At 36.7% G+C, this 127345-nt stretch overlaps 1 protein-coding gene across 10 annotated transcripts; it reads right to left on the minus strand.

The window, feature by feature from the left end:
• Positions 1-719: 719 nt before the first annotated feature.
• Positions 720-85664, minus strand: LOC131545740 (probable voltage-dependent R-type calcium channel subunit alpha-1E). Of its 10 annotated transcripts, XM_058784830.1 has the most exons (49): positions 85658-85664; positions 84557-84655; positions 84073-84339; positions 75984-76089; positions 75201-75340; positions 51953-52056; positions 51397-51555; positions 49034-49224; positions 46441-46544; positions 44035-44150; positions 43433-43486; positions 40917-41006; positions 40515-40724; positions 40306-40418; positions 39605-39717; positions 39326-39457; positions 38882-38951; positions 38264-38381; positions 37803-37870; positions 37625-37716; positions 31738-32568; positions 30480-30742; positions 29528-29636; positions 29299-29428; positions 28132-28191; positions 27920-28026; positions 27560-27571; positions 27311-27407; positions 25887-26047; positions 25555-25689; positions 24396-24597; positions 22656-22820; positions 17485-17595; positions 16767-16886; positions 16434-16544; positions 14759-14824; positions 14527-14618; positions 14143-14311; positions 13729-13856; positions 13016-13112; positions 10575-10680; positions 10366-10473; positions 10013-10113; positions 9629-9735; positions 7497-7620; positions 5525-5653; positions 4564-4708; positions 4054-4229; positions 720-3370 (listed from the first exon to the last, which is right to left on the minus strand). In XM_058784830.1, exons 3-49 carry the CDS (start codon positions 84336-84338, stop codon positions 2879-2881), a joined length of 6900 nt encoding a protein of 2299 aa, XP_058640813.1. In that variant the 5' UTR covers position 84339; positions 84557-84655; positions 85658-85664; the 3' UTR covers positions 720-2878. The 10 variants fall into 10 exon arrangements, with proteins under 10 accessions (XP_058640813.1, XP_058640822.1, XP_058640820.1 ...); XM_058784839.1 differs by lacking the exons at positions 13016-13112; positions 85658-85664 and adding an exon at positions 11660-11756 and having other exon boundaries at positions 31738-32439; positions 84557-85039; XM_058784837.1 differs by lacking the exon at positions 85658-85664 and having other exon boundaries at positions 31738-32439; positions 84557-85039.
• Between the last annotated feature and the right edge of the window lie 41681 nt (positions 85665-127345).

Consider the following 127345-nt stretch of genomic DNA (forward strand, 5'->3'; position numbering starts at 1 on the left):
CCATCTATCTACCCAATGTCTACCCATATATCTATCTACCCATGTGTCTACCCATACATCTACCCATCTATCTACTCGTATGTATATTCATATATCCATCTACCCACAAGTCAATCAGTCAGTCAGTGAGTCAATCAATCAATCAATCAATCAATCAATCAATCAATCAATCAATCAATCAATCAATCAATCAATCAATCAATCAATCAATCAATATGTCTATCATTCCATCCACTCATCCATCCATCCATCCATCCATTTAACTGCCTACCCACCTCTTGTGGGATCACAAGAGATCTTTTTCCTCAGAACTGCTTCTAAAATGATCCTTACAGTCTAATGCTATATGCTTAGCACATTCGTGGGCATTCTCACTTTTTGTTTTTATAGAAAAACAGATGGTTGGGCTTTCAGGAAAGTGGGACAGGCCAAATATAGACAGCAGCAGTAAATCATCATCAACAACACGCTGCTGAAGCGCTATAGTGAATCTCACAGTTTGAAATAGAGTTTATAAATAACCGCAATACTGCCAATAGAGCCATATAGGAGAGAAGAAATAGTTTTCAACACCCTCAGAGCTGACTGAAAACAGTATGCCAGATCAGAGAATCCACTCTAACCACTCACACATGGCACTGCATCAAGTATAAACTGTAAAACAAATCATACAGAACATCAACCATAAGATTTAGGAAGCAGAGACTGCTGCAATGGGAATCTTTTTTTTTTATTTCATATAATTCACAAGGCAGCGACCCCCAGCAGGCCATGAAGAACAAGTACCAAATACTCTCTATTCACATTCAGGAACATGTCAAGAAAACAAATTACAACACAACACATGATACAGAAATTCTCTTGAGGGGCAACTGATTTTAAAATGCTTATAATAAGATGCTGGAATATACAGAAATTAACCAAAGATCTTTATTAATTCAAAAATGCTATGTAATTATCTTTGTTTTGTTTGTTTCTTTGTATCGTTTATGTGGAATCGAGAGAGGAGACCAGTCTGAGGAGGCATGTTGGGTGACCAATAACACTGGTTCCATACTTCTGCTACAATACTCAAAAGACTTAATATTACACGTTACGCCCATTTCCTACAGCTACTTTTCAGTCCCAGCTCACCATATTCAGGCTAAACATACTTTTTGAATTTTGCAATTGCTTTCACAAGAGCAGCTTTTCTGCTAGGCCTAGCATGTAAGAAGGAGGTGATGCTTCTCATCAATTTAAACTACAGGACTCATTCAGTTTCTATGCCAAACTATAAACGGAAATTCACAATAAACATTACAAATGAACCCAAAGGCAACAAACACTCACTGTAATTGCGTTCCCATTATTTTAATAGAGCTAGAGGGGTGAATCACAGTAAAACATGTACAGGTCATATCTTACCCTTTTTGTTGTTGCTTTGAAATTATAATTTGCATAGGAAGCAAGAATCCCTATTTGTGTACCATTAAGATTATTTGCATTGTGACATTATTTTAATGACATTATTTCCCCCCCAAATTTTCATGATTGCAATGCATCCAAAATTGTTTATTCTCACAAGATTCTCATAAGACTCTACTATATTCATACTTCACAACTACAGTAAATATCCTTATTTTTGCATTTTGACAATGTTCGCAACCCATTTTACTTTTGTATTGTATTTACTGCACAAGTAAAAAATTCTATGTAGCAATGCAAAAATTCATAATGGTTGCTTGCATATTGGATGCTTCATTTTCTTTGCACAAAATATAATAGTTTATTTTTCCTCTTGGTTTGTGGTGAAATAATGACCCTGACAGTCTTTGTGAGATTCACCCCAAGAGAGACTTTAGAAATTTTCTTAAGGGCCAAGAATAATCAGCTAGAAAAGAATGAGATAATATGTCTAATCAAACATAACATGGTGTACGTGAACCATTTCAAATAGATTGCATTACAAATAGAAAGGACAGGGACTGGTCATCGTGTCACAAAAGATAACATCTTTAAGACAATTTAGATTCTTTACAGAAAACATGGCTTGGAAACTTCTCAGTACATATACTGGATTTATAATATTTACATACGATACATGAGTCCTCCATATAGACTCCACTGTTAAAGGCCAGGACGTCACCTGGATCCACTTGCATTAACGTCATGCACTATTTATCTGGCCCTTCACATCCCTGTTACCTTCACGGAATGTCAGTCATTATTACGATATGTAGTTAAAGGGGTATTTACCTCTCGTCATGGACAGACTGAACATTACTGCCTGCATTCTGAGTGTGTGTATTGGAGTGTATGCTTGTGTGTACCTCCTAAATAGACCTCCGACATAGATAGCAGAACAATCAGGATGTCAAAGCCTCCGTCATCTGCCCATCAGCCTCTGAAAATCATAAACAAGCGGCATCCACATGTACACTGCTGTATACCATGCCAGGAAAGGACCATGTAAACGATGTGTCTGAACACACTGTCCTTATTGGCAGTATACAGATTTTCTGCTGATGGGACATCTCAATATGTGGAGGCAGGTTTGGAAAACCTGAGTGCGTTCAGGCAAGACCCTAATGCTGATGATGCCTTTGAATGCATCTGCATTAGCCAGCGCTTCATCTATGGGCAGGTTCAGAGAAAGTGTAAGGGCACAAACCCGATCTTCAACCTCAGTGTGCTCATGCTTTTACTGTTGATCATTTCAACATGTTTGCTGCTGTCCTTTCAGCACAATCAGTTCTTTAGTATGGTTCTTCTGAGATGATTACACATCTCTGATCAGACTCTACATTCACAGACACACAAATAAACACACACACACAGGCATATTTTTTCCTTAGATCCAGGCACAAAGTTCAGAGGCATCCATCTGAACGTCAATCTAACACCGGTCATCCTCATCAGTGTCACTGAGAAGCTCGCAGCCTGACGTCCCCGATGTGGCTTGTGCTAGTCGTTTACGGAAATGTCCGTTAGGCACCTGCCAGGTGTGACGTAGTTGTGGAGCAGAGCTGATGGTGTTGGAGCGGCCCAGGCTGGTTGCCATGGCAGCCTCAAAAGTGAGAGTGTCCTCTATACCACTTGAGTCCGGACTGTTAACGTCCTCCTGCAGTGGCAGGTATGGTTCCGAGATGTAGCGGTGAGGGGTAGAGTGGGCCATGGCGGTGCCTGGTCCTGTCCCGGTTGGTTCCTCCCCTTCCTCTGCAGGCTGGGCCCGTGACCGAACCTCCCCTTGTGTGGGATGAGAGCGGCACACTAACGGAGAGTAGGAGATGTGGGGCCGAGGCCGAGAAGGTGTCTGTGGGAGTTGACGGCGCCCTCGAGGTGTCCCTGAATCAGAAGCGGAGGGAACTGGGCTGCCTGAACTATTTCCCTATAGGGATAAGAAGAGATGGGGTAAATGATTATGGGTAAATAAATAGAGAGTGAGAGAGAGAGAGAGAGAGAGCAATGAGATGATGGAGAGAAGAAATAAAGGCATAATTATGTACATAACTGTTCAAAAGCTTGGTGTCTGTAAGATTTTGGAAAGTTTTGGAAAGAAGTTTCTTATGCTCACCAAAGCTACATTTATTTGATCACAAATACAGTAAAAACAGTAATATTGTGAAATATCATTACAATTTAAAATAACTATTTTCTATTTTAATGTATTTTAAAATGTAATTAATTTATTTAATGGCAAAGTTTAATTTTCAGCAGCCATTTCTCCAGTCTTCAGTGTCACATGATCCATCCAAAATCATTTTAATTTGCTGATGTGGTGCTCAAGGAGCATATCTTATTATAATCAATGTTTAAAAAAGTTTTGCTTCTTAATTTTTTTTTTTTGTGGAAACTGTGATGCATTTCAGGATCCAGCATTCTTTTATAAAATGAAAGTTCAAACGAACTGCATTTATTTGAAATAGATATCTTTTATAACACTGTAACATGTTTTTACTGCCACTTTTGATCAATTTAATTCAAATTACAAACCCTTAGTATTTCCTTTCCATAGTAAACACTAAATATTCTGCCATGTCAGAGGGTGTGCACATGTGTTTGTGTCCTCACCTGTCTGAGGGTCGTGTGCTTCCTGCCCTCACTGGGCGATCGAGAGTGGCGTCTCTCTTGGGACTGACTTCTTTCCTCTGAGTTGCAGCGAGAGACGTCTGGAGACAGCAGGTGTCTTCGCTCTTTAGACCGTCCTCTCTCTTTGTCCACTGGCTCCCGCAAGTTTGACCTGACAGCTGCACATGCACAAGCATAAGCACATGTTAAGACAAGTGCAGACACAAAAATACACACATAAATGCGGCCATAGCCTGGGCATCTTCATAAAGCACTTACATATGTCCAATATCAATACTGGTCCTGGTGACCCAGCATTCTGCACATTTTGTATGTCTCTCTCTTATCTGATACACTCAATTTATGGAGCTCTCAACTGATGAGCTGATGATCTGAATCAGGTGTGTTAAATGGGAGAGACCCCCAAGACTGGGACTGAATTATGTTTTTCAATATTAGTTTTGACTTGGTACCAAAGTACCAGTGCTTTTGACATCCCTATTGCAAACTGACCTCTGAAGCTTCTTTGCCTGGGTCTTTCCAGTCGGTCTGGGCTCACCCTCTCCAGCGAGAACTCTTCCTGCCAGTCACCATTCACACACTGATCACCGATCGTGGAGAACGAGCGCTTCATCAGTTTGCTCTCTGAAGACACCTGCTGTACATGCACAAAATACAAAAACACATAGAGAACAAACAAAACACGCACACAAACCCCAAGAGCACACATGCATCAACAAACAGAACACAAAAATAGAGACAAAAATGAAACAAATTCTTGTTATGCTGTAAGATTTACACATTCTCTCTTTGAAACCATACATAGTGACATTACACTAAACAATGTAAATGAAATGAGTTCCTATATTAAAAAGGTTTCTGAACTGAGCTCTTAAAAAAGGCAACCACCACCTCCTTACATTCCCTGCTGGAAAAAACAGGTTGGTCAAGCTGGGTAAGATGGTTTGTTTCTGGTAGCCGGTTACACCATAGGTCCCTTCTATATTAAACAAGGTGGTCCACCAGTTTTAAACAGGCTTACCTTAGGCACACCAGTTAATCACCATCTTAAACATTTAACCCCAAATAAATCATACATAATATTAATAATTGTTTTATACACTAATAATATATCAATATTTATATTACTTTTATATTTATATAAATTATCAAAACTATTTTTAAATAATCATATATATGTTTATGTAACTAGAATATATTCAGGATTCATATTTTAAACACTATAATTCCATATTAATATGGAGGTTTTGCGACATGAACATCTACAGAAGCTGGTTTTAGTTTGATTTTCCAGCAGGGTTACACATTACATTCCCACCAAATCACAAACTACCCCTTTCTACCCACTGCTTCCGTTCTCTCTTTGGGATCAATGGCAACACTGACGCTAACCACAGAGCAGATTTAGACAGAGCAGCTAGTTATCGCTAGGCTAAGCGAACACAGGTAGTACCTGTGGCTCTATCGCCAGGCGAGGCATGGAAGAGGCTCGGATAGAGACGCCTCTCCCTGGCACTTGCAGAGGATCGGCCTGCATGCTAGTGGGGCACAGCACACTGCTAAATTCTTTGTGCTCTGGCACCTACGCAGTTAGAAAGAGAAAAAACGGGGAGGAAGGAAAGACATTCAGTCCACAACACTTAGCAGCTCTAAAGCCCCATTCACACCAAGAGTGATAAAAATAGCTATAAAGAGAACTATATTTGCATTCACACCAGCATTGTTTTTTTTTTATAAGCTTACACACTCCAGTTTTAAAATTAACGTACAACGATGGAAGTGACCTGCTGTTGCTTTATGTTTCACAAAGACACCAAAGGAGAAACTGATATCCTACGAGATAAAGACGAAAGAGTTTAAGAGAATCTGTCACAATCCTAATAGATTTTCGCGTTTTCTCTAGCTAGTGTAATCTATCTGATTTAACATTGAATTTAGCTAAAGCAGTCAATGTAGCGGAATAAAAACAACACAGTCTTTTTCAGTGCAACTCCAAAGGAGGCAAGAAAGACATTGTCGTCGAAACTAATCCTGTATACCTGAGGTAGATTTATGTTTTCATGTTACTCTGTTTGCTCTGTAGAACTTCTCCACAATGTCTTCTGCTATTTTAATCCGTAAGCCCTATAAATTCCAATGAAGTCTGTCAGTGTTTTATCGTTCATCAGCTGTAAAAAAAACTGTTCTGAAATTGATCCCAACAATTGTTTTGCTATATCATTATAGTTGTGGTGTGAACTTTGCTATTCACCTAAATTTAGAATAATTTTTAGAACTTAGTTATCATTGTCGTTCTTGGTGTGAACAGGCCTCAAATATCATCGCACCAAGTGTGTCATTGTTAGGAGTGGGCATAGAATAGAAATGCAAGGTTATGAACTAAAGTCAAAATAACCTGGCTAATCTTACCCTCATGTTTTAGGAGCAATTATTTATTTAAAGATAAGAAAAGATAAGTTTATATCCAAAAATGTCATAGAGGAAAAGTAAAGTGGCAAGAGGGAAGCACCATAAGCACAACATAGAGCCAATACGTATAAGCAACTCAAAGGGGGTGTAGAAAGTTTCAAAGCAGAAGCCACACATATTGGGCATACACACAAGCGCTCTTGCACAAAAGAGTTCCAAACATAAACCAACTTAAAATCCCATAAGACATCTAGTGTTATATCACAGTTCATGGCAGAGAGGCAAAGAAAAAGCTACCAGGAGGGGTAGAAAATAAGAGTACAGATAAGAGCACAGAAAGACATCTAAGCTTGTGTATAACTGCTCACTGGTTATATAAGTGCTGGAAGTTATCTGGACCTGGCAGTCTAACCTTGAGAAACCACATCAATACGCCCTTCCAAACCTTGAAAAATCAGCTCTCTAAAATCTCTCCCTTTACAAGGCCAGAAGGCAAATAATAAAGGGATGACAATAAAGCTGCAAATGTGAAAAGAAAACGAGTTAGGAAAAGTAGAAGCATCATGCAAGATTGTGAATCAGGGAGGTGATGTCCATGCAGATGACTTTCTGATAGATTAAATATCAATGCAATTACAGTCTGTGCTTTGCAAATCATATCTCAAAATTAAGACCCTGAAAATTTTGTTTCACTTTTCTATTTCCTAAAACTTTTACAAATGGATCAGTGTTTGGCTGTGTGGTATTCAGACCCTGTTACCATTTGTATCAGTTTTCCAAACTGAATTATTCATAATTTGCAAGGGAATTGACTGAGAATGAGCCTGAATTCACATACAGTTTGAGAATTTTAAATAGATTGTGAATGTTGTTTCAGAAACATAAAGTAGCTATCAGGTATTTCATGCACATGTATAAAATAACGAATAAAACACATTATGCAAGACATGTCAAGGCATACTATGTCAGTATGTCTAAGGTGAGATGTATTTCTTTGTGTATTTAGTTTCTCCTACCATACTCTGAGGGTGATACTGGTGTTGGTATTCATCCCTCTCTTCCATGCTGTCTTGGGCCAAGGGCTGCATGAAGAGATCTTGAGGGGAGATGGGACTCAGTGCCACAAACCCACCTCTACTCCTGAGGAAACAACAGAGAAACTTGTCAATTATGCTCAAGTTGGCTTGCACCACAAATGCGCCCACAAACAGGTTGCAAACTGTGGGTACAAACACTGTTTTTGGCGATCAGAAATAAGATTTTTAGCACAGTTCATTTAAAATGTTTGCGACTTTGCGATTGAATATAATCAAAAAGATCAAGACCTCAAGCTGACCCAAGCTGGGCCAGGCCAAAATGATCATTTTAAGAAGGGGGATATAAACATTTGATGCATAAATAATTTTTTTTTTCGTGATATAGCATAACATGTAACCGAGAGGTAAATTGTATGTTATGTAAAAGTATATATAACATTTAAATTTTTATCACAAAAATTGTGTTAAAGAATTGTGTCTCTAATGCTTTAAAATACTGCACCGTATTGTGTATATACAGTGTATATACAGGTGCAGAGCAGGGTTATTATTAACCCTAACCCTATAAGCTAAAACTCAAACCATGACAAAACATCTTCACTAATTAAAATATACATTAACTGAAATAAATTTCATCTAGTTGCCAAAGCAACATTTCTCATTTGAATTTAATTTATGCTGAAGTATTAAAACAAACTAAAACTCAATTATGGCTCGTTTCCACTGAGCGGTATGATTCGGTACAGTACGGTACGGTACGCAATTATTTCCATTTCCACTGTCAGAAGTTGTGAATGGTACCAAAATAGCAAACCGTACTGTACCACTTTTTAGGTACCCTTCCGTTGGGGTACCTATCACAGCAAAGGGTACCAAAAGGGTGGAGCTAAACTCACTGCAGAACGTTGACTGATTGACTAGAATCGTCACTTTTGCGTGATACTAGGGGATAAGCTTCTCCTTCACTCGTTCCGCTCTGCTGTCCGTTAGTGTTGGGAATATTTACATCAGAGTGCGCAAACACAAAAAAAATATAATAGTGTATTTTATAATTTTATATTTTCACACAGACTATAGCCGTTTCTCAATATGGGTTCTTGTGTACTTGTAGAACATCATTGCCCAAAAACCTGCGTAATTTTCTAAATATACTGTTATTGTGTCATGAAATGTAGTTTTAAGAGTTTTTCAGGCGAGAATGTAGTTGTTTAAAACTCAAATCTGCAGTTTATTTATAAAGATAGCGCCTATTTGAAAATTTGCTATGCCGATTTCGGAGCTCCATGCGATCACCGGGCGCTCAGTGCTCATGTATCTGCATAGAGCAGCCTTAGCTCGGCTAGTCCTTCCGACATTTGCCGCTGGCTCTGATGTCTCTGTATTGATTAAACATGAGATACAATTAGTTTTGGGTAGGCTATATTTAACAGGCATTCGTGTTCTCATGAATCTATTATTTGTTCCTGGTCATATCGTTTTGGCTGAGCACAAAGTTATGTTTAACTTTATATATTTATTTTGAACTTTACCATAGAACAGCGCTGACCTGTAGCATACTTTTGAATAAATAGTTGCTTTTGTCTTATTTCCTCTTATATAAGCCTCTTATACTTTGTACTTATACTTTTATAAAGGTTATTATTGTTCATTAAAACTGACATTTAACAAAAAGAGGCAGAGTTGTGCTTATTGTCGCACTTTATCTTTGATCGCTACTTTCCGGCATACACCACGCCTACTAAGTAAGGGTACTATTGGCAGTGGAAACGCAAGCCTGATCAAGGTTACCGTACCGAATCGTACTGTATTTGAACTGAAAAATGAGAAAATCGTACTGAACTGTACCGTACCGCTCAGTGGAAACGAGCCATTATAGAACTATATAGACATATAATTATTATTTTTTTTTTTAAATGACAAAAACACAACAAAAAAATTACTTAACTAAAAATAAAATGAAAACGGAAAATATAAAAATAAAATCGAATTCAAAATCTTAAAAACTATATTGTATATCAACAATACTAAAATAACACTGGTTCAGACAGATACAGGGCGAATGTACTGTAAGTACACACACACACACACACACACACAACATGTACAATTACAGGGCAGATCCTGCACTGTGGGACAGGAATGGCAGAGCTTTGGCACTGCAGAGAATGTCCTGTGGCAGTGAAGATGCATCCATGCGTTGGAACATCGGTGCATGTTTCTGCAAGACAACATTAGATGGTCAGCACAATCTTTCCAGCGACGCAGTGATCCAGTACCCCAAAAAACAGTACATCTTTTTCAAGTTAAGGAAGTTTACACTTCAAATTGAGATACAAAGGTTTTTTTGTTATGTCTTTAGTAAAATGAATAGCATTCTATATAGTTAGATGTATGGCAATGGCAATGTTGCATATACAGTATAAGCTGTTTCAATAGGCATGAAAAGTCTTTAGCTCTGAAGTTCTAGTGCTGTAGAAAGTAAAAGACATCTTTACCTGTTCCTCAAGCTGTTGCCGGAGCTTCTTAGCTTTGTTCTGCTTGTAGTAGTCCATGATCATCATGGCTGCATAAATTTTCCCAATGGTCATGTCACTGGCTGGAAGAAAGATTTATTTGTTGTAGAAGACTAAGATTTCTGAGATGCCGGCTGCAAATTACACTCACTTTCAGGGGAGTCAGTGGGCACCCCTAGTGGGCAATAATGGCACCAACAAGCTAAATTGTCAAATCCAAGGTGAATTATTCTCAAAAAATAAAAATAAAAGATAAAAATAATATAAATAAATACAAATGCTGTTAAATCTTTAAGAAAATATAAAAAATTAATTTTCTCACTCAGATCTCTCACCTTTATGGATGGGTACAAGCAGATCAAGAGATTTCTGGGAGAGGTGTGGCCAGATGACACTGATTTCCTTCTGCAATTCTATGTCCATCTGACCCCTGTCCTCACCCCCTGTTAGACAAAGACCATTTAACTAATATTACTGTGGGGAAAAAAGACAAATCACTGGATATTTGATCTTTATAAAACTGCAAATTAGCAGTAGTGGCAACCTCGAGCAATTTTAATGTCCAGCGCGGTGCGTATCAGTGCCATAAGAGTGGAGGTGAAGTGGACGGACATGTCTTCATCCACTGGCATGTTCATCAGAACCAACCGCTGAGAGAAAGTCCCCATAATGACAGAAGACAATTGAAACACAAGCACTGCAAAGCTTGGGAGTGAGCATGTTTTTAAAATAGTGATCTAATAGTCATCTAGGTTTAGTTGTCTTTTAACTTCTACAGTTAACACTAAGAAGACGTCACAACATCACACATTCATGCACACAGTTGAAACACATATACTGGATAGAGACAGATTAGAGATTTATGCATTGAAATTGGAAAAGGATCACACTTTATGAATATGCCCTTTGCAATATGTTTTTAAAGGGTTACTCCACCCCAGAATGAATTTTTTTTCATTAATCACTTACCCCCATGTTGTTCCAAACCCGTAAAAGCTTTGTTTGTCTTCGGAACACAATTTAAGATATTTAGGATGAAAACTAGGAGGCTTGTGACTGTCCCATTGACTGCCATGTAAATAACACTGTCAAGGCCCAGAAAAGTACGAGTTCGGAACGATATAGGAGTAAGCGATGATTTTGATTAATGACAAAATTTTCATTTTGGGGTGGAGTAACACTTTAACACTGGAATAAATGTCAGGGTTATGACAGTGTTTTGAAGACATTAAGGTGACATATTCAAATAAAGTATCATTGGTGGATGTACAGGGACTTCACGGTAGGATGATAAAAGACAATGACAAAGAGTAACATTACTGATCTGCTACAAATTATAATAGAGCTATATGTATTGCAATTATTTGACATACAGTGGTCCTAAAACACTTAAGCTGTCACTGCATTAGATAGAAAAAATAAAACCAAGTGCAAACTTTTAGCTAACTTGTGTTTCACAAATCATTCTCACTTGGTTCATTAAACTTTTACATAATGCAAAAATACAGAATTCATATTATTTTAGTTTAAATTGTCCAAATACATCTTCAGGACACTGTAACTATGGCCCTGAGCTTGAGCCTCTTGAAACCAAGCAGACTTCATTCAAATTGTAATACTGCAGACTACCTTATACGCCACTTTGGAGGGGCATTTCTTGCCCAGGCCAAGCGGTGGCGACATGCAGGTCAGCATCTCGTACATATCAGTGTAATGAATACGGCCACTAGGAGGGGGCAGTCACCAGGGGCAATGTGATGAAGAAGAGGAGGAGGAAGAAGAATTGGGCATTCCCAAGGAACGAGGGAGGAGAGGAAGATTGGCGTAGAGGAAAAAGGAAACAACAGAAAAGATAGAGGGAGAAGGAAGAGACAGGAAAGGGAAGGTCATTTTAATGTGTTTCATACTTAAGAAAAGAAAAACTGTCAAAAAGGGAAACTGATTAAACACAGAGGTGAGGTCAGGTGGAGGTCTTTCTATGCAATGCCGGCATAGAAGAGGCTAAAGGAGAGAAAATATTAAAACAGCCAAAGATCTGATGAGTCAAGCAGGTGGATCTGAGGATTTGACTGGCTGTATTGAAAAGGAAGCACTGCTATTATAGTTAGTTAATAAACATTAACCCACAAGGGGCATTGTGCTTAGAGTCAGGAATTAACAAGGGCTCTGGTTAAAAATGGCAGCAAAAAAAAATGTATGACTTGCTGAAATTTATTTTTTGTTAATGTATGTAATGTGTGTATAAATAATATTTATTAAATATAATACATGCATATAAAATCATATATGTAAAAAATGTAGTGAAATATACAAATACAAATACTATATATGTATATATATATATATATATATATATATATGTGTGTGTGTGTGTGTGTGTATGTGTGTGTGTGTGTGTGTGATTAAATGTAATATTTTTTTTTTTTATAAAAGTAAAAAATATGCCCTCATAATATAAAAACTGCCAAATAGCAAATATTTCCCCTTTAAAAATATAACGTTAATTTATCAAGTTAATGTAGGTCAGGGGAGAGATGAGCATAAAGTTCTCTTGATTTACAAACAGGTGAGGCAATGGCGAACATGAGGAGTCTGCCCTCCTCTAACCTAAAACCCACATTTATGCAATAATGTTCAATAAAAGCCCCAAATCCAATTCAGACACAGAGAGACTGAATCCCTACTGACATCCACTGGCAGTGTTAGATATTATCTAATGGAGTTCACTGATGGATGGCTCTCAGTGTCATTAACTGCAGCAGTTATTCACACTTCAGGAGCGGGACACAGGCCAAAGGGATGAGCTGTCTCTCTGTGCGCTGAGCTCTTGTCTCTGCCAGTCTTTGACCCGGTGGAAAGTAGCACTGGAGTAGATCACGGAAACGAGAAAGGGGTGCAGGGTGTTATATAGTGAAGGAGTGGGGAATGATAAAAGGAGAGGAGGAGAGTGAGGCAGAGGGGTAGTTTTTTGTGGGTGAGCCAAACCTTGCATGCCACCCTGTAGGGACAATTCTTTCCAAAGCCCAGTGGAGGTGATATTGTGCGTACTACTTTGTACATCTCCTTATAGTGTAGTTTTCCACTGGAGAAGGAAATACTGGCCGTTAACAGTAAATTAGACAACTTCAAGATAAATGTAGTAGGAGTGGTTATTTTTCATGAAATACATTTTAATGGGGTCATACCATACATTAGTGAAGTTTTTTGCACCAAAAACCATCATGATATAGCTATTCCATTTTACATCCTTTCTCTGAGTTTTGTAGAATCAAACTGCCGTAATTTTGCAGTTGTAATTTTCAAAGTAAATGCTCAGACAACCATTTTCTGCAGGTTAGTGTCAGTAAATGAGGTCCAAATTCAGAAATAGTTTGCTTTCTTCAAAATACCAAAGAAAATATGAAAATTACTCATGATATGACCCCTTTAAATAATCCTGCAGGGTTACAAATTAGTGCAAAGAAAGAAACAGAAACATTAATGACGATTACAAAGCAAATTTCCCTGTACATTTTTAAAATGTGACATTCATTTGGCATACGTTTAAAAAAAATTGTAAATAAACAATTGTATGTATTTATAAATACCTTATAATCAATTAAATATTATGTTGCAGAATGAGAAAATAATATATATATTTTTTTGACATCTGTGTTGCATGTGATCAACTGAAAGGAGTGGAAAGCTGTATCTCTCACCATGCTGCACGGTCATACTCTCCCCAGATCCGTACAAACTCATCCAAGTGGTGAGGACCCAGAATGGATGAGTCACGTGTCAGGTACTCAAAATTATCCATAATCACGGCCACAAACAGATTTAGCATCTAAAAGAGAGTTAGAGATGTGAAAATAGAGTCAACGAAATAGACAGAAAAGCAGAAGGGTATTCAGAGTGAGCTTCAGAGTGTTAAGCAGTGGCGGATAGTCATTTTTTCAATGATACTAGTTTCATGTTAATCAAATTTCTTTAAGGTTTTTTTTTTTTTTTTCATTTTAAAATCTCATCATATATATTTTATGTGCCAAAAAAATTGGATTTGGTGTGAATAGGTTTTGAGTGTACATTTGTAATGCTGAGTATTTGTGTCATTAAAATGAATTGTGTCTCACCAGAAAAGAACTGAAGAAGATGAAGGAGACAAAGTAGAAGTATGCAAAGTCGGTACCACAATCTTTTTTCTCATTTGTTGTTGAGTTGCTGAGAGACTCATCTGTTTCACATTCCTTCTCTCCTAAACATGATAACATGATTTCCTGCCATGACTCACCTGTTGCACTCCTAAACACACACACACACACACACACACAGAGAGAGAGAGAGAGAGAGAGACACACACACACACACACATATATACAGTACATATCATAAATTAAGTCACATTTATTAATCCTCAAATGGTGGACTGCTTCATTGTATTAGCTTGCTTGTAAAATAATTAACATACCATAAAATGTAGCACCTATTTTTTACAACAAAAAAGAAGTGAATCTTACCTAAACAACAGCATGAGTGCACCAAAAAATGTCTTAAAGTTATTGTGTTCGTTGATATGGCTTTTTGTATTTAGCTTGATGTTGCCGAATACCTTTAGTGAGATTACAAACACATAAAAGGTGTCTGTCACATTTTCAGGCTTAATGAGGTAAAGTAATAAAAAAGTTGAAAAAAAAACAAAAGAGATAAGAATATAAAGATGGAAAGTCTGGAGACAAAGACAACTTTTACCTGCATGCCAATGATGGCATAGATGAAAAAGAGCATGGCGATTAGCAGACAGACATATGGAAGAGCCTGCAAGACAAATCTCATGTTAAACACTAAACTCAAAAAATTTATATTAAATTATATTTACATTTCCTGATGAAAATACATGTAATAATGTTAAAGTTTTAGGTAAAATGACAGTTTATGAAATATAGATTGAATGGTTCTCTTTCCATTAATAATCTATGTAACCCAGATGCTTGATAATACGGAGCCTTTTACAGGACATTGTGGTGGGAAAAATTCGGGTTGAGTGGAAAAAATTCAGGGTGGGAGGAAAAAATATTTTTCAAATGTTTTGCGTTCTCTCGCAAAACTTTTGCGTTCCCTCGAGAAACTTTGCGTTCTCTCGAGAAACTTTTGTGTTCTCTCGCAAAGATATTTGCGTTCTCTCGCAAAAATATTTGCGTTCCCTCGCAAAACCATTTGAGTTCAGACAAATTCTTCCTGTTTACTTTACAGCTTGCAGTGGTTACAGCTCGTATGTTCACAATGGAGCGTTTCATAGAGTTTTATTTTGAACTTGGACTCAAATAAATTAATAAGTCGGTGCTTAGTTCAAGGCACGGTTTTGGGACATAATAAAACGCTTAATGTGGCTTAATGTTTTAAAACAGTGAGGACCAAATTCTATAATAATAAAAGCTTATAAAATTATTAGGCTAATATTAATAACCTTATTAATAATATTACTATTAAATATATTACTATTTAATATTAATATTAAAGCAGAATAGCCCAGAATATGAACGCAATGCCCTGCATATAGCCTAAGCTTTTTCTCCCCCATAAAACGCTTAAGGTAGGCTATAATGAAAAGGTGATTTAAAAATACCAAATCAGTTGCATTTATATTCTGGGCTATTCTCCTTTATTAATAGTAATATTATTAATAAGGTTATTAATATAAGCCTAACAATTTTATTAGTATTTATTATTTTCGAATTTGGTCCTAATGTCACTGTTTTAATACATTCAGCCACATTAAAGTGTTTTAGAATGTCCCAAAACCGTGCCTTGAACTAACCACTGTCTGACTGTATTTCTTTATACTTGAATCAAAGTTCAAAATAAAAACTTTCTGAACCGCTCCATTGTGAACATACGAGCTGCATGAACCTTTCATTATAGCCTACCTTAAGCGTTTTCTACGGGGAAGAAAAGGCTTAACGTGCAGGGCGTTGCGTTCATATTCTGCTTTATTAACAGTAATATTATTAATAAGGTTATTAATGTTAGCCTAATAATTTTTATCAGGATTTATTATCGAATTTAGTCCTCCAATGTCACTGTTTTAAAACATTATAAGCCACATTAAGTGTTTTAGAATGTCTGACTGTATTTCTTTATACTTGAGTCAAAGTTCAAAATAAAAACTTTATGAACCGCTCCATTGTGAACATATGAGCTGTAACCACTGCAAGCTGTAAAGTAAACAGGAAGAGTTTGTCAGAACTCAAATTGGACAATCGAAAAAATGCGAATTCAGGCGCTTTTCTGCTCAGAGATGCTTTTTTTCAACTTCAGGCGCTTTTTCAATTAAAAAAAGGTGCCTCTCACTGCAAAAGACACATTCTGTCTGATTGGACCTAAGGCATTTCAATGTAGTGCTACTGCAGTAAAAGCCATGTCTGACCTTGAAAGACTGGACAAAAGTCCAAAGCAGAATACGGATGGTGTAGCCCTGACGCAGAAGTTTAATCAGCCGAGCAGCCCGGAATAACTTCAGAAAGCCCATATTAAAACTCTGCAAACCAATCAGAACACAGAGGTTATTGTTTATGCATATAAATACTGGACACAAACCAATCTGAATACAAAGGTCACTGGCACTGCTTGTTGAAATAAATACTGAGCACATAGCAATCACAAAGCAGCTGGCTCGTGCAAATAAATACTGGCTAAAAAGCAGTTAGAACACAGATGTAATTGCTCATGCAAATGACTTCTGCCCACAAAGAACACATACTGTATATGAGGCTGATTGATTTCTCACTTTTGCTGAGTGGACTTTGTCAACCACAATTTCAGTGATGCTTCCTAGAACTGTGATGAAGTCAAATATATTCCATGTGTCTCTGAAATAATTCTGAAAAGATATAAAAGTAATAATGAATGCTAGAAATTCATTTCATTGTATATATACAGTATATATATGTACATTGTATATAAATATAAATAAATATATATATATATATGGTCACACTTTATATTAGGTGGCCTTAACTACTATGTACTTACATCAAAAAATAAGTACAATATACTTATTGTGTTCATATTGTATTGCAAAACACTTTTGCTGCTATTGAGGTGGGATACGGGTAAGGTTAGGGACAGGTTTGGTGGTATGGGTAGGTTTAAGGGTGGGTTAAGGTTTAAGGGTGGGTCAACAGTGTAATTATAAATGTAATTACAGAAATTAATTACAAATGTAATTACATATAGGTATTTTTAAAAATATAAGTACAATGTAAAAACTTGTATGTACACAATAAGTGCATTGTACCAAATGATTAATTTAAATAGAAGTACATATTAGTTAAGGCCACCTAATATAAAGTGGGACCATATATATATATATATATATATATATATATATAGAAAGAGAGAGAGAGAGAGAGAGAGACAGAGAGAGAGAGAGAGAGAGAAGGAACGAGAGAGTTATCATATTCCCAGTGTGTGCTTACCATAATACCAAATGCCAGGATCTTGAGAACACATTCCACAGTGAAAATAACAGTGAACACAGTGTTGAGGTATTTTAATGCATTGTCATAGCCGTCAATAGGGTCATGATGCTGATAGAAAGCAAAAAAGAGAGACAAACATAAAGGTTTTATATTTCATTAGTTTTATATATAACAAATTTTTACAGTTTACATCTATCTATCTATTTATCTATCTATCTACAAACTGAATTCCGGAAATGTTGGGACATTTTTTAGATTTGAATAAAATGAAAACGAAAAGAATTTCAAATCACATGAGCCAATATTTTATTCAAAATAGAACATAGACAACATAAATGTTTAAACAGAAATTTTACAATTTTATGCACAAAATGAGCTCATTTCAAATTTGATGCCTGCTACAGGTCTCAAAATAGCTGGGACGGGGACATGTTTACCATGGTGCAGCATCTCCTCTTCTTTTCAAAACAGTTTGAAGACGTCTGGGCATTGAGGTTATGAGTTTCTGGAGTTTTGATGTTCGAATTTGGAACATTCTTGCTTAATATAGGTTTCCAGCTGCTGAAGAGTTCGTGGTCGTCTTTCACGTATTTTTCGTTTAATGATGTGCCAAATGTTCTCTATAGGTGAAAGATCTGGACTGCAGGCAGGCAAATTCAGCACCCGGACTCTTCCACTACGAAGCCATGCTGTTGTAATAGCTGCAGTATGTGCTTTTGCATTGTCCTGCTGAAATACACAAGGCCTTCCCTGAAATAGACGTCATCTGGAGGGGAGCATATGTTGCTCTAAAACCTTTATATACCTTTCAGCATTCATACTGCCTTCCAAAACATGCAAGCTGCCCATACTGTATGCACTTATGCACCCCATACCATCAGAGATCCTGGCTTTTGAACTGAACGCTGATAACACGCTGGAAGTTCTCCCTCCTCTTTAGCCCGGAGGACATGGCGTCCTCGGTGATTTCTAACAAGAATGTCAAATTTGGACTCGTCTGACCATAGAACACTTTTCCACTTTGAAACAGTCCATTTTAAATGAGCCTTGGCCCACAGGACACGACGGTGCTTCTGGACCATGTTCACATATGGCTTCGTTTTTGCATGATGGAGCTTTAGTTGGCATCTGCAGATGGCACGGTGGATTGTGTTTACCGACAGTGGTTTCTGGAAGTATTCCTGGGCCCATTTAGTAATGTCAATGACAGAATCATGGCGATGAGTGATGGAGTGTCGTCTGAGGGCCTGAAGACCATGGGCATCCAACAAAGGTCTTCGGCCTTGTCCCACAGAGATTTCTCCAGTTTCTCTGAATCTTTTGATGATGTTATGCACTGTAGATGATGAGATTTGCAAAGCCTTTGCAATTTGACGTTGAGGAACATTGTTTTTAAAGTATTCCTTTTTTTAAAGTATATCTTTTCACGGACTCTTTCACAGATTGGAGAGCCTCTGCCCATGTTTACTTCTGAGAGACTCTGCCTCTCTAAGACATCCATTTTATAGCTAATCATGTTACAGACCTGATGTCAATTAACTTAATTAGTTGCTAGATGTTTTTTCAGCCCTTTGTTGCCCCCGTGCCAACTTTTTTGAGACCTTTAGCTGGCATCAAATTTGAAATGAGCTGATTTAGTGGATAAAAGTATAAAATTTCTCAGTTTAAAATAAGAATTATGTTCTCTATGTTCTGTTGTGAATAAAAATATTGGCTTATGTGATTTGAAAGTAGGGCTGCACGATATATCGTTTTAGCATCGATATTGCGATGTGCGCATCCGTGATAGTCACAGGCTTATACTGATCATTATATTTATACTGATCGTTTGCTCATACACAAGCATCGTGTCTACAATGGATGTGACAGCTGTACAGAGATATCCATTTTTAAACTTCTGCGTCGTTGAGGAGAGTGCAGGACAAGGTTACTTAGCAATGGCAGACGCCACGAAAGCGCAAGCTCTTGAGCACTTTGGAAAGAAGGAGAAAGCGGTGCAGCTGGCGTTTTCCACGTGTTTTTAGGTGTGCCATGTGAACAGCCCCAGTCTGTCTACACTGGACGTGACAAAGCAACTGTTGCCAATCATTTGAACTTTGTGTCAGTACATCATAAATAGAACGTGGCATCAGTTTATTGGCGGGAATTTGTCGCGTCCCGCCGCATCCAGTGTAGTCAGTCACACAGCATCACTGATTATAATTGGTTCTATTGTATTTTGTCGCATCGCGTCGTGCTGCTTGCGTCCAGTGTAGACACGGTGAGAGCTATGCAGATGCACGTAAACACTGAATTCCATTCACTTCCACTACTATTTGTGCCTGAAATGACAAATATGTGCAAAACTATGTCAAAATGCATGTCTCTCTGCAAGTATCCTTGTAAAAAACAGTTGCTTATGTTTTAGGTGAAGGTAAACAATTGAGAAAGAAAGGAGATAACAATAACAGCAGTTTAATGTCCCTGTTGCTTTCTGTATCATGTTAATCAAACAACAAAACATAGAGAAAAATCACTTTTGTAGCTTTAACACAGATTTCATACAGTGAAGACTATGCAGTGTTATTTTACATTTGATTATTCAATTTCTGTACCTGAATACTTGTTAGACTTGCCTTAAAAATACAAAGCAGTTTATTTCATTTGTATCTTTGTTCTATTATATTTATCTATGCTTGTAATTTGTTTATTTTCTATGCTGATTTGGTCACCTACAAAATCACCCCAATCATTGATTTTTTTTGTTTCCAAATAGAGCTATTCAAGTCATCGGGTGATTATTTTTTTCATATCGCATGAAAAACAAAATATCGCAATGTGAGTTTTTCCCAATATCGTGCAGCCCTATTTGAAAGTCTTTTCGTTTTCATTTTATTTGAATTTAAAAAACGTCCCAACATTTCCAGAATTCAGGTTGTATCTATCTATCTAATAACCACATCCTAGCAAACACTCAAAACACCTTAGCAATTATTTGTTAATGTCCTAACAACCACCCATAATACCTTAGCAACTGTCTAGCAACATAACATCCAAGCAGCAACAGGCTTGCAACTGCCACCCAAAACAACTTAGCAACCAGAAAAGCACCAAAGCAACAAATGAGCAACACCCAAGCAACCACCTAGAAACCAGGGCCATTGAGAGAGAGAGTTGTGTCATCTCCATTCACTCCAATGGACCATTTTGTTTTTTACGGCAATGGCGGATCATGGAGCCTTTCAGTAGTTCTTGGAACTTATCGCCAAATACCAGTAGCACACTTGCAGCAGAAGAGACTATTGTCTGGCACAGTCTACTGGATTAGTTAGCAATGCATAACAAAACAATAAACAGCCTATTACTGTAATTGTAAAATCAGTTCTCTTAATGCAGTTTCATCTATAGTTGTGTAATTCGAGAAAAGGCTTCTTTTGAACTTCCTATTGGTGTGATCTTTGTGGAAAAGTGCAAACACCCAAGTATGATTACATCACTTTTTTTGCTGTTGTTGTAGTCTTTACAGCCATATTTAACAGCCATATTTAGATTATTACCCCTGTGAGGACATTCAGATGATGCCAACTCTGAATCAACATACAAAAGTGCATTCCTTCGTCACAGTCACAATTGATAACAGATTTGTAATGTAGAAACTTTCATTTACAAGAACAACATCCTATTTGGATTATTAGAAATGTATTAATAATTACACTGCTGTAAATACCAAAGTCAACATGCATAAAATATGATTAAATGTGTAAAACAATGTCTTAAAGTGTTTTAAATTTTTATATGAATATATTTATATATTAATAGTTGAAAGGTGCATAAGAATTGAAAACATTAAAGTTTAACTCTATTTAATTTAATCTTATATTTCACTTATTTGCAACAACGTGCCATTAAGATTAATTAGACCCTCAGTAACCATGACTCACCGCAATGAACATTAAAACTTGATTACACGTGACTTGAAAAACAACAACAACATGATCTTCAACCATAGTAACTTAAAGTGTTTTAAAAACAACACTGATATAATGTGCTATTTAAATGTTATAAATAAATGCATTAATTGGCTACAGGTGACTAAAAATCACAGTTCTGTCTGTCTCACCCTATGTATTCCAATGTTTTGCCATGAACTTTTGATGTCTATATGAATCACATGACGATCATAAATTTCTGCCTAGCAATGTCTTGGCAACCACTGATTATGGCAACAGCTTAGTAATACAAATACACTAAGCACTGAGAGCCAACTTCAACTTTCTTAAAACTGCCCAAGTATTCAAACAACCTAAGACCTAGGCCTAATTACAAAACAGATAATCCTTTTCTACTAATGTCACTTGTGCTGTGTGCAGGCTTACAAATAATGTTAAGCAATAGCCAAAACTATTTACAGTAAGCATCATTTTACACATATTCAGGTCTGGAACCATTCTAATGTGGACACCCACATTTCACGATCCAATTAAAACCTGGATGGATGCTAGTATGCCAATAAAGCACTTTGAAAATTAAAACTGAAAACTAAATGAATAAGACGGACAGAGAGAAAGGAAGCTGTTCAGACTTCAGTACAATAGCTAAAAATATCTGTGCTCTATTACTCTGTCTATGCTTCAGCGTTAGGCAGACCACCACAGACATGATGACTAGTGGAGGCCAACCTCTAACTCCAGGTGAAATTAGTCACGGGAGATGTCAGGCTAAAGCTAATGAAGAGAAGTTAAATAGTAGCTGGTGCTTCAGATCAATATTTAATAAGCTGTGACTCATGACTGTCTGGTTTTCCAGCAGTATCACAGACGAGGGGTCACCAGCAGGGGCTGAAAAACAGCTAAATCAACCCAATTTATTTTGACAAATACACCCACAGAGAAAGAAGTATTGTCCTAGGAATACTCACAGGCTTAAAATAAGTTTACATTTAATTTTCACAACAAAGGCATTTAAAAGAATAATACATCCTTACATTTCTGTCATTATATTTAAGGGATAATGTACAGCTATAGCAAACAAACCCTTTTAGCTTCAGCATAACTCAACGCAAAGTGGTGGGAAGGTATTTTTTTGCATGGCTAAATGAATAAATAAGTGGAGGAAACAGTGATTTGAAATATTTTTTTTATGGTAAAAGAAAGAGATCACAGTGCAGCAACAAAGAAATTCCTCCTTACCTTCATCATGAGAACAATGGTGTTAAGGGCGATCATCGTCAGTATGGTGTATTCAAATACAGGAGACACCACAAAGTGCCACAGCCGGTATTGTAAGGTCTGTCTGTTCTGGGGCATGTAGCGAGTCAAAGGTTTGGCACTGATGGCAAAGTCGATACAAGCCCTCTAAGAGAGAAATATACAGTAAGAATGTTCCTCTAACACATTTGCAATTAACCTTGCAAAAGATTACATAATATCGCTTGCACTTTTGTGCACGATTCAGGTCACAATGTCTGAGAAAAAAGTTTTCAGGTTCAAGTTTCAGGTCCCACTGACTTCCATAGTATGGGCAAAAAATGCAATGAAAATCAATGGGACCCAAACAGGCCCTGCCATTTTTGCCCTTACACTCCAAAGTGCCCTTTTTTGGTGGTGGTGTTTTTTTTCTCTTCAATAAATCAATGCTGTTGGTCACCCTTTATATCTATCGTGTTACGTCTTTTTTTTTTTTTTATAAATATTTAGCCAATGAAAGGTAGAGCTTGTCACTAAATCTTGTTGGATCTGCTCAAACTGTTATTAAAACCTCATAACTCCACCCCCTCTATCTTGACTGAATAAACTTAAGTTCTACAGCAGCTGAACAAAGTCTTGCAAGGGCAAATAAAGATCTTGTTGTTTGAATAAATACAGCGATACCAAATGTATTTTACAACAGGAAAAACTGAGCGCCCATATAGCTACAACAAACCTGTTGATGAAAACGTAATGTGATGCCGCCACTTTAATGATGGACAAAATGCACATTTGCACACATTTGCTGGTCAAAAACCCTGTAACTGATCCTCGTCACCAAGGTAAAATATATTTCTAAGAAATTGCTTCTTTGATTCATTGCTGATACACTTAATTTATTAACATTTAATCATATTATATGGTGGCATGGTTCATTCATATTTACGCTGTTAATATGCACGCATTCACTAGCTCGCTAATTTTTGAATCTAGTATAGATTCCGCCCTTCTTCACATGTATAAATGTAGTAAAACATAGTTTTGTAATGTTGTAGTAACTAAAAAAAAACATTTCAGAATCAGATCACAGTGAAATCTTTATTTCACAGTGGATTAAGACTATTTAATTTGTCATTAAGATGTGACCAATAAAAAAAAAGGGGGGGGGTGCCCTTTTTCAGTTTCAGCACATGCCCCTCAAAAGCTCCGTGCACAGTCCTGGACCCTTCAAAATGTCATCTTTTGTGTTCCACAGAAGAAAGAAATGCATTCAGATATGTAACGACACAAGTTTGAGTAAATGGCAAGTAAATTACTTTTTCTTTTTTTTTTTGGAGTGGACTATCCATTAAAGGGCATGAATACATATATATATTTTGCACCAGTAGATTTATCTCTGAGTTCGTTATGAATGAAGATACACATGCCAATATCAGCGACATTAACTTTGGGTCGATAATGTATACATGCACAAATATTTGGATGTCAGAATAATGTCTTGAATCTGGAGCACTTTTCATTCAAAAGGACCTGTGAGACTGCTGAAGTGAAGAAAATGAATACTTCTATGAAAAGCACTCATGTCATGTGCACAAGAGCCAGCGCTCTGATAAACATTCAACAGCAAATCACATAAGAACATCAAGATGTTGCTTCAAGTATGTGCAATTGCTTCTATGCACATTACTACACACATGCACTCGGCTGGATTTGCAACACAAACATAAAAACGGGAGCAGTAACCTCGTTTTTCTCCAGACTGCACTCCTCCATCATTTTGTCACCCTGCTCTTGGAAGGTGATGATGATGAGGGCCACAAATATGTTGACGAAGAAGAAGGGGAACACCACAAAATAAATGACGTAAAAGATGGACATCTCCATTCTGTTTCCCTGACTGGGACCCCGGTCCTCCTCGGTCACATCCACAGAGTGCTGCAAAACTCTACAATGCCAAAGAGTCAAATTACAGACTAATCTATATACATTTGTCTATGCTATATAATATTTGGACACTTTGTGGCTGCCAAACATTAGTGGGACATGTGAATAGTTAATGTAATGAACCACATCTGTGATTACTCTGCTAAGACACTTGTCCGAACTTGAGGAGAGCTTTAGAGTAGTTGGTTTAATTAAAATCATTACAAAATGATTCAGAAAATTATGTTAGTGCTCTAGCAACATTTATATATGCCAGTTGATTTGCAAGCAATGTTTTTTGCAGTGTAAGTTACCTCTAGAATAGTGGCTCTCAACCGGGAGGCCGCAGCCCACTATGGGGCATCACTGATTCTCCAGAGGGGCCACGAGAATGAAATATATTCATATTATTCATTAATTTTACAATTATTATGTTAAATTAAAGAATTAACAAAACACCATCTCTCTCCTATGTATTCTTTCGATTGTTTTGGAGCAGCCCAAGCCATTTCTTTCCATGCTGTGAAATACAGACTGAACGGTGGCTCAAAACACCTAACCACTGCAGGAGCATATGATACGCAAATTACAGCTCTTGGTTGGATGAAACAAACCAACGTCGTGCTAATAAAGTTTTGATTGATGATGACTGTAACTGAAGTACAGTGGCATACAGGAGTCATACATTAGGCGCATGTGAATCTGTTATTACTGATGCACAAACAAACCAGATTTAGCAGAGTAAGTACTTTTAATTTGTAAAGAATGTCTGCAGTGACATTTTTTCCAAGTAATTTTTTCAAGCCTTGGAGTAAAAAAGGTTGAGAACCACTACTCTAGAAAGTGAAAATGTGAATTTGCAGATATCAGCACACAGCTTCTAGAAAGGTGTTAAGTATAATGCTAATCTTCTTAAGGTATTAATAAGTTTGTCAAAATGATACAGTGTGAAAACATGTATACTAAAGTTGGCTCTTACTGCGGCCACCCTTCCCCAGTGGATACAGTGAAGAGAGTCAACAGAGCCCAGATGATGTTATCATAATGAAAATCACGTCTCTTCCACTCTCGTTTCTCCTTTTTCTTGTCTTTGTCATAGTCAATGTAGTAACCCCTATAAAGCATTAAGAAAAAAACATTTCCCACATCATTTGCAGGTAAGATGTTGTGCTCCTAAAATGTCATTCTTCTATTCATAGCAGCATTGACATTTTCTAAAGTCTTCTGAGCTTTGAATAATGTCTGAGCAGCTTTAAAATCAATTTTAGAATTGTATTTAAAATTTATATTGCAGATGTAATGGGCACCCACTTGCACTCATGTTCTGTGTCCTTGGAACTGTCGGTACAGTAGTAAAATTTCCCTTTGAAAAGCTGCACTGCAATGACTGCAAATATGAACATAAAGAGCTTGTAGACGATGAGGATGTTGAAGACATTTTTTAGCGATGTGACCACACAGTCAAACACTGCCTGCAAATCAAAAAGGGAGAAAGAACAATGAGAGATAATGACAATTGTATTATTTCTATTTAACTTTATTGTTATTTCAGTTTTTATTTTGGAAATTTTAGTACTTAAACTTATATTATTTCAATTAGAATGCCAAGGCAACATTTCTAATTTTCTTTCTTTTTTTTTTGCATTTACATTTTTCTTGTAATATTCATATTTTATTTTATTTCAGCTTTATAACTGAAATTATGCATGCACAAAAATATGGACTGACAAAAATCTGTGCATGTAAAATGGACCTATTTGACCATTCTTTGGTGATATTTGGAAATATTTCAGTTGACTGTTGTGCTAAAGTGTTCTTGTAATGGTCAGTACAAAATGAAAGCAGTTAAAAAAGCAATCTTTTCCCAGCTGAGAAATTTGCAACCCTTAAGTCTCCAATGAAATTTGCTATATTTGAGAAAAGCAGTTGTCCTTCTGTCTCTTAAATCTGTCTCTCACATTTGATCACTTTGCCTCTTTTGTTCCCACAGTTTTTTTCTTTTTTGCTGGCTCTTTTTCCACCTCTTACACCAAGTCTCTCTCGTTCTTACATACACAAACACACACACATACACACTGAGAGCTCTGTCAGACTGGAGAGAGTTCCCATGTGTGAGGACTGGGAACTGAAAATACTTATGCAGTCTTTTCACACATGGCAAGAGAGTTTCATCACTTTCCCTCTTGTTTGATCTTGTTCTGCTGCTTTGCTGACCACATGTCAAATAATTAACCTCAAGTGATTCAAAATGAGCAACACAGATACACACACACACTGTTCAACTAATCAAGTATTCAACTAATTGCCTAATCCAATAATGTCTTGCAATTCAACAAAGATTTGTACCTACACAAACATTTTTTAAAAATATTTATTTTTGAAAGAACCCTTCTTATGCTCACCAAAGCTGAATTTATTTGATCAAAACCACAGTAAAAATACATGATCCTTTAGATCATCTGTTGCTAAAGAAACATCTCTTATTTTTATCAATGTTAAAAACAGTTGTGCTGCTTAATACTTTTGTGGAAATTGTGATCTTTTTTTAAGATCCTTTGATGAATAGAAAATTAAAAAATAGCATTTATTTGAAATAGAAATAGAAATAGCACTGTCACATTTTACCAATTTAATGCATTCATAAAGAATAAAAGTGTTCATTTCTTTTAAAACAAACAAACATACATACCTTTTGACCCCTGACTTGCGAGTGTATTCCTTTCATGTTCACATACCTTGAGTTTGGGAAGTCTTTTAATAGTCTTAAGAGGCCTCAATACTCTGAGAACACGCAGTGATTTGATGGTTTTAATGTCTCTTCCTGTGTTACTCCTGTATAGCATGAAAACATACATAACTAAACAAATCAAAAACTGTCCTAATTCTCATGTACAAATACAAACACACACACACACAAACACACACACACACATACACACACACACACTATTATATGGCACAAATTCACAAGAGAATGTGTTTACCCCATCACATTCCTGCCAGATGCCGTGAGCCACAATCCACAAGAAGACCAACAGAGAGAAAAAATGAGAAACAGACAGGCATTCTGAAACAGAGAGCTTCTCAATGAACAAATAAATGCTTTACACTTACAACACAGAAAAGAGAGCATCAACTAACATCAATACGTGTCAAGAATTTGGAATGTCTGAATGTTTTTCCTCACATAACTCATGTAGTTGTCACACGACATTAATGGAATTTGAAGATGAATAACAAAACATTTGAGCAATGCAGCTAAAAAGCTTCAACATGTTTCAGATTTACCAACAGAATACTAATTTACACTTGTAATATCTCATGTTTGGATTCATTTGACTCACGTGAGGGCAAAGGCCACCAGAGCTCCCACCACAACTATGAAGTCCAGAATGTTCCACAGGTCACGGAAATAGGAGCCATCATGTAAGATCAAACCCTGCTCAATCATCTGAGAAAGATATGATAACAACATGCATAGTATATTTATGTAATACATTGCATACATACTGAGGAACATACAGAACATGAAAACCAGAACAATCCATGAACTTACCTTGATTATCATTTCAAATGTGAAGACACCAGTGAATACATAATCAAAATAGCGCAGCACCTATTACACATAAAGACAGTAATCCAAAAAGGATTACAAAGTCAGCATTAGCAAACACGCAAATACATGAGACTTATGAGCCATTAGCATCGTTTGCCACTGACGGCTAAATTTGAACAAGCCAGAATGTTGCTATTTTCATGATGGATCAACTGGTAATATCACAGCACTGACATTACCCTCACTTTATAGATTTAAATAGAAGTTTGTGCATTTCTGAAAGAGAAAGAGGCGACTTCTTCAGCTTCTCTTTTTCAGCTTTTCAGTTTTCAACATCGAGAACATTATTATGTAATTTATGTACATGCTTATGTAATTCGTTAACATACAAACAAGATCTCACCAACTATTACTGGAAGAGTCTTAGCATGTAATTATCTGTGGTTTTATACAGCTGGTGCGCTGTCACTAGGGAAATTTAAAACCTGCAACAAAAATCTAATTTCTATTACCTTGCAAACAATGCCAAACACTCCATGACCAACAGGAAACAATATCATCAGGACCAAAGAAACTCAAACATCTATCTACTATGTATTTACTGTATTTATATTGTCAAAAATGAAAGATTTTATTTGGAAATAAATTCCCTTTTTTATTTGTTCAAAGTAACAGATGTTGCATTTGTAATGGCACTGGGTAGTTGTAACATTTCTATTTTTAATCAACATTTTTAGATTAAATTTCCTACGCATTCATTAGGTCAGAAAAGTGTTAGGTCAGCATTTTTTTTTTAAGATGACAAAATAATTTTTAAAAGCACAATATTTCATTTAGTATCTCATTTAATATGAGGTCATGGAACTTTCATGCATTGTAAAAGCATAAAAAAATTACAGTTTACAGTAGTTTTAAATATAGCCTGTCATACTGCAGAACATGAAAATTATACAAAAATATTTATGTCATCTAATGATGGGTAATGTGTAAATTAAGTAAGTTAAAGATACTCAGCATTGCTTTTAAGTTTCCTTACAAGCACTTAATAAAATACAAATGCAACTCTAATTTAAACCATCTGAGAACTGCAGCAGAACTATTTACAAATGGTTGTTGTATACAAAAATATTGAAAAATAGAGACATGGCGGTGGAGGGGAATTCTTACTTTGTTCCTGTTCGAATTAGTGTTGACAGGGTCTTCAGCAGCCAAGGCGATACTGCTGGCGGCGATCACAAGAAGGATTGACATCTCGAAATAACGAAGATTGACAATATAGTGGCAGGCCCTGCGGACCCTGTGAAAGAGATGTAAAATAGAAAGAGTAAGAGATTAAATGAGAAAATATTCATAAAACATATAATATAGCTGTGGTTCTATAAACATTCAGCCTTACGGGTTGTTGGGTTTGAAGATGAACATGCTGACAGGAGGAGGGGCTTTTGGTGCGTCTGGGGTTTCCTCTTCTTTCTCTGTCTTTAAGGCCTCCACGTCTTTACTATTACCTGTAAAATCCAGGTATATATTAGAAATTGGGAGCTTTTACATGATGGATTTTTTGGTTATTAGATATTACAGATATATAATATATATATATAAAATAATATTATATAATATAAAATATTAAAGACGTTATAGATCATTTATAATAAAAATATAATAGTTCAAATGTATTGTTATTTTTATTTTTAGTGTTATTTTTATGTTTATTTCAACTCAGTATGACAACTGGGAGCTTGTTGCACAATATTACTAATATAGCTATTGCATATAGGATAAATATTATGTAGATATACTTATATCATATTATTATAACATTGTATTATATTAAGTATTATAGATCTTCTATAGAATATATTGGAATATATAAAAGAAAAATTATTCATTTGCTAAAAATCTTTATGAAAAAATATGAGGCTGTTCTTTCTGAGCATTAGAAATACATTGGAGTCAAAGTCAAATATAAGGATGAACTCATTTATGAAGTTTTATGAAACATTATATAAGACTATGTGTCTAATGTTTTGTGGTGTAGGTGAAGTATTGTACCGATATGAAGAAATCTGAATAAAATAATATATGTTTATATTTGTGTACTTTCCCTGCTGAGAAGACCTGCATTGCTGGTCATGGTGTTACTACTAGGATTTTTTTTAAGTAGCTTAACCACCAAAAATGTATTTTGCTAAACAGCTTCACCAGAAAGAGCATGTTAATGGCCATTGCTAGTGAACAGCTTGGTCCTGCTGTCTTCCTCTAGCTAGACCAGCACCAATCCAGCAAAAACCAACAACAATCAGTCTAGCTGGTCTTATAAGTAGGGTTATCAGGTGCAGGGATGCTCAAACCCGTAATGGAGGTCAGCTCCATGGATGGATGAGTGTCGGTGACCTCTATCACGATGCTGGTGTTGAGGGAGGACTTATCCTGATTCAAGCATCCGTGGTTGTTATTATCGGTCTCACCGGAACTCAAAGTTGCCTGTGGGGACTGCTGGAGTGTGCTGTCAGTGAGCTGCAGAGTTGCAGGTTCTGAGTCCTGAGGTGGGTTTTTGCGGGGGGAATTGGCTGGTTTGGTTTCTGATGATTCAGAGTTGTCTGATTTGTTCTGCCTGTGGAAGAGGAGAAGTTAATAGCTGAATTTCTCTCTCCAGTCTTCCAACAAATAATACTGTGTACTTGGCTATAAAAAATTGATTTTAGAATTAGAAATTATTAATGTAAACTGTCACCATGAAGTAATGTGAATAGAGCTGTCAATTTGTAGATCAACCTGAAAGGCCAATTTGCCAGTTTCCTCACAAAGTTCTAATGGGTTTTTGAAACATCAGCTTTTGATTTATGAGTAAAATATGGTCTGTGGTTAAAGGAATAGTTCACCCAGAAATTAACATTCTGTCATTAATTACTCATCCTGATGTCAATCCAAACCCTTAAGACCTTAATTCATCTTGGGAACACACATTAAGATATTATTGATGAAATCTAAGAGCTTTCTGACCCTGCATAGACAGCAATGCAACTACCACGGTAAAGGCCCAGAAACGTAGTAAGGACATCGATAAAATAAATGCAAGCTCAGAAAGCTCTTGGATTGCATAAAAAATATCTTAATTTGTGTTCCACAGATGAACGAAGATCTTACGGGTTTGGAATGACATGAAGGTGAGTAATGAATGACAGAATTTTCATTTTTTGGGTGAACTATCCCTACGACGCTCACATTTGTTTTACATCGCAAAGTTGAATTTTCAGCAGCCATTACTCCAGTCTTCAGTGTCACATGATCCATCAGAAATTATTCTTATATGCTGATTTGATGCTCAAGAAACATTTCTTATTATTATCGGCTTAATATTTTTGTCGAAACAATGATACACCGTTTTACAGGATTTTTGGATAAATCGAAAGTTCAAAAGAAAATATTTTTTGTAATATCATAAATATCTTTTGATCAATTTAATTTGCCCTTGCTAAATAAAAGTATTACTTTCTTTACAAAAATAAAATACTGTCCCCAAACTTTTGAACAGTTGTGTATATAAAGTATATAAATTGATACAATTATATAAATCAAAAGATCAAAAGAAATAATTAAACAAACTACCTCTGTTCAAACACTCTGCCATCTGGACTGATCTCTCCATCATTCTTTAAATTGTTTTCATCTCCCTCATTCCCTGGCCTTTGTTCTCTACTGTCAACACCACCGTCTCCTAGTTGTGTCTCTTTACCCCTGGCATCTGTGTGAGGTTCGCGGTGGCGTGGGCGTCGGGGCCTGGGCCCAATATCAGGGGTCAGTGTGTCCCCCTGCGCAGGAGGCCTGTACTTACGGACCGCCCGCTGCCGCCTGTTTCCATTCAGTCTGGGGCAATGGTTGTTGATGTCCAGAGTGCCCTCGGGTGAGGTCTTTGATTCAGACGGCTCTGCCAGGGGTAGGTTCAGCGTCACTGGGGGTTCAGGGAGGGATATGTCCACAGGCATTGGTGGCTCCGGTATTGGAATAGCTAAAGGGGGTTCAGGAATAGGAATGGACAGAGCTTGCTCATCCACAGGCATGTCCATAGGCATAGGTGGCTCTAAGGTAGCCTCTGGCATGGTGGTTGTTGTTGTGGTCTCAATGGCTCTGCGCTTGCTGTTAGATGGAGATATTCCAGGCTTCCTGTGGTGATGGCAGTCAGGTGGTCCATCGTGCTCCTCACTCGGGCTGCTGAAAAGGATCTCACGGCTGGACATCTGTCTGTGTCGGCGCAATTGGCTGGTCCTCTGCTCCCAAACTGACATGGTCAATCTCCTCCTTCTCTCTCTCCTGGACATGAAAGAGTTAGAGGCATTGAGTGGACGAGCATCAGCCAGACTCTCTGAATCCTCAAAGGAGTAGGCTGCACGGCTCCGGTGAATTGCACGTTTCCTGTACAGGTAGGGCCTCCTCCTCCTCCTGAGGAAAAAGAGAGAGGACACACAATAAGAATGGATGCCAAACTAAATGTTTCAACAGCCATGCCACAACAACTGTTTACATTAAATTATCACTGAGCAGAACAAAACCCTTTCTACCCTTCTGAAAAGACCAACTTGGTCCAGTGGTTCTCAGTTGGTTTCGCTTCAGGACTCTATATTACAATGGACATCAAGTGAGATAAAAAAAACTGTATAAAAGAAAAAAAATAATCAACAAAATCTATTCATTGATTTATTGTTTGTTTGTTAAATTTTTTGCTTATAAAAATTAATCTGAAGTTTTACAAATCTTAAAAATTAAACATTATTTTGGTCCATCAAAATTAACAATTTACTGTCAGTTTGAAATTACCTTTACAGTTTGAATGTTTGGTTTCTACATGTTATCTAGAATTTCAATGGACTCATGCTCTTAGCAGCCAATAATTCATTGTACAAAATACACCCGTCCACATTGGAATACAGTTGGGCAGCTTCTACCAAGTGACAGATGAATTTGCACCCAAGTAGATTTTGATTGGACAGATGACAAAAACAATTTTTCCTTCCTATTAAATGTCGATGAGACTATTTATATTGCTATTCTAAATATCTAATTGTGGCAAGTGGGGCGGGGCCGAAAGCCGTGGGAACGGAGCGAGGCCGGTGGAGTTAATGATAATGAGCGACACCTGCGCCACTCGCCGGTCTCGAGTCCCACGGAGGAGCTCCGGAAGGATAAAAGGAGGAGTGACGACAGTGGAAGACGAGAGAGGACCAGGCCTGGACTTTTATTTTGTATTTTATATGCGGCAGTCGTCCGTGAGGGGCTGCCACTTTACTTTTATGTTTGTTTATTTTATTAAAACTTTGTTTAAATGTTCGCCGGTTCCCGCCTCCTCCTTCCCGATCTACGAACTGTGTTACATTAATGTATGCTGATATTTTGTGTTTACCCAAGCAAACTTGCGACCCACCAGTCGAGAACCACTGGCTTAGACCATTCAGTTGACAGCTGATTCACCAAGAACATCATACTAGTTAAGAAATATGTAGGGCACCGTCATCAAAAAAACAACATCATGGTGACCAGGTGTACTGGTCAGGTCAGCAGTGCAGCTGAATATGAGAATTGAAGTATCTGTGGGCAAAATATTTAAGAGACTGCTGTTAACAAGTACTCTGCAACATGTGGTAGAAAGGGTCCATTAATTTTGTTTTCATGACTTTGTGTTTTTGTGTGACTGGAATTCATAGTCCAGCTTATAACGACAGCAGATATGGAAAACAACTAGTGTTGCAATATCAAAGTGAAAAACGAAACAGCGAAACTGGAAATAGAGTTGATTCAGAATGGGGAGAGAAAAAAAGAGTGCAGGAAATATCATTGCAGGAAACTGACAACTCAAAATCCAACCAAACAGCAGACTTGAAAATGTGAAATCAGACATTTGATAGAGATGGTGGAACAGAAAGCTTCATCCAGATAGATAAATTAGGCGGTGCTGAATGTTAAAATTGAAATAAACAGACTATTACTTACTGGTACTTGTACTCTTGTGTGGTCCGTGTAATCAATGAGCGATTGGTTGAAAACAAGACATTAGTGCTTTCGAGAACAAGGACAAAACAAGCCAAGCATCACAGCCCAAAAAGGTCACTGACTAAGGTCGAGACATACTGTTTTTTAGTTGTATTTCAAAGCTCTGCTAAAGCCAATTTTATTTTTTTATTTTTTATTTATTTATTTATTTTTACATTTAACATGTTGTATTTATGATATTTCTGATTATAAACTAAAGTTATACTAAGTTTTTTTTAAATTAAAAAGAAAAAAGTTTTGGGCTGCGTAGCAGGGCAGCAAAGCGTCACATGACAACATGATGGTAATTATATTAGATAAGAAGCAACAAATACAGTATTCTGGAACATTTTGAAATGCTGAGACAGTAAGAAACATGGCACAGATATAAGACATATATAAATGGGATCCATATGCATAAGCACACAATATCAGAAAGAGAGAGCACCCTGATTCACTTCTTTAGTATTCAACTGGTCATACATATGCATTTCCCAGGGATGACGTCCATAGTTGTCATGCTAACTGAAGACATGCATTCATTTCCCAGTTCTCGTCAAGCAGTTTCGGACATGCTGCAACAGCCTTTTTTCTTTTTTTTTTTTTTGACTTTGAAGTAAACATGCAAGATCCAAATGCCACAGGCCACAATTTCCAGTCTGAGTTCACTGACAACCAGCTCTCACATTATCTCCCAAAATGCAGTAGAGAAGAGACCCTGTGGTATTCACATCATACCAATTTATTCTGACAAAGGCATGGCCTCCATTGCCTCATACAGAATCTTGTTTGTTTGGTTTTGTTTTCAGTAATTGTCCAGCAAACATGTATTATATTAGTCTCTCATCATTCATTAATGACAGTAAAGCCTCTTTTCTATACACTATGACACTCATCACAAACATTGGTTATTACTCATTTCAAATTGCGAGCATGCCCAAAAAAGTATATAAATATATATATTACAACAAATGTTTTCACAGGGTCCAAATATAACACTTGCCAAGCACCAAATGAGAATAAAAGCTGGATTTGAGGAAATCAAATTTGACAATGTCTAGCAACTATAAGAAATTATGTATTATGTTGCAATTCAACATAAACTGTAAGAATGATGTAAGACATGTAAAAGAATGTCTTCAAATGAGAAAGATATAAACTATCTTGTAAAAATATCTGACAAATCCCCCCTTTAATCACAGTGGGAAACGTAGAAGTTTATCTAGGAGGCTGGGATGATTTCTCCAGAACTGTGGCAACACAATATTTATCTCATTAATCCACCAAATGAATATAATAGTAAGAAAATTACAATGTAGCTTAACATATTCATGACAGGTGCAGATTCACAGTTCACAGATGAACAATAATGCTGTTTGTGCTATTTGCCACTAATAGGCAAGGTAAACAGCAAGATAAATAAATCATCATTAGGGATGTAACAATGCATGTAACAAGCCAGTTGAAAATCTATAAAAATAAGTGACAATTTAAGTTGGTCAAAATGTTAAATGAATTGCGATACATTTGGGGTAGGGGTTTATATGAATGTATCTCTGCTGGGAACTGTCTTCAGAAAAGTTTAAATGGCATTTTCTTTTCATCTTACCTCTGTATAATGCATATTAAGGTAGTGTTTATAAGCGCAGCACTGTTTTGTTTACAGCGGTAACAAAAGAAATGCTATATTGCTGCTGTTCCATAATTGCCACCTGCTGTCAGAAAGTGAATTTGCACTCACATTCAGCCCGTCTGCTGTTTTTGTGTTGTTCAGGTATGTTTTATGTAGTATAGTTTCACAAAGCTAAAGTCAAATTTAAAATTTTGAAATTATACAATCTAATTTAGAAAAAAACTGCTCATGCAGCATGTATGCAGGATCTTTGTTTGGACTGTGATTAAAATGCAGTGGTTGCCTCTAATTTTAAATGAAATGGGCACAAGCAAACCCTTAGTTTGTTTATATGAAGAGATTTCTTTTGTTTGTATGATTTAAATTTCACAAAGAAATGTGCAGCATTTTGTCTGAGAAATAATGAAAGGACATCTTTTCATTTATAATTTGCCTTAAATGACATTTTGTTAAAAAAATATTATGAGAAAATTGTATTGTGAAATCTGTATCGTGAATCATATCGCGAATCATATCGCATTGTACGTTAAGTGAATTGTCACATCCCTAATTGTTATATATATATACACACACACATTCATGTATCGTTTTTCTTATATCACTTGCCATAGGCAAAAAGGTGTAGCAAAAAGTTATTTTGGACCCTGCTTTTACATTTCTTGACTGAAAACTTCAAGCTTGACTTTTTCCCCTTTTAGTCACAGTACGTAATGGGTTCAGGAAGCACCCTATATATCACCTCCAGCATTAAATAGCATGTTAGCAGAGGTGAATCCATGCTTACGGGGACTTTCATGATATATAACTGCTCTCAATTCAGCATCCAAAACTCGCTCAAGTCACTAAATGTACTGTGCTATCAATGAAAAGAAAAAAAGGAAAAATTAGCTTCTAAAGCATCTATGATCAATCAAGAGATGTAAAGGTGATTGGATTGTAACGTTGAGGACACACTATGACTGGTCATCCCAACTTGCACATGCTCAACTCCAGGAGTCTGACATCACACATCCATGCAGTGTTAAATTCCCAAAATCACAGAAAGATGCAACTCCGGTTATAGAAACTTTTATCTGTGGGTTAACCTCCCTTTTTAGCCACCAGATTCTCTTTATGTTTTGATATTTAGGCTAGCTGGATGCCTCTTCTGTTCTTGCAAATGATATAACATATGACTACATATCCAGGCTGACCAGTGTAAAGGCATTCAAAACTCTGTAATTCTCTTTTTGATGGGAACAAAGTCGTCTCTATGACAACATAATAGACTCATCCCTGCAAAGACTGGGAAGCTTGCCGGTTGCTATGACAACTTGCTGTTGATTTTGAAGCAAATTATTGTGCTTCGAGAATAAAGAGCCCCAAAAATCCCTACGCAATCAACCGAAAGAACATTGTGTACAACCTTCAACAACGGTAAATAATTTTGTTGGTCTCAAGTAACTGCCTCTCGCAAACTAGCTGGGAAAGCAAAACACTCAAAGTTGTAATACTTTTTCGTTACTGTTTCTGTAACAGTGTAGCATTTGATTTAAACGGTACAGAGTGAAAGACATATCTGTAAAAGCAAAGACTTCAACTGTTTACATACTCTGGTAACCATACAGCAATTTCCCTGTAGACTCAAACTAGCTTGTGCATCTAGGTAAATTTGGCCAGGTACTGAAGCTGCAAAGTCCTACAAGTATACTTGGCAGACATGCCAGTTTAGATGTCTCTAAAACCAGACTAAAATATCTCAGACATAAGACTGGTGTTAGTAGTGTTAGTTGGTATGTTAGCATCTCTTGTGAGAGGGCGAACGAGCAGGCAAGGGTGTACAGTACTTGGTTCACTTACTCTGAGGACATGAAAGAGGACATGGGCCCAACCTCCTTGGCTTTCTGCAGGGCATGTTTCTGATTAAACGCCTCTTCCTCCTCCTCTTCATCCTTTGGAACAGCAAGGCGTTTTTCGTTATACAATTGCCTTACAAATCCTTCAGCATATAAAGCTAAAAGAGCCTTGCTGGATATACCTTTGTGAGCTCCTGGGCATTGGCCAAATTGTCAACAGCGATAGCCAAGAAGACGTTGAGCAGTGTATCTGACAATTTTGTCAAGGATTTTGGCTCAAAACAATGAGCTATACAGCAATAACCACCAAAACTGAGAAGGACAGATTTAACCCAACATACAGTATTATGCAATCAGCATAGAGTTTCAAGTAAACGTGCACTAATCTTATAAGCTTAGCAATGTCAGGCAAATAAAAAAAAGCAAGTTACATTTTGTTGAAAGACAACAGAGAAAACTGTAGTGAAGAATCATGCACAGAAAGAAAGGGAACGTGTATTAAGAAGTAAATAAGGTCAATTTTGATTTCATGTTGACTTAAAAATGAATGAAGACCATTAGTGAAAACCTGAAGAATATATCACACACACACACACACTAGGTATTGCTGGTCATAGATAGAGAAAGAATCAACGTAGGATACAATTTCCAAACAGAGTTAGAACAATGAAGTAGACAGATGACCACATCCCTGACTTCACGCCACCTTGAGACCGGATGCCATTGTACATGACTTCATTCCAGTCCTCGCCAGTGAGAATCTAGAAACACAGTGAACACACTTATTTCAGGCCCACATGGAATCTAACTTCACAGAGAGCTTCCCATATTTCAGCAGAATAATTTGACAGATGCTTCCCTTTGCATGTCTGTCTATTAAATATTTCAGCTAATCTGATAATGCTTTCTGCTACCAATAAAAGGGATAGCAATAACATATTTTACAAGATTCCATTCCCCAGAATTTTAATGATTTTTCCCACAAATTTGCCATAGAATCAAAATCTACAAATTTAGTTTGGGCCTAAAAGTATTTTTTTCTGTGCTGGACCTTTTTTTTTCATTTTCATCATTATAAAGGGAAGACAGATTATGTTTTGTGACTAAGTATGTTTTTGTTCTGCGCTCTGATCCTAATTTCCTCTCTATCTGTGCAATTAAATCTTGGTCTAATTAATTAGCCTTCCTTCTAAGCCATTTTTCACTAAGAAACATCCGGACTCTTGCATTATACTCAGATTACAACTGGGTGAAATCTTACTTGAAACACTGTCATGATGGCTGCTGGAAAAGTATCAAAATTAGTGGGTGTGTAGTCTTCGAAGATGAACCTGTAAAGGAAAAAAAACCACCTCTTTTCAAGCCATTTTATTCAAAATGTGTCTGACCAGGTTACTGAATAATAGATTATTTGCTTTTGTCCAATCAGTTGAACCTGATCTATTTTCTATTGTCTTGCTACACCTGTCACATAGAGTTATAGTTCCACTTTAAGCATAATTTTTTTGCATGAAATTTGATGCCATGTTTGATATGGGCATAGTTGAGTGAGGATTAAAGCAAGTTGAAGATTTAACATTGTTATTGCAAATCAAATAAAGAACAGCTCATAACTACAGGTGTAGCATTCTGAAATTTTCAGTCATAAATCCAAATTTAAATCTGTCTAAGGGCGCTGTCTGCGCTTACACTGATAAGATATTACCTTCCACCAAAGAGCTGCATGCCCAGAAGTGCAAAGACCACAATGAAGAGGAAAAGCAGAAAGAGCAAACTGATAATAGACTTCATGGAGTTCATCAGAGACACAACCAGGTTCCTCAGGGACGCCCAGTACCTTAACAACATAAATACAGCATCTCTGAGTTCAAAATAAGGACATCCAGAACTGAGCAAAGACATCACAAGTCAATAAATAGATTATTGTCTCTGCAAGAAGCAAACAAACCCAAGAGGCTGTTATTCTAGGCAAGTTTGCACTTACTTTGTGATCTTGAAAATTCTCAACAATCGCAAGGCACGCAGAACGCTGATCCCAAAGGATGTGCCAGGTCTGAAGAATCCCCAGAGCACCTCAAAAATGCTGCCCACTATCACCTGGAAGCAATTCAGGAATTTTACCTTTTTAAATATGCCACTGCTGTCAAAGGTACATCAGTAGCTTTAGAAAGTAAAATTCTGTCTAAAGGTACGGTCACATTAGCAAAATTTCTTCAAAATTTCACAGGTCCATTGTCTGTTGTCTGTTGATCTCAAACAGAAAACAAGAGATTTATTCATTTTTAAAAATCTGTATTCATGGAAAGGGCCAACTACAAACATTTTGATTAAATTAAAGATTAGCCAATAGATAATCATTATATATTGGCATAATCCAGAACTAAAACTGAATTTTAATTAAATAAAGCTACATATTGATATTCAGTGCTGGGTCCTAAAATTTACATAGAAATTAGAGACATGTTCATGTGCTCAGAGTGGAGAAGCGTAACTTCAAAAAAGATCAAATTAGATTTACGGTTTCATCCGCTCTTATTTCTTTGCACTGCTTTTATCTTTCTTGATAAAAAAATGTCATGAACACTCATACTTGGAGTCACCACCTTGATCCTCTTTGACACTTGCACTGTTGTGCTATCTTCATTTCAAAGAAGATTATGGGTAGGATGACAGAAATACACTTACCCCAAAATCAAAGCAGTTGAAGGAGGAGTGGAAATAGAGTCTGGGTCCGAGTCCGTACATCTTGAGAAACATCTCTGTAAGAAACAGGCCCAGAAACAGGAACTCTGCATAGTCTGCAATAGAAAGGAATCACTTTAAAGTTAAGACTATTGATCATGTATGACAGCATATCCATAGAGAGAAAAGTTTCATTTTGCTTGTGGTCTTACAAAGGAGACTAGACAACCACTGAGGCTGCTTGTGGTGTACGATGGCAACACAGAGAGTGTTGAGGGCCACCAGACCCAGAACGGTCCAGTAAAAGGTGTGAGTCTTCACCATACGGCGAACGGAGATCCGTAGCATGCGCTCTTTCCGACGGAAATAGGACGTTGGTCCTCTTTTAGCACTGCGTATGCTGGCTCGGTTCAATGGCATCCCTTATGGACAAAAATATTTATGAACAAGCAAAACAACTTGATCCACTTTTGTATACTTCTTGTTTGGATAAGGAGATTATTTCAGCTGTATGTGAATGATATTCAGAAAATGTGCATATAATGACATGTGGGTAAATATTTTGCATCATCTAGACAGGATAGGAAGGAGACTTGGGGGAGGAAACCACTCACCTACAGACGATATGTCAGCATACTGTTCCTCTGGAGCTCTCCGAACATCATCCACCCCTCTTCTCTTTATTGTGGTGGCTCTTTTTAGCACTGAGAACACATACCAAATAATTTATCTCATTATGTTATCTTATTATATTTATTTTATTTCAGACTAAACAAATAACAGATTAATAAACCAAAACTGTAAGAAATAAAAATATATACGGGTTATAAAACATTGACAGACTCTTAATTTGCATTTTGGTCATGTCACGCTGGATAGCCCTGCCCATGTTGTGTCAGAAATTATTGTATTACATGTTCCCAATTATAAATAAATAAATAAAAATCATTCACATTTATTGTAACCCCAAATATGCTTATCACCTTCCAAAAATCTATGTATACATTTTTTTTATTTATTTGTTTATTTAATCATTATTTAATCAGGGACAATGCACTTAAATAATGCATAAAATGTAATGTAAATTGTGTCAGGGTGGCTAATTTCCATCTGTAACCCCAGGGTAGGTAGAAAAACTGAACCTAAAGCAAATTATTAAAATATTATCTGGAATTTTTTATTTATTTATTTTTTTTAAATTGATCAATGATGGTAACTTTTCATAAACATCAAATATGTTTTGGTTGGCTTTGATTTTGTTGAGTCCTGCAGAATTTATGCTTTAAATGCCTACAGAGAAACTAGGCTATGTATCACTGAAAACTGCAGCCAGCTTAGGACATGATATGACAAATGTACAGCCATCACCCCATTGTAATAATTTACTTCAAGCATTTATAGAATATAATAGGCTAGACAGCAGCAACTGAAAGTTCCCCAATTTAATCAAAGCATCTAGCCTAATAGCTTGCACTAAGGCAGTGTTTCCCAACCTTTTTTCTGCCACGGCACAGTTTTGATGTAAAAAATCCCACGGCACACCACTAAGCATTAAAAAAAAAAAAGATAGAAAGGGGATTTTTTTTTTTTTCAATAATTAAACATTGCGTCATCAGAGTTGGTATTTTGACTTTATATATGATCAGACACCTGCACTTAATATATGTGCACTTGCACTTTATATATGCTCAGACACTTGCACTTAATTTCTGAAAATCATACTCAAATGGAGTTAACAAGGTTTTTGACAACCGAATGACGGAGATCTGTGTTTTGCTCATCATTAGAACGGCTGCATCTAAGGCAGTTAATTAATCGCATAACGTTTTTATCAGTTTGCAGGTTATAAAGTTTATTGTAGCTATATGGGCGCTCAGTTTCTCTTGTTGTTTAATACATTTGGGCAAAATCTCACGATATAAAAGATGAACCCAAAAAACGTTATGCACAGGATATTTAAAATGTACAAAAGTGTATTGGCTGTAACTAGACAGCAAATGTTAAGACTCTTCTCTGCTCTTTAAACACACAAAAAACATTAGCCTTTATAGACAGTGTTTCTTGAGTAAAGAAAACACTGTACTTATTCAAACATTAGTTCTTTATTTACCCTTACATTGAGAAAAAGTAGACATCCGTCTACAAACTGTGCGTCGCGGCGCTTCATTCTGAATGGAGGCGGGTGGAGTTATACGGTTTGACTGACAATTTGAGGATCCAATGGCGTTATGAGGTTTAGTCACAAGCTCTTTTGAATGCTTTTCATTGGTTAAATATTTGTAAAACCCACAAACAGACATAACGATGACCAATAGCGCTGATTTAAAATAATAATAACTAAATATAATAGAGATAATTTTCCACAGCACACCGACAACCGTGGCACAGTGGTTGGGAAACACTGCACTAAGTGATGCATTCAATTGCAAATAAATCCGCTTGTTAGATTTCGCTGTTGTCATGGCAACAATGAAGTAAATAGGAATGCCTGCAATTACATTTTATGTTTTAATCTCTCTTCAGAGTGCAACCTGGATACCTACTGCTGTCAAGCCTCATATACAAGGGCTAAAACAGGTCTCAGTCTCTCCTGACCCCCTAAAAATTGTTGTCCGTATAGGGCTTAGTTTTTTAAGACAATCATCTTAAATGGGATGATGGGACATTTACAGCAGAACAGCAGGGGCATCAAAATAACAGTTCACCATGGTAACTGCCTGTTTTTCATTCACACAGCCTCTGGGAAGCTGTCAATCAACATTTAATAAAAAAAAAAAAACCCTTGTTTGATTCTGGGGAAAACCTGTCGCCTTGCATAGGGTTCGGATGTCATGTGGAGGGTCTTCGCTTCACAGATGTGCGCCATGAGCAGGATCATGGCGTTTTGTTTATTGTGACATCAGTCTATTGAATATACAATCCCTGTGCTGTTTTATGGGACCAGAACAGGCTTTATACGCCAGAACAGGCTATTGAATAAATGATGAAATCTGGGACACAGAGAGAATGTGTATTTACTAGTGTGTTTAAAATAATCACATGACCCTAACCCTGACACATAATTAAAAAACTGCATCCCACAATCTACGTGGGAAAATAAGAGAAAAACAGCAGAGGTCAAACATCTCACCATCCAAAGCAGAAGGTCCTGAATTCTTGTTCTCCTCTGCAAGCATCACCTCCTCTGCAAAATAAAAACATTTGAATTTTATCAAGTTGTGCACATACAATTAACTGAAAAACTGGCATGTAAAAATCAAATTTATTCATATAGGATTGTGGAAAATTAACACAAAGAAACCAATGAACAAGAAATATTTAAGATTCGCACTTTTTCTAGATCACTAAACAAGCAAGCAAATTTGTGATATCGATCATACTCACCACTTTTTATTTTCAGATTTTCCTGCTTCTAGCACAAAGTGCATTCTGGATCATTTTTAAATCATGCTGATGAACATGATCATTAGGTTCTGCTGTCATTTAAAGCATTCTGAAATGTATTTCTATTTTATGTTTCACTTGAATTGTTACACTGATATATAGCAAATAAAATTTGCTATGAAAAAATGGCAAAATAGAAGCATTTTCTTTCACAAGTGTGTCTCTTTTTAATGGTACTGAGCATCTGCTCTAGAATGGGGCGATGCTGTGGCACAGTGTGTTTTGACAGATTTGATTTACTTTATTTGTTTTGCTTGGCGCATTTGCCAGCTCAGTATGTAAGAGTACCTGCACGGTCGATCCATGCCCGATATCCGTTCAACTCCCTCTCGATCTGTTGCTGTCTCCTGAGCTTCATGAAGGCTCTTCGGTTCTCTACCCGCTCTCGCTCTTTAGCAAACTCCCTACATGAGCCAACAGCATACAATTACCCACACAGAGAAGAACCACAGGGATGACACACTTAATTTATCAAAGTGTTTCACCTGCAGAGTGAAGGAATGAAAGGCAGAAAGAGAGGCTGCATCCCAATTTGCATCATTTTTTTAAGTTGAAATCACACCAACTTGTGGCATCTACATATTACATCATCACTGCTAAAAGGGGTCATATGATGCATTTTTATGTATTCTATGTATTTTTCTTTAGTGTGTTATGTAGCTGTTTGTTGGCAGAGTCACGCTCCACTCTGATACATTCTGCTCAAGTCGCGCTTGCAAAGTTTTCGATCAATCGGCTTGGTCCTCTGCATTTTTAGAATCTGATTAGGGCTCAAACTGATATGGTAAAACTCACAACATTATTAACTGTCTTTACAATTGCTTTGGAAGCTGAAGCTTGCGATTATGGTTACATTTCTGACACACTTCTGATGTTCAGTCAATCACAATGCACTGGGTCAGCTGGCCAATCAGAGCACACTGAGCTTTTTGAAAGGAAGGGCTTTGTAGAAATCAATGCGCTTTAGAAAGACTGGGCATACAGGAGCTAAAATACTGTAGAGTATATGAAAAATAATGTTTTTTTTGTTTTGTTTTTTAACATTAAAAGCATGCTAATATATTCTATTACACCCAATACACAAAATAAAGATCTTTGAAAATAGCATCACATGACCCCTTAAACATATTATTTTTTTTCATGGAGAAAATTGGCAACAAATTGATAAGTATTTGGACATAAAATATATTAAAGGGGTCATATAACTATAACATACTTTGTTTAAAATTTCTCAATGGTAGTGTAAAATACCCTTTTACCTTGTCAAAATCAGCTCTGTTTTCAGCAAGCCATTTAGTGCATGTTCCTTTAAATGCTAATGCTCTCTGCTCACCCTGCCCCTCTCTTCCATGGGGTGACGAGCCGTTCTCATGAGACTGTTTACTTTAGTCGCGGAACTTGCAGAATAGAACGTTATTAGGAAAGGCGATTTGCAAAGATTCATAAAAGAACCTTATACTTACTTCTTCTGTAGGTGAGGCTGGATCACGAATGATTCGCGTGAACACAAACGCATTTAGGTAGATCGGGAGCGCATTCCCTTCAAAAACAAACGTCTTCAGCGGCTCACATGTCGGGAGTAAATGACAACTGCTATGTTCATTATTATATCCAACAACAAAACACCTCAATCACTTAGGAGCTTGAAACAATGGCGAACTGATGACAGCTCACTCAGGGCGGGTCTAAGGTAAAACGCTAGTGTCAATCAACAATCATGGGAGGGGCCTGGGTCTGTGTGACATCACACAGACAGGCATCTGAGAATGGCTTGATATGAAGAAAGGGGAAATGATTTAACGAGATTTAAAAAAAACACTGGGTGGATTTTTATCATTATAAGATGGTTGTGTACACACACTGCCAACACACATTTCAGTTCAAACAACTTAATAGTGCATGTCACATCCGATGACCCCTTTAATGAATTTTAAGGTAATGAATTTAACCTACAATTACTTACAGTATAGTACACAACAAAAAGGTATGTGTCATCAATTTGATAAAATTTCAGGTTTCTTTACAAAGGTAAATTAAAGAATTATATTTACTTAATTATTCAATAAATCGACGTTATTGCGAATATTATTGTTACTTGTTCATCATTGTGACAGTGTTTTATTTGCAAGAACAACACAGTGATGAAATGCGCTCTGTTTGTCCTTTAAGGACTACTGTACAAACATGGTGGTGACTTCCATGTAAGGGGACCTGCGGTGTATGTAGATACAAATTGCTCATTCTAAGTTAATAAAAACATAACGGTTCATTATGTAAGGTCTTTATACACCTCTGAAAACATAGTTATGTATATTATATTGCATTTCTGTCAACAGATCCTCCTAAATATTACACAATGCACCTTTAAAATATATTAAAATAGAAAGCAGTTTTTTAAATTGCAATATTTTACAATATTATGGTTTTAACTGTATTTTTCATCAAATAAATGCATCCTTGATGAGCACAAAACAACTTAGTGTTTGTGAATACAGAACAATGAGAGATGTGTAGAAAGAGAAACCAAGACCACTGTATGTGTAGTAACTTAATCTTACCTCTTGTCTCTAGAGATGAAGTTAATACATTTCACATTAACCTCTGATAAAACTCATTACTCCTGTGTCAGCTCACACATCAGGTTAGATGTAGTGTCAGTTTGTCTAAGAGTCCATTGAGGAAAACAATACTTACCCTGACAGGACTCCTAATACCAGATTCAACACAAAGAAGGAGCCAATTATTATTAGAGGAATGAAGTAGAGCCAATTCCAAGTAGAGCCTAAGGCATCGTTGGTCTGTGCAAACACAAAACAGGAAGTGATCAAAACAATGAAAATAATTCATTATGGTTTCAATTTGCAATAGATACTAAATCTACTAAATGCCTGGCTTTAAATGGTCAGAAAACCATAAACCCTGCCCTTGTAATAGTGACGATTCAGTGGGGCTCTACTCGGCGGTGCAAAGGGTGTGATCAATGCGTGGGCAGGCGGCACTGTTGCCCAGCTGAGCTGAGAGGGTGTTCCCCGCATCCTGACGCAGCTGCATCAGCTCAGTTATGAGTGTGAAAAACACCTCTAACTGTGGCAGCATGACTCACGTCAATGCATGACACCATGTGACTGATTAAAAACACTGTGGACTCTTTCAGACATTCAAAATTATGAGATCAAGTAATTATTTTAATCAAGTAATCAAACCCACAAAGGATAATTTTCATCAGATGAAATATTTTAAAGGTGAGCATAACTAGAAAAATAATTAACTCTAGAAATGTCCATGGCTTTTTAAGATTTTCCATGAAGTACCAGAAATCAAACTTTTAAAGTCACCTTAAAAAAATCAAAAATTACAATTTGGTCACACTTTATATTAGGTGGCCTTAACTACTATGTACTTACATCAAAAAATATGTACAATGTACTTATTGTATTGCAAAACACTTTTACTGCTATTGAGGTGGTATATGGGTAAGGTTAGGGACAGGTTTGGTGGTATGGGTAGGTTTACGGGTGGGTTAAGGTGTAAGGGATAGGTCAACAGAGTAATTATAAATGTGATTACAGAAATTAATTACAGATGTAACTACATACAGGTATTTTTTAAAATATAAGTACAATGTAAAAACATGTATGTACACAATAAGTGCACTGTACCAAATGATTAATTTAAATGTAAGTACATTGTAGTTAAGGCCACCTAATATAAAGTAGGACCTACAATTCTTATGTTTTAATGGAATGTTGCAGTGTTACAACCCAGAAGTGGACTGACAGATCTTTTCAGTGCAAACTCATTTGGCACTTGGTAAACGCAGTCGATGTAGTCATCGACTCATCCTCAAAAGTCATGAATAAACAACAGAGGTGCAAACAGTAACACCTGAATTCTTTCAAACAAGGTCTCCAAGCATTCTTTTTGTTGTATAAAGATTTTATCTCAAACTAAATGCATAAAAGTCTGAGTAAGTCCACAAAAAATCCATAAAAAATCCATAAAAATTACAGGTCCCACTTTATATTAGGTGGCCTTAACTACTATGTACTTACATTTAAATTAATAATTTGATTCAATGCACTTACTGTGTACATACAGTACATGTTTTTACATTGTACTTATATTTTTAAAAATACCTATAGGTACTTACATCTGTAATTAATTTCTGTAATTACATTTATAATTACACTGTTGACCCATCCCTTACACCTTAACCCACCCTTAAACCTACCAATTACTACCAAACCTGTCCCTAACCTTACCCATATCCCACCTCAATAGCAGCAAAAGTGTTTTGCAATACAGTACATTGAACACAATAAGTACATTGTACTTATTTTTTTTTATGTAAGTACATATTAGTTAAGACCACCTAATATAAAGTGTAACCAAATTACATATTAAAACTAAGAAAATGAAATTCCATCCTCAGATACCAGTACTACTGGATGACAGTGAAGAACAGCGCCAATTCAGCATATACATGGGACTAGTATGATAGCAGTCAACCACCCAAGCTAATTCCACCAAAAACTCCAATAATCTAATGCAGAATAAAGATTGTATCTAACACCTCTCATTTTCCAGTACTTGGAGCTGTTTGGAGATAAAACCAATCTGACAAACCCTTCCAAATGTGACTTGTTATGAAAAGGGAGTTGTTATGTGCTTGAATCAGCTTGAAAGAAGATCAGAAGTCAGGGGAAAGTTACACAGTGTTGCATGCTGTACAGTATGTACAATCAGTGAACGAATACGATCACAGCTGGCTAGAATACGGAAAGAGGAAGTTCTTCAAACATAAATTGCAACTATTTCAGCTAAAATGGACCAACCATAAGTGCAATTGTATCATTCAAAACTTGAATGATTTATGTTCTTATTTTGGGGAGAACAGAAGGAACAGGATTAGGGAACAATGTAAATGTAAGCTACCTGCATGAACACAACAGATCAACATCTCCCAAAGCCACGGTATCAACAAAAAGCAAAGACAAGCTCATCCAACCAACAACTCAACCAGTGTACTTTACAACCAGTCATTAAAATGCATATAATGTGAAATACTACAAAGAATCTAATGACCCCGTTTCATCTAACAACAATATGTGGTAGATTAATGATCAAGTGTCATCTCCTGAGGAAGACTTTAACATGAAGTAACAATTCAACACTGAACTACAATAAGATTATAATTTTATGTATTAGGATTATAATACAGAAGCATCATCATTTCAAGCACAGGAGCAAAACTGCTACATAACGTTCAGCTGAGAGAGTAACTCACATTATAGAGTACAGCTGTCCAGCCTTCCATGGTGATGCACTGGAAGACAGTGAGTATGGAAAATAAGATGTTATCAAACTGAGTGATGCCATCATTGGGTCCTTGCCAGGGGCCAGTGCAGTTATAATTTCCAGGACAAGTCTTGGCCCCACACGGGAAGTCAAGTTCAGATGAGTCTGCTCTCTCAGAGTCTGCATGAGATGAGAAAGACATTTTTTTTTCATGAATTGCATACTGACTGTATAAGTGTTCAACTTTTGATTTTTTAATAATGTATCTGTGTTATTTGTTTGCTTTTTTTGCTATTTGTTATCATGCAGATAATAGAGTGGGGGAACTATGATGTCACTTTGTAGGCGAAAACCCGGAAGCGAGTTAGCATTTTAGCACTTCCGGTTCCAACGTCCCAGAGTCAATGGGTTTTTTGAATGGGATTTTGGTTAAATCCCTAAAATAAGGTCCGTGGTTCACACAGGCTCAAGATACTTTCACGTTTTATTCTACGACATAAAACACACCAGTTACACCCCACTCGTGATTTTTTTAAGCTGTTATGTTTCTTAAAAAAGACGGTTGCTAACAAGTTGCTAAATGGGACTACAGGCGCTGTCGGAGACATTAAACATCCTCACGCCGAACAGTTTATCAATATACAGTATTTTCCAGTTGTAGTATAATTTGTAATTCAATTAATTTTAGGATAACCAATGAATAGTTTACAGCATTTTATATTGTTGTTCGATGTTGTTGTTTTTTTTGCTTTGCCCCGAAATGCGACACGTTTTCAGAGGGAAGATGCTTGTTTTATCGTGACACGGAGACTCTCTGTACCATAAGGTAAACGCATATTACAATTATTACATATAAACACCACATTTGCCGGCTTAACGTGGTGAAATTTAAACTTTAATGATGCATATTGCTTAAAGGCATGTAAAAATTAAATGTTTGCGGCCACATGAAGCGGTTAGAAAACATAGATTGAGGATTTCCTTGAAGCACGGATAAAATAACATTTTGTGCACCAATCCTAACAAAATGAGAGCTGAAATGTGGTACTTTGTTCACTAAATAAGTTTAAACTTACCATATCCAAAAACTCGCTCACTCTGCTGTTATTTAAATATGCGGGGATACGTTTTTAATTAAAATATTCATATTAATCAAGGATTTATTGACTTTTAATGCACCTTATTTCGAAATGTACAGAAATACGTGCTTTAAATGTCCTTTAGTTATGATTATTTCATTTATTCACTATACTATTTATTACTAATGTCTCATTTCAGTTTTAGTTTGTCTCTAGTTTTGTATTTATTCATGAAACGGTTCCTGTAGCGTGGATTAAAATTCATATACAGAGTAAATCCTTCACTGAACATGTTAAAAATAAGTTTGAAACAGTTCTCGGGAGCGCTGTGGTGATGACGCTGAAGGCGAGCGACCGTGGTGGTGTAGTTCGTTTATAGCCTAAGTTTAGCTTTTCAGTTCTGGCGCTTTTATTTCGGCTTCAAAATTCGTCAAAGATATATTATCTTGTCAAGATATCTTGATGGACAAAACGTGTAAGTTTCATGAACTATGGTTGAACACAGAGCTTATTTTTTGCGATAATCCAAAAGCCTATGGGAAAATCCTATTGGCTTTTTGTCGAAGGAACCAGTTTCATGCTAACCGCCGATCCGCCTACAAAGTGACGTCATAGTTCCCCCGCTCTATAGAAGAGGCCAACAGAATGATGAAGTGTTTACTTCCTGTATGGGAGGAGCCGAGCCCCTGACTGGCAGGTGTGTATGGACCCGTAACAAATTTTATTTTCTGCTCTTGCAAATGTCAATGATGGTATTCTTGTCAATAGAAATCTTAAATTTAATATTTAATAACGTGCAAGTGCATATAAAATTAAATTACTTCCCCTCATGTTGTTCCAAACCTTTATAACTTTTCTATATAAATTCCTCAGAAGAAAACATTACAGGTGTGCATCTTGACACAGAACAATGACACTGACATATTTTAAGATATGTCAGAGCAAGATATTTTCAGCTGAGACAGCTCAAACATGCATTTTAGTCTGAGACTAGCTTAAGCCTTGTCTGTGAAACCGGGGGTAAAGATGTTAAATGGTTGCCAAGTTTAACAGAAACAATTTTTTTTTTTTCAACTGAAAATTTTCTGAAATACTGTTTACATTTTTATTTATTTTTTGCCATTTTTGAGTATTCTAAAGATTTAAATATTTGGTTTAGATCCCAGCAGCTGAAAAGCATAAATGTAATAAATATATTGATGTACTCTATGTCTGTATATATGTGGATGTGTGGGTTTTGTTCTTGTGTCTGTCAGAGTGTGATCCTCCTTACCTGTAATGTTTGAAAAAGCTACACATCTTTTGTGGAGTTTTCCACTGTAGAACTCTAATCCAATAATAGCAAACATGAGAATGGCAAAAAACAGCAGCAGACCAATCTGTAGCAGTGGCACCATCGCCTTCATTATGGATTTAAGAACTATTTGCAGACCTTTAAAAAAACATGAATATAAAGATATCAATAAACCTTACTACACATAAATAATCAAAACAAAATATCAAACTGTAGTATTCATTCCTTCACATGTGGAAAAACTTTAACACTACAGCATCCACGTGTAAAAGAACAACTATAACACTGTGTCCTAATCAAGTGTGATGTGACAAATTACAGATACATGGAGTGGGTTTTTGGACCAGTGAGATTTCTTTGTACAGCTACCAAAATAATTGGACAAAATGCCTTGCATGTCGCTTGTTGCAGTTGTTGCAATTTATGTCTTGTTTTTATCACATTGTACCTGATTAGGAGGCAGTGAAATACTCCTCATTTCAAATGAAACATTACAATGTTTGATTAAGAACTTCATATAGAACCGTAAACATACTAGGAATGCCAGAAACCAGTTTAAGGGGCCGTAATACCCTCACAGCCCTGAGCGTGCGCAGGTCTAATGAAATATTCATGTGGGCTCCTGCTGTGGCCAGAATCCTGTTAAAAAAAATAAAAACAAACATAGGTTAGGCAAAGAAACTATCAACATAAATTATGCAGGATATATGGATATTTCACAAATACTGTATGTTAATTATGATATTTTGTAAACTACGCAATCTCCATCATTAGTGACATGGTAATCAGCGCGATAGTGAGGACTCATAGTGATACTGTAGGTAAAGGGGAGTAATTAGAGCAGTGGTGCTAAATGTGTGTGGTCCTTAATGAGGTAATCCCTTTCAGTGAATGACAGCCAGCACACTTCTGATTCACAGCTTCCTTCTAAGCACAGGTGATATTCATCAGGCATGACCAATGAGTCATCTCTGTCTTTCAATCCACATGGTTGTTCATGTATAGCCACAATCAGACAGGAGCACACAACTTTAATACAGTATATGAGAAAACTGATTTTTCATATTTGTGTGACAATAATAAGATGCCAGTAGGAAACAGATGTGACACTCAAGATGAATTTAAAGGGACAGTTCACCCAAAAATGAAAATTCTGTCATCCTTTATTCACCCTCATCTTATTTCCAACTCATATTACTCTCTTTCTATTGATTCTAAATGTGTCTTTACATATCTGTACCTTGTATATGTGGATGTGCCTATACTTATTTATCCACACAATTAGCCAACTATGAAAAAGAACAAAGGAAACAAAAAAACACAAACATTTCTTGAGGAACATGTGCGACGTCTGTACTTAGTTTTTTTCTATCCAAACTATACTAAGAATAACTTTTGCATATACTGTGTAGTATATATTTTCTTTTAGTGGTATGGTTTGGATGAGTCTGTAGTCGTTATAATTAGTTTTATATAAAAACAGTAAAGTACTATGATATGTCCTCATTTACATAGCTATGAAAATGTGTATGAGAAAAATTTAAAAAGCTAAAGGGGGGTTACCTTAAAAAGTCACTGTTCTGAGGAAAAAAGGAGTGTAAATGTGTATACAAACACACAGTATTCGAACACAATAAATGCATTTTCCTGAGTGATCATTGCTGTTGAAGAACTTATGTAATCACACCCATCCCTACTAGCACCCTCCCAAGAAGCCGGCCAGTAGGACCCTGCAATAATATGATATGATTATTGTTGTTCTGATTAGAATGAACAGAATCCCTCATCTCTCAAAGGGAACCCATCAAGGGCATGGCTCATTATAAAATGCAAATGTTGTCCCTTATTTGCTGTGCCACCTAACAGGAAACAGCAACTCGTTTGTGATGCTGCATGCAACACTCAGAGGGAAATGAGAGGAGCATTATTGTGTGAGAGAGAAGCTTTTGTTGGCAGCATTCGGTTCCTGACAGCTACCCACTGGATGCCATGTGTGTAACCTGGGACGATGAGTCCTTCCCAACATCTCAACCAAAGCTGAAATTCTGGATTCTCTCATATCCCAGTTCACCTGGCACTCCTGTTGTTGGCTAATTAAACTTCATCCCCTTCCACCCCAATGAGATGAAAAAGACTGCCAAAGAAAGGTGTATGAACAACACAAAAAAAAAAAAGAAAAAAAGAAAAAAAAAAAAAAAAGAGGAGGAAGATACATAGAGAGTGACAGAATCAGATGAGCGATTTTATACACAGAATATGGCTTTAGCCAAAGCAACTGAGAATTTATCTCCACTGGTTTCCAAAATTTTGAATTGAACAGATGTTTAAAGACACATCCAGTGTGTAAGAGGTCAAAAATAAATTATGTAAAATATTGATTTAAACATACAGAAAACAGATCAAACAGAATGTGCCAATTTATACAGTTCTCTTGTGCAGAATCTTATTTGACAAATATAAAAATACAATGTTTTGTTAAGTTAAAGTTTTATTAATTCATTTTAATGAAATTCATGAAAATAATTATGAAAATGTTCTTATCTACTATATGGGAAATGTACAAATCAGCTTTTAACATTGTTAAACTATTTACTTTAGTGATACACTTATTTTACATGGTTTAATTAGTACACTGGCAGCACATAAAATGAGTCTCTAATATTATATATATATATATTCAGAAGTACCTACAAATACAAAACTGTCATTTTAATTTGATGCACAAATAAAAGTGATCCATTTGCATTTGTTCATCACAAGTTCAAAACAGCACATTTGACAAAAATGCAGTCTTTATCTGCTGTAAGTGCAGACAAGGCTACGGTATTTCTGCCAACTTCCAATAACCATGCTCATGAGCGTTAATGAAGACCTGCATTAAACTATGCATCAGAGATAAAATAAGACTTCAATACAGCCTTAAACAGCTCCTGTAGCCCACCCATAGTGAAATTAATAAGTGCATAGCACAAACCACAGAATATTTCCCACTCAATATTTTCACTTTATTTTCAGCAGGGCTTTAAAAGAGTGGAATATTAATCCCAGGTTGTCCTGCATATTAGTCACATCTGGGGTGTCAAGGTAGCAGGATGTCAGCGATTCTAATTAGGACCTGAGAAAGAATTAAAATAGCAGCACAGGAGTGAGATGAAAGACTTCACTAAAAGACTGCTAAAGAAAGAAATAGAGAAAATTGCTCCTACAGCTTTTAGGAGTCTTTAAATGGCAAGGCCACAAATGGTACAATCAGAAAAGGATCTTACAAAAACTTAAAATAGATAATAAATTCAATGGAAAATGTTATTGTCAGGGAACACAGACTCAGACAGAAGGTAAGCGACAATGACCCTCAACGGGTGTCTTTATTGGCAATAAAGTTCAGATGATATGGACATTAGGAGACAGACGAGACTCTGGATGGAATGCTAACGGGATTACCAGACTTGAAGAGCACACACAGCACAGAGAGGTGAGAGTTGGGATCCAGGAGCTGGGGAACAGTTGAGTAATGGAGAATGTTCTAGAAGATCATTGGAGACAAGGGATAATCCTTGGAAGGCGCAAGTCACACTTGGAGAGCAGAATAGCGTTAGCATCTGTGATCCACGAGGGAGACTAGACAATGAGTGAGTGCTGGGTGTGTGCTTAAGTGTGTGCTGATAATTACGTGACAGGTGTGGCTGATTAGTAATCAGGTGAGGGTGCTCTGTGATGACGTAGTGAGGAATGACAGACAGATCCGTGACAGTTATGATGACCGTGATACTCTGAGACATCCGACAATATTATGTTTATAAAAAAGTTGATAAAACTATCACTATCAAGTATTGAGATGGATCCATCAGTACAAATTGTGTAACATTAGCACATGTTCAATTATGCTTACATAATTCATAACAGCTTGTGTTTATAACGTTAGCGTTTACAAACCATCACTGCCTAGAGACAAACGCTCTCTAAGTCCAATGCCAAGATGCATTCATATGTATATAAACAGAAAAAACACTAATTTCATGCGAGGAAAGCTTCATTCCTCACTTTGAGAGGAGGTTGAGAGGAAGGAGAGAGATCTTGACTGTTTTCACTGAAAACAATATTGTGTGTAGGCGGATCAGGAACACAAAGCTGGTGTGAAGACAATTCCCTGGCACTGAATGAACAGCATGACATGTTACCACCAACAAAAGACCAAAAGATCATAAATATAGCACAGAACGGGCTTCCTGTGATTCATGTAAGCCCGCTGCATAGCCAAAGTTCATACTAATGATTAACACGAAAGATTAAGTTCTGCAGATATATAGAAATGACACTGTAGTATTTTTGACAAATAAAGAAATTGTTAAAAAATGTGAATAAATGAAAGTAAGCCCTGTAACCAGCAGTGCAGTAAGGGATCAGGTAATTCATGTGCACTGGGAATCTTTTTTTTCCTAAGAAACACAAGGTAGCTCTAATTTCATATACAGCACACAGCGAATATGACATGAATATGACATAGTGGCCAACTTGATATTGCGCTCTATGGTTTAAAATCAAGGATTCAAAATTTGTTGACCATGCATATGCAGTGACAGCTTAACTCTCCTGTCCGCATTCAATTTGCATGGACAGATGGACCATCACGCAGACAACAAATGCACACTTCAAAAGATTTCACAGCAGGATTCGACAAAGTTTGCAAGGTTTGTGAAATGAAATGTTTATTAGATAACCAAAGACTAGCTTAAATTATATAAATGTGTATTCGCTGAATGCTGACAGTAGATGAAAAAGTATTATAGCATTTGCCTTTCTATGATAAAAATAAATGCAATAATACTATTTCCTATATCGTTAACTTTGTTGTTTAACAGTTCTGCCTAACAATTTGTTAAACTTATTAAAAACAGCAGAAACTGAGAATGGGAACTCTGCTCAGGTCTGTCCTGCATCAGCCACAACATCGGCCAAACAGAAAAACGTATCCAAAAAATGCCAAATACTTTGTAGGTACATCGGTCGACCACTAATCTTGACTTAAGATAAAGATAAAAATGAAGATAAAAAGTTTCTATAATGCAGCCCCTCCTTCAGAGTAAGTCCGGATTGTTTTGCAGGTTTCAACATCTGCCAGGTGATGTTTGATCACTTAAGGCTCAAGTGATCAAACGTGTAGTAATAGGACAACTCTCCTCAACATATGCTTGCAACATTTGCTTTAAATCATTTAATGTCCATAGCAAATACTGTGTATTTGTTCAAATCCCTTAGTAAGCGCAACAGAAATAATTATGCTTGCCTTAGAAAAGACTGGCCATTCTATATAAAAAATGGCATACAACACATGTGGGTGGGTGTTAGCCAACATAATCTTTTATAGATCCCAACCTAAATTTAACATGTAAGAGCTCTGTGCCATTTAAAATAACACCTAATTCGATTTGCAAACCAAATGTCAAATGTGTAAATCCTCTGAAGATTTCTCAGATGATATCATATGCATTTTAGCAGTTTGCATCCCTCACTATGTAGATATTGTGGTATTTCCTGTCTTCTGTCACTTAGCCAGACACTGCCGTTAATTATCCCTCTCTGCCCGCTGCAGAAACATGGCTCTTTGATGGGCCCCTGACTCACACATGCAACCGTTACATTGTGACAGATGGCATATGAATCATTAAGACACCAGTAGATCAATTATTCATCATGGGTAAAGAGCAAACACTTAACTAATTGTCAAACACGCAGGGAGAAACAGACAAAGAGAGAGAGTGACAGAGAAAGCAAAAGACAGAAAGAGGCAGAGCAGACATCTGAAACCGTAATAAATTACAAACGAGTGCTAATGACGCACGGTCAGAGTGTGTTTTAACTCTTGACCTGAAATGCTTGATTTATTTTGCCAGCAGAATAATACTATTGTGAGTCCTTTTTAGAGTGCATTGAAAATAAAGATGCACCTGATATCATAATTTTGAGTTTATTTGTTTTTGTTACAGCAGAAGTACTAGACATACATATTAGATTAGAAAGAATCACCTTCAAATATTGTCTTGGACGAAGGGAACCCCTGAGCTAACCGATAATTAAATCTGTTGTTGTTCATTCATTCATTCATGTATACATTTAATTATATAGTATTTATATGTTGCAGTCCTAGATTTCAGTTGCTAATAAGCAGGGTCTGAAGATGTACTTCCTGTTTGATCATTACAACAGTAAATGATCTGATCCACCATCACACTAGTGTTGGTAAAGGGTGTGAAAAATCCCTGCTTTTGAAATTAAGTGTAAGGACACAATGCTAAAAAATACTTACTGTATAGTGTTACAAAAGCTGTTATATCTGCACATTGTTGGATGTATCCTAGACTTTGTTGCTTTGCACCTTTATATCAAACTATTTTTGTAATGAATAAATATTTGCTTCTGAATGGTAAACTGTTCCATCTGACCATGTTACTGTGCCAAACAGTACTTAACCTGGGCATCACAAACTATCTCACGGTGTAATATAAATCTGTTTATAAAATGTATTTATAAAAATTATGCAATTTTTGTTTTAATTAAATTATGTATACATTTTTTATTTATTTTTATTGATTGTATAGTTATGTAATAAATTTAAATATTTAATTTCATTTAAATGTTTTAAATAACTGTAAGATTTTTGAGGGGCTTCCCTGGCCCCAGCCACTGACTTAGTGAGATATGTGCTAAATGGCACAGAGAGCCTGCATCAGTGATGTGACTTTCCATAGTAAATAGCACATCCATTGAAAACAAATGAGGCCACTGATCAAGCTAAAGTGGGAAAAGTGCAGGACTTAAATTGCCAAAAAGGGAAAACACACTATATTAACAATAAAACACTTCATAAACATATGGTTTCATGCACCCAGGTTATCATGTATTTTGTCTTTGCCTGGGCAGTTCAGAGCAGCTACATTACATTTTAATGACATATTTTTATCTATAAATGTCATATATATAGTATTTTGTAAAATAGTTTGTCATAACAACAAAGCGTATCACTGTTAACTGCAAATATCTCATAGATTTCAAAGACCTCCCTCTGAGAGGAACCAAAAATAATTTAGATTTTTATTTCTTTCAGATTAATTATAAATTAATGTGTGCTTTACCCCAGATATTGATATTTACAGTGATGCCCACCCATCCTTCGTTTGGATTATGATGCCATTCCCCCCCACTGGAAAATGTGAATCAGTTTTCTCATCATTTGAGGTTCAAACGTTTCCTTCACCGTCACTGGAGCTTCACACAGCAGCAGAGGAAATTCAACCTCCATCTGGTTATAAGACACACCCCCTGCTTTCACCATAGCAACCCCAAGACCAATCAGCACTGCCCCTGATGGTCTTTACTGTTGATTACAGTGAATATCATTTAAAACGTTGGTGTGATCATATAATTGTTACTATAATTAGAATCTAGCTGTATTATGAATGGTTTCATAAATGCATTTTTACTACAGAAATTCTAGATTCCTGATTGGTTGGCATGTTCCAAGGGTGTTAATTACATTTTTATATTTGCACAGCTATGCAGTAGTAGTTCCAGGTTTGTTGACCGCATTACTGTTCCACAGGAGCTCACTTTACCAAACAGAGAGAGAAAATGATTAGACAGACACAGAGTGTCCCAGCCAGTTATTACCCATCCTGTCAGTGTGCCAAGCCAGTGAAGGAGAAATTACAGGCCCCAGAACAGGTCTTCGTCCTGAAGGAACTTGTTTACCCGAATGACTTAAAATAGAGTAGAGATTAGCTTGAAGAAAAGAAAGTTCTTCTTCCATTTTATCTGCTAATTCCTTCATTTAGTTCTCTATTTGTAACATCTCTGTTTTTCAATATCATTTAGAATCAATTTCCAGAGCTCATTAGTTTTACAAAAAAAATAATACAATACGTGGTTTAATGAAAAACATAGTAGCATTATTTAAAATATAAACATGCATTTCCTACAATGAAATAGTGCTACCTATCACACATGGACTTTAGGGACTTTTTTTTACTGATTCATTGACAGGTACAGTAACTGTCCAAATGAACTGATACACTAAAATGAATCAGACTTCCCAATGGTGTGCTGCAACACAATGATCTCAGTCTGCTTTTTAAAAGGCCTCAACAGACTATCAGTTCAGCTTGTGGCCATAGACGAACAAGTCCCTGGCTGAGCAGATCATGTTATCTTTTTGACTGTCTGTGGTGAACAGATGGGAGTCTTTGCAGCAAGAATATACCAGGAGGTTGTGGTCAAGTCAGAAGAGACCACCCACTGGTCTCAACAAACACTTATATTACTGGAAACAGCACTTTCAATACTCCCAAAGGGCATATTCACACAATGCTGTGTTTCGTAGCTCTTGGAGACTTACTGTTATTACCTGCTCTTTATCATTTTACTGCTAAGGTGTAGGACAGTGAGCAAAAGAGAAAGGAGAAAGAAAAAGAAAGGGTGGAATTGACAGTTCAATAAACTATAGTGTATAATGTTCTACTGTGTCATTAAAGTTATTTCTTCACTTAATATCACACGATCACTGTCACTGTCGTACTGTATGCTGTCTGCCCCATCAAGACGACTTGGCCACATATATTGCCTTTTTTATGTAATGCCATCTATAAGCAAAATGGTATGAAAGCAATCAAGTCAAATTTGCATATGTGAACCACTACTGATGATACAAAATTTGCTGCATATTTATAATAAATCTTAAAAAAAAAAAAAAAGGGGTCAATATATAGTGTATATACACTAGCAAAAGTTTTTTTACGTTTTTGAAAAAAGTATCTTATGTTCACCAAGGCTGCATTTATTTGATCAAAATACAATAAAAACAATAATATTGTGAAAAAATATTATTACAGTTTAAAAGAACCTTTCCATTTTAATATTTTTTAAAATGTAATTTCAGTGTTTCCCAAAGGATTTTGTGAGACTCGTGGCAGCAGGTGGCAGCACATATAAATTACCATATTTATGACATCATTGCGTCGGGTTTGCATTCAGACAAGTTTTGGCACTTCAGGTCTTTTCTACTGTCTAAACTGTTACATACTTTAAACTGAATGCCCAATAAAGCTGTTCTAATTTACATATTTTCTGTTGTCATACATAAAACAAGTATACATAGTGACTAAACATGACCCATTAATACTACTTGTTAAGTAGTAAGGAGTAGTAAGGAGTTACTCTCACTATACTCCTTAAATCCTGATTTATAATCGTGATATCGTCTGATAAAATCAACATACCTCTACACTAAAGAGCAGCTGTATGCGGTGGTTTTGGCTATATTACTTTTTTGTCTCATGCAATGCACTGCCTGTGTCTGAATAACAAACTATGAACATATTAACACACAAACTATATTCATATTTATAAGCCCAAACAGTTAGTAAGCGACAGGTGCTTTGAAATGCTGTTTTGTACTCATTTATTGATGAGTCTGCTGCAGTACGGCCAACTGAATACACTGCTTCTCTGCCGCTCACTGCACAGAAAAGACGCAGAGAGAGGGGATACTGCGCCAGGAAAGTCAGACCTCGTGCTTGCAGGGCAGTACTGGCGAAATCTTCCAACTAAAGGATAGCTAAGGTTTATCCAAATAATATCTAAATATAGTGCTGAAGCCGTGCTCTTGTGTGTGTGTGAGACGTAGGAGCTGATGTCAGGGGGTGGTGGATATTTGTGGCGGTCAATGTGAATACTGTAGCGGGCCATGATACCATGAAACCATGATACATTTGTTCAGGGTTCTTTGATTAAGTAAAAAGACTCATTTATGTGAAATATAAATCTTTTGTAATACAATAAATGCCTTTATTGTCATTTTTTATCTATTAAATGTCTACGATTTTTTTTTTTTTTTACAAAATATTACTAATATTAAATCAATATTACTGAAAATTCGTTATAGGAACATTTTATACACAAACGTAACAGTACTAGCCTACGTGCTTTTTCAGACAACAGTGCTGACACAAGCCTATTAAAATATCACTGACCAACTTCAACTACATCTCTCCAAAGCACACATTACACCAACACACTCTCCAAACACTTGACCATGTGATCATCATCCAGCAAATTGATCATGAAGAGATGTCAAACTGTCAAGTTTGCTTTGCTTTGAAAAGACAGTGAGCTTGTGAAATCAATTCAAAAACATTCATTCTTTTTTAGGAAATAAAAAGGTGTCCAACATCTTAATTTTCCCATAGACTCACAGTGTGGATTTGTAAAGGTTTTGCAAGTGATTTGCTTTTCTTACATTTCTTCAATAAAAGAGGTGCAGTACTAATTTTGCAAGTACATTTTTGTCAAAAAGCAAATCTGGATCCATTTCCCTAAAGTGACATCTTACTACACAAGCTAACCAACCCAATTAAGCTCATTTAATAAACCCTCTATTTGGAGGTTTCTAACAACAAATTTCCAACCTTAACCCTGTTCAGGTCATTGCTGTCTAAAAGCTATTTACTGTATATTGATGGCACCGATACCCACATGGGCAGCGCGCCAACATGTAGCATTGTTGCGCTCCGGCGTCTTGAGTTAAGTCGTGGACCCTTCCCGAACCCCGCCCCCTCACACTCCCACTTCACTTCCTGTCAACTTACTATCCTATCCAAAATAAAGGCATAAAAACGCCAAAAATAAATCTTACATTATATAGGGGTAAACGTACCTATTAAGCTCACCAAAATCTACAATGAGACATTTGCACAAGATATTGGTTTCAGTGCAAGAAGTTATGTTAAAATAAAATGTTAATCTCTCACACAAAAATATTTAATTTTACTTTAAATGACAAAAGCATTTCAATTAAGATGTACATCATTAAATGCAAAAAGTCTGGCTGTGCTTAATGGGTAAATTTTTGTACCCTTTAAGCACACCCCTGTTCCCATTAAGCTCACATCATGTTTTATTAAAAATTCTTGTTTATTTTAAACAACCTTTTTAAAGAATAATTGAAAAATGCTTTATTTGAAGGTACAAAGTCAATCCCAAAAAAACAGAACACTAAAATCAAGCAACAAGGCATTCAGTTTGATCAGTTATATAGAGAAGTGCCATTTAAGCACACTGCAACATCTAGACTAGTCCATGTTCAGGTAAATAACACAAATTCAAAAATCTAATAACAAAACAAACCAATAAAACATTTAATTCATGGGGATGAACACACACACTAGCATCATTATGAAGCCTCTTATTAAATGGATGTCAACTTGTCTCTTAAGGCTGGAATACACTACATGATTTTTGGCCCGATTTTCCAGCAATTTACGGTCGGGAGAAGTTGACACTAGTTGCCAAAGGTCAGAGCCAGTCTGCAGATTTGAGTGGAATGATTCCATAGAAAACCACGTAGTGTATGATGATCACAGACTCAGATTTTTTTAGCTTCAGACTTTGACAGATTAATCAGGTTTCTGTTGGCTCCTTCTTTGAATGGACGACAAGCCTCTTTCATCTTTGGGCATAAACTATAGTTATGTCTAGATTTTGTCATCTTAAAGATGTGAAAATAAGTTATTAACCATTTTATAAAGATTAACTTAAGTGACAACCATCAGTTAATATTTAAAATGTGTTTATGAAGTATTTTTAGACGTTCAATGTGGAAGAGATTAAAGGGAGCACACTGAGCTTAATTGGAGCAGCGAAAATATTTTAATAAATTTCATGTAATATTTATTAAAATAACAAGATTTTGCTAAATAAATAATCAAGGTCATGGATTAACAACTATTATTAACAATATCTATGAAATTGTACTTTTTTTTATTGATGAAAGTCTGAACATTAATCTCTTATAAAAAAAATAATACATAAGACTATGTACTAAAACATGTACATTTAAAGGGCTCCTCTTATGGTGAAAGTTTTCAGACAGCTTTCAAAATGGCCACCAGACAGTGTGAACATATTACATTACGTATATTACATTTTGATAATGGTGGCTTGATTTGCCCAAATTTTTCTGAAAAAGAAAACATTTCGGAGTAGGGCTGAATGATTATTCGGCTATTATTCGATGCCACCTTATTGGGACAATATTGGGATTATTTGGATTATTCGATGCCACCTTATTGGGACAATAAAGCCCTCCCTACACCTAGCCGATACTTTATTTTCAACTTTTTTATTATTTCCTTAATTTTTATTGAAAATAAACGCCTTTCCGATGCAATATGAGATTTGAAAAGGGAGAAAAAAAAGTTCGGCAAAAGGCGGGTTCAAACTCGGGTCGATTGCGTCAAAAAGCACATGCCTTACCATCTACCATTTTGTAGTGTTGACTATCCCGGTCACACGTTGGTGGGCGGAGTTAGTGTAAATAGCCTTTGCCAACAAGGCAGGCTATTTGTACTTAGTGTAAATAGACACTCTGAAAAAAAACCGTGTGCAATGACCTACACTTCAGAGATTGAACATTGTGTTTTTGTATATTTATGTTTACAAGGTGAAACAGCTACTGTTGTTTCAACAATGATTTCATTCATTTAAACGCTGGTTAAATTTATAATTAATTCAACAATACATTCATTCCTATAGCAACTATAATGCTAGTAAACAGCAGAGAATCGGCAGTCTGCAGCTGACACACCCACCTTAACAATTTCCATATATTGCTTATCCTGCCTGAAAAGACCCTGATCTTTACAGATAACTTCCGAAGTAACAATTAATTTACATACTTTTATCCTAAAAAATAATTCTGTGCCACCGATATGCTGAAAATTGGGTGATATCATGTCAGGTCATTGATGAGGCTGTCAGTCATTGATGCCCTCTGTCGGTAGTAGTAGTAGTAGTACATTCTGCTGAACAATATTAATGTATTTCTGCTGCAATGTCTTCAAGTTAAACCGACTTTTATTTTGACGGGTTGCCGTGAATACCTTTATATTTCTGTGTGAATATGATATGACGCTAGTTTTACTCAAATGAAACGGTAAAACGCTCATGAAGTGACTCTCAGAGCAGTTCTGGAGATGTTGTTTGTGTGTTTATGTCGTCATTGAGATGGCAGATGCTGAAATCACAGCGAGCGTCAGTGTGTGTGTGGTAAAGGAAAACGTGCGTCTCTGCCATTCATTCATACAGAGATATGATCGCGTAATATAAGTTAATGCTCATCAAATGGCGTAAATCAGTGAAAATGAATAGAAATGATGATTCTGTGTAAAGAAACATCAAGTAAACATGTATAAAAACCCTGGCAAAGCTATTATTATCAGCGCATGTGAGCAGAGCATAGCGGGGAGCAGATCATTGAACGAGTTTTACTAGCGTTGCCCAGTACAGCTGTACTTCAGCATGTCACAGCACAGTAACACTACTGCAAACAGGAACAAGTATGCTACATAGAAATTTCCTGTCGGTGCGTTATTTGAGCGGTAACAGCAGAATGCACATTGATACAGCGGAATATTGAATGGAGCGTTACGCGGTGCAGTGATGAGAGTGAAACCTGAACACTGCTGGGCTGAAAATGGACTAAACGATTCTTCGAGGCACATAATTTGCCTCAATGATTTTTTTGTATGTAAGTTACTCGAGGAATCATTCCAGCCCTAGATCAGTGTCTATAATATATAATGGAATTTGGAATTGGAATGGAATTTGGGGGGAAAAATTTCAAGCAAAGCCAAAGAAGAAGCGTTGCACGTCTCCGAGCAAAACATAGCAGTGTTTTGTGAATGAATGAATCTTCCTTTTTGTGACCCCTTTAATTCTGATCAGATCATGCAGTAGAGTACAGTATATCAACATACTATAGGATCCTGGAGCACCATATGGAACCAATACATCAAAAGAAAGCTGCAGGGTGTGAGGTCTTTTGCTCAGACCCCCCACCTTGTCCATATACGTCAATCAAGCTGACAGCTGATTGGTCCAGAGCATTTGAATGACAACTGGATGCCTGCAGTCTTTAAAGATCAACCATCTATACACCAGTTGTGGCAAAATTATTGAGACAAGACATGCAGTAGAGAGGATTTTTAGAGTAATGCATATATCAGGCAAAGAGCTTGCTTAGAAAAAGCAGCTGTATAATAGAAGTTAGACTGGTCACTCTCTGATTGCAATTGCAAAACTGTTTCAAAACATACAACTGCAATATATTTCCACATATTTTAATTTCATGGCAAATGTGATGCACTAAGCAGACAATCTAATGGTCACAACTCAACACTCCCAAGTCCATCCAGAGCATTTATGGGAAGTAAATGCAACAAATGGGTCATAAATTGTCAAATTTGTAGAACCATAGGAATGTTAACATATGACCAAATTTTCCACATTTTCTGAAAATTAACCCGCCCAATTGAAGACAATGCAAAATATGCCGATATAATGTGGTTAGGTAATCATACTGGTGGTCATTTACATCTAGAAGTGCTAAAGGTACAAAAACAGGCTGTCAGGGTGTTTTTAAGGTTCAGAAATGTAATGAAATATTGTTATTAAACATACTTTTTTTAAATTATAAGTGTAAAACATAAAATTGTCAAAAGTGTATGATAACATGGAAAATAAAAATTCTTTTTATAGTAACAACAGTTCAGGGTTCAGGGTGACATGGAGTTTCACACTGTTCCTGTTCACTGGAGCATCTGCGTCTCATAGTCAAGACTCAAGCCTGCTGTTCTTACATCAGCAGCTGAGGTAATGATAGAGTGTGTGAACGCATTATCCAGAAGAAGCTGTATTGTGCTAGTCACGTGGCTCAGTAAAGGAACTGCTAGCAGACAGGCACTATAATTAACACACAAAACGTGTGCACATGAAACACACACGCTTAGCTTACATGCATGTTCTCATAGGTGGTCACATAAATGCAAGAATTGGATTAATGCATCCTAAATCCTAATGCATTAAAAATAGCATGCTATAGGTCCCCGGATTGCAAAGCAAACATATCAATAACTGATAAGCTTGCTTAATTTAACATGCCTTAAATATTACCATTTTAATAATCATGGTAACAACACTGCCATGCTGTCTCACTACATATTCAAAAGTATGTACCTTCCCATCACCAGTTAAGTACATACTTTTAGTGTGTCGCAGAAATATGGGAAAAAGCATGCAACCCATATTTCTCTCCAAGTGCAAACTAGTGTTGTCTACTAGTCCAGTAGATGTTGTCTTCTATATGCTCCTCATTATGAATATATCAGCTGGGTTTCTTCCAGCAAGCCTGTGACAGGTGAGCTGTGGTAAAACTAAGGCAAGCTCTTTTTCCCTGCTCTCGCGTCACCCAGCTCCCTCTATTACAGCATTGTCCCTGCGAGCCTAAAGCTTCTTAAAAATAGCATGGGCGTAAAGCCCTGCTAGAACAATGGGGGCCGTGCATGGATGACAGCTGTCTGTCCTGTCAGAGCGTGGACACCTTCCGTGGTGCGACAGGCTCCCGGCAGACGAGTTCATAACTCCTGTCAGGAGGGAGAGCTCCTATATGATTCTGCCTGTTCACCAAAAGTAGAAATTATTGCAGGCCCACGCCACAGTTTCTTTATAGCAAACAACCGCGGGGAGATGGGGAGCGCAGATTTAAACTGATCAATCAATTAATCAACAGCTGTTTATGATAATTAGGCTACCGCTGGGCTTATGTGAAGCAGGCCAGGCACACAATCTCATTAGGATGTGTGTTTACATTTGTTACCTGTCACCAAGCATGATAACCTAGCATTAATTGGAGCTTAGTGTGTTTTTCCGACACTGTGATTCTGCTTTTCTAATCTAATTATAACAGGTGGATATGAATGTTGAACATAGGGTAAACAGTACAATGACGTTGGGAACGTTGATGAAATACAGAAAAGCATGCTGATGCTAGTCAATAGTCAAAATATCAGTTAAAAAAACAAGAGGGTTTTATTTAGTACTGGCCTGAATGTTTACAGTTCGTAACAATTTGCAGATTCTGCAATTCAAAATACAAAGCGAATTTTAAATTGCAGTCAATAGTGAACCAGATGGTGTACTTACAATGTCTAGCCAGCAGGGCCATGCTAACCAGCCAAGTTTTGACCATTTGAGTTAAAATGGCATATAACAGCACCTAGCAGCAAGTATGTGTCAGACCTATGTCCCTATGTCTTGTGGTTCCCTCCCTCTTGTGCCCATATTTGGTTAGTTCCTGTTCCTGTCCCCGTTTAGGTTATGAGTTTATTAGTCCCCAGCCATGTGGTTTTAATTATCTAGTTTAGTCCATTTAGTCCCCTTTCTTAAGCCCTGTGTTGCCCTGTCTTTGGCGTCCGGTCTTGATTGTCATTCCGTGTTTCCTACGTGTTCAGTGTTTGGATCAATAAAGATTGTGTGTTTGAAGAATTCCTTGTCTTCTCGCTTCCCTGGCTCCAACGTATCGTGACAGTATGGCGAGAAATTATTTACAATTTGAATCTTCCAGCAAGTCAAATTCACACAACATGGTCTCTGCCTACTACTGTCTAAGTGTTATATTTTTTTTACAAGCTTAGTCCAAATACATTTAATTTTTCTGAATGATGTCTTGGTCAGTGGTTCTAGATGAACAACATTTTTTAATGTTATTCACATAAAAGAGCTCATTCAGCAAGTCACTGTAGATAAACTACTTCAAAATAACTGTTATGAATACATTTACCATTGATCAGTGAATCTTCACAGGCAAAATCCAATCTAGCTTACTGGCAAGACTTTTATAGAGGTTAATTCAAAATGAATGATCTAAATATGCATTTTTTGCCTCTTTAAAAGCTCAGAGTTACAATTTTGCAACACTTGAAAATAGGCCTACAAATTCCACCTCTTAAAATTAATGGCTCCCTAAAAACATGTTTAATAGGGAAAAACAATACAACCAATATCAACACTTGAACATGTGAGAGTTAAATATGTTTTAAAGTAAAAATGACTGTTTTTAGTACTGCTGTTTGCTTTTGCACTAGAGGAATTCATAATTTTCATCATCCAAAGAAATCATGTTTACTGTCACACACGCACGTTTTCATAAAATTGGCAGCACAGACCGATGTTGGTGGATCTGAAGGATGCTTATCAGGTTCTCTGAGAGAGCTCTATGTGTTTGGCAGAGCCGGAGAGACACAGATAGAGCGTGTGAGGGGAGTACACCATGCCACATGCCCACAGCTTAAAGAGGGGGCGGGTGACTAGTAGACACCAGTGCTTATTAAAGCCATTAGGGATGAGGTCCTCTCATTCCCCAAGATTCTGGGTGCTGGATGTTGACTTGCAACCAGACCCAAAATTGCAAAGACACCATTTGCATTTAAATGACTGGAGTACTGAGCCAGCCGATAATAGGCTTTAAGGAAGGACTGGCAACCCATTTATCCACCTACTCACAGCGACTATACAATCAGACTTCTGCACCATGCCACCATACTGCGCTAATCTGTACTTCCTGTACACAACGCTGCTAAGACACAGTCAAGAGCAGAGGAATGATAACTAGCACAAAAACACGCCCGCATACACTGATAACTGTGAATGAAGCGACACTGGAAAGAACACAAGAACACATGAATTTAGTGTCAACAAATGCTTCAACACAATGCTGAGTGCTTGGACGAACCAGGCAATATGTGCTTAAGAAAAAACTAAAAACTGAACCTATTTACTTTAAGACACATTCCAGTTCTTATGGTAGATGATTCATCAGTCCATGTTATTTCAAATAAAAATAAAGTTTGCCTTCATAAACTGAAATGCTTTTGTTTTTGCTTTATGTTTTCACAAATCAATCAGTTCTCAATTAATAAATATAATGTCCTGAAACAGTAGGACAAAAGGCATTGTGCATTTGTAGTCAATTATTTGGCATGCCATTGTTGAAAGCTTTTACAACAGTAAATTGTTTATTTAATAATGACTTAAAATTAGTAAATTGAAAATAATAACTGCAATTACCTTCCATTTTGAATGCAGTTTTTATGTAGTAACAATGATGGCATATATTTGGTGAGCTTTCCACCCTCTTCCTCTCTCTCTCTCTCTCTCTCTCTCTATCATTCATTTTCTGTTCTTTCTCCTTGTTCTCTGTGCACATGACTTCATTAAAATCTAATGAGTGACTATGACTCATCTGATACCACCAGATCTTATAATCTTCACTCAACTCCTAATGAGGGTGCAAGGCTTTGATGAAATACTGCCTCACCATTTCATCTAGACAGAGGAACATAGTGCAAGTAAAAGGAACAGAGAAAACTTGTGCAGATCTGACTGCCTACATTTCATCTAAACATCTGCAAAATACTACTGAATTCACACTAGGGCTGGGACGAAACGCTAATCTGCCGATTCAATACTATCCTGATACTTGTGTGCCGATTCAATATATATTGCGATAATTGAGTTTTGGCAATTATATAACTATTGCGATTCGATATTACAATTTATTGTGATTTTTGTTTGCTTATTAAAGACTATACAATGGAAAATACTTGATCATGTGGTGGTTTCTGCCTTTTCTATGAAGAATCACTCTTGAAGTCTTGGGGTTTTGATGCCAGAAGAGAGACTTCATTATCATCAGAGACAATAAGGCCGAGAAGACACTGCAGTGAATTTCTATCGAATCTGTGTCCCTACAGCCTATTTATACAGTTTTTCTCTAGGCGTGTTCAATACATTTCATACATTGCCATGTTACCTTTTTCTGTGTCTCCAGCCTGCTTTTAGAAAGTAGACTGGGGGCCTCAACTTATGTTAAGGGAGATGAGGAGGCCTGATCATATATTTTGTTTAATGTCTAGATAGAGTGTGCAGCTTCACCATATACTGTAGTTTTGAAATGTCTGCACATTCCATTCTCATACAGGCCTCTACACACAGGCAGAGACATGAGAATAACTTGATACATAAATGGCTTATATTTACATTGATTATACTTGATTATTTCATATTTTGATTAATAAAACTCTTCGTCAATCATACCCTTAAAGAGACTGTATATGATGAGTCATATAAACAAAAACAATGCATCACATCTTTCTGAACTTTTATTTCAGGAGCATACACATACACAGTGTATATTTAAAGTACCTTGAACCATGAAACTTTCAAGTACCAAAACCCTGAACTTGCACATGAATATACAGTAATAGTCAAATGTTCAACAAAATGAAAAAATACTTTCTGAAATAAAATAAAGTGCTATGTTACTTTGCATTCCGTTTTAGTCATGTTTAGTCATGTTTTCACAGCAGTGTGTAAAATCCAAAGTGTTTTCACACTTGTGATTCAAAACGTGACAGTGCAGAAAGAATTTTTAAAAAGAATTCTCCCACCCCTACTTCACACCTTTGTTCCATCAGAAAAATTATGTACTATAGGAATAATCCAGCTACAGCGAGCAACACCTTGCACACAGGTCAAGTGTAGTAACATGATACTCAAAGTTCAATCAAATTGAACTCTGACCTCATCAACCAAAGATTACCAGATAATCAGGAAGATCATTATGTGGGTACTGCCAGCACACAAATCTAACCAGGATGCCAGAGACTGACCCTGTGCACATACAGAAACATCAGTTTGTACAACACAACGACCAAAACATTAAGAAATGAATCATTATCATATACACATTACACAACAGATATCCTACAGAAATTAATAAATAGTACAATCTCTTTTTACATGTTGTACCACTATTTAGCAATACTGCTATTGAATCTCATTTTAGCTTGTTGTCTGAATGTGATGAGAAAAAAAACCCAAAGACAGTAACTAGGCAAAATGTCTTTCTATTGCATTGTCTGCACTAGCTGCTAACAAAACATGCTGTATGACCATATAACCCAGTTAATGAACAAATGACTTTTATTTCGTGAACGAATCCAAAAAACTCACCATCTCAGAGTTTATCGGTCTGAATCAGTCTAATGAATGAATGAAAAAAGTATAATTTGTTTAGCATATACACTAATAAAGTTTTTAGACAGATTTTTTTTTTAATGTAATACTTTTATTCAGTTAAATTGGTGAAGAGATAGTAAAATCTTTGGCATTTAAAAAAAAAAAAATTATATTCTTTAAATAGAAAGAATCCTGAAAAATATATACTACATTTTCCACAAAAATATTAAGCAGCAAAAAAGGTTTATCAACACTGATAACAGCAAGAAAATCTTTTTCTTGTATAAAGCAACAAATCAGATATCATATTAGAATGATTTCAGAAAGATCATGTGACACTGAAGACTGGAGTAATGGCTGCTTTACCATTACAGGAATAAATCCACTTTAAAACATATATAACATTTTTATATTCAAAACTTTTAAATAGTATAGACCAATTTCCTGTTAGTAAACATTGTGACGTTTTTCTGTAGGCGGAGCTTCGGTGGTGGCAGAAGGATCCCCCTGACCGCTTCACTAACGCTAGCTATGAAGTCTGTTAGCTTGTTTTTTTTAACAATAACTGAAGAAATTCCGATTTTACCTGCATATGTAAGGTCACTCACTGTACGGAACCACGTTATTTGAAAAAGTTAACTTAAACGGACGAAACCGGATTGGCCGACCTGTACTCACTCAAAGGATGGACGATTTGACAGGATTACCTCCGGTTGAGTGACTCACATCTAATGTGTATAGTAAAGACAAACTCACCGTGTCTATCTAGTCATGAAGATGTAAGATATATATTTCAATTTCAGCAGGCAACTATTTTTACAGCTACATTATTATTCCAGCCACAATTACTCATAACAATGTATATAACTTACAATTACACATGATTAAGCATTAGAGGTCGACCGATTCATCGGTTTTGGCGATTAATCGGCACCGATAGTTGATTGCCACAGTTGATTGCTGTTGATTGCTGACAGTACGTGTTGTTTATTTTGACACGTGACACTGCACACGGGAAACTCCAGACTCGCATTTAAATACAGCCGACAGAAAAGCCTGCCGCGGAACAGAGCGCCATTCACATAGTTTTCTATTAAATTACATTATATTTGTCCCAAATCGTTGTGAATGTGCATAATGACTTCACCCTAGGCTATAAATTATGTATTGTGCATTTTTCAGCAAAACGTTTGTCTTTCTTTGGCTCTAATAAAGTCTGTATGCTTCATGTAGGGAGCTGTAATAGATCGCGCGTTCTCTTTCCGCTTGCTCTGTTTGTTTGTTTTTAAACACCGAACTTCAAACTCATTTATGCCACATTGTTCATTCTTGAAGCAAACTTATGTCCGTTTGGTTATTAAATAAATTGTTTTAGACCACCACTTGATTTGAACGCAAAGCGTCTGGTGTGTGTGTGTGTGTGTGTGTGTGTGTGATACCTCTGAGTTCTCCTAGACGCAGCGCTGCGATTTTACCCGGTGTGTGACAAACTTCTTTTTTTTTTTGATTAGATAATTATCAAGTGTTAAAAATAGAAGCAAATAAAGTGTGTGAGTACACATACAATATCCATATGTATGTAATTTTAATGTTACGGCCTTGTGTAGATATTTAAAGATGGCCATCTTTAAGCATGATTGTTGAAATTAAATGGTAACACTTAACAATAAGAGTCCATTCGTAGCATTAATGAAAACTGTAGAAGTATTGTTCCTTGTTAGAGTGTTTTCATTTCAACATTCACTATTAGCTACTAATAATTTTTTAAATTTTAAAGTTTCTTCTTTTAACATTAGCAAACTATGAAATAACTTTAATGATCAATATAGTAAATAATATTAATATTTTTATTCATTTACAAAGTATGGTTCAGTACTGTTGCTGATTTTTTTTTTTAAATAGTAACAACAAAAGACAATACTTTATAGAACCTTTTCTGATAAGAAGTGTGCGCTGCAAATGCGAGTATTTTTGATGATCGTTTCTGTCCAGTCTGCTCGTTTTATTGCGTTTAACCAGCAGCAGGTATGCGTTAAAATTTCATTTTCAATATTTAAAAATTCTGACTTTATTCTCGCAATTCCGAGATTATATCTCACAATTCTGATAAGAAAAATCAACTGGTCATTCTCTCTTTTGAGTTTATCCCACACTTCTGCCCCCCCCCTCAGAATGGACAAACTTGCTATTGTTGAGTTAAATCGTGTTATAAAGTCCGAAATACAAAATATAAAGTTGCATGAGAAAAAGTCTCAAAAAAGAATTGCGAGACAAAATAGGTAACGTTAAATGTAAAATGTTATAGATTTAAATAGTATTTCATGCTGTAACTGCAGGCCAAATATAATATATTCCCTATGAAGTGCATATGTGAATATTATGTAGGCCAACTGTTTAAATCAAATTAATGCTTTAAAAGTAGAGTAATCATAGCAGGTTTCATTCATTAGTCTGTCCCTTTAAACGTCTGCATTTAGCTTCAAATGGCATTTTTGACGACAGTATTCTATAAAAATGATTTGCATTCCGATTCTGACATCCAAAGGCACAACAGTACATTTTATCTCTTATTCTGTGGATTTTTCCCGTTTCACTCTGCTTGTTACCGTGTGTTTCTGCCACCACAATGCGCGCGTAGCTGCGAGTGACGTAACTGTGACGTCTACACGAAATTGGTCTATATTACTCCACAATATTACCACTATTTTCGCTTAAATAAATGGAGCCTTGATGACCATAAAAGATACTGATCCCAAACTTTTGTACAGTAGTGTAGGTACAGAATGACCAATTCGGAGCTGGGGGCAAAACCAGAATTGTGGAAACATGCTGAGGAAATTTAAGGGTTTTTAGACTCTCAGTCATCAAATTAATTATACTTCAACCAGTCTGAACCTTATGATTACAAGACCTCAGTGCTGTTGTGATGTCTCTAAAATGATTCTATCATGCTGCTGATGATTACTTCCCTTTATGATGTGTATAGCCAACTTTGTCCTGACTTACAGGCACAGAGGTGTATATACAAGGGTGTCTGTGTGTGTTGTTATTGCTGTGTGTGCATGTCAGGTGTCAGTATACATCCTACTGGCCCATGAGAAATTGGGGTTGAGAGGTTAAAGTCTTTCTCACATTTTCTTTCTCTCTTAATCCAGACAAAGATCCAGGGCTCATCAATAATGAAAGCGAGCTGGAATCATGTAAAATTCTCTAAGAAGCCCATCTCCCTTTGTACTTTAACACTATGACAGCGATTAATATTTCATATGTATCGTTACGTTGCACTGTGTATGTGTGTATCTGCTTTTTTCTTTCGTTCTCTTCTTTCTTTCTCTTTTAGATAGCTGGCCTCTCAGAAAAACATTACGGAACTGAGCAAAATGGCCACTGCCCTTCACCCAGGCTTCTAAATTGTGGTTTACTCTGCAAATGAAAGCTGCAGCAGCCTTTCCCTTGAGGAGAGCACTTCTTGACACTTTTGTTTTGACAGCGCTAAAGCAATATCTGTTCTTGGCAATAGAGTGTTTTCAAGGTGCTGTTCATTTTTCCACTCAGTCTGGTCTGAAAGTTAACACTCTCCCCAGATGATTCAATCAAGCAGAGTTTAATGAGGTAAAATGAGGCAAAAGTCCAGCAAATTTCAGCAAATTTCCTTTTGTTGTGCAACATCTTGCCAATGCAGAATGTTGCCCACAAGGAAACATTCTCCTTTTCAACAGTGCAAAATACAAGTAAACTATCAAAAGCTAACTCAAGCTAAAGACTAATTCTGATCTGCAAGCAAAGGTGGAATAAAACCATGCACAGAAATTCATAACCAGTGGTTTAAAATCAGCAAACCCAGTGTCATTCAGAAGATAGTAGCACTTGTCACTCACCCACTTAGGACAACAATGAAGTCCATGACGTTCCAGCCGTTCCTCAGGTACGAGCCCTTGTGGAATACAAATCCCAAAGCGATGATTTTTATTCCAGCTTCAAAGCAAAACATTCCTATAAAGTAGGGCTCCGTTTTTTCCTGAAAAAAAGAGAATGGATTGGGTGTAAGACAACTGAAGCCACCTATATAAAAGGGGGAAAAAAATAGAATTCAAACTTGCCCTAAAAAATGCCATCTAGGTAGGGTGCTCATCAGATTTTGAATGTTCTATTCAACAAATTAATTATTAAGATTTGATCATTATTAAGTTTTAATTGAGGTTTTACTTACTGAGGTAAGAGTGCCACTACCTGCCTCTGTTTAAACAAGCACTCCTTAGAAATATGTAACAGAAGTAAAACAGTAACGAAACACTCTTTGAATGGGAATAATTAGCTTGTTTTGAGTGATTCAATGGGGGAAACTAGTCTGAATAAAGTTGTCAAGAACAAAGAATATAAGGAAGAAAAGAATATAAGCGCACAAGAGAGAAGGGCCGTGCTACATTTAAAGAATAACTGTGGTGTCTAGATCGTGATCCAGAATAGGTTTTCTCATTACACAAATTGCTAGAAATGCATCTATAAGTAGATAACTAGGCCAAATTGATTCATTTATAATAAATGATTTGGATAAACAATGTTTCTTTCAAATGAAAAATCAGTTGAAAGAGGAGGTAAGGATAACAATGCGTCATGTGTAGTTTATATATGTATATTTAAGAGTGTAGCCATGTTCTCACAAGTCTCTTTGACATGGGTGTCTTATCCTCTCCAGGCAGGTGCTGCTCCAAGGCCAGGACAATGCAGTTGGCGATAATGGTGGCCAGGATCATATATTCAAACGGAGTTGAGGAGGAATGTTAAGGAAGAGTACATACTTAAGACTGATGTTTGGTCATTGAAATGCATATTAACTCAAGATCACACTCTGTTACTGTGCTCACTATGAAAAGTTAAACATCACATACTTGTGTATATAAAAACTTTTCACTTGTCATTACTTAAGGTCTTTGCACACTGAGTCCGAAATTCTCATTCGAAATTTTCGCACATTAAAAAATAAACACGACAACAATTTAATTGTTAAAATCCTAGTTCCTTGCTCAAGTCCTAATACTGTAGTACATTAATAAAACTGCCTATTTGATTTGTGAATTTGTTTAACTTACTCATTCAAAAAGAAACGACTTGAAAGAATGATTCACTCACAAATCTGACAAACTGAACCACTATGGATTGTCTGTTTTTATTTTTTTTTTAATCTACTTTATACTCACTATAGAAATTTCCAAACTATTAAAATAACTAATATTTCCAGGTTTTTCATGGTGGTGAGACCCCTAGAGCATGTTTCAGTGTGCATGTGTAAAAGATGTGTTTCTCCCACACAAACACACACAGCCAACAAGTGAATGAAGACCATTGCCTTGTCCTGTAAAATGAAAGAGAGCAGCAGTTCACAAGATGTTTTCAGGACCCCTGGTGGTTGTGAGTTCACAGTCAGCCACTGATTTGCATGTGTACAGAAAAATGTTGGATTTTGCTATGTAGGCACCTGCCAATTTCTGCCAGTGTGTGTGGGGACGAAAAACAGTAAATAAAAGAGCCCAAATCTGCTTAAGACAGAGAAGATAGAGGGAGTTCAGTACAAATAGAACAGGCAGCTAGAGGACAAACCTCTGGGGAAGTCTCTCTCTCTTCTGTGCCTTTCTTTCCTTCAGTTTGTGTTAATTAAATTAAGCCCAGACTTTGCTTAGTCCTTGTTCTAGTATCATAATAGCAATTTGTTGGCATTGGCATAAACAGTAAAATCAACATATGTTTTGGTAAATTAGACAGTATATGTTTAAGATATTTAAATAAAAGAATGTGATAAATACAAAGAGGAACATTTCAAAAGTAATAGTGTTCTAAAAAGGCTGTATAACCTCAAAATGAAAGTTGTGCACATGCTCTGCACGGGTTTAATACATTTAATACATTTTTTTTAATGCAAAAAGTGACTTTATTCCCTACAGTACGGCTCTTTAATCTAAAATAAATCTGACATCTCTATGCTAAAATTTGCTATGTTTTGGGATATAATTTTGCCATTTCTCACAGTATTTCTTTCAAAAACTTGTTGCTGGTAACTTAATACATGGATACATTATTTTAGCTTTTATAATAAGCAAAAGAGTGTGAGAGGAACATAGAGAGAAAGAGAGACTACAGCCATTGCAATCTGAGAAAGAGCAATAGAGAGACAGAGAGAGAGAGAGAGAGAGAGAGAGAACGGTATCCGTGGCAACAGGCTCTCTCCTGTCTGCCATAAGTCAGTACTCAGAGTTAATATGGTCTCTGAGCCATCAGTGTTCTCTACATGCTGCTGAATGCATTCGTACAATCAATACTGACTACACAAACATCCTTTCAATGTACCCAGCTCGACACATGATACTCAATATTTCTTCAAATCAGCTCTAAATAAGTTCAGGAAATTTGGCAATACTAAATAGTCCAACCACAGGATCACAGGTATCGCCATTACCTTCAGCGACTTTATCAGCAAATTCTCTCTTTTCCAAGCTCTCTCAGTCTATTTCTACATTTAGCTGCAATATATTTCAAATTAGCAGTGCAAGTAGTGGCAGTGGAATGTGATACAGTTCGAAGTGCTTTTCAATGAGCAAAAGAATGAATAGCATTTCAATCCAATGAAAGCTTGGAGTACGAGAGAGAGAGAAAGTGATTAGGAGATATATAGAGAATAAATGTGTGGAAAAATAGAGTTTCTATTTCTGCGTCATCATTCTGAGAAGCCCACAGTGAACTCTCACTGGCACTCTGACCATCAGTGTCACATGATCCTTCAGAAATCATTCTAATACGCTGATTTGGTGCTCAAGAAACATTTCACAAACTTTCTTTCTTTAAAATAATAAGCAAAATGCTAACTTTCTTTAGAATAATAAGACCAGAAAAGCAAACAGGATTCATTTGATTTGACTTTAAAACTCTCATTCATCAGGTGGTTTTCTGAACCTGATTAAGGCAAATGAAGAGATCCTTAACACCTCCCACCACATCCTCTGTTTCTCCCTCTCCTGTTCACTGGAGGGAGGCCTAGGGCCGATTGACAGGATCAATTATTGAGTAAGCATGGGCACGGTGGGGTACTTCCTCCCTCAGCCACACAGTGGGGATCAGAGGGGCGAACAGCTGCGGCTTCCCCACTGGCCGAGCAGCAAAGCACCCCACTCGCTTCATTAAGCCCCTGTCCTTCCCGCAGATGCCATCGACCCACCACAACTGACCTGTCCACCTGACCTCGTGGCCCAACCGGCCCACTTCAGGAATCGAGATGCCAAATAATGACATCACCTGTGGATGATCTCCTTCCCATGTGCGTCACTAACAGAGGCAACAACATGTGCTTCCACCCCTCCGCGACATTCACTGCCTACACACCCACACCCTAACAAACATGTTCTTCCCTAATGACTCCATCTGTAAGTTTTCCAATTTACCAAATGACTGCATTTCTCTCCAGACACATCTCTGTCCCTTCTTCCAGCACTCCATCAGCTTGAGCTCAAATCACACGTCGAGCAGCACTTCAAACAAAGCCTTCCTAAATTACTGCTCTCACACACAGGTTGTCGATGCTGCACCACACAGGGCTCGTGAACATGCTGTTTTGCAAACCGGTGTGACCTTTGGTTATGCCACAGGCTATGTGTGTGCATGTTCATGTGTACACATGAGGAGATGTGTGTCTTTTTCCACAAATTTTGCTATCTACAAATACAATTAAAAATTTAATTTTAAAAATTACATTTAATTTATTAAATGTAAAAATTCAGATTAAAAATAATTTTTCCTAATTATAGTCCATATAGCAAAAGAACATTTTGTTATTCGTTTTTATTCCTGCATGTGCAACACCGCTCAATTTTATCTCATTGGTCCAAAATCTCCTCATAACTGTACATAAAACATTAAATATCTTCTGACTGGTTATTAACGTCACCTTCTGCAGTATCTTTGCTTTCGGTGTGAACAGACAAATCACTTGTTGATGGAAACTTGCTGTGTCGCACCAGGTTAAGACACACTGGTTGCTAAATAAATAAATTAATTAATTAAAAATCTATTATAAATTCACTAATGATATAACACAAATCCATGTTGACAAGCTTAAGCTTCAATAATCCTTTTGAAAAGCCAATGATTTCAGATATATTTCAAGAGTCTACAATTAAAACTTACTGCTCTGATAAAATCCCATGATGTATCACATTAGTAAATCTAAAAAAGGAAAGTTCATTAATAGAAAGAAACAAGATTAGCAAAATTGGGCAGCGTCTTATACTATCACATGCAAATGCTGACTGTTCCTCCAATACAAATGAACACTGTGTGGGTGACATGCATGCATCTAAATTGGAGCAAGATGGGCTTTTTTATAGTGTGTTTGACTCATGGAGATTCAACTTTATTTTTGTCAAAAATAATGTTTTTTTGTTTTTTTCTCTCTCAGAGAAACAAACACCAAGTAATAGCTTCAATGTAACCTTGTGGAAACGATAACAACATAAACACTAGCATCCTGATGACATCTTGACTGATGCAATCAGCATCTAGAAAAACACTCAAAAAGAACTTGACAGACTAGCATGGGAGCTAGTTTGCCCTTGGGAAGGTCACAATATATTTGTTTGACAGCGAAATGCACCTAGAAAAGTCTTATTCAACAGCTGTTCCCTACATTGTTCGGCTGCATTATAATTATGAGACATGGCAGGAGGTATTACTTTTCCTGGTCTGCCACAGCTGTCATACAGTGCAATATGATGCAACAAGAACCATCCATTTAGGATGCTTGCAACAGAAATGCATATAGTATGTGGGTTAGACATATTCACGCATTCCTGTTCATTACATTGTATTTCAAAATACATGTTGCATTACATGTATTTGAAAAAAAATTAATGCACAGTGCTCAGTCACACATTCAGAACAGAAGAAAAAATTAAAGCTTACACATATGCCAGAAGAGATTTTCCAAAACCTAGTGAGCTTCTAAGGCAGCATTCTAAACATCATGAAACTTCTTAAGTGAGTGATTTGGAACACCTACTGTATATACAGTAGGCAACATCTCTTCATGCCACACAAACAAACACTTGACTTACAATTGATCTCAATAGAGTTGGGCAATAACAATATTTCTAATCTTTCTAATCAACATTTCTCTCACCCTTGAATTTCACTAAATTTCTTACAATGCATTATGGGATTGCCTTGTATGTGAAGGATATATGCGATGGTAACCTTAGAAACCTTGATCAAAACGAGGTACCTTAAGAGGTAGCATAATTAAGACGCCTACCTTTTAGAACACTCTTTGTCTCAGTGTTGCGCTTACTATGCTTTAAAGTGTTCCCTCCGTAGGCAGTTTGCTGGGTTTTGGAACAAAACTCTTATGAATTCCTCACACAGGTGTGAACAGCTCTAAAGTCATAAAAAACTGCCAACATGTTACCATTGGCTATTAATGACTCCAAATCCAAAACATAATGAGTCTACAACATATATTTAATTACGCTCTTGATATTTTCTTGTAATACACTTGAGAATCACTCCCATAGGGATGTAGTTTGCTCCTTTCTCTGAGGAACAGACTCTTGCATTTATTTTGGGGCAATGCCAAGTCATTACAGCACCATTAGCAGAGCCTCCGTCTCTTCAGTCCCCTGAAGCTCTCTGTCTAAGAGCGAGAGATGTGTGACCATATGCTTAAAATCTGCCTAAAGTGATCGCCAACACTGACACTTGCATTATGTCGCAAGTGGGCCATTAGGAACACGAGAGAGACGAGACCAGCTAGATGCTATAATTTAATTTACCATGCAGGCACACACATTCTGAGTCACGTTGTCGCAAATGAAAGAGGGAACGCACAAAGACGTTTCAATCAGCGCAGACAAGCACATTTCCATGATATCACCAGCCTCAATCGCTCTCCTTCTTTCCTCATTAGATTGCTGAACAGCTTTTAACATTAAGCATGTTACTGTCTTACAACAGGCTTCAACAAACAACCAAACCTTTTGTCACATGATCGCAGCATGTGCCCGCTCTAATTTCATCCCTCCTTCATGGCATTCAAACAACAGGAATGACATTCAACACAAGGCAAGGATTGGAGTCAGCTGAAAGCAAGGGAACACATACACTGGCACATTATTGAAAGTCTCTCTTCTTTGGATAAGACACTTCTGTGTAAGGCTCAGATTGGTTCACACTTTACAGCCTTCGCCTGCACAGTGAGAAGTTTCTCTTTTTAGCATGTATACGCATTTGGCATTTATATGTTTGTTTTTAGACATGTGAGCAAATAGCTGCTTTTCTCATTTCAAATTTGACATCAAATGTCACTGAAAGAGAACTTTTTAAAACATAAATAAACAAATAACCATACAGCTATATTTTTGGATGTTAAAAGAGTAGGTCCACCATTTTTCAACCAGCTTTATATTGTAACTAAGTCCATAGTATATGTAAATGAACAATCTGTTCTCTTTCTCTACGTTACATGCATTCAGATTTCCCCATTTATTTGTCACCAAATGTCTCCCTGATGATGCAAAACACGTCAACCAGAGAACTTTTGACAGCTCCAGAGCTCTTTTTAAAACTAGAGATCAAACTTCCACATTTTTGTATTCCCACCCACAGGCAATTGGATCAACAGATGGGTGGCACCAAAAAGTACAAAGGTGTATTATGGGTATTTAAGGTTTTGGCATAAGGGAATGAATGCTACAGCCCCTTTTCTTCACTACAATATGGGAATAACTTTTACTGTACCTACTGATCACAATGCAAAAAGTGATACACGTCTTTAGTATTTTTTCTTGTTTTCCAGTGTAAATGCTTGAATATTCTTAAATTTTCAAATGCAAATTTTTTTAAATCCTTAAAATTAAAAAGATACATTTACTTAATCAAATTACATGATATAACGAGTCTTGTTTTCTGTGAAATTAATCAAAATGAAGTTATGATTAAACCAAGAAAAATTCCATACCCATTGACAGATATTTGCTCATGTTTTAAGCATAATTTTGATACATTTCTCATTTGCTTATTATCCTAATTTTTTCATCTACATACTGTGTTCCACCTGACAACGACTTTCAAACAACACTTAATTTTCCCTAAAATGACTTTAAAGCTCAAACACTATTGCTTTAAACCAGCAAACTCTGTAATAACTGGATTACAGCAAGGCTTTTACTGATCCTTTACAGTTAGTCACTGAGCTTTGCCTAATTTAAGTAAATGCTAAGCCACATGGTCATGTCTGGACAGTCTGCCGTGACATTAAAAAAGGGCAAATAAAAACCCAACAATTGTTCCAGTAGTGCGCACCTGTGACAACTATGGGCGACGGGCTTATCATCTCCTGTCACTGACTCATCTCATTTGCATCATAGAGAAGGCTTTTTTTAATCACACCGTGGCACTTTGAAGTCTGTAATCAATGACATGCGTCCAAACACCTCCTGTGGGGATTATGTTGTAGATCTCGCCTCCCTCTTCTGACAAAATCATCAACGATTGTTTATATGTCTCTTCATCATCAGAAACCATCTTGACAGACCATTAATTACAAAGAGAGCTTATAACAAAACATAAACCTCATCATCAATAGAGACGCTTACTCACAGATTGTAATTTGGAATGCTAAAACACACTATTCTTAACCCTGAATAACCCTGCTCCTGATGTATTGCTTTTTCTCTGAGTTTGAAACATAGTGGAATGCTCATGGCTATGGTCTCTGTCCATGGTGCTGAAAGCAAGTCAGTTCAATGAATTATGTAGTGTAAAACACCAAGAAGTATAGTTTGAAAATTTCAATGCATTTACATACAGAATACATACATTTTTACTTTTGTGTCATTACCAGGTCAATGAGTACAATCTCACAAACGACCTCTCAGCAGATCTTGCACATGCAAATCACTATATTAGTGGGTCACTGAGAAAGAGAATATTAAAAAATAAATCATTGGAAACATTAATTTAAAACATGCTTCAAATTCTTAGAAATGTAATATTTATATTGAAAGAAAAAACATTTATATAATTGCCTACAAAAAAAATCTATTTAAGGACTAAAAGTATAGTGGTGTTGAAGGCATGTGAGTATACAAATTTTTAATGACTGGCAGACAATGTATCGTTGAATTATTAACAATATTTTAAAACAAAAACAAATGCTTCATTTGTTTTTCTTTTTAGCATATTGTTATGCAATATTCATATATATATATATATATATATATATATATATTTAGAGTTTTTTATTTCATTTTTAACTTTAAGCCCCAAAACTTTAAATTGTATATAACATACATTGTTTGAATGAATTCCATTTTGAATATGCATTTCTTACTAACTTATACATGTAATTTTTTATAAATACAAAATATTAAAAAAGACGTGGTGTAGGCCTATGATTTTTTTTTTAACTAATAGTAATTTTTTAATTACAGGTTTGTTTGTCTTTTTTAAGTTTTAAAGTACTATGACCCTGAAACAAAAAGTTTCTTTACATGAACCATATAGGCAAGTGAACTCAAATTAACGTCGAGATTTTGAGGAGACTGTAACAAATTTAACCAATAAGTTTGATTATGATTAAACAATTTTGAGTTTCAGACCAGCAAAAATGAACACAGGAGCAGCATGTGCTTTTGAAAATACGTGTTGACAGCACATCTAGCGTGTGTTTTAGGGGGCAGGGCGTGTTTTACCGTTTAGACAAAAGGATATGGCCATTCTATGATCTTCTTAGCATACTTCCTAACGATGTTGTCCTCTCCAAAGATGAAGAGCGATCTGTTGACGGTGAAGCAGTTCTGTCGGACCGGGATGGGGTTGTACAGGGCCATGGTTCGGGCTCGTTGCGCTTTGGTCTGTTTGAAGGCTGGTGAAACTCCACCTGTGGATACCGCCGGTGCATCCCGGTTCCGACTGCGCTCCGAACCCCCATCCCCGGCTCCCAGCACACCGGGAACATCGTCTCCGAAGCGAGCCATTCTGTGTGGAGCAAAAACAGAGAAATCTAAGCCAGGTGCAAAAAAGTACGTTTACTTCCACACAGTGAACTGCAAATAAGCATCCAAACTGAAAGAGTTTCCCTGCTATGACAAACGACGAGTTATTAAACGACCGTTAAATCCTCCAAGCACGCGCAACACGTAGCTTACTCCAACAGTCATCCCTACAAACGCCAAAACACCAAGAGTAACATTACCTGAAAGCAAAATGGGGAATAAAACCGTTTATAATCCGAATATCCAGTCGTGCATCCCATGAAGATGTTCTTTTTAACAGGAGGAGAGCAAACTCTTTTCTGAAGAACAGTAGAAATCAGCTCCCATTTTCAGTACACCGTGGTAAAACTAAAAAGCCATCGTTTTTAAATCTCTCCGGGTCTGTTTTGACCTCCCTCGTCACTCTTCCATCTCACTTACTTAATTTAAACGTTTTTTGTATCTTTTTTAATATTTCCACGCGTCAACGACAGTGTTCAACAAGCTCCATCTGCACTGTGTGAGCTGTGAGGCGCGGATGCGGTTTGTTTAAGGTTGGCTCTCGCGCCTGGCCACCCCTCACCATGCACAGCGCGAATGTGTCTGAGCGCGTGCTGCCTCTCCAAATGACACTCAGTGCGCAAATTCATCTGAAAGCGAGACAAATAACCTCTATAGACATGCAAACACGATTCGATTAGGTTACTTTCTTATTCTTAAACAATAGGTTTCGATATAGCGTCAATATTAAAGTTCTGTCAATCAACGAGCGATTACAAAAGGGAGTGAAAACATTTAACAAAGTTTGAACTGTTCACTACATAAACCAGCTGCAGGAGTAAAATATCTTAAAAACGTCTTCTCGTTTAAGACTTTATTTCACGTGGTTCCTTCTCAGGAAGTAGATAAAAAGAAAGTTAGCTTGAAATCAAAATGAAATAAAAAATGTCTTAATAAAGGCCTATACGTGAACGATTCTTCGGTTTGAGCTATTGCAAAATATAAAGAAAGAAATAAAAACATCATTAAAAAAAAGCAATAACGCGTTTGTTTCCCGCTGACGTCACTACGCCCTTTTATTTTTCTAACGCTATCTCTTAATAAAATATGCATAAAAGTCCCGTCCTCAAATGTTTCAGTGTGAAGTTTATTGACACGTCAAATAAAGAAAAACTCAGAATGTTTGAGGATTATCGATTTCAAGCACTGTAACATCTTTTTCGCTTATAACAGACACCTGTACCAAGTGTAAGCGTCTCTATTCTAGGAGCAGCTTGTTCAGTTGACTTTGAGCTCAGAGATAATTGGTGTTTAAAACTTACTCTTCCGGCGCGTGTGCAAGCTCTACTGACAGGCTTGTGAGAGAGAATGTACTTGTTGGCCTGGTAACGACACAAATTGTCACAAAGAAACAAGACAAGACGTCAGGATCAGTGGAACAAAGCTGTCAGAGTTCAAAGATGTTTGTGCAGGTGTAATGCAGGGTGCATTTGTCTTTAAATCACCCTGAACTAAACCTTGTACTCTCCTGAAACATGGCATATCATTAGTTGAAAACAATATATATTACAAATTTCTGTCTTTTTTGTCATACTAGATTAGAAAATTAGCCTAGTGATTTTAACCTTTTTTTTTTTTTTTCACATATTGGGACAGTAAAATAATACCATGCAACAGATAAAACTGAATTTTACATTCGATGAAGAGGCAATAAAACAGCAATAAAAGGTTATTACCACTTCCTTTTCCAATTGGGCCATTAAAAAAGAAGATAAAGAAGAAGAACTAATTCTAATTTTAAGAACAGCACCTCTACCTAAATACAGAAAAAAAAAGAAAAAATACAGAGAACTGCACAGAGAATTAAAGAAACCAAATAATAAACTGTCCATAGCGAATAACCACACCTAACAAAATGTGAGGAGATACAGTGAGGCATTCCATGATGTCACTTAATCTGCTTAAAATTAATGAGCAGAACAGTGTAAGGGCCCGAAAGGACCTGCTAATAATAGTCGGCTGCAAAGTGAGAGATCTCACGCAGAGGAAAGGCGGGAAAAATGGATGCGGCTAATAAAAATGATGATGGAAACTGCAATAGTCCATTGACCCAGTAGATCATTCCAGACTGAGGTTATTATTGCAAAACAGCACAGAAGGATGAATGAAAAAGTCTCACTCAAAAGTGAATAGAACCAAATGATTTAGGAAGCACAGATGATGAAAATGTAAAATACAATAGACTATATTTGATGACTTTAATGATCTTCAATAGCCTTCAGGGTGTGCTTGTGTGGAGCATGGTGATTTTTGCCCCAATTACAGATACATCTGGGTAGTGTATACTTATATCAGCTGAGATGAGTAAGTGAAGTAGTACACTTAAACAGGTGCCCTACATTGAGGTCTACTATAAATATAACAGCAACACACACACACACACACTGAGCTGCCAGTGTCCATCCTCAATGGCCAATTACTCACAGAATGTGAAAGTACAGTTGTGCTCCATGGAGGCAATGGAAAAAAAGAGCATATGTGTGTGTGTTCAAGCCAAGGGTGACAGAATGAGAGAAAGTGTGTCAGAGAGAGAGAGAGAGAAAAAGACAATGGTAGAATGAAAGAAGCAGGGAGGAAGTACTGTAGCATATGCATTCATCAGATGTCAACACGTTTTCATTATATTCTGTTGAATAAGGCTTATGGAAAGCATGGGAGTGGTCAGAGCAGCAGTCAGCCTGACTGTGCTGACAGAGGAACTGTTGCTCTGTTCCAAAACCTAGTCAGTCATCAAGGTAGGCTACTTAATTACATTGCCTCTTAAGATACCTTATTTTGTCAGAATTCGGCAGAATCAAATGTATTGTTCACAGAGAGTGCAGTCCCAGAATACATCGCACAGAGCTCAGTAAAAAATAAATAAATAAATAAAAATCCTAGGCAGACATTATAAACATTTCATTTTATATTGAAAAAATAAATTTAAAAGGTTTAATATGATGCAATATTTCTTTGTGCTATGTGTTTTATGCTTACTAGAGAATCACGCCATTACAGCAACATGTTGAAGTCAAACTTTACTGAAATCGTTTCACATTTTCATTTAGTTTAACCTGATTTTTACTAAAATAAATAAAACTAAAACTGAAATAAAAATGAATAAAAACTATATAATACTTAAAAACAAAAAATAATAATAAAAATGACAATGAAAATGAAAGCTGAAAATATAAAATTCAAAATATTAATAAAAACTAGAATCTCAATGTTACTAAAATAATACTTATATAAACAAAATAACACACATACTATATAGCTCCATTTATTTTTATTGTTTTATTTATTGTATTAATTTTAACGATTTTATATCATTTTTGTAGTAAGCTCTGTAAGAGGAAAGCAAAGAAAATTGGAATTTTGCCCCTCCTTGTGTCTTTCAAAATCAGAGGATATTTTCATCATACTGTGTTTGAAACCGCTTGTTTGTTTACCTACCTGGTCTCATGGCATAAACGTACCTGGGTGCACTTGGTTGCTCATTCAGTATTCACTACATAGGGAAGCCTTATATATGAGTAAAATTAGTTTAGACGTAGCTGTAGACATTATAAACAAATAAACAGATATGAGTCAAATATGCCAAAAAAAAAAAAATGCTGGCTGTTTGTTGCTGTTTTCCAATGACAGGGTGATACAAGAAAAACAACCAATTCCCACTGCCTTTCGTAAGCCATTTCATAAACTGGATCATAAAAGAAATCATTTAAAATACGTAATGTCTAGACTGGTAATTGTCTCTCTGTGTTTGTCTTTCTCTCTCCCTCCTCCTACTTCTGTCCAACGGGTCTGTGTTTGATTACAGAAAACACAATTAATTTGACAGTTCTAGTAGTACCTCAATCCAAGGTAAATCAGCAGACCCTGACCTCTCTGTTTAAGTTGTGTATTTTATTCCCAACTAATTAAAAGCTAACCAAGAGGCATGAACCTGCGAGACATCTCCGCTCCCACATAATGTAGTGTCCTTGTCATCCTAATAGTGGTCTCCATGGTGACTGTACACCGTTGAATTTCTAATTTGTCCCTCCTGTTGTTGGATGCACAAGGTTCGCTCAACAAAAAGACATCTTTCACAGCCATGATCTTAGAAGTACGTTCCACTGTCACACTCAGAGACATGCTGTATGTGCTATATACAATCCAAATGTCCAACCTGCAGGATTTGCACGCTTTCAACTGAAATCTACCTACGCTGACAATATACCAAGATTGTGAATCATTTTTCCAGAGCAAACACAAGTTCTTACAGAGATAGTTTACTAGTTACTATCCCACAAGTAATCAACACAACTCCAGTCTGCATGCTTGTAATTATTATGTCAAAAAGTCCATGATTGAGCTGCCTCCAGTGAAAATGTCCATTCACTGTTGTCCTCTCACATCAAAATCCACTGACATAATTGTTTAGAACAGTTCTGGACTGTTTGTTTCCACTTGTAAACAGTGCTTGATCTGTGCATATTTATTTCCTGATTCAGACAAGATGACTTTTTTCACTGGAGAAAGCAATATTATGGATAGAGGAACTTAAGGAATGGTTTGAAGTTAAAAAACATCATAAAAACATTTTACTGATTAATTTGTTTCTTACAAACACACAGATTTTCACTCTACGAGATGTTAACTGATGGTCTGGAGTCGTGTGGATTACTTGTGTATTATTATGATGTTTTTATCAGCTGTTTGGACTCTCATTCTGACGGCACCCATGCATTCACTGCAGAAGATCTATAAGTGAAGTAACACTAAATTTCTCCAAATCTGTTCCAGTGAAGAAACAAAGTCATCTGTATTTTCTGTTTTTGGGGTAAACTATTCCTTTAAAGGATTAGTTCACTTCCAGAATAAATATTTCCTGAGAATTTATCCTCTAGAAGTCGAGCTAGTGCAAGATGAGCATTTGTGTTTTAAAGTATATCATTTTTTTTTTTTTTTTGAAAATGACAGATCGTTTCGCAAGAGAAGACCCTTATTCCTCAGCTGGGATCGTGTAGAGTCCTTTAAAGCTGCACTGAAACTGCAATGAATGAATGAATGAATTCCTCAAAAACCTTAATTTCTTTTTGACTGAAGAGAGAAAGACATTTTGGATGACACGGGGGTTGAGAAAATTATAAGGAAATTTTTATTCTGGAAGTGAAATAATCCTTTAAAAAGGGCAGAGTTGTTGGCAGCGATAGCCTTTTGGGCAGCAAACCGAAATACAGCACCTTTGCGCTACGGGCGTCCCGAGTTTGAATCCCGACTCGAGAACCTTTCCCAATCCCAGCCCCCATCTCTCTCCCACTTCGCTTCCTGTCAGGAACAAACAAAGCTGAAAATGCCAATAAATAGAGCAGAGTTTTCATTTCTTTTATGGTACAAACGAACCATAAACAAACGGATAGTTAATCCATTATATTTGTCGTCAAGGACAAATTGTGTCCTGTTTTTAATTGTTCAGCTCAAATGGGATTTGAAATGAGAGGCTGCAAAATATGAAACACACCTCAAGTGCCACTAAACCAGAAGCTTTCTTATAATTTTATTGCCACACTGCATGTGTTTTAATGACTTAATTATCTTTCGTCTTTTTTTATCAACAGTAATGTCACAAATTAGCTCTTTAAAGCCCCCTTGTTTCATTCGCATGTCATAAACTAAAATTTATATGGTATCTGTAACATTAAACATATTCCAAAATGTCATTTAAATTGGATAAATACAGTTTCAACAGGAAAAAACACACCCTGTCCTGGCCAATCTAGTGACGGTGATACACATTCTCACATCCCGTTTCTTGCACAATGAGCCTGGGCAGCGTTTGAAATAATCACCTTAGAAATGTCACCACAAAAGCACCGGCAACACAAAGCCCAGACGAGAGCACTTGATCACAACTCACATAGACTAAATAAAGCCCATCTATGGGATCAGTGCAGTATCTCAACCGAGCCCTAATTCAAGCGATTTGGCTTGTGTTTTCTGTGCTCTGTTACCTAGCAACAGCCTCGTCTTCTCCTCATCTCAACCGACTGGGCTGAAACCATAACTCAAGCTTATATAAATCACATATTCAGAAAATAATCTCAGTTTTATTTTAGTGTACGACAACTGATCGTCAGTTGGAGGACAGCAGAAAAATCTGCGAAAATATATAAATGCGTGTTTGTTTTTGTGGGATACCTGAGGTTGATGCCACACAATCTTGTTTTCACCTTCCTATGCAGTGATTCAGAAATTCATAATTACACAGGGCAACAGGAAGACTACGAACAACAACATGAAACAGGATATTAATTATTGTACGTGATCACTCTACATCATTCTTAAACATATAATTATTTGAAAGGCTGATTGCACTGTGAATTTACAAATATATCAGGTATATGATAAGAATGGCAAATCCAAGCAAATGTAAATGTATACTTAGCATGACCAGGATATCACATCACACTAAGTTTGTAGAATTATTTAAGAGAAAAATATGAATGCTTAATATCATTCCTTTTTCATGTGACATAGTACAAGCTCACTCTAACTAGCATCCCTGATTATTTTACAACAATCTATACACTCTCAGAAATAAAGGTACAATAGCTGTCACTGGGGTGGAACCTTTTCAAAACGTACATGTCTGTACCTAAAGAGTCCATTTTGGTACCTTAAAGGTACATATTAGTACTTAAAGTGTACATATTAGAACCTAATAGGTACAAAAGTGTACCTTTTGAAAAGGTACCGCTTTTGTACCTTTATTTCTGAAAGTGTAGATAATTTCCTTTTCAACTGGTCACAAAAATATCAGAGAGCTAAAATGCATTTTATCTGTTGTGGAGGTGAAAGCATATTTGGTTATGGCTCAAAAAACTGTGAGACACCTGTTACTCTTTGTAGTGCGTGTGAAGTGTTGATGTCCTTTAGTGTTTTAGTATACAGACACCTGGCTCCATCTAGTGGTAGCAGCTTTAAGCAACAGCGTAAAAGGAAATCTGAGTGACCATAGAAGCGAGAATAACAGTGTTATTTTAGTATTATTGTTTAGATAATATTATAGTATTTATTAATATCAATACATTAGCTTTTTTATTTGAATTTTAGGTCATTTTTTAGTGAATGTGTTTTTTGCTTTTGTCTTTATATATATATATATATATATATATATATATATATATTTTTTTTTTTTTTTTTAAATTAGCATTACTTTATTTCAGTTTTAGTTTTAGTAATTGTAGTACTTTAACATAAACTTTATTTCAGTTATTTGTTTTCAACATTTATAATTTTTGTTTGCATGTTTAAGTGTAAGTTTTCCATCTAATATTTATATTTCATGTTATTTCATCTTCATTTTCAAATTTTTAAATAATTTTTGTTAGTTAACAATAACAACATGGGAGGACAGTTGTTTAGAGCAATAGTCCACCAAAAATGGAAATTCTGTCATCATTTACCCATATGGCTCATTTGGGATATTTCTGTGATTTTGTTTATTTATTTATTGGTGCTTTTACATTTTTGACAGCATCCATTGTAATTGACTGTATTGAGAAAAAGAGCAATTTGAAAATTCAACAAAACATTTTATTCCATGAAAAATAAATAAATAATAATAATCAAAATGACTGAATATTGAAGAGTCATGTACCGTAAATATCAAAAATGAAAAATTATCGTTCAGTACCATAGTATATATCAAAGTATCATTCTATTACCATCTGGCATCCTCACTGTACCATGGTATATCCACAGTCCACAGAATGTTTTTGTAAGAATAATGTTTCTAAGATTTAAAATAATGTCTTATTTCCAAAACAGAGCCTCCTGAATCCTGGATTCCAGTCTAAAACCAGTAGCATCTTCCTCTAGCCTGTCTAAAAAGTAGACTTAGTAAACTAAGTAGATAAATATTTGGATGACGCAATATTAGTAAATTTGAAAGAAACTTAGCCTGAGAGAGGCGTGAATGAATGAGGATTATTTCAAACAACTGCCGGCTGCATACAAACATCACTATTATGAAACCTTATGGTAAAAAATTAAACAGCTAGTAAAAATCTGCAATTCTAACAAGCTCTAACAAGTGCGCCAGACCTCCTAATCAAAGCCATTGCACAGTTCTCCTATTTCCGAGATTAAATAATCCATCTCTGTAAAATACATTTTGCTGCTCTGAATATTAAAATGAAGTAAAATGAATGTTATTATTCATTCTGGCATTTGGAGAGGAGATCAGAGCAGCACTGTAAATTACACTTCCTGTACAGTGGCCATTCAAAAGCTTCCCTCAGGAGACGGTCCTGGCAGCATTTGCCGGAGGTTTATAACCCACATGGCAGGGAGGATGGATGGCATGCCTGGCTCTCACCCCGCTGGCACAAACAAGGGTGTCAGGGGCACAGATTCAGGGTAGGGACAGATGGGGCTGAGGATGAGGAGGAGGAAGATAGTGCTGTGTATGTGAGATGTTAGGATTCATCTGAGTGATGTGTTGGTTTGAGCAAAGTTCACAAGGTAAGTGAAGCATCAAAGAGAGATTTTTGATTATGACAATGTAATACATTGCATGCAAAAAGTGCATGCAAAGCAATCAAGGATAAAGGTCACAAATGTCCAAGCACTGATACAGTTTCAGGCAATTTTTTGTCTAAAGGAGAATTAGCTAAGTCCCAAAAATAAAAATTCTGTCATTTACTCAACTTCAAGTTGTTCCAAACCTGTAAGAGTTTCTTTCTTCTGCTGAGCATAAAAGAACACATTTTAAAGAATGAAGGTAACCAAACAGCTGAGAGTAGACATTGATTGCCATTGTACGGAAATACTGTACACCTTTTGGGTGAACTATCCCTTTAGCCAAGGAATTTATTCACTCTAGAGACCCTAGTTAGGTTTAAGACCATATTGAATATAACAGATGAAAATAAGGCTGTGAGAAACATATAGTCTTTACACAAGGGCACAAACTGTACAGATCGGTATAGTGTTTAACAACAGTGCAATCCATTAAACGCACTGCACTTCTGTCCCTCACAGCCTCGCTTTCATTCCCGTCAAAAATTAAATATGGTGCTACCCTGACTAAGGTATATTGATAATAGAGCACAGCAGTGCCACCTAATTTTTCAGAGGCCTTGGTTGTTTTTTTTCCCATTCATTTTCTTCAAAGTGATTTCAAAAAATTATTCAATAAAGAGTTATAAGCTGTGAACCAAACCAACCATGCAGCTCCGAGATGAATCACACTCACACACACACACACACACACACACGCGCGCGCGTTATGTGATTCATCTCGGAGCCGCATGGTTGCTCTATTCTATTTCAAATCTAACTACTTGTTTTCTTTCTTTCTTTTAAAAAACACAAAAAAACCTACCTCTAACACTAGTGTTCTCTATTCTTTTTCTATTCTGTTTTCTTTTTATTTATTGTAAAAAAAGTAGTCCTATGCCAAAAAATCTGCTGCCTTTGAGATGAATGATGGATAGTTATCTCCCAATATTATAGATTTCCTTCTCTACAACTGAAAAACTGAGCATTTCAAAAAATGTAATTGTTAATGCAGTATCATGATGCACCACAAGGTGGAGATGATGAGATTGTATAATGCTGGAAGCAGGTGTGAGGCGCTTCCATGAAATGCACCTATTAGCTGTCTCCATCTATCAGCACGCTCTCCAAACAAACATTACTCATCACACATGAGCTATGACTGTGGCCTCCCAATAGAGGTATGGAGAGGCAAGATGATGGAGCATCTAAAGAGAACAAGCAACCACACACACATACAATCTTTCACCGGCCAAACACAATTCTCAGGCTATCCCAGGTGCACAACAGGTAGGTCAGACACATTAATTAAGACCTATTTTGTAATAATGACTATAAGGAACAGCACTGCAGCTGTTTGTCATAATCACATATGAGACCAAAATGGGGTTAATGCCATTCTTTTGTCAGATCTCTCCTAAAACATACTGTTTCACAGGTATTCCGAGGGTTTCCGAACATGTTGCCACCTTTGATATTTAAATGCGGTGTGAACGTGTATGTGAGTGATTCCACAGCAAAGGAAAGATCTGACATTCATCTGGCCTGCTGTATTCTCATCACTTTTATGTTTTGAGCATGGAGCGATGCTCCTAATAGCTCCCACCCCCAATATACTCACCTCCCTCTACAATTGCTTCACGCTTGTCTTTGTACTGCGTCACAAGCTGCAAAGCACCAAAGGGCCCTTGAAGACCAGATTCTCAACAGATTTGTCTTCAGAATGCAGACTTTACATTAGATATCATGTGCCAAAATATTTAAAGGGGCCATATGACGTTGTTTAAAAAGAACATTATTTGGTGTATTTGGTGTAATGCAATGTGTTTATGCGGTTTTAGGTTCAAAAAACATTATTTTCCACATACTGTACATTATTGTTGCTCCTCTATGCCCCGCCTTTCTGAAACGCGCCGATTTTTACAAAGCTCATCGTTCTGAGAAGCGAGGCGTGCTCTGATTGGCCAACTATCCAGTGCATTGTGATTGGCCGAATACCTCAAGCGTGAGATGGAAATGTTACGCCCCTTACCATATTGTGATGCTGTGTCCCGGCGTGACGACACAAAAATAATAAAACCCATTACAAAAGAGGAATTTGTTGCATACAGTGGGGACATAATTACTGATTATAATGACTTATACTGTCTTTTTAAGCATCGCGTTGCATCGCGCCGCGTAAACATTGCCATGTCTGCATTTGGGATCGCAGAAACGACAAACAACAAGCAGTCGAGCACTACTCTACGCTGCTCAAAACTCGCGTTTGAATAGTTAGTGGCAAATGTTTTAAATATGAAAACATATTTACAGGCTGTGAGTTAGAAGCGCCAGACTGTCCTTGCAAAGTTGGAATTGCCCCACTTTATAGAAACAGCCTTTGAGCATAGCTGGCAGGCTACTCCCAGGTTTAGGAAATAGTCCTCTGTAAAATGTGCTGCACACACTCGAATATTTGGGTTGAACTGTTCTGGAACAGTGTTGTAAATACAACTTAACCATTGATTTCTAGTTGTGCCCTTTTGGAATCGCAAACAAAGTAGTTTCGCAACAATACTACAGCGAGAATAAAAGTCCGCCCTCTTTCATTGCATATACATTTGGGCGGTGTTTTGCAAATCTCCCCACACCGTGAGGTAGACATGTGGAGGCGTGTTTGAATGAGCCGTTTTAGGGGGGCGTGGTCGAGTCTTAACTTTTATAAACAATATCTCTTTGGTTTTGAGACTTTAGTCTTTGCAACTTCAGGGATCGTATCTATGCACAAACAGCTTGTAACACTCCAAAGAGAAAGGACAACTTGAAATCGCATCATATGACCCCTTTAATGTACAATAGTAAACAAGTATTACTTAGTAGACAAAAACGAAAATTTGCTAAAAATGTACAAACCCTCAGACCTTCCAAGATGTAGCTGAATTTGTTTCTTCATCTGAAAATGTTATTTAGCATTACAAGACCTGAACACCAATGGATCCTCTAGTGCAGTGGTTTTTAAACTTATTCCTGGGGACCCACAACTCTGCACATTTTGCATGTCTCCCTAATTTACACACCTGATTCAGATCATCAGCTCATTAGGAAAGAGCTCCATGAACTCAAATGAGTGTGTCAGATAAGGGAGACATGCAAAATGTGCAGAGCAGTGGGTCCCGAGGAATAGGATTGAAAATCACTGCCTAGTGAATGGGTGCTGTCCAGAATGAGAGCTGATAAAAACATCACAATAATCAACCCAATCTCATGAAAGTGCTTATAAATAGTACGCCAAATAAAAACGAAAACCCGTGGTATTGATATGCAAAAATGGACTTTGGCATGTCTATGCTACGCGATGGGTAGGATTAGGGTTGTGGTGTAGATGCGTATCATATGTATGCGAAAACTGTGTATCATATGCACGCCAACAAATTTCATATCATATGCACACGAAAACTGCGTATTATAAACGCCAAAGTCCATTTTTGCACATCAATGCCACGGGTTTTCGGGGTTTTTTTGGCGTAATCTTTATATGTATTTTCATGCTGATTTTTTCAACTTCAAACCATTGCTTCAGGCTAAAATAGAAAAAAGTCCTCTATCCATAATATTGTATTCTCAACTGAAAAGGCCGATTCAGGAGAGAAATATGCACAGATCAAGCACCGTTTACAACTGAAAATAGCTCTAAACAAAGTTGATGGATTTGTTTCTTAAAAATGAAAGAAGTACTTTTCACTTCACAAAATTTTTTCAGACTGGAGTCATGTAGATTACTTGTGGATTATTATGACATTTTTATAAGCTGTTTGGACTCTCATTCTGACGGCATCCATTCACTACACTGGATACATTGGTGAGCAGATGTAATGCTAAATTTCTCCAAATCTGTTCTGATCAAGAAACAAACTCATCTATATCTCAGATGGCCTAAGGGTGAGTACATTTTCTTATTTTGGGTGAACTGTTTCATTAAATGTTACTGTGAACTAAACAGGTACAATAACACGCAAAATTATACAATAGTTGAGTCCTGCCATCTATTTTACTATTCAGACTACATGCACAATTATATGATTAGTATGTTGCATGTTATTATTTGCATTTAGCATTGTTTTATCAACCCGCCAATTGAGAACCACTGTTCTAGACCAATAACACATTGCTTATTAGGGGGATATACAGTCTACAAGACTCTAGTTAACCACCCAGTTCAGTCACGAACATGATGTAATTTTTTTAGCAGCAATCTTTTTGTACAGACCACTGTAATAACTCCTTTTGAATTCATTTGTGGGCTACATCAATGGAGAAAATGGGAAAATAGGAGTGAGTGGAACTTTTAATCTCGTTTATGAAATTCGCTAATGGGGAAAGTAAATTAAGTAAACAACCTAACAGACTACAGGAAGTATGTGGGAGTCTCCTTTTTGGATTCTGCTTTTGTTAATGCAAATTATGTCCTAATGGGTGAAGAAGCATATAATATAATGAATTCATAAGCTGTTTCATGTAGTCTGATATGAATGATTCAGCCTCAGACAATGACCTCCCTTTATTATGAGGATCCTTTGATTCATATCAAATATCTTTAGATTCTAGATCTAATTAATCAAGAGAATGAGAACGCTGAATAATTAGCACCCACTGATGGAAAATGACAGTCAAATCAACATCTGTGACAATAACATTTTATAATTTTTATAATTATTTTCTGTAATTATTTTCAAAGAAAAAAAATCAGCTCATCTTTTTTTTTCTTAGCAAACTGACTAATTTGCAAATTTACAATGAAGCGCTTCCATCAACCAAAAAGGCTGACATGTAATTTCATGACTTTGCCAGCAGCAGCTTCCATAAAATCAATAAATCTGGGGCATAAATAATTAAAAACACACAAGACTGTGTGTTGGTGTATAACAGAGTAAGACTGGAGTGTGAGAGCACATATTTCATGTTCTGTTTCTCGGAGACTGGGTCTATTAAAGCTACAACAACATTACTACAGAAACTGATAGAGGCAATGATCTCAAAGAAACAGAAGGGGAGAGAGATTGAAATTAAACACAAAATGATTTGTGAAGTCTATTCTTAACACAAAAGCCATTCCACACGCTGCTACACCATAACCTAGAATGTGGCTGAAACAAATGGGTTGATCTCATTCGCTGTACTTAAATCAGCAGAAATGTAATGTTAAATATGTTAAAAATGGAACGGTATGGATGGATTGTTTATCACCCCATGTGTAGTAAAATAATATTTCTGGGTGTTTAACATTTAGTAACATGGATGAAATGGGCAATATAACACGCCTCATGCTTTTTGTGTTTTTTTTAAAAAGCTGATTATTATTATTGTATTATTATTATTTTTTACAGGTGATAAACAATCTCTAAAGCTACATTATTTAATGAGTTCCTCATTCTTGGTTTTGAAATGACTCATCAAATCACAGCTGGTGAGATTATGTTACATATCATTATATATTAGAAGCAAAACAACTATTAGAGAAAAACATGCAATCTGCAATTAACAGACTTTGGTTTATCAGCAAAAATGTAGTTAGTTCCTGAACAAATTTATTTATTTATTTATTAATTAAACAGGAATCATTTCAGGAAAGAATCTAGCATACTACAATCCTAGGCTTATATACAGTAACTATTGTAAAAATACATCATCAGTCTGCTCCAGGTACAACTAGTACTTATTTTCCACCTAAAAGCAAATAGGAAAAAAATTGAGACCTTAAAAAGACCTCAAAATGCTCTCGCTACAAAGACTGAATGCAGACTATCATCAACAACAAAAAGATTTGAAAAAAAGAAATATCAATTTTCTCTGAAGCTAAGAGACGCAGCCTTCATCTTACGGTCAGCGGGAGGTGTTTGTTGAAGGTGTCTGGACAGAAAAAAACAGTGTAATGGTTATCTATCCAGAAGGTCAGTCTGTAAGCTTGCCCTGGTTTTTCTTGAGCTTACATGAGCCCTACACTGAAACCATTTCCCAAACTGGACACCTTATGATCCCATATATATATACTGTATATATATATATATAGTCTTTTCAGAAGCAGCTGTGAGTAATACTGATGTCTATCTGCGGTGAAAAGCACTGATTTTTAGCAAACAACCGGTATATTGTAAGAAATTTAGTGACACTTTTTTACAGTTACATATTCCTAGAATTACCACAACATAACAGTAGTCATAACAGTAACAAGTTCAACTGAAAGCATGAAGCTTCAAGAAATAATAAGTAATAGTATTTACATAAAAACAGAAATGAACTGTCAAATAAATAAAGTGCTGCTAAAATGTTTATGAAATAAAACACTCTACAAATATATCCCAGACCATGTCATGTGTGCATCAGTCAGATCCTTTTTTTTTTTTTTTTTTAATCATTTGCTTTAGCAAGCAATTACATTTTCTGTCAGTATCCTAATTTTTCCTCTCTCCAGACTCAAGACAGGTCTAGATGATCAATACATCCAAAATTAACTCATTCAGAAGTAATGCATCAACCTGACATGCTCTGGTCCCTCCCCATCAACCTACTGCATTGTTAAAATAAAAAAAAATAAAGTCTCATTTAACACATTTAGTCAATAACTAACATACTTAATTATCTTAAATAAGTAAGTTATACCAACTATAAAGTTCTATGAAAAGTGACCCTTTGTTTACATGATTTTATATATGTGCTTCAGTTTATATTTTTATATTTGTCTGTATCCAACATTTGATATATTTCATGCTATTCCCATTTCATGATATTAGGCCAATCTAGATATGGGTTTGGTGCATGTTATATTATACAGGAGAGAGGGACCAAACAATTATTTAAAGTGCATTTCTAACAGAGCATGATTTGTTCAGACTGAAAATTTATTTCAGTTAACTGATTCTATTGAAGTAGTTGACATTGATGGACACTGCTTTTTACATGGTTTGTCCTTGTTAAGGTCAAAAATGCCACTGAAAATCAAATTTTGCTTAATGATTAAGTTTATTTACCTCACTAGACATCTCAAGTGTAGAATCGTTTTGAATATTATAAATATATATATATATATATATATATATATATATATATTTGCATATTTGAAGCCTTTCCAGCAGTGACTATGATTTTGAGATGCATCATTTCACACTGAGGACAATTGATGGACTCAAACACAACTATTAAAAAAGGTTCAAACATTCACTGATGCTCCTGAAGGAAACACGATGCATTAAGAGCCGGGGGAATGAAAACTTTTTGAATTTGAAGATGAAGGTAAATTGTACTTAATTTGTTTTCTGGGAAACATGCAAGTATCTTCTGTTGCTTCCAAAGGGCAGTACTAAATGGAAAAAAAATTATATTTTAACAAAATAAGAAAAATTTGGACATTTTTATCTTCGACTCTTAAAGGTGCAGTAGGAGATCTCGGAAAATGCTAACTTTAGCCTGATAGCACTGAAAGTGAACGTCCCACCCTCCCTGCAATCGCCGTCCAAAGCCACGCCCCCTGAACGCACATAAGCTCAAAGAGCAGAATACCAGAGACAACATTAAATTACTACAATAGGCTACATCAACGGTTTCCAATTACATTCCTCGCGCCCGCTCTGCACTTTTCATATGTATATCTTATCACGTCCGATGGTTGTTCTGTTCGACCGTAATAAGTGCCCTGTGAAGTGGACATCCACCAGATATTCCGCCATAGATTCCAGTTCAAAGCGTATGTTCCATACAAAGGGTTATTAAAGTGTGCGAGACGTGAATTTAAACAGTATTTATTTACAGAGGTATATGTCACACTTCACACTACTCTAGTAAGTTTCGTCTGTGTGTGAAGATGCTGCAAATCCGTGAGTGAATGTTCCGAAGTGAAATAAACATCAACGGATTTCCCTGCTCAGGGAGTAGAGAGCAATGAACACTGTATAGGGAGCATGTCAATCGTAACACAGTTCATGCACGGAGCTCACTTCTAACGAGCTGGTTATCTGAACCGAGTGTGTTAACTAAGCAAGACATGCAAAATATGCAGAGCGGGGAGCGCGAGGACTGGAATTTAACCGCTGGGCTACATCATGTGTCATTCACCGGTGATAAAACTTTACAGCACAGTTAGTAAAAGTAATACAATACCAGGAAGAAAGATTGCGATGTTGATGTTTGCCTGCCATTCTCGCTCTGTCTGCAAAGCGTGCGTTAACGCGCTGATGACGTATCCTGTCTGCGCAAACAGGGTGCGCAGAGGTATGCAAATACATACGTTGACAGGCACGTAGGAAAGACAATTAAAACACTCGGACCGAGCGTTTTGATTGGACGAACATTTCTTGGTCCTACACCTTCCACAGAATATATAAATACAGATAAATACATTTAGACCACTTAACTTAATGATTGCTATCAGGATATGAAGAGACTTTCAACCAGAATAACAAAAAATGTTTCTGAAGACAATCACCTATGGCACCTTTAATGCATCGTGTTTGCTTCTGGAGCATCAGTGAATGTTTGAACCTTTTTTAATAGTTGTGTTTCAGTCCCTCAATTGTCCTCAGTGTGAAAAGATGGATCTCAAAATCATACAGTCACTGCTGGAAAGGGTTCAAATATGCAAAAGATGCTGGAAAACGAAGAATCTGTAGGACATGGAGGATTTTTCTGAAGAACAGTGCTGTTCAGAACCAACAAGGGACTCATGAACGACCATCACAAAACAAAAAAACAGTCGTAGATCATCCAGGTAACCCACACTGTGTTCAGAATCAAGGGTTCCCAAACTTTTGAAGGGAGTTTAAATAAATATATATATATATATATATATATATATATATACACACACACACACACATTAGACAGAATACATGGTAAAGCATTACACGTATTACTGCAAATTGTTAGAATTTACCAAAAAATTAAATGGCTCAGCTTTTTCAGCATTATTGATTATTGACTATACAGCGCATTAAGCTAAATTTAAGAGCACACTGACAAATAAGAGACTGTGCTCGTGCATCCAAACACATCATTCTTCATTTCTGTCCCTCCTCCTCCTGACTGACAAACACATCAGATCAGGCTGATGAATAGGCCTTTTCAACATGTCAACATAAATTATTCAGCTTTGACAAACAAGTCTGACATTTAAACTCTGCTGGTTGTTGAGGGTGGAACATTTATAGGCTGAAGAGAACAATTTAAGGTGAAAATGCTTTCAAATGCGTCTTAAATGTCCCCTGAAGGCAAAAACACCCACAGCCTCTCAATATAAACACCCATGCCTCTTTAAATAGTTGGGCACCCTGAATATGTGATTATGTCTGATCAGAGATATCTCGGTTTGCCATTTAAGATAATGTCACGCAGTACAGTAAAGTCTGGGCTCACAGATCCGTTATGTGGATTATGGGAATATGTGATCAGAAACTTTTCTCGTATAGTCCAGGGCCCGGTTTTTCAAAAGGTTTGATCCGGATCAAAACCAAGATTGGATTACGTGATCTAATCCGATTATGTAATCCGATTTTTCTTTTGAAAAACACATTTTCAAGATTTGATCCAATCCGTTATCCAAAATCCTAGTGGATTACTTTTGAAAAACCGGGCCCAGGTGATATGTGAAAATAATGTTCACTTTTTCATAAAAGCATGAAACTTAGTACACTTGTAAAGTTTGCGGTCCTAAACATTTTCAGAAATGGAGCCATTGCAAAAAAAACTTGTGGTTGCCATGGCGACCATTTTACTTTACACCATAAATAAATTATGTATTTTGTGACATATTTCCTGAACCAAACATGATAACACAAAAAAGGTGATGTCTATCCCTATATTTTGATGATTGAGAATTACAGTGATACCATATACAACAACATAAACTGTTCAGGTGAAGAGTTAATGGTGAAATCAACAATGAGAATCGCAGTATCACGGCATTTACAAAAGTCCATATTATGGTTATTATTTTTTTTCTTTCTTTGATAATTAACTAATATTTTATTCAATAATACATGAAAAGATTGTTTTCAAGAATACTATCATATATTTCAGAGAAAATTATCTCAAGTAAGTGTATTTTTCCTTGACTCTCAGACAGAGTCAGGTAAGCGGTAGTGTGTTTCAAATACATTCTTGTTCTCTCTCAAGAAAGCTCTAACATCACACGCAGACAGCAACGCAATCAGGTGAACAGTTAATGGTTAATGCAGTGACTTTATGAGAAGGATTACAATGAAATCTCAGAAGATGCAGAATGAAATTTAATTTAACTTAATTTACAATCACTCTCTGGGGCCAGAGTTGTCTATTATGTTGTCCACAAGGGGGAAGCCAGAGTCCTGCATGCAGGCGGGTAAGCGCAGGTGAATCGCTAATATTTGATGTAACGGGTGGAATAATATTTATGTGTAGGGTGTGGTGCAGGCTGGATGGTGACAAGCACGGGAGGGTCGCGGGTCCAGTAACCACGACTATTTCGACTCGGTCCAGTACCCGCTGAGCAGTGTAGCCAATCGCGCTGCCACTGACTGACAGCTGTAGTGATTATATTAAAGTGAGCGCTCTTTGCTTGCTTTCTGTATTTAATCTATTCACAATTTGAATAAAAGTTTTAATAAATGAGTGTTGTCTACCTCACATAGGAGATTTAATGCAAGTGTGGTTCGGGTCCCAGTTTTTATGTCAAATGGGTCGGGTATGGGATCAAATTAGTGTTGCTGTCAGATAACGTGTCAGGTGTTCTGTTAATTACTGCTATTGTGGGAAGATCATTTCACCAGCCAGGAAAGGTGAACGCTTACTTACAGATCTCAGGCTTCTGGAGGGGATGTAGATTCGTAAGAGTGAGGAGGAAGTAGGAGGGTGCTGAGCCTGTGGTTGTTCTGTACACAAATATCAATGTCTTGAACTCGATGTGAGTCGCAACCGGTAGCCAGTGCAGGGAGATAAAAAGAGGAGTGAAGTGGGCCCTTTTGGGCTCATGGAAGACTAGTCGTGCTGCTGCATTCTGAAACATTTGTTTGAGGTTTGATGGCGTATGATGGAAGTCCAGCTAGAAGAGCATTGCAATAGTCCAACCTAGAAATGACAAGGGCCTGAGCAAGAAGTTGTGCAGCAAGCTCTGTTTGGAAGGGCCTGATCCTCCTGATGTTGTGCAATGCAAACCTGCATGATCAAGCTGTCTTTATGGTCCTTGAAGCTCAGCTGGTCACCAAAGAATGATTTTTGATGAACCAAGCATGATGATGAAATCATGCTGTAGAGTCGGAGTGCCTGTGTAGACTGAGAAGCAATAGCCAGAATGAAGTTTGTTGACAGCTGACTGACAATTTCAGAGACCCACAGAAAATGACAGAGGTGCAGCAGAAGAGGTGCAGATAGGATGCAGCTTAGCAAGATTGCATTTCCGTCTGCGTGTGATGTTAGAGCGTTGTTGAGAGAGAACAAGAATGTATTGGAAACACACTACTGCCTACCTGACTCTGCCTGAGAGATAAGGAAAAATACACTTACCTGAGATGATTTTTTTTTTAATATCTGAAATATATGATTAAAAACAATTATTCTTGAAAACAATCTTTTACTGTACTATTGAATAAAATATTAGTTAAGCTGGTGTGTGGTGGGCGTTCTGGCGCAATATGGCTGCTGTCGCATCATCCAGGTGGATGCTGCACATTGGTGGTGGTTGAGGAGATTCCCCTTTCCATGTAAAGCGCTTTGAATACTCAGAAAAGCGCTACATAAATGTAACTAATTAATAATTAATTAAAACAATCTTTTATTGTATAAAATATTAGTTAATTATCAAAGAAATAAAAAATTAATAGCCATACTATGGACTATTGTAAATGCTGTGATACTGTGATGCTCAGATACTGTTATTTCCTTCTCACATTGCTAATGAGGTAACATTGGTAACAAGGTAATCCTTGACCATCAAAACATAGGGGTAGACACCGCCTTTTCTGTGTAATCATGTTTGGTTCAGGAGATATGTCACAAAATACATAATTTGGTTATGGCGGAAAGTAAAATGGTCGCCGTGGCAACCACCAGGTGTTTTTGCGATGGCTCCATTTCTGAAAATGTTCAGGGCCCTAAACTGTACAATTGTGCCAAGTTTCATGCTTTTATGAAAAAGTGAACATATCACCTCAAATGTTGCACGTATCACCTGGACTAGTAGGAGACTGGGAGAACTTAAAAGAAAAAAAATGAATAAGAAACAAGAAATTACTTAACAATTGCTTATATGTGGCCAAAATCATTAGAACACTAGTATTTTCACCAGCTAAAAATAGTTTTAAGTCAGTTATTTCTATCTTTTGCTGTAGTGTGTCAGTAGGAAATATCAGTTTACATGTCTAAACATTAATTTTGCCATTAATTGTAATAATCAAGTGATTTTTGTTTGCACAAGGAGTCTGACAACAATCAGTGCTCCACACAGTCTCTTCATCATCATCCAGTCTGTCTGGAATGACATGAAGAAACAGAACAAACTGAGAAAGACTAAATCCAAGAGAACTGTGGCAAAGACTCAAAGCTACCTGAAAAACTATGCAAATGTGCACCTAGGGCAAAAGCTGCTTTAAATGCGAAGGATGATCACACCAAATGTTGATTTCATTTAGTTAATAGAAGTTAATTGGTAAAGAAAATCTATTTATGACAATATTTTTGACAGCGTCTTCATTTTACAGAATTTTTACACAAGTGCCTAAAACTTTTAACAGTACTGTAGCTTTCCAGGTAGGTTTCTTGATTTAAAATATTTGAAATGTAATTTTTTGTAACATTATAAATGCATTTATTGTCACTTTTAAACAATTTAATGCATTCTTGCCGAATAAAAGTAAAACATTTTTTTACTTACCTCTTTCTTTTAACATCTGACTTCAAACCTTTTAACAATAGGGTATATCAAAATATATGTAAAAATCAAAAGAATACATTTTCCTGAATTCAGGTTACGTAGCCTATATAAAACATGTTTCAAAACTTATAAACAGAAAAGTAAGTGCGATTTTGACCTGCTACACCTGTATCATGACAATAAACATCAATCATTCCCAGTATTCCTGATACATTGACTGCACTGATCACATTTAAAGTCTTATCATGCACTGCTTTCAATGATTGTTGTGGACATCTGAGACACAAAATCTAAATGTCTGCACAAGCTATCTGCCGCATTTCTGCTCTTGGTCAGAGCACAGAATGATGGTGAGTGATGGAGACAGCAGAGCGCCACGGGCCATTCCATTTGACACGTCACAACCACAGGTCCATGCTAGAGAACACCACCTCTGTTTTCCACTTGGATGAACGACCCCGATTCCTGTTGGAGGATCACACAGGCTATGGGCAATGCAGAGTCAATGTGTGTGTGTTTATGAATGTTTGTGAGTGTGTGTTTATCATAAATGTCTCTAAGCATATCTATGTGTTTTCATGAATGATTGTGACTGCATCTGGGTCACCAAATGTCCAACAATAGTAAAAGTAAAACCTACAGACATTAGGACAATTACTTACTAAATAATATCTTCATGAAAAGGTAAAAATGCATTGAGATTTGTTTAAGAGTTTGGTTTAGGTATGCGTATATTTACTTGTATATGTATCTGTGCAGCTACTGTATTGTATGTTTTGTGAATGTATGTGCGAGTAACTCTGTCTTATGAATATAATCTAAATATAGGCCTGTCTGTCATCTGGCCTCTGTTCTACACTGTTCTCCTCTCAGAGCAGCTCCTGCCCACCCTGTTTCTCTCATTATCTTACAATGTGTCTCCCTTCCAGTGACGTCCTGAGCACAGGGTCCCAAATTAACACCTGTCGAGCGCCAAATGGGAATAAAAATAGGCTTTGACTATAACCTCATAAGGAACTGTAACAAATACATATAAATATATGTGTTTGTGATCCAGCGGATATCCAGCGGCTTCACCAAGGAACACCGGCCAGGTATGAACAACGCAATTTTGCTGCTAGCACTCAAGCAGGGCACACGATCACTCGAGGGTTACATTGTGGAATATTTGGCTTTGGCAAATGGCTCAGAATTACCTAACTGTATGTTAATAGACTTTTTCTGTGATGGTCTTAACCAGCCTTTAAAGTCAAGAGTGGTTCAAAAGGGGCCTCGTTCGTCACTGAGTAATTTTTTCAATTATGTTTTGTGGACTGTTGGTTCAAGTTCACTGTGGGTGTCGTGGAGGAACACGACACCGCACTCACTCGTGTAATAGCGGCCACACTAGAGCACGCTCACAAAATGGCGGTGACAGCAGAGCCTGATCGCAAAATGGCGGACACAACAGCATCCTGTTATGTCACAGCTGCCAATCATGAGTCAAGTCAAGTCACAGCTGATCTTCATGAGTCGAGTCAAGTCACAGTTGATCTTCATGAGTCGAGTCAAGTCACGTCTCAGCTGATCGTCATGAGTCAAGTCACGTCTCCGCTGATCTTCCAGAGTCTGGGATGCACTGCTGGTGTCTGCACGCGCAGCTGGTATCCCCAAACCCACTCACTCTAGCACTCCTGTTCCTGAACTGATTCCCCTGTCTGAAGTGCTTCCCATGATGGGGATCACTTTTTGGTGTGTTTAGGCTGCATACACCACCACAGAACTCCCAGAGGCGACGGCAGCCACTATGATGTCTCCAGAGGTGGCAGCTGACGCTGCAGAACCTCCTGAAGTAGTGGCGCTTGCTGCTGTGTTCCCCGAAGCGATGGTGCCCGCTGCAGTTTCTCCTGAGGTGGCGGCGCATGCTGCAGAACCTCCCGAAGCAGCGGTGCTCGCTTCAGTTCCTTGCTTGGTGGTGGTGCCCAGCAATACACTTTCAGCCTGTCATGTCACGGTCGAAGGAACCGTTGCTTAACTCTCCCTGTACCCTGATGGTACTACTGTAGAACCTCCATGGCGGCATCCGCTGCAGAACCTCTAGAGGTGTCAGTGGTACCCACTTATGAACTCTCATCCTGTCCTGTCCCGGCCAAGGAGGCCGTCTGTGAACTCTCGTCCTGTCCTGTCACTGCTATGGAGGCCTGTCTGCGAATCTTCGTCCTGTCCTGTCACTGCTATGGAGGCCCGTCTGCGAATCCTCGTCCTGTCCTGTTACGGCTATGGAGGCCGTCTGCGAGCTCTTTGCCTGTCTTGTCATGCTACGGAAGCCCCTTATGAACTTTTGTCTTGCTTTGAACCGGCCATTGAGGCCAATTATGAACTATTGTCCTGTCCCGACCCAGCCAAGGAGGCTACCTCTGAACTCTCAGCCTTGTCGGTCACACCCAAGGATGTAGTCTATGAACTTCCTGACTGTTTTGCTGCGGCTACAAGGGCCATTCAGGAACTCTCATCCCTACCTATCACTGCCATGGAAGCCTAAATTAACCTTCTGTATGCCCTGTTAACCCTGTCATTGCCAAAGAGACCATTAGTGAACAGTCTGTCTGTCCCCTTCCAGTCAGTGAGTTTAATCCTGAGCTATCTGTGTGTCCAGTTTCAACCAATAAGCCTGAGGATCTGTCTGTTCTATTTTAAGTGATATGACTGATTGCAAACTTCCTGTCAGCCTAGTGTCTGTCAATGAACTGTCTGTCAGTCAGAGTATGAGCAGTTTGGTTATACCATTTCTGTCAATGAGTTCAATTCTCAGGTGTCTGTCTGTCCGGTTTCAACCTATGAGTCTGAGTTTGCCTGTTCAGTTGTCACTAATGCTCTTGATTTTGAACTATCTGTCTGTCCCATGTTAATTAATGAACCTGTTTATGAATTGTCTGCCTGTCCAGCTTCAGTCAGTGAGCCTGTTGATGTACTGTCTGCCCATCCAGTTTCAGTTAGTGAGCCTGCTTATGAGCTGTCTGCCTCTCCAGTTTCTATCAGTGTGTCTGCTTATGAAATGTCTATCCACTCAGTTGTCATCAGGGAAACTAGTGATGAACTTTTTGTGTTCCCTGCCTCGGCCCTTGGTCTGTGTGTCTCAGTGTTTCCTAGGTCCCAGTCCCTGCCGTGGTCTTCAGTTCCGTCTGCTCCAGCCAGGTGGTCCTCTATCCCGCTCTGGTGGTCTTCTGCTCCGTCTCCTTCGCCGGTTCCGCCCTGGCTGCCTGCTCTGTCGGTTTCATCCTGGTTCCCTGTTCCACCCTGGTTCACTCCTTGGGGGAGGGGGGCTATGTCACGAATCCAGTCTATGAACTTCCGCTCACTTACCACCAGAGGTCACCCGCTCACCACATGGACTCTCACACTACACAGACTGTTACACTATACACTGGACTACATTTACCATCATCCATTGCACTGATTACACACACACAGCTGAATGCACTGATTACACACACACAGCTGAATCCCATCAGACACGCTTTGTAAGCCTTGGACTTCCTCTTTCAGATCGCCGAGTATTGCTTAGTGTATATCTCTCTTCTAGCGATTAGCTACTCTACAGAGCCTTTCCTAGATTCCAGTCCTAGTTTCTAGTTCCAGTTCTAGTCTAGTCATTTCGTGTTGCCTTGTTGTCTGTTTCCTGATCTTCTGCCTGTGTATCTTGGATTAACCCTTTGCCTGCTGTTTCGGACTCTGTTTACTCCTCGCCTGGACTATTGCTCGTGTTATTGGATTACCCCTCATGTCATACCCTCTGGATATTGTTCGCCGATCGTAGACCCACGCTATCCCTAGGATTACTCTTTGTCTTGCCTGTGTTATACCTGTTTGCCATTGTTTGACTCTTGCCTTTTTGTGACCACGTCTTGGAATAAAGCTTGCAAATGGATCTGCATGTCTCATGTCTTGTTCGCCCCGTAACAATAAGTCTCCATGAAATTAAATTAAATTAAATTTTAAAAAATTTATAAAATAAAAACTGTGATAGGCTTGCCATTCATCCAGGGTGCTTTGTGCAAGTGGTTTGTAGAATAGAATAGAATAGAATAGAATAGAATAGAACAGAACAATAAAATAAAATAAAATAAAATAAAATAAAATAAAATAAAATAAAATAAAATAAAATAAAATAAAATAAAATAAAATAAAATAAAATAAAATAAAATAAAATAAAATAAAATAAAATAAAATAAAATAAAATAAAATAAAAACTGTGATGGGCTTGCCATTCATCCAGGGTGGTGATTTGTAGAATAGAATAGAATAGAATAGAATAAAAAATCCTACCAAAACTAAAGATCAAATCTGTGACATCAGACCTGCCTATTGTCTACAGCCGATAATAGTAGTAGTAATAATAATAATAATAATAATGACAATAATAATAATCATCATCAATATTATTATTATTATTATTAGTCTTTATATTTAAAAACAGTACAGTGGCGTTAAATGACAACATTATCATGCTTCTTCAATTATGTGATCAAGCATATACGTTGCACTCTGATACGTCTGCGTGAAAAGGCCTGGATAAAGTGTGTTCAAAGTTGCCCATGTTTCACAGAATGAGGGTCAAAGTTCAGTTTGAGTGAGAGGTTTAATTAGATCTTGAAAGGAGGCAATGGGTATGGGTGGCTTGAGGATCCGCTCCAGCCACTTTTCAAGAGTTTTGATTTTGGTGCAATCAGCGGCGAAGTTGCCATGGTGATGCCTATGACCTGTGCCTCTTTAAATACAGTGAAGTCAGATGGGAGATGAAAACATTGTGTCACTCTTGACTGCACCGGTGCTATTGTCTACCGTCATGTGCTGGATTATCCTGACAGTGCTTAATCACGCAACCCAGGCGAGCATCAACAAACCATTAGGCATCTGTGGAGACATTGGCGATAATAGCCCAGCGCAAGACATATTGTGAAGCGCAATTGTCTCTGCATGTGTGTGAAATGACACATGATGTTGTGCGCTTGTGACAGCAATTCTTTTTCCCGGGCTTTGTCTTTTTCCTGTCTGCTACTTAACAACTGAACAGAGACTCCCACGCAGTCACACAGCACATTCACACACACACACACACACACAACAGAGTCATGTAACATGGTTTTAGTACACTTAAATGTCTGTCTGAACAATTTGGACCAAATATGACAGAAAAATGGGCTAAGCTCACAGATTCGATGTTATGTGCTTCCCATTTCTCCTATTAACTGCTTTGCATTAGTGTGTAATGAAAATGAAAGACCATAAATCCATCTAGTGCTTAATATTTTCACCTCACTCACAGAACGCAGTCAACGCACTTATAACAGATGGAAAACTGCCCGTTTTGTAAACCACAAAATTTTCTTTTCAACATCTTAACATTAAGAGCTGAGACTGCTGAAAAGAACAAAATTAGCATGTGTCCTTCCAGTGTCTGGAGAAAAATAAGAAACCTTTTCCTGTGTAAAGGAAAGATATGAAACAGTTGTTTGCTGATAAGAAAAGCACGGGCTCTTTTATGTATGTGCTGAAGGAGGACAAAAGCTTATGTTTTACAAGAGCTGTGACACATATGTAACCTTACTGTAGTCATTTTGAAATACTATCTTGACAGGCGATGGGTGAACACGCTGAACATAATATAGACAAGAAAACACGTAGCTTATCTGTATCATGCATAAGGTTTCCCATAAAAAAGACACATTTTGACATATTATGGCCATAATTTAGACTCATTCTTGTTATTAATACTCTATTACACATAATTAGAATAACAATAAAGTGATCAAATGTATGAAATAACAAGAATGAAAATGCAACTGTAGAAATTATGCTGTGAACATGTTATATGTAAGCCTACATATACAACTTTATAATTAAGTTTGCATATAAGTCGAGACATTCTCTCAATAAACTACATGAGCATCCTGGGATGCTTTTAAAAAGTGGAGCTCCACTGTATGCAAGACACTTGTCCATAGAAATACTTACATAGAATAAACAGAAATAAAATAAAATAAAAAATATAGGCTTTAGAAAATGTATTGATTATAAATATAGTATGTATAAATGAATGAATGAATGAATCAATCAATCAATCAAAATTCAGTTTAGTAAAGAAATCTTTACATAGGCACAATTTATATTTGTCTACAAAACTGTACATTTCAAGCATTTAAGCATAAGTCTTGAGATAAATTCTGTTAAGGGATAGTTCACCCTAAAATTAAAACTTGTCGTGGTACTCTCGTGAATGGCGGAAGAAAATAAATTGTTGAATAAAGTCGTAATTTTTGTTTTCTTTGCACACAAAAAGTGTTCTTGTACCTTTATAAAATTGCGGCTGAACCTCTGATGTCACATGGACTATTTTAACAATGTCCTTACTACCTTTCTGGGCCTTGAACGTGTCAGTTCCGTTGCTGTCTATGCAGGGTCAGAAAGCTTTTGGATTTCATCAACAATCAATCTTAATTTGTGTTGCAAAGATGAACGAGGGTCTTACGGGTTTGGAACGAAATGTGGGCGAGTAATTAATGACAGAATTTCATTTTTGGGTGAACTATTCCTTTATGGTTATTTAAACATTGATAATCATTTATAAACATTCATTCACATTAATACATTTATGTTACCTTCAATTTAGTCAATTCTATTGAAAGCAAAATACCTTCGTAAAAGCTGCATTAATAAGTCACTCTAATATATACAAATTGCACGGCCAGAAAAAGATTATCAGCAGCAGTCTCTCCTACAAGCTGCATTTTCAGTCAAGTCCAGGTCACAATTTATAGCCCCCCACCCTGGAATGAATGAATGAATGAATGAATGAGGCATTTATATAGCGCTTTATTGTGTATTGCAATACACCCAAAGCGCTTTACAATCATGTGGGGGGGGGGTCTCTCCTCAACCACCACCTGGAATGAATGGATCATTCATTTTCTTCTCTCCCTCAAAGCAAACGCACTGCTAAAAAGTCTTCATTATCCAGCAGGGCTAGATGGATGAGAAACACTGTACTTGTGAACAGCTTCAGGTAACGTCTCTGCATTGGTAGAAAAAAAACCCTTATAGTAAAATTCTAGCCATATTGTGTAAAAGAAAAACAAAACTTACCTAATTGTGATTTGTTTTGCACTTCTTGGCCACCATACCATTCACATAATTATGTGTATACAGTCTTGACTACAAAAAAAAACAAAACAACACTGAACATTTCCACCATTATATATATTGTGACAACATGCTCTAGAGACAGAAAGTACAGTGCTTTTCCGTCAGGCTAACAGATCACTTTGCCATTCCTAGATCAAATTAGGCTAGGCACATGTTTACCCATGTACTCTGCTCACAGGAACAGTACATTAGCACTTCATTCATTTACACAAATCAAACACTGGAATACCTTTTTATACTACATTGATATTTCATCTTAACTCCACCATCACATCTAATACAAACCAAATTCCGGAAATGTTGGGACGGTTTTTAAATTTGAATAAAATTAAATTTTATGATTTGATGCCTGCTACAGGTCTCAAAATAGTTGGGACGGGGGCATGTTTACCATGGTGTAGCAACTCCTCTTCTTTTCAAAACAGTTTGAAGACGTCTGGGCATCGAGTCCCATTCTGGCCTGATATAGGTTTCCAGCTGCTGAAGAGTTTGTGGTCGTATTTTTCATTTAATGATGCGCCAAATGTTCTCTATAGGTGAAAGATCTGGACTGCAGGCAGGCCAATTCAGCACCCAGACTCTTCTATTACGAAGCCATGCTGTTGTAATAGATGCAGTATGTGCTTTTGCATTGTCCTGCTGAAATACACAAGGCCTTCCCTGAAATAGACGTCGTCTGGAGGGGAGCATATGTTGCTCTAAAACCTTTATATACCTTTCATAGTGCCTTCCAAAACATGTAAGCTGCCCATACCGTATGCACTTATGCACCCCCATACCATCAGAGATGCTGGCTTTTGAACTGAACGCTGATGACACGCTGGAAGGTCTCCCTCCTCTTTAGCCCGGAGGACACGGCATCCGTGATTTCCAACAAGAATATCAAATTTGGACTCGTCTGACCATAGAACACTTTTCCACTTTGAAACAGTCCATTTTAAATGAGCCTTGGCCCACAGGACATGATGGCGCTTCTGGACCATGTTCACATATGGCTTCCTTTTTGCATGATAGAGCTTTAGTTGGCATCTGCAGATGGCACAGCGGATTGTGTTTACGACAGTGGTTTCTGGAAGTATTCCTGGGCCCATTTAGTAATGTCAATGACAGAATCATTGACATTACTGAGGGCCCGAAGACCACGGGCATCCAACAAAGGTCTTTAGCCTTGTCCCTTACGCACAGAGATTTCTCCAGTTTCTCTGAATCTTTTGATGATGTTATGCACTGTAGATGATGAGATTTGCAAAGCCTTTGCAATTTGACGTTGAGGAACGTTGTTTTTAAAGTATTCCACAATCTTTTTAGGCACTCTTTCACAGATTGGAGAGCCTCTGCCCATCTTTAATTCTGAGAGACTCTGCCTCTCTAAGACATCCCTTTTATAGCTAATCATGTTACAGACCTGATGTCAATTAACTTAATTAGTTGCTAGATGTACTCCCAGCTGAATCTTTTCAAAATTTCTTGCTTTTTCAGCCCTTTTTTGCCCCCGTGCCTGCTTTTTTGAGACCTGTAGCAGGCATTAAATTTGAAATGAGCTCATTTAGTGGATAAAAGTGTAAAATTTCTCAGTTTAAACATTTGTTATGTTCTCTATGTTCTATTGTGAATAAAATATTGGCTCATGTGATTTGAAAGTCTTTTAGTTTTCATTTTATTCAAATTTTAAAAAATATCCCATTTCCAGAATTTGGGTTTTAAAATGCCTTTTAGACACATTCCCATCACTGTTTAAAATTTTGTACATCAAATTCAGCACTAGGATGCATTTAGGGAAAAAAGAATAAAGAAAAAAAAAACAGGGAACAAACCAGTAGCTGATACAGTATGTGCTCAGCTCAGCGGGATCTAGTATATCTGGAGGCTGTGAGACTGTGTGAGTATGTCTCAGGGGTGTTAGGGTCATTATAGGCCCTCATACGGTGTTTAAAGCCAAATGAGAGGTAATCATTTCAGTAGTGTAATGTCCTAGCACTGCAGGACAGAGCTTGCTCTTTCTCTTTCCACACTCTCTTTAGCCATTCACACTCATGCAAGTGCTGCAGAGGTGATGTACTCTGGTCTGCTTCTTTTTTTTTTTTTTTTTTTTGCTTTCTAAATAAGACGTCTATAATATTACTTCTTGCTTCTATATAGTATACTAAAAATAATTTACAAAACAGAAAGAAAAATAAAAATCGGACATTATGTCAAAATGGTTGCTGACCCCTTATTCAGCACAAAAGCAAGCATTTCTACATAATATAATTTCAGACGACTTGCTGAACAGATCAAAGTAAAACTATGTGATCAGTGACTACTAATTTTTGGAAAATATGCTCAACATAAACGTTTGCAGTCAGCTAATATTCAAACATATTTTTTTGATGAAAGCAGTCGAGTTAACACAATTTCATGCCTAAAAACATTTATTTTATGCCTCAATTATTTTTCACATATTTTTGATTATTTATTTATTTATTCATTCACTTACTTATATTTTACAGGTACCATGTTAAATCTAAACATGTTCAAAACTTAACTCTACATATTCAATATTTTGGTATACTAAAGTATATACAAGTATTTGTTTTATTTTTGCACCAGGGAGCAATTCTGATTTCCCCCATATAAAGTGATTAATTATTTTTTAAAAATACATTAATGAACATCTCAACCATCTAAAATAGGCTCAAAATGCAAAGACATACAAAACATTATTTCCATTGTGTGTTCCTTAAAGGGTTAAACAGAGAATGACACCACAAATAATGTATGAATTATTATGAGATGAAAAATAACCATGGCAAAGGTAACGGTAGTGTGATTTTGTGCTTATATACAGTAGTCCTTTCACAAATGACTGTACTGAAAATCTTGCTTGATGCAACACACCTATAATTTCCCAGTGTTATGACATGTACTATATAAGGCAGCGATAACAAGTAAGCTCATAGTGTATAAAATAGTTCTTTTCTGCCCACATTTCTCCTGGTTTAACAACTGTCAATCCCACACCGGCATGCCCTAATGATGAAAAAGTGGACGTGGATGAAGACTAACCCTCAAAAGCACACAAAGCCAACTGTGATATATACAAGCATCACCAATGCAACAAAATGTGAAATCCCATGTTTCCCTCCATCTTCGCAATCTGAAGTATACAGAATCTAATAACCATGGAAACACACGATCATTTGCGAAACTGGTGATCAAGCGATACAGGTTTCAATAACTCATGTCAATATCGGGAAACAGGTCTGCAGATGAATTAAATATTGCTAACACATACACTACACACTTCAAAATTTGACACTTTAATAATTAATTTGATTAAAAATACTGTAAAAACTAGATTTTTTTAAATGTAAGTATTTTTGAAATTACATTTACATTTAAAATTTAATTTGACATATCAAATTAACTTGTATGTATCAATATTGAAATAGTAATTACTCAAAATTCACTATATTCACATTTACAATAAAGTAATAATAAAAATGTGCATTATCAATTGACTGCCGGTAGATTATTGACACAACACAAGGGCGTCTTACATATGCCAATGCAGTTTCATTTAAAAATATAGTTAATACACATGCCAATGTATCAGCCTGGATGATATTTTAAACATAGGCGGTCTATTCTGGTCTATCACTTGTATTCAAACACTAGATATCAATAATTGAACAGATATAAACTGTTTCCCTAAAATGCCAAAACATATCTTAGTCATAGTTATCTTCAAGGAATTTTCTCAAAATGAAAAACCTTAGACTCATGTTGTTTCAAACCAATAGAAGTTTCTTTCTTCCAAGGAGGACAAAAGAAGAAATTCTAGCAATTTACCGCTCTCTCTTTTCAATACAACTACAATGAATGGAGCTTTCATGCTTTAAAACAACAACTTGTTTGTGAATCAGACATTGTTACTTCTCTCATGAATGCACTTTTAAGTGAAGAACATCCTACATTTCGCTCTGTCCATCTTACCAAACTATCATATGACTTCAGGAGACTTGGAACATAGCGCACAAGTCATTTGGACTACTTTTATGATAATTTTATGGTGCCTTTTGAAGCTTGAAAGCTTAAGGCCCCTTCATTGTAATGGCAGTGAACCAGAACATTATTAAAAATGTATTATTCATACTGGTTTGAGCGACAGGAGGGTGAGTAAATGATGCAGTTTTCATTTCTGGGTGAAGTATTCCTTTAGTCTGACCAATAAAAGCCTGCCAAAAAAGACATTTCTACATAGTGTGTAAAGAGCTTATTAAATTGCATGCTGTGTGCGTGCATGTGCCACTTACTCCCATTCCTTGCGCCGGGCCTGTGGGGTGCTCTGGATCTTGTGTGCCTGGTGTGCTTTAATGATGTCCCGTTGTTCAATGAGTCCCCCCCGGCGCCGTTTAATGATATTTGGGCTGACGGGCATGTCGGGGTCCAGACCCAATGCTGCCGCTCCCTCACACGACCCTCCGAGATCCAGGGAGGATGGCGCCAGACCCATGGGACGGGCGTGGGGGACGTAGAGTGTGTCGAAACTGGATGCATGGGACAGGAAGCTGTCAGCCAGGTTCTGGGGCTCCAGAAGCGAACAGGAGTGGGATCCGTCCTCCAGGGTTCCCCGGTGCTTGAGCCAGCTCTCTGGGTCCTGAGGCTGGAGGAGGAAACATTGCGAAGGCGGGCTCCTGCCACACATGCCCTGACTGAAAGACGGGACTGCCAGGGCATTGCGGTCAGAGAGGGTCTGAGCGCTGACCGAACAAGTGCCCAATTCCAACATCCTGAAACCAGACTATCAGCATTGTTCTGTTTGAGGAGGAAATAGAGAGAGGAGACAATTATATTTAATTCATTTCAGAAATCGATTTTAAGTTAAACCAGTGTGGTAAGTTCTAAACCACGGGGCCGGGACCCATTAGGGGGCCTCAGCACACTTCCTAAAGCTGGGTTATTATAGTTTATTAAAACAAAAACCATAAAAATGTACATTACCTGAAATAAACTAAGGCAACATATCTCATTTTCATTTAGTTTAACTTGATGTAATAAAATAACTAAAACTGAAATTAAAATTAATGGGGGAAAAAAATATATAGACAAAAAAACAAAGTAACAAAACAATAATAAAAAACATAACACTTAATTTTTAATTAAATTAAATTAAAATTAAAATACTGTATTAATAAAGAAAAATTATAAAAACGAACAGTATCTCAACAATACTGAAATAACACAAGGACCTCAAGATGACTTTATATAAGATGATTTTAAATCAGACAAAACAGGCTTTAAAATAAGTAAAAACAGTTAAAAATCAAGATGTAAACTGACATCAAATTTCTTATTTTAATTTGTCCCTTTGTTTTAACTTTTTTTGTCCAAGCTGTAAAATATTTTATTTTGAAGAAATGGCTACTTATGAGTAAAACAATATTTTTAAAAAAAATTAACTAAACCCATAATAACGAACGACTGGAAGAGACATGTAAATTATGTAAATCCATTCATATGAACCCTGAAGAACATTTAGTTAGGAATGTAAGTTGAAAGTTGTAGAATGTACAGATTTAATTTAATTTAATTATATTCATATATTGCCCCTGCTATTTTCTGTAAATTAAAAAAAAGAGGTAATCAAAATGAAACAAAGATTTTAAAAACACATTTACTATTGACTGTAATATTATTAACAAACAAAGAGCTGATATAATGCCAGGAGCATAAAGGAAAAGAGTTTTAGCATCCCTAGCTTATTCACTGTCAAATGTGACACTAATTAAATGACATATTCTCTCAAGTATCATTCATGAGGAGCCCTCATTGTTGTAGAAAGGATGCTGTCATTACAAGGCTTGTTTAATGCGTTGCCTCCAAAACTATTTTGGAACAGTGACAGCCTTAAAGAAATCATGACAATGTTCTAGTAGAGTCACATCAACCTAATGAGGGAATCAGTTACGCTGTGTATAAACAAATTAAATCCTAATAAAATCCCAGCTAAGCTCACAAATCATGCAAAAGAATGTTATTAAACAATTCATTCAAGAATGTCTATGTCCTCTTCATATTAGCTTCTCATATTAATCTGACAAAACATATGCCAGACAGTGCCAGAATTCTCAGATAAGTCCTCCTACAGTAAAAGCCAAGCAATATAGGCAGCAATTTAATGTCTAAAGACCCATACTTACTGTGTGAGAAATATATTAAGCATGCTGTTACAAAATAATATGTATTTAACACCAATGTATTTATTTAGAACTGTTTTGGCAAGTAAACAGTGCTTGATTTGTACATATTCCTCTCTTGATTCAGATCAAGTACTTTTTTCTTGGAGAAAGCAATATTACATATTGTGAATTCAACACCGGAAGCAACAATTTGACGTTAAAAATGCCATGATGAATTTGCTTCTTACAAACACAAAGCTTTTCGCTTCACAAGATGTTAATTGATGGGCTGGAGTCATATGGTTTATGTATGGACTATTGTGATGTTTTTATCAGTTGTTTGGACTCTCTTTCTGACGGCACCCACTGCAGAGAATCCATTAGTGAGCAAGAGCTGCAATGCCAAATCTCTTCAGATTAACAAACAAACTCATCTACGTCTTGGATGGCCTGATGTCGAGTAAATTTTAAGCTAACTTTCATTTTTGGATGAGCTATGCCTTTAACTTTGACGGTCCTGAAAAATATGTTTTGTAAAATCTTTTTTCAAATAAATGTTCCACTCAGCATACCCCAGACTACAGTTTTAATGCACCTGATCATCTAGGCAGACACATCTAGTCCAGAGAAAGTCTGCTCTCAGCATGATTCACACGGCACACTGGTGGATTCTCTGGTAACTAATCTCATTTGTCACTAGCTGGCTCTCAAAGAACCAGGTCATTACCATATGTGAAAACAACCACACGATCACTGAATACTAGTCAGTTCACCATAGTGACTCTGACTCCACTGAGCTGATATATATGTGCTTTGATCTCTAGCAGCTTCATGGTGAAATAGTATTGGTCTAAAATAAAAGACATTTTCAGTGTGTATCTGTTCCTTTTCAATGCACCTTGTTTGCAGGGTCCAACTCTAATTATTCGCCCCCTTTAACATGTAGACACCATGAAGCCAGAGCTGACAGGGCATAAATTATTAAGACTGGCCAAATAAAACAATGTGACCGAAAAATACAAACTGATCCTGCGCTGCGAGCTCTGTGATTCATCACGCAAATCTACGCAGAAGCGGTGTGGCATCTTATTAAACCCCAGCTGAAAGTGGGGCAGCTGTTGACAGTTGCAGCCGGATGCAGGGGTGTTTGTGTTTAGACTATATTTACCACAGTGGCCCACATCCAACATCATCTCAAACACTAATAGGGGTGAAATATAGTATGACGCTAGCCTTCGGTGAACAGGAAAAGAGCAAATCCTGTTTAAAAGTGGATATTATTATCTCAGTGACGTGGCTGTGTATGTAAATGTGTATGTTTAATTCTCAAAAGTTGCGCTTTCATTTGCTTAAAAGATTAAGTGGAGTTTTTAAATACGCTTCACTTTCATTTTTTTATATTTTTAAAAATGTAATTTATTCCTATGATGGCAATGCTGAATTTTCAGCAGCCATTACTGCAGTTTTCAGTGTCACATGATCCTTCAGAAATTATTCTGTTATGTCGATTTGGTGCTCAAGAAACTGAAAAGAGTTGTATTGCTTAATGCTTTTGATGTGGAAAACTATGATAAACTACCGATACAAAGGTATGGGGTAAAATAAATAAATAAACAATCATTCACATCTCTAACTTTGATTGCAAACTTTTCTTCCTCAAAAGAAAAATGCAGAAGACTTTAGAAAAAGGCACCATTAGCTCTGCATTTTATCTTATTGCTGTCTAGGAGACGCAACTGAGCTACTAAAGAGATCTAATTTGTGATTTAACAGATTCTTAAATAATCTAATCTAGGTCCAGATGGAGATTTCTCAAATCAATCATCATTATTTACCACTATTTAAACAACAGACAAAATTCTATTGTGAGAAGATATTTTTGTCACACCTCTATTCTGACACCATAGACCAATTCCATTCACTTCATTTCTGCCCAGTTGTGAGTCTTGCTGTAGCCTAACCCATGGCGAGCTAATGACAGGCCACGTATTGACTCGGAAGTACAGGGATTAATTGCAGCTGCATAATAATGAATAAGAGCTTCCAACAGTGAGAGAGAGAAACATACACCTGCCTGTGCCAAGTTTCAGCAGAGGCCATTAATAGACTCTGATAAATGAAAAAGGAAGAAAAATAAAAATGCATTTGTACAAAAACAAAAACCAGGAAAGGTTCTCTGTGGCAGACTGTCAGTTAATTATGGGCGTAACGAGTCCATTTCCTACACTGATCAGAGAAACCGTCTTAAGTGATCGCAGCAACTGAGCCCGGAGCACATCTGAATTAAACATCTGAACAATACCGCTATGAAATTGTTTTTAAACTGATGACTCAGTACATATAAAAAATAAATTGTGACACCAATTGAAGTTTCAGACATCCTATGAGAAATCTGATTTATAAAAAGTACTGTAGCACTATTGTATCAGATAATACCATTGTCTTTTGAAAAGAGACCGGGGCAAGTCGTCACACCTTTTATTCCAGTGAATACTTCTTTGTTTATAAGCCAATTTGTGTTTAGACATATAACTTTATATACTGGCTACAAAAATAGTATTCATTTACAAAAGTTGACCTTCTGTGACAACATGCCCCCATAGTGTATTATAGTGTCAAATTATATGGGGTACGTTGTCACAACCTGGCATTAAACAACCTGTTGTAGACTATTTACTGCCTTTTTAAATGAAAACACAATGTTTTATATATAGTTTAATTTAATATAGGTTAAGTTATAGTCATGTTTAATTTAGTAATGATAATTTACTTGATCAAAAATACAGTAAAAACAGTAATATTGTAAAATTTCATTTAAATATAAAGAAACTGTTTTCTATTTTTAATATATTTTCAAATGTAATTTATTCTTGTGATGGTGAGCTGAATTTTCAGCATCATTACAGTCTTCGGTGTCACATGATTTGTCAGAAATCATTTTATTATGCTGATTTGATGCTCAAAAAACATTTATTATTATTATAAATATTGAAAACAGTTGTTTTGCTTAATTGTTTTTTTGAAGACTGATACTCTACTATTCAAAGTAATAGTAACATTAAGTAAGATTTAAAGAAAAAGTTGTTAGAAAAAAAGCCATTAAACAGCCTTTTATTTTATTTAAACATTAAACAAGTAATAAAAATAACAATGATATATTGAACAGCCAAAATGTAAAAAGTAACATCTAAAAAATATTAAATCATCATTTTGGCTGACAGTATGACTGCATGACTAGCCCTGGTCTCCCTCATTCCTGAACGATTACCATATTCATATACCACGGTATTTACACGGTACATAAGCTGTACCATACACTCTCACAAAAAAAAAAAAAGAAGTTATAAAAGCTGTCACTGGGGCAATAACCTTTCAAAAGGTACACCTAAAGGGTGAATATACTGTAAGTAACTTAAAGGTATCACTGTTAGCATCCCATACAAACACAAGAAAATTGTTATAGCAATACATTCCTCTATTTACCATGACACTCTGACAGAAATGAAACACCCAAACAGCAGAGCGTCTCCAGTAATAATCATATATGGCAGTGAATGACGCAGATCCATTATTCCACTCAAATAGCTAACAAGCTGCACCTGGACCAGGAGGAACACAGCCGGTTTGGAGGTTATTCTTTTTATCAGTACTGTTTATCTTTCCTTCCTACTGTCTATGTTTACCCAGCATTTTTAAAAGTACTCTATTTCAAAGAGTCATAGTCCATTAGATAATCTAACGTACTTTTTCTTTTGTAACATTTTTGTAACATATAGGCCGCATCTCTGAAAAACAGTCAATTATATCAGCAAAACAGGGATGCAGGGGAACATCAGGTGAATCAATCACGGGAAAGAATTACTCAAGTGAGAGTGAAAGGAGAGACAATAATGAGAAATGTCCTGTTTTTGAATGGCCCAGGTGGGTTGGAAACAAGATATAATCAAAACTGACTCGAGTTCTTTCAAGTCAAACAGACAAAAGTGAACTTTTTAGAGCCTTGAACGCTTAGAACAGTGGACCGGATGTGTTAGCGAGGCAGAGAGAGCAGAAACATGCCCTCTCACGCTTTTCAGAGGAATTTGAACTCGAATCCCTCAGCGCTGGATAATTCATGGTGAGGGCGAAAGAGCGTGTAACCTTTGCAAACACCTGCTACCCTGACCGAATCCCTTTTAAGCAGCAAAATCCCTTTTTGTCCTCCCCCTCCTTCATCACCTCCGACACTTAGCAAGCCTGTCTCGGAGTATTATAAAAGCTCGAGTCAACAGAGACAGCCTGAAATACAGGAGATGAAATTGATTTCCCTTTATTGCTTTACCACAGGAGGTGAAGAGAACATCAGCAGTGGACCATTTCTATCTCATTAATGAGAACTTCTGAACCTCCACAGCTCTTAGAATCACTTCCATCTGATGCAAAAGAACGCAAATACGGCTGAAAGCAGAAAGGGCTTTTTAATATGACTAGCTGACATGCTACACAAAGGACACAATTACATATTTTGTATTGAAATGCACTATGCTAACTAAGAGACTAACAGAATACAAAAAAAAAACATTCATTTCAAGATATTATACCCCTAAACTATAACAATATTGTTTTAAAAAAATTTTAAATTGAAAAGAATTTAGACTACAACTATAACGATAATGGCACAGAGGAATGATATCTTTGGATACACTTTCAGAATGATTCAAGCTGATGAATTAGAAAAACATAGACATACAATAAGAATTGAGCATTTAAAGCAGCAGAGTAAAAAAGTTCTCATTGGTATTGAACTCTTAACTCCAAAATTTTCGTATATGCATTTTTTTCGGGGGTTTTTCGTATTTGTCATACTTTCCTATCAAAATGCTTGCTATGGATGTGAAAACCCAGAAAATTGAAAGTGATCCGAATTTTTATGATGGACGAAAGTTTCTGAGGCAGTTTGTAAACGTGATTGACACATCGTAAGGTCGTATTTATTTTTTAACGTGTGAAAAGTTCAGACGAAAATTTAATTAAAAAATTACCTTGAAATATACCCTGGCACTGGATGATTACCATGGAATTTACCAGGGTTGCGCGCCATTCAGAATTTGATTGAGTGTAAAGATTCAAAATTTAAGAAATTCATAACTGTAATTTTCAATAAGTCATTTTTTTTAAAGTTTTAAATATTGCAAAGATGTTTTACAATGAAATACTATTTATATTTTTCTACTTTCATGATTAATTCAATGTGGTAAATTGTTTGTAAAATATTGTAAAATTCCATTTCTGAGTAAAAAGTATTTCTAGACCTAATATTATTCAGTAAATTAAAGCTGAAAAAAGCCTTGAAGGCTTAATAATTTTGTAGGAATATATATGGATTTCCACATATGATTTCTACAGAAAAGTATATTGTGGCCACAGATTAAGAATTAGTTCCAATGAGCTATTAATTTTTGGACATGTTTTATTCATTTCTTAATTTTAGTTAAATCATGGCCATGTTGTACTAATTTCTTTCCTAATTTAATGTAGTTAAATAATGTAATGTGTGGGGACTTGTATTTATATGGACAGACAGACACCTGGTGTACAATCCTGGTTTTTACATACTTAAAAAAAAATAATAATAATAAACATGGTACATTGTGTCTTCAAATTTTCACAAGTCTTTGTAAACAACAACACATGTCTGCTATTTTTCCACATGCTTATAATGCTTGTTAACAAAAAGCATAAGCTCTTTTCCAAGTTGAGTGTTTTGAGCCACAATTTAGGAATTTTTATCACACAACCACTAAGTGAAGAAAAATGGTCAATGTTAATGGTCTCAAACAAGCACATTTCTGTCAGCTAAATAATGACTGTCAAAATTAAATGTGTCAGCTGAGGTACTCTAGCATGAATAATTGATCTACTGTGTTCAATGGCATCATTTCACCATGCTACAAGTGGGCAATTAATTTTACCATAAAAAGACCATTTACAACAGCTTTACTGTTCTATCACAGAATAAGAATGTTTTATAGACCTTATTCCATAAAACTATAGGTTACATGTTTACACTATGCGCAATACTGGTATTTTTACAACATGTGACATTAATACAAGCATGAGGTTGTAAGAGGGCATTCTCATGAATCACCAGGAAACAGATTGTTAGGTTAAGTATTGGTGCAAATGGCAGAAGCTGAAAATATACGCTGAAACAACTATAGAGACAATAAATGACACGAGCTTTGGTTGCATTGTGTCAGCTATGACATGGCTGTGAAAAGAGGAGGTTTTCATTCAAATTCTTAGCTGAATCATTGGATTGTGCTTTGTTTTTGTCCTTTTTTGTATGGTACATTACACTGTGTGAAGGATTAATCATAGCTTTATCAGTCATAATTGACATTCATCATCCTCATTATAATTATCGTCATCCCAGAGAAAAGAGGAAAAGAGAGAGACCATCAATGTCAAAAGACACTTTAGAATAGAATAATAAATATACTGTATAAGCTCTGTTCCAAACCCTAGTTAGCTTCCTCACTGCCTACTATCTAAAGGCTGCATATTCAATTGCCTGAACTTAATTTAGTTGAAAATTGGTTTTCTTAACAATTAACTCTTTTCAAATACTGACTGACTGAATTAGGTAACTCATGTGAATCTCTTACAGTTACTAGCTTGCAATAGAGCACTTTAGCATGCTTAATGTATTTCTCTGACAGTATACAGGCAGCACCCTCTGTGAAATGTCCTATTTTCAAAATCTTGCTTCACATAACAGTTTACAGTTAAACTTAAAAAAACCTTTTCTGATTTTATTACGTCACCAGGACTGGAACTGCGAATCACTCCATTGATTCATTCATTTTATCATGCTATAAGGTCAAACCACTTCAGGAACTGCATAACTTAGACTTGAAAATAGCTTATTTGTCTCATTCTGCAATAAGATCTGGAAGAAATAAGCTGCACATGAGGGTAAGAGACTAATATCTATAGTTATAAAAAGTATAAAGTTATTTGGTAGATTGTAACAGTTGCAAACCTTTATGCATTTATTATTTCCATATTTTCCATCTGTCACTATATTCTGTTGTAGAGAAGGTCTTCCACAAATGTAATTAATGCTACTACATATCAGAAATCTGTATTTATGCATAAATAGGTATTGTCGTGATCACATGTATGGGTGGGTTTATGCTAGCCTATGAGGACTCTTGACTTATATTCTTAAACATGGGTAATGCATAGTAAATATCATTGTGTAGCTCACAGCCTGCTGAAAATATTTTTCCACTATCCCCATGACAGTTGTGCTAAAAATAAAGATCTGAAAGTTGTGGTTGGTGGTCATTTTAAATGTATGTTCTGACCAGCTGTTTCCACACTTAAAGGTCCCATGACATGCTGCTTTTTGGATGCTTTTATATAGGCCTAAGTGGTCCCTAGTACTGTATCTGAAGTCTCTTTCCCGAAATTCAGCCTTGGTGCAGAATTTCAGCCACTACGAGCCAGTCCCACAATGAGCTTTCCTTAGGACGTGCCATTTCTGTGTCTGTAGCTTTAAATGCTAATGAGGAGGAGAGAGGCGGGGTAAGGTGGAGGGTGGGTGTGTGGCCTTAACCAGCTTGCGCTAGCATGCACTAATATCGATGGTGGATGTATCACAATGGCTCGTAGACACACAGTCGTTCAAGCTTTTCAGTTTGACCCAGAATCTGATCCGGATGGAGAAGCACCGGGTGAAGAAGTTGCAACTCAGCGGCTACAGCAGGATGTCTCTGAATGGTTAGTTTAAAATATTGTGTCTGGATACAGAACTTTAGTTGGTTTGTTTATGTATGCTGTTACAGTTATTATCATGTAGCTAATGCTAGCCATAGGCTTGGATGAAGGAACTAAAAAAATACTTCGGTGTTCATTTGTACATCCAAACACTGAGCAACTGTCATGCTTCGCTCGTTTGCAAGCCATGATGTCTCTCGAGTGAAAAAAAATATTGCGCTAGCCTTGCACGATAGTAGCTCATTTTCTCATGGGTGGGCAAAGCAGAGAAAGGGGAGGTAACCTTTCCCTGTATGATGACATAAAGGGAAGATTCCAGATTGGGCCATCTGAGCTTTCATTTTCTCAAAGGCGAAGCAGGATACGCAGTGCTCGGTTTACACCTATCGCCATTTCTAGCCACTGGGGGACCATAGGCAGGCTAGGGGAACTCATATTAATGT

Source organism: Onychostoma macrolepis, chromosome 08 (genome assembly GCF_012432095.1).
Source record: "Onychostoma macrolepis isolate SWU-2019 chromosome 08, ASM1243209v1, whole genome shotgun sequence".
In the NCBI taxonomy this organism is placed as follows: Eukaryota; Metazoa; Chordata; class Actinopteri; order Cypriniformes; family Cyprinidae; genus Onychostoma; species Onychostoma macrolepis.

Bases quoted from the DNA above. Each gene is read 5' to 3' on its own strand.
- LOC131545740 (XM_058784830.1), bottom strand. From the start codon at position 84,338: ATGGCTCGCTTCGGAGACGATGTTCCCGGTGTGCTGGGAGCCGGGGAT. The intron at 32,569-37,624 runs GTAAGTGAACCA...CTTTTTCCTCAG, and splicing joins TCCTCTTTCATGTCCTCAGA to GAGGAGGAGGAGGCCCTACC. The intron at 9,736-10,012 runs GTAAAGATGTCT...GTTGTCTTGCAG, and splicing joins GGCAACAGCTTGAGGAACAG to AAACATGCACCGATGTTCCA.